At 35.7% G+C, this 110,479-nt stretch overlaps 2 protein-coding genes and 2 long non-coding RNA genes across 13 annotated transcripts; 1 reads left to right on the top strand and 3 right to left on the bottom strand.

The window, feature by feature from the left end:
* Nucleotides 1-19,482: 19,482 nt before the first annotated feature.
* LOC129922066 (E3 ubiquitin-protein ligase rnf168-like) lies at nt 19,483-41,949 on the bottom strand. 3 transcript variants are annotated; one of them, XM_056006372.1, is made up of 11 exons: nt 41,742-41,948; nt 39,867-39,926; nt 39,574-39,642; nt 35,902-38,788; nt 35,075-35,151; nt 34,688-34,800; nt 24,649-24,730; nt 24,036-24,350; nt 23,428-23,492; nt 20,761-20,892; nt 19,483-20,606 (listed from the first exon to the last, which is right to left on the bottom strand). In XM_056006372.1, the coding sequence occupies exons 4-11, from the start codon at nt 35,955-35,957 to the stop codon at nt 20,343-20,345; spliced, it is 1,104 nt and encodes a 367-aa protein (XP_055862347.1). In that variant the 5' UTR covers nt 35,958-38,788; nt 39,574-39,642; nt 39,867-39,926; nt 41,742-41,948; the 3' UTR covers nt 19,483-20,342. The 3 variants fall into 3 exon arrangements, with proteins under 3 accessions (XP_055862347.1, XP_055862349.1, XP_055862348.1); XM_056006374.1 differs by lacking the exon at nt 35,075-35,151 and having other exon boundaries at nt 41,742-41,947; XM_056006373.1 differs by lacking the exons at nt 19,483-20,606; nt 20,761-20,892; nt 23,428-23,492; ... (2 more) ...; nt 34,688-34,800; nt 35,075-35,151 and having other exon boundaries at nt 35,958-38,788; nt 39,540-39,642; nt 41,742-41,949.
* Nucleotides 26,135-34,181, bottom strand: LOC129922067 (uncharacterized). The gene is made up of 2 exons (XR_008774071.1): nt 31,918-34,181; nt 26,135-26,617 (listed from the first exon to the last, which is right to left on the bottom strand). It is a non-coding gene; the product is annotated as an uncharacterized LOC129922067 (long non-coding RNA).
* A 6,911-nt stretch (nt 41,950-48,860) lies between the features above and the next one.
* LOC129922194 (uncharacterized) lies at nt 48,861-49,881 on the bottom strand. Its single transcript, XR_008774171.1, has 3 exons — nt 49,786-49,881; nt 49,078-49,131; nt 48,861-48,942 (listed from the first exon to the last, which is right to left on the bottom strand). It is a non-coding gene; the product is annotated as an uncharacterized LOC129922194 (long non-coding RNA).
* Nucleotides 49,882-69,675: 19,794 nt separating this feature from the next.
* On the top strand, nt 69,676-86,431 carry LOC129922158 (protoporphyrinogen oxidase-like). Of its 8 annotated transcripts, XM_056006966.1 has the most exons (9): nt 77,076-77,190; nt 77,400-77,438; nt 77,849-77,983; nt 82,309-82,414; nt 83,233-83,341; nt 83,620-83,759; nt 83,927-84,074; nt 85,317-85,507; nt 86,290-86,431. In XM_056006966.1, the coding sequence occupies exons 3-9, from the start codon at nt 77,910-77,912 to the stop codon at nt 86,380-86,382; spliced, it is 861 nt and encodes a 286-aa protein (XP_055862941.1). In that variant the 5' UTR covers nt 77,076-77,190; nt 77,400-77,438; nt 77,849-77,909; the 3' UTR covers nt 86,383-86,431. The 8 variants fall into 8 exon arrangements, with proteins under 8 accessions (XP_055862939.1, XP_055862940.1, XP_055862937.1 ...); XM_056006964.1 differs by lacking the exons at nt 77,400-77,438; nt 82,309-82,414 and adding an exon at nt 69,676-69,694; XM_056006965.1 differs by lacking the exons at nt 77,400-77,438; nt 82,309-82,414 and adding an exon at nt 71,146-71,164.
* The last annotated feature ends 24,048 nt before the right edge of the window (nt 86,432-110,479 follow it).

Here is a 110,479-nt window from a genome sequence, read left to right as displayed (position 1 = left end):
TCGCAATAGTAAGCAGGTCGTCATGAGCTCCAATCGCTACAGTAACCCTGTCTCTGATTTCTTGGTTTGTGATGCGGTCTTTGAATGTGATGCCTAGGCATCACATTCCTAGGCATATAATACACACGTTACTTCAAAAAAGAAGATGATTACGTCCTACGCGTCATGCATTCAGTCATGCATATTAACCAATGACTTAAATTCTGCCAAGTCACTGGTTTTACTGGCTAGCTCAGGCAACCCATTCCATGCTCTAATAGCACTAGGGAAGAAGGAGTATTTGTACAAATTTGTCCTAGCTTATGTGACGAGGAATGTGCCTTGATCTTTGTGTCTTTCAGAGTATTTTATTAAATTTTGTTTTTGTATTTGAAGATTATGGTTCAGTGTTTTATGTATGATTGCTACTTTACTTTTGAGTCTTCTGTCCTGAAGGCGATCTCTAAATTTAGTGATTTTACTAAAGGTGTTACTCTGGTTAAGTGTGAATATTCGTTTGTTATGAATCTCACTGCTTTATTTTTTCTGTTTCGCATGTTTAGAATTAAATTTGAAACAGATTTGGGGCATATATTTCATTTTCTACAAATGGCGCGAGTCACGGACCGCCTTATTAAAAAGAAAATAATTAATTGAATTCATAGCACCGAGAAATTGCATCTTTATTACTATGGTCTGAAGTCTCCTTGAGCTGTATAGCACCGCGTTACGGGCTGAATATGTCCCACAGGCCGAAGATTGTGCATCAGTGCACTCTAGCATTAGGTGCGTGCACAACATGACGACATGACATGCCACAAGCTAGCTCCACCGATTCGCTCCACCCAATCCACCTTGTACACACTAATTTATCTTTAACCAAACCGCAAGCTGAATGAACGCAAAAAAAAAATGATTAAGAGAATATAGTTCAGACATTTTTAATTGTCTATTAGTACAGCTCAATAGGGAAATAACACGTTGTTTGCATTCGTTTTCTTGTGACACCATAGTCATAGGATTTGTCTCCCTTTCTTTGGCAGTGACATTGATTCCCAAATTACGTATTTGTAAAACAAGTACAAATGGTTTAGAGTAGGTAGGCTACTAGATCTATAACACGAGATCTTATTATTGTGTAGGTTTGCTGGACCATAATATGTTGGTCTAAAATGTGTGCGACACTTGAATTAAGAGTTATTCTTTTCTACAAACCCGAGCAGACGACATAAAAGCAGAATTGTCGGAGTTACATTATTGAGTCTATAATGTCTGCATTTCAAAGAAAATTATAAAATAGCGTAAATGAAGTTTCCCTTTTAGATCATGCGATCTACAGGGTAGATGATGTTTAGGCCATCTGTTTATTTGGCCAACGGTTAACGAGTAGGGTGTCATGTGGCCGGACAACGACCAACTGTCTTTAATTTCCAGAACTTAAATCAGGTACCCATCAGAGTTGGGTGAAGTCAGAGGCGTCCTAAAAATTCCGAAATTAAAAACCAAAATCTTCACCGAGATTCGAGCCCAGGATCTCCAGGTTCGGAAGCCCAGAGTTTAACCATTCAGACACCGTGGCCCCAAAAAAGATAGATATTTAATAATATTAAAGTACACATTTTCAAACCTTGCAATCTATAAGACAGCTGATATAACGATCATCTGTTTCTATGTTCGACGGTTAACGAGGGTGTCATGTGGCCAGCACAACGACCAACCGCATTTATGTTACCCCAACTAATAGATACACATTTGTGCTGGGTGGGATCAGAGGGTGCCCTGAAAATCCTAAAATTCAAAATCCCAGTCATAAAGACTAAGACTAAGACTGCTTTATTGATCCTTACGGAAATTTGTTGTGACTACAAGGACTCGTTTCTCATATAAAGACAACACAACAGAAACAAGGTTCGAAGCCGTGTGCTTTATCCCTCAGCCGCAACAGTTGTAATATTACATTGTCCGAAATCTAATTAGCGTAAGCTGGAACGCCAGGGACCATTCTCGACGGTAGATGGGCTCTTCAGGCAAATGCCCAACCTGTGGCAGTGGATGTGTATCTAGAATTAAAGCTTTTTAGTCACATTAGAAGTTGCAAAGGGAAATAATTATTTCCAGACGTAGAATGCCAGAGATCCTTGAATGATGTAAATAGAATATATACCACACCAGAGCTCCTCATTGTCACGGGTGCCGGAGTATAATTTTAGCTTCTTTAACTTTTCATTGTATGGTATGTTTAAGTGTGTGTTTTTCTGTCTTCTTTGTATAAGTGTACTTGAATGTTACTCTGCATGAAATGTTCTTGTATAAAGTGTTCTTGTATGTTCTTAGTAAGGAGTGTTCTTGTATGTTATTTGTAAGGAGTGTTCTTGTATGTTATTAGTAAGGAGTGTTCGTGTATGTTCTTTGTAAGGAGTGTTGTTGTATGTTATTTGTAAGGAGTGTTCTTGTATGTTCTTTGTCAGGAGTGTTCTTGTATGTTATTTTTAAGGAGTGTTCTTGTATGTTATTTGTAAGGAGTGTTCTTGTATGTTATTTGTAAGGAGTGTTCTTGTATGTTATTTGTCAGGAGTGTTCTTGTATGTTATTAGTAAGGAGTGTTCTTGTATGTTCTTTGTAAGGAGTGTTGTTGTATGTTATTTGTAAGGAGTGTTCTTGTATGTTCTTTGTCAGGAGTGTTCTTGTATGTTATTTTTAAGGAGTGTTCTTGTATGTTATTTGTAAGGAGTGTTGTTGTATGTTTTTTGTAAGGAGTGTTCTTGTATGTTATTTGTAAGGAGTGTTCTTGTATGTTATTTGTAAGGAGTGTTCTTGTATGTTATTTGTAAGGAGTGTTCTTGTATGTTCTTTGTAAGGAGTGTTCTTGTATGTTATTTGTAAGGAGTGTTCTTGTATGTTCTTTGTAAGGAGTGTTGTTGTATGTTATTTGTAAGGAGTGTTCTTGTATGTTCTTTGTAAGGAGTGTTCTTGTATGTTATTTGTAAGGAGTGTTCTTGTATGTTATTTGTAAGGAGTGTTCTTGTATGTTCTTTGTAAGGAGTGTTGTTGTATGTTATTTGTAAGGAGTGTTCTTGTATGTTCTTTGTAAGGAGTGTTGTTGTATGTTATTTGTAAGGAGTGTTCTTGTATGTTCTTTGTAAGGAGTGTTGTTGTATGTTATTTGTAAGGAGTGTTCTTGTATGTTATTTGTAAGGAGTGTTGTTGTATGTTCTTTGTAAGGAGTGTTGTTGTATGTTATTTGTAAGGAGTGTTCTTGTATGTTCTTTGTAAGGAGTGTTGTTGTATGTTATTTGTAAGGAGTGTTCTTGTATGTTCTTTGTAAGGAGTGTTGTTGTATGTTATTTGTAAGGAGTGTTCTTGTATGTTATTTGTAAGGAGTGTTCTTGTATGTTATTTGTAAGGAGTGTTGTTGTATGTTATTTGTAAGGAGTGTTCTTGTATGTTCTTTGTAAGGAGTGTTGTTGTATGTTATTTGTAAGGAGTGTTCTTGTATGTTCTTTGTAAGGAGTGTTGTTGTATGTTATTTGTAAGGAGTGTTCTTGTATGTTATTTGTAAGGAGTGTTGTTGTATGTTATTTGTAAGGAGTGTTCTTGTATGTTATTTGTAAGCAGTGTTGTATGTTATTTGTAAGGAGTGTTCTTGTATGTTATTTGTAAGCAGTGTTCTTGTATGTTATTTGTAAGCAGTGTTGTTGTATGTTCTTTGTCAGGAGTGTTCTTGTATGTTATTTGTAAGGAGTGTTCTTGTATGTTATTTGTAAGGAGTGTTCTTGTATGTTATTTGTAAGGAGTGTTCTTGTATGTTATTTGTAAGGAGTGTTCTTGTATGTTCTTTGCATGAAATGTTGTTGTCTGTTCTTTGAATGGAATATTCTTGTATGTTCTTTGTATAGAGTGCACTTGTATTTTCTTTGCATGGCATGTTCTTGTATGGTCTTTGTATAGAATGCAATAGTATGTTCTTTGTAAGGAGTGTTCTTGTATTTTCTTTGAAAGGAGAGTTCTTGTCTGTTCTTTTTATAGAGTGCACTTGTATGTTCTTTGCATGGAATGTTCTTGTATGCTCTTTGCAAGGCGAGTTCTTGTATATTCTTTGTATAGATTGTTCTTGTATGTTCTTTGTATGGAGTGTTCTAGTATGCTCTTTGTATGCAGTGTTCTTGTATGAAATATAAAAAAAATGTTTATCATATCATTACACATTACAAATCAGAATCAATCCTAGTTTCCACATATATATTAGACTTCATTTAAAAATTAATAATCTTAGATTAAATCTTAGACTTAATCATAGTTTTAGAGAGTTCGAACACGGGACTATCGAGGTGACAGTCGGGAGAGCATCACAAGGCAGCGATACTTGTAACACTGGACGTAGTCTTAGTCTTAATCGTATAGATATCAAAGTTTTAATCATAAATTTTAATCTTAATATCAGCATTAATCACAGCCTTATTCTTTATTTGCTGCTAAGAACTATAATAATTGAGCTCTGTTATGATGGGTAGATTAAATTTTCAATAATCTGAGGTATTAGTTGGATACCAAACCTCTACACGTATTTGATAGTAGAAATGGTCAATGTATAAAAACTTTGTTGTTTAGTCGATTATCTCTATAAAAACTTTTAAACAAACATTGTCCATAGCGAAATATTACTTGTATTCATCATCATCAGGTTGGCGATTGCTGATGAGGTTGACTTCCGTATTGCTCGCGCCAGTGCTGCTTTTGGCAGACTTCAAAAACAAGTGTGACAACGGAGAGGACTCAGCATATCCACAAAACTGACAGTCTACAGTGCTGTAGTTTTCCCCTCACTCCTATATGCATAATAGACCTGGACCCTATACTCCCGCCACACCAAAAAGCTAAACTCCTTCCACCTACGCTGTCTAAGGAGTACCCATAAGGTGCGTTTACTATAACAGGAAGCACTGCTTTTAAATTGAATTCATAACTCGGAGTTGGCAAATATAAAAAAAAAAAAAAAGAAAAAGAGACATAAACCTCATGAAATGTTCGTTTCGCTATTCGAGCCAGGTTGGCTTTGTTGTATCTCTGGGCCCCTGGCTCCACGATGGGTATGATGGAGACGATGAGGGCCATGACTCCACAGAAGATGAATGAATAGTTTCAGGACTGCAACTCTGATGGCTCCTGTGTGGGATAATGAAAGAGAACATTATTAGGGGAGGAATAAAGGTGACATAAAATAATCCATTTATCATATTAGTCATTATCATCTAACTCCATCTGAGTCAGGGCTTGAGAGGCTCAAATCCTCTCTTGCAAAAGCCCTGGACAGAAACCCTGCTGCTTTGCGTAGTGCATACATGTCACCGTAGGGGTCAAGAATTTTTGGTTTCCCAGACCTGTCGAGACGGAGATTATAACTTTGCATCTGTGCATACTAATCTACAAGTGAGGATGTTATGCGTTGGGTCATTTTCTCATGTTAGTTAGTGATTTATTTGTTAGTAAACTTAACTTTAAAAATTTCAACATAATCATTACAAATTTGAGTGTTTATTAAATTATAATGTATTCCATATAAAACAATTCATTAACGACAGTGGCGTAGCTAGCAATGTGCGGGTGGTGCTGGCCGCATGGGGCATCAAGTTCTGAGGGGCATCAAGCTGAGCACAAACTTTGTCAGTAAAAACTACACATTTGTATAACACATTAAGAAACACAAACAAAATGTTTGTATGTCTATGCTTTATTTTTCTCCTCTTTTCTTTCTCCCATTACATGTAAGGTGTAGAACATGTTGAATCAAATTGATTACATTTGTTTAAAGCCCTGAAGGCAACGCACTTGTACACTTTCTTCTGTGGTACATGGTAAAAGTATACTACATTGTTCAATGCTCTGTATTTATATGAGGGACAAAGCTATGTTGGTACATTTTATACTAAATTGTTCAGTACACTAGTTTTATCTAAATCTAGATTGCATTAATATGTCTCTTGACTAAAGTTGACTGTTGTAGCTTACTTTCATTTCACTGTGATTCCGTTTAGTTTCAGTCATTTTGGAAAGAATTCACAGCTTTTTTTTTTCATTGGACCATATTGTTAAAATCAGCATATTGTTAAAATCAACATATTGTTAAAGAAATTATCATCAAATTTAAGCAATATCATGATGTGATATGAGTTTTTGTCGCTTTCCCAATCCTCGAATGAAAAAAAATCTTGATAGTTCATTGGCCTCCTTCAGTCGTAGAACGACTAATGGTTCATCTCGCACACTTCCTCTTTGAAGCCCTATTTTGGAGAGACTCTCCCGTCCACAAATATCGCAGGTTAAGGTGGCTTTTGCTTCGATGGTAGAGGAGCTGGCCATTTTTCGCATTGTCCGTTTTTCTTCCAGGGCTGAGGCCCATGTTCTTTCGCTATCCATAGCTTTCTTGGTCACTGTCTCTCTCCATCTGGTGCGGTCTAGAGCTATGTCTTCCCAATCTTGATAGTACTTTTGACAAAAACAATTTCATGTGGATAGAAAGAGACTTCAACGGTTGTCGCAGTTTCTTCAGAAGCCTTCAACTCAAGAAACAAGGTTCCATTAAGCTCTAGAGTTAAAAAGAAAAGCATTCACTAGATGAACCTGTCTCGAATATCGCAATCTTGATTCGCATATTTCTGACAATTGTGGTACATGCTACATGCAAAAGAAATAGTTTTAAACTTTAGTTATGCAAGAATTACTTTCAATCGACTGATGACACATTTGGCAATTTTGTCAATTGAACAAAGTTGGTAAGAAAAAAGTATTTTGATAATTTTCTCGATAAATTGCTAGTAAGAAAGCAATAAGATGTATCTTTTTGTAAAATTGATTTTATTCCGAATCAGCAATACTTGAACATTGACTACATATATATTTCTATTGGAGAAAAAAGGACGTTTTACTGTTTCGTTCCCTTTTTTTTGGAGGACAATATGAAGAGCTGCCGCACCGGGCATCAAGTACCCTAGCTACGCCACTGATTACTAATTGATGAACTCGTATGTCGTTTTGTTTTGATTGCTTCATGTATTGTTATCTACTATGAATAACTGTGCAATAGTTAAATTTAATCCGAGAATGGGAAGTTGAAGAAATGTGTACAAGACAGACGGACGGAGGGAGTTAATATAAGCTTTGTAAAGAAAAAAAAAACAGTACTAACACTTACATTACACTGGAAATCTGTCATGGAGTTATAACAGCGTATTGTATAATAAGGCAGTGCCGCCTCCACGTTTCAAAGACGTACATTTTTACAACGAAATGAGATTATATTTACAAGTACTCAATCTCTTTATTTACAAACATAGCATACTTTTAGAGATGTCTGTGACGATCACACTTGCCGGGGATTATATTATCAAACTTGACAATTCAATGAAATGAAGAAAGAAACATCTCTCTGTATTTTCTTAAAACTTCTTAATAATACTTCTTCACCTTTCACATAAAATGACTTCTCAATTCAATAACAACTTAACTTGATACTTCGAAATAAAACTTAAAGATACATGAAACTTCACTTAGTATAACATTCAACTTCAACTAATGGACCCGCTAATATCACAAAACGTATAACCATTACTAATCGAGGACTAAGCGAGGACCCCGTCTAACTGACTTTCCCTTAATTTATACCCTTCTTAAAGGTACATTCCAGAATCATGAAAACTTCTCCCCCTAATTATTTTAGTAACTTTGATCTTCTAGAAGCTGACGTGTGCTATTTTTTTCCCTTAACCTCTTTCTTTGATTGGATACCTAAAATTGACTTGTTTACGCTGGACACTTGCACTGGTTTGACCTCGAGCTTCTAGAAACTGGTCGAAATAGGTCACAGACTCGACTCGTGACAATGTCAATACTACTAAGTTTATTTATATTGGAGCTTCAAGGGGGCAGGGGCCTCCATAATAAAGGCATATTCCTTGTTCCATATGCCAGGACGAATCTGTAATAACGCTCCTTCTTCCCTAGGGCTACTAGAGCATGCCAGCCAGGAAAAACTAATGACGACAAAATTTAAATCATCTGTTAAGAGGCATGACTAGATGCATGACGCGTAGGACGTAATCATCTTCTTATTTGAAGTAACGTCTGTATTATATAAGATAAGATTTGAAATTAATTAATTAATTCATTACAAGAGAGAGAGAGAGAGAGAGAGAGAGAGAGAGAGAGAGAGAGCTTTAATCACAGCGTAGAACGGAAAGAAATTGAAGGTGTACAATCATTACCAGATCCATATTTACGTAAAGGAAAGCTATAGCTAAGTTAGGGCCCTCAAGTAATAGTTTTCACTGGCATATACGATCTGTACTTATAAAAGGCAAAAAAAAAAAAAGAGGGGGGGCTCTTAATTAAGTAAAAAAAAATTTAAAAAATTAGGGCCTGTTCAAGAGTAGGCCTAAATACGGGACTAAGACTAAGACCGCTTTATTGAACCTTATGGAAATTTGTTGTGCTTACAAGGACACAGTTCTCATATAAAAACAACACAACAGAAACATACACATAAATACAACAGACAACAGAAATAGTTCATTCGGAGATTACACAACTATTATGCAGGTCACAGCACGTGACACACACACACACACACACAAACACTGGGCCGATCCTAACTATTGCAGAGCCCTATGCGAAACGGAGTATGCGGGTCCCAGTCTGTGTAGGGATACGGATAATAAGGGACAATTAAGAGTTTGTATTAGAAAATAAATGTGTCGTCGCATTTTATTCTTTCTTTACTACGTACAAAATCACGATCAGAGTTTTTAAAAAAGATCACTTTTACTCTTTTTTTTAAGATATCGAGATATTTTACATCTATATGTATATGCCAGTGACTCATATAGTAAAAAAAAAGGAAAGGAACTAACGCTTTAGGTTAAAATTAGTAGTATTTTTATTAAACGAAAGCTTACAATGCCTTTTTATATCGCGCGTAGAATTGGCGTTTTCCATAATAATGACACACCAAAACGACAATTTTGTCTTTTTCCTGAAGATTTTCATGAGTTTTCAGGAGATTTAGAGTTAGCGCGGGCTTATGAAAGTGTGGGGCCCACTGCGACCGCATAGGTGGCAGTGGCCTGAGGCCGGCCCTGTATACACACACAGGAAACAATCCCAATGTGATTGTAACTAAGGGTTACGGCATCGGCGTAGCTAGGGTCGTGGGAGGAGGTGGGAGAATTTGAATATTCCTAGCGGGCCCCCACTTGAGGGGTGCCTCCAAATTAGTGTTTTTTACATTAAAATTTAAATATTACGCAAAATGCAGGGGCCCCCAAAGAAGTCAAGCCTACCCTGCCCCCAAGCAATGGAAAATTCCTAGTTACGCCCCTGGGTTATTGTGACGCAATGTAAGACGACAACGGAGACAAAAACTTGTTTTTCTTTTCTGCCGGAGAGGGGAGCAGGCAGAGGAGGTAATCCACAAACTAAAGGACGTTAATTACCTAATGCTCTATACCAGGGATGCCCAAAGTACGGCCCGAATTCTTAATAATTTTTTAAAATTTAAATTGGCGAACATTTTGTAATATACTCGACACAATTCATCAACACATTGTAAATACATGATTAAATCGAGAGCGCAGAGTGACTTTTTATCTTCAATAGATGTATGTTTAACTCGGAAACTAATATAGATCTAGTTGTTTCTCATTAAAAAAAAAAAAAAAAAAAAAAACTTAGCCCAATCCAATCTAGCTTCGCGTATTAATAAAAAAAAAACCTAGCCATATCTCGTATTGAACACAGACTTGATATGTCATTAAAGGCTTCTTTGGATGGGTTGTATCTGTGAACAATATGGGCGCGGCGGCTGAATGGTTAAACAGCTTAGCTTCCAAACCTGGGGTCCTGGGTTCGAATCCCGGTAATGACTGGGATTTGAGTTCGGGACTATCAGGGCGCCCCTGAGTACACCCTCTAATGAATACCTGACTTCAGTTGGGGACAGTAAAGGAGCTTGGTCTTTGTGCTGGCCACATGACACCCTGCTCGTTAACCGTTGGCCAAAGAAACTGATGACTTATAACATCATCTTCCCTATAGACCGTATGGTCTAAAAGGGGAACTGTACTTTATCTCTGAACAATATTCATAGAAAAATATCATCTGAGTCAGAGATAAGACTAGAAGAATGTTGACGTCCTCCAACTCTTTGCTGTTAGTACTGGAAATGAAATGGGCTTCAAATACTAAAACATTTTGACCACTTTTTTATGCCCATGAAATTCGTCATGTTACTGAGAAACAATGACATCAATAGTGCCGTAAAATGCGTTGAATTTGAAAGTCTTCTTTTGAGTATTCTCTTCTTGGTCATTAGTAGTAGGCTCATCAAATAGCTTCTTAACTTTCCGCAATCGTGTAGAGCAGCGGTTCTCAACCTTTTAAGCTCTGCGACCCCTTTTTACAATCCCACTCTGCCGCGACCCCCCCCCCCGACACACACATACAGCAATAGAAGAGTAGGCAATAACAATCCATAGTTTCGATGGTGTTAAGCGACCCCTGGCAAATGGTCGATCGACCCCCAAGAGGTCGAGACCCACAGGTTGAGAACCCCTGGTGTAGAGGGAAAAAACTGCATCAACAATTAAAAGTTCTGCTACTTTAGCAGCCCCTTTTATCTTACACTCAAAAAGTCATTCTCTAATTATTTATTTCATTATAGATCTTCTGCAGTTGTTTATCTGCTTTATGTAGATCTTGCTGCTAACTTTCCAACATTTTTAACACATCGTTGATTTCGCTTACAATTGTGCACTGGACAATAAGAAGAACATTATATACAAATGTCTCTTATGGCCCTCAAAGTGCAAAAGTTTGTTTTTTAATAAACACAGCAGAAAGAAGTCAGTTTAGATCTCTGACTTAAGTCCTAGAATTTTGTAACGTGCCAATACAAAATACCTATAATTAACAATGTTATAGTTATAGAAAAAAGAAACAAATTGAGCTTTCAGAAAATTGAATAATTAGCAAGTATGTCACAATTTTGATTCCTGACCATCAGGACTATCCCTATAGACTAAAATGTTATTGTCACCCCTCTTCCCATTTCCATTTTCTCTTTCTCTACAACACATAAATATTTTCTTAACCAAACTCTTCCCCCCCCCACACAGGGCCGGTGTGAGGCCATTGCAACCTATGCCTCAGCAGTGGGCCCTGCCCTTTCTTAGGCCCCGCGCTAATTCTAGATCATAATCTTATATCTTATATATTACAGACGTTACTTTAAAAAGAAGATGATTACGTCCAACGCGTCATGCATTTACTCATGCATAATTAACCAATAATCATAATTTTCCCTAATTATTCTTATCCCTACACAGACTGGGCCCCGCTCAATCCGTTTCGCATAGGGCCCTGCCCCCCCCCCCCCATTCCTTGAATACTATTCATGGTTTTATAAAATATACAGAAGAAGAAACATAGTGGAATGATCAAGCAACTATTGTTACCTCAAATGCACGGTCAGAGCTAGCCACCGCTACAGTTAACCTGGTTGAGAGTAAATTCTTACAATGAAGTAATCTCAAATGCACGGTCAGAGCTAGCCACCGCTACAATTAACCTGGTTGAGAGTAAATTCTTACAATGAAGTAATCTCAAATGCACGGTCAGAGCTAGCCACCACTACAATTAACCTGGTTGAGAGCAGTTTCTTACAATGAAGTAATTTAAGTCGCTAGTACGCTGACTATAGCTTAAAAACACTGATTAGTGTTTTAAAACGAATATAACGTTTTGGGTAGAAAGTTAAGAACATTTTGAGGAGGATTTGTAGATTCTACTTTTTAATCGGTTCTTACAAAAGTGTTTTTTTTTTTCACTTTGATATCATCCCCTAAATCTCATGTGGCCCCTTTTTGTCATCCGTCATGGGCTCAAGTGAAATAAACCCCGTTGAGCTAGTGTTGCTACGTCACAAGCTGTGTCCCCTGATGGTCGTGGTCCTGGGTTCATTGAACCCCTTTGTGCCACTGATACCATGCTCAAATAGCACTAAGAAAGATGGAGCATTCGTATATATATATATATATACATATCTCAGCAAATGGAATAAGAAATGTACCTTTATCTCTGTGTCTTTCTGAGTATTTATACAGGTTTTGTTTTCTATTTGTAGATTTATAGCTCGTATTTGGCAAATACAGACAAGGAAAACCTCCCCTAATTAACGTTATCTAATTAACACCTAATTAACATTACTTAATTAACATTACCTTATAAACATCACCTAATTAACGCCTCCTAAATAACATCACCTAAATTAACGTCACCTGATTTGCATCAACTAAATAGGCGCTGTTGTTATTTAGTTTTAGTTAGGGGAGACGACTCCAGAACGTGAGACTAAAAGGTTGTGTTATTGTAGTGAGTTAAATCATGTTAAGAAATATTCTTACTAAAGTCTACTCCATGTATTTGGTTTCATATTAACTTGATTTTGTCTATATTAAAATTAAAGTTTTATCTAGTTTTGTTCACAAAATGAAGTTATTCAAGTTATTTGAAGTTTTATTTGTTTAGATACATTACGCCTATAGCGGTTTAGTTGTTTGCCAGCTGATTGGTGCTATAAGTCAACGACAGGCAACAACACACACTATCATCAAATCATGTATAATTTGTACAGTACACACACGCACACACATACGCAGTACAATGATTGTTTTTTTTTTAATCATACATGTCCATCTCAGATCTATGGATGACGTCAAAGGCAACCTAAAAGCAGTGGACATTGATACTGACCACTGGGAAGACTTAGTCCTAGACTGCACTTCTTGGAGAGAGATGGTGACCAAGAAAGCGATGTACAGGGAACATAAGAACATGGGTCTCAGCTCTGAAAGAAAAGCGTGCCAAACGAGAAATGGCTGGCGAACCACTAGTCGTGAGCCACTAGTCTGCGAACCACTAGTCTGTGAACCACTAGTCGTGAACCACTAGTCGTGAACCACTAGTCTGTGAACCACTAGTCGTGAACCACTATCCGTAAACCACTATCCAGTGAACCACTAGACGTAAACCACTAGTCTGTGAACCACTAGTCTGTGAACCACTAGTCTTTGAACCACTATCCAGTGAACCACTAGTCTGTGAACCACTAGTCGTGAACCACTAGTCTGTGAACCACTAGTCGTGAACCACTAGTCTGTGAACCACTAGTCGTGAACCACTATCCGTGAACCACTATCCAGTGAACCACTAGACGTAAACCACTAGTCTGTGAACCACTAGTCTGTGAACCACTAGTCGTGAACCACTAGTCTGTGAACCACTAGTCGTGAACCACTAGTCCGTGAACCACTAGTCGTGAACCACTAGTCTGTGAACCAGTTGAAAAATAAAGAATGAATTGCTTAAGGCTGAGAATGGGTGTGTGAGAAAAAAAGTGTACAATTATCTAAGAGGACAAAACCCTACATATTGATCCATATCTATGAATACTGAAGGCAAACCTTGCATGATAGCCAAACGGTCCAACGGGATTCTTTCTCGGGGGGGGGGGTAAGGGTTGTTATTCATTGTGTGTGTGTGTTTATTTATGGTGAAGATGGGAAGATGTTAGCGTGCGAATGATGCAACATAGGTGGCGTTGTCGTCTGTGGTCTTAATTAGGACAGACGACTCCAGAACCTGAGACTGAAAGGTTGTGTCATTGTAGTGACTTAGATTTTGTTAAAAGATATTATTACTAAAATCTAGTACATTTTTTTAAATCTCACATCAACTAGATTTTGTCAATATTTTAATAAAAGTTTTATTTTTTTTCGATCACGAAAGGAAGTTATTTAAAGTTTTATTAGTCAAGATATAATACGCCTATAGATGTCTACCAGCAGTTTGGTGCTACAAGTCAACGAGCGTGAACAGCAAGGGGGATTGTGCGGGGTAAAAATGTTCCAGTGTTTTTTAATCTAACATTCATTAATTATTAGGAGGAAAATAATCGCTCTAGAAGTTGTAAAAGGGAGAACTTTTAATTATTTTGTTGTTACGAATCTGTTTGATAAAACCTTCGTCTCGATGCTTGTTGATTGTATCAGATTCCGCAAAAAAATCTCGCGTGAGAAGGTACAAGATACATTTATAAAACCTTTATCTTATCTTATTTTCCCTTTCTCCTCTAAGACAAAGAAGATATAAAAAAAAAAAAATGGGGAGATAATTTTCCAGTCTCAAGTCTCAATGTGTTTGCGTGGAAGAGATTTGGAAAAAATAAATCTTGGAGAAAATGTAGGCCTATTTAGCTTTTTACTGCACGACTTAAGGTTCTTAATAACTCACACTTTTGCGTGCACGGAGTGGTTAAGAAATATAGATAAAAGCAAAACAGACTTCCGAAAATCCAACTCATTTTGTCCTCTATTGTTAAGCTTTGTCCTCCTTTTGTCCTCTATTGTCAAGCTCAGTCCTCATTTAGTCACCTATTGCCAAGCTTTGTCCTCGTTTTGTCCGCTATTATCAAGCTCTGTTCTCATTTTGTCACCTTTTGTCCTCCATTGTCAAGCTTTGTCCTCTTTTCAATCATACTTTGTCAAGCGTTGTCTTCTATTGTTCTTTTTTTTTTCTTTTTCGTCAAGCTTCGTCCTCTTTTTGTCCTCTTTTGTAAAACTTTGTCCTCCTATTCGTCCTCTCCTGGGTGTGCAGGTATCTGGAAATCTGTTTGTTACCATAGTTGATTAGGTTAAGAGGATAGTTCAACTCTACCAGGCCATAGGTTTTGTCTGAATAAGAAAACTCTTTAAACAAAGAGATGAAAAAGAACAAAGAGATCTTCCGATTTTGCTGTCAAAAACTCTAGTAAAATCCCGACTTCCGCCTCACTTTATTCATCTCTTTCAAAAGTCAGACCAAAAAGCATGAAATAGATCTGACTCTTGAAAATCTCAGGGATTTGATGGCGATCGAAACAAATAATAACCAGCAGGGCTAGATGTTGTTAGCGCCTATTCAAAAATGTTTGCATGAAAACCATGGAGCTATACTAATGAACACCAGCTTCGAGATTTTATGATCGGAGTGCCGCACATGGCTAGCTACATGGCTAGCTACGCTTCTGACTAAATACAATAGACCTAATATTTTAAATATGTACAAAACATGAGATAGTAAATGAATGAACAAATCAAAACATGCCCAATACAAACCACTTCCTATACCTAACAACATAACGTTTAAACAAGAAAACTTCACACGCACACTACACCAATTAAAGCTGGGTGGACTCAGAAGCGCCAGATTCTGAAATTAAAAGTCTTCCCCAGGATTTGAACCCGGGACCTGGTTTGAAAGCCAAGTGCTTTTTCTGCTCAACCAAATATCCTCAAAATAAAAAAAATCCCAGTCTTAACCAGGGTTTGAACTCGTGACCCTTGTTTGAAGCCAGGTTGTGCTTTTTCTACTCAGCCACCCCGCCTCCTTCAAAACTATTAACCCAAGTTAAACAAAGACTTGTAAATCATGGAACACATGGAACATTAATTCTGATTTCAGAACTTGTCTAATAAGCTTCCCAGGATCACTTGCAATACAGCAGCTTTTTATTTTCAGAAATCTTCATGGTGAATTATTTACTCTAGCTTATAAGCAACATCTATCCAGTTCACTTTGAATGTCTATACTTGTTATTTTTTTCTGCAGTAATCTCCCGAGAGTTTATTAAAGTGAAAGTCCGATGGTTTTGACAATTTTTGATATAATATGATTTTGATTTACAGAAAATGAATATATTATTTTTTTTTTAATTTGCAAGAATAACTTAGTAATTCAAAGTCCACAACTCGCAAGCGTATAAAAATGCAGAGCTAGAGAGGAGGATCCTAGCAAATGGAATTGAGATGCTACAGAAGGATCCTAGGCATCACATTTAAAGACCGCGTTACAAACCAAGAGATCAGAGACAAGTTTACTGCAGCGATCGGAGCCCATGATGACCTGCTAACTATTGTAAAAAGACGAAAGCTTAAATATGGCCATATTACAAGATCTACGGGGCTCGCAAAGATCTTTCTTCAGGGAACAGTACCAGGAAAGGAAGAAGAGGCAGACAAAGAAAGCGATGGGAGGACAACATAAAAGAATGGACGGGCCTGCCATTGAGAGAGGTTCTAAACAAGGCAAAAGAAAGGGAGTAATGGAGAAAGACGGTCGACAAGTCTTGTCTGGTGCCCCAACGGTCCAACAGACCAAGAGATAGGTAAAGGTAAGGTAAACTTAGTAATTGATGTTTTTCTGACATAATTTTTCTGCGCATGCAAAACGGTCAGATTTTCACGGAATTTCTGTGTGACGTCACGAGTAGGCACTAAAATACTTTAGATCTACTAATCCAAGCACCGGTACTTGTCTTCCGCGAATTTAATGTGAGCATATGCCTTTGTAAAATATTTGCTCTTCAGCCGAATAAATATTTTCCCTTTAAAACTTCATCTGTTGGAAACAAATGAAAAGGGACACTAATTTCTGTGTCAGCATACTTGTGTGTTTGCCACTCATTGCTGTGCTGGTCACTAATAGTGTTGGTCAATTCTAGAGTGCAGTCATCACCAGTGTGAACACTAGTTTTTCTGTTTGAGAAAATTTGCATTTAGGCCAGTGATGTCCTAAACTAAACCTTGTTGCCATAATAAAAGCACTAGTTAGTTATTGTACCAAGGTGTTTGGCTGTTTGGTTTAGTCAAAGTTCCATATGTATGAGACCTTATCTTTATTGTCCTAATTTTGTCATAATTATGAAACTAATTAAAATTGAATGTTAAGCCCCGACTGACTTGTAAAAATAAACAACTTTTAATTAATTAATTTTTAAGTAATAATGTATGGTTGGGGGGGGGGAATCAGTTTAACCAATGCACAATAATTTGTTGATAACAGCTCTGGAACATTGGCTAAGGAATTAATGAATAGTTGATCATTTCTCTCATAATTAAAAAAAAATATTGTAATTTTAACTTGTTTTTTTCAAAGTGAAAGCTTTATGTTTGAGTAAATGAATAGTTAATATTTGAGTGAATGAAGGCTTTATGATGTTTGAGTGAATGGATGCTTTATGTCTGAGTGAATCAAAGCCTATTAAACATTCAGAGATTGTGATGTTAATATTAAGTCTGTGTGTATAGTTGTGACCAATTGTATGGTATTGAAAAAACATGTAAAATGTTTGAAAAGTTAGTTTAGGTATTTGTTTATAGATTTCATTTCACTTTTTATTTTCAACCTTTTTCTATGGTCAGTATCTTCATATCTGCCTGGTCGTGCGGTTTGCACGCTGGACTGTCGTTCAGATTTATCGATGATACCTGGTTCAAACCGTGCCCGCTCCCATCCCCCGTCGTCCTGCGGGAGGTTTGGACTAGGAAGTAATTATCTTCAACTCTGAAGGAACATCCGAAACATGTAAAACATTTTACAAACATATCTGTATTGTTATGAGATGTATAAATCTAACTAGCTTCTGTATGAGTTACATTTATATATATGATGCTTGTCATAGAATTGGTCATTCTTTTATTGTTCATCTTGATTTGTTTCCATTATGCTGACAGTAAAAGTTTTGCTGGTCAAAATATTTACAAGGAACTTCATTCTGTCTATTGGTTATGTTGTTACTAAAAAAAAAAACACGTAGTATTCAAATACCTCCTGACCCCTATTTTGTTTACGATATGCGTTTCCTGTGAGTTACTATTAATTTTATATTAATCTACATTGATATATTTTTGACCTAGTTGACTGCAGTATATATCAACCTAGATTTAAGTTGACTGTGGTATATATCAATCTAGATTCAAGTTGACTGCATCAGACCATTTTTTTTTTTGTATATTGGTGGAGTGGTTGTGTCTCTTGCCTATCTGTTCTAAACATCCAACCAAACGTAATGTGTCTTGTTTGTGTTTGTCTCTAGATAGCTAGCCAACACTACGTAATGTGTCTTGTCTGTGTCTCTAGCTAGCCAACACTATGTAATGTGTCTTGTCTGTGTCTCTAGCTAGCCAACACTACGTAATGTGTCTTGTCTGTGTGTGTCTCTAGCTAGCCAACACTATGTAATGTGTCTTGTCTGTGTCTCTAGCTAGCCAACACTATGTAATGTGTCTTGTCTGTGTCTCTAGCTAGCCAGCACTGTAATGTGTCTTGTCTGTGTGTCTCTAGCTAGCCAACACTATGTAATGTGTCTTGTCTGTGTGTGTCTCTAGCTAGCAAGCACAATGTAATGTGTCTTGTCTGTGTGTCTCTAGCTGGCCAACACAATGCAATGTGTCTTGTCTGTGTGTCTCTAGCTGGCCAACACAATGCAATGTGTCTTGTCTGTGTGTGTCTCTAGCTAGCAAGAACAATGTAATGTGTCTTGTCTGTGTGTCTCTAGCTGGCCAACACAATGCAATGTGTCTTGTCTGTGTGTCTCTAGCAGGCCAACACAATGCAATGTGTCTTTTCTGTCTCTAGCTAACCAACACATCTATGATTATTCTTAATACTAAGTCATAAACACTAGACACATGTTTTAGTATAAATGATGTATTCATATTATTGTTCGGAAAATGACATTCTTGTATCTGACATTTAGAAGTTGACATTATTGTCTCGGTCATATTTATTTGTTATTGTGTAGCCTGCCTGTACTCATAATCCCATTTTTAGAAACATATGTTGTACTCCCTCCCCCCTTTTCCAAACGTTATGTAGAAATGATTGCTAGGCTGTGCCCAGTAGTTCCTCTAGAATACACTGCTGTCTAGCACTGTTACACTCATGTCTAGATAATAGCTACATGAGATGGGTTTCACTATAAGTTGGTTTGTTATTGCTAGGCTGTGCCCAGTAGTTCCTCTAGAATACACTGCTGTCTAGCACTGTTACACTCATGTCTAGATAATAGCTACATGGGATGGGTTTCACTATAAGTTGGTTTGTTACAATTTATATTTATAATATATATATATATATATGTACAGAACTATTTATGCAACTAACTGCTGTTAAAAGTTAGGATAGTGATGTGATCAAATAGTGTTGAGTGACCTTTTGGTTTTTCATGGGACAAGAAAACAGAAGACACTGCATGCACAGAATAGCTCAAGTTTTGAAATACATAGTTCAGTGCCTTCACATCAAACTAGTGATTGTGTTTAGAATGTATTGTTTTAACATCTAAATTATAGTTGTTGAACTTTGGTCTCCCACACAGTAAATTGATAGGATCCACTGAAGTCAGTTGTATATTGATCAAGGCAAGTATCCATTAGAGTATGTACATAGTTGGGTGACAATAGCCACTAGAGTATGTTGTTTCTGATGTTACTATCTTTCTATCCCATAATTCTCTTGGTGAGCACATAATGTAGTGATGATATATTTTGTACAAACTATTAAACTATCTCCATACAATCCTCAGGTTTTTGTTCTCTTTGTTTATATAATACAGACTGGATTCAATTACAAATGGCATTTTTCATTAAGGCTTTTATTAAAAGGCATGACAAAAACAAAGTCTGTTACATTTTAATCAATGTGCTGTCAAAGTTTTAGTTCAATTTAGTTTAAGAAAATGTATTTTGATTAAGTCTGATAGTATTCTAATAAACAATGCTTGCTAAAAGTTAAAAAAAAAAATAGACATTTTCAAATAGTGTTTTTTTTTTTGCAAAGTTTGGATTAATGAATGTATTTCTCTTTAAGGCTTTGGCAGTAAGTTAATACATGAAAATATCAAATATAACATGACAATCCAGGGTAAATGTTTGGCATAGACTATGCAAAGATCATACATGTAATATAGAAATTTTGTTTGATAATTAGCAGTAAAAAAAGTAAATGAAAGGTTTCAAATGATGGATAAATAGAAACATCAATAAATTGTAATGTATATTTATATATATATAGACCAATATAATTCAAAAACATGTGATCTAGATAGAATAGGAAGCACTTGGAATCAACAACTCAAGAACAATAAGTCTGTGTTTAGAATAACATCATATGTTTACACAGCATTCTGTACATTCTGGACATAAACAATAAATTGATGCCTAGAGGCTGATAAATAACATAACTTATAATTATTCTTTCTTTTAAATTGTTATTTTGTATGACGATGTCATTCAATAGTATAGGTAAGTGCAAAAGGTCAGACTGTTATGGGTCATGTGACAGTATCAAAAAGAAAGTAGCCAACAACAAAAACATTACTAAAACATAAAAAAACAACTCAACCCAACATATAACAATCAACAACACAATGTAACAGTCACTCATCACATTTATGCTTTCTACAGAATGTATATTCATTGCTAGATCCTTTTGACCTATCCACCCACTATTCTTTTTTTATCCATTAAGTCAAAAAATTCTTGCAATTTTGTTGCAAACCTAAGGTCATCATTCTTTTCTGAACTATTGCCAGCAGGTATAGCTGATCTGTTTTCTGTGAGTTGTGAAGAGTCATGGAAACTTTCAGTGCCAGAAAGACAGTTGTTAGCTCTCCAACTAAACACTATATCCTCTGCTTTTAAACACTTCTTTAATCTGACAACTGGATTCAGAAAGAGGCTATTTTTTTTAGACTTTTTCTGAAACAAGAAACACATCTCCAGTTTAAAAACATGAAAGCATTGATTAATAAAAATATGAAAGACACTTCAACAGAATTGGAAACAATCAAAATCAATAAATTCAAATTATTTTTACATTATTAAGTTTTTATTTATTACAATATTTATTGACCTTTTCAAGCATCAGTGCTTTCTCTTCTATTTCCACATTTTCTGACAAAAATTCTTCCTGTTGCAGAGCTTCAAAATTTACTTTACTGGCCTCCTCCTCTTTCTTTGCCTGTTCGTCCTTTTTTTGCTGAATCTAATGAATAATAAACGTTTTCATATAAAAGAGATTCAATTCCAGTGAAGTTCTACCTACGACCATAAAGGAACAAGAATTTTTTTTTTGAGTTTATTGATATAAGAAAACACTCAACAAAGCCTTGGCACAACTGATGCTATAAAGACAGAGTGCTATAGCAGTAATGTATAGCCACAGAGAAGTAGATCGGGCTCAATGCAAATAATATATTTTTTTAACCATTTAACACAACATGTTGTTTTATGGAGGAATTGGCAGAGAAATGGTATAATTAATAGTTACTTTTGCACCAGCCAGCATTGGAAGTGTCTTTTTGTGTAGGACAGTTGTTAGGGTAAAATTTTTGTTTTGGTCATTGAATTTCATTGATTTTGGTATCTGTTGTGGTTATTTTGCAGATGGAACAGAGCTACAGTTTAGTTAAAAAATAAATCTAGATCTACATATATTTAGTTATTTAAAGAGAGAAAGGGGCTGTAAAGAAAGATCTGGTCTGCGTGACAGTAACAGTTGATGCTTGATCAACATTATTCAAGTATTATAATCAATATCCAGATGTTCTTGATAATCAAGTTTTGAAACAACTAAGTCTAAATAGGGGCAAAGGGGGTACTGGAAAGGGGTAGTACCTTTGATGGTCTGGTATGATGCACTATTAGGTGGATGGCCTCACTGGTCCCCTTCCGACCCCTAAATCTCACACATGTGGCTCCAAGCGCCATGTCCTGGAAAACCGCTTCAGCTGGGGGACTAAACCATGTGAGGGGGTGGTGATAACATGGCACCACTGGGTGAAAGGCCTTCTAGACTAAGGTCACCAGCCAGGGAGGAAGAGTCCCAGGATGGACTACGACGGCCACATGTTCAGGACCAAGGCAAACCACCAAATTAGAGGTACTCAGTTGTGGTCAAGCATAGAGAGGGATGGGCGCCGCCATGCAAGTATTTAGCCCTCGTTACACCAAATGAGATAATGACCGTAAATAAATCCATACCGGCTCGGCTGTTGCCCGGGTTACCAAGGGCCGCGTCTACAGTCACAGACCAGGACGGAGGTGAGAAGTGTATTACTGGTCCGTGCAAAAATAAAATAAATACCAGGAATAATTCACCATAGGAACATGGAATGTGAGATCACTAATAGAGGAAGGAAAAGTTGAAGAGCCCACACATGAAGTTAACCTAATTCATTTCAACATCATAGGACTCTCTGAAATGCGCTGGAAAAACATAGGTGAAACAACCACAGAAGATGGCCATAAACTGGACTACAGTGGACTACAAGATGTCCACAAACAAGGAGTAGGATTTCTTGAACACAGTAACTACAGCAATTGCGATGAGAACTGGTACCCTATATCTAGTCGACTCATTTCCATAAGTTTAAAGGCATCACCCTTCAATATCACCATCATTCAAGCCTACACTCCTACATCAACTTATGAGGATGAGGCAGTAGAAGAGTTTTATGAGCTATTATAGGAAGTGGTCAATAAAGTCCTGAAAAAGGACATCCTTGTTGTACAAGGAGACCGGAATGCCAAAGTAGGAAGTGACTCCTACCAAACCTGGAAAGGCACTTGTGGAAGATACAGTAACCTCTCAACCAATGAACGAGGTCAACAACTTTTAGAATTTGCGAAATACAACAATCTCTTACAGGCTAACAAACTAGGATGCCACAAACAATCGTGTATAACCACATGGCACAGTCCGAACGGAGAATACCACAACCAGATCGACTATATCAGCGGTTCTCAACCTTTTATGCTCGGCAACCCCTTTTTACAATCCCCCACTCTTCCGCGACCCCCGCACACACACACACACATACAGCAATAGAAGAATAGACAATAACAATCCTTATTTTCGATGGTCTTAGGCGACCCCTGGCAAATCGTCAATCGACCCCCAAGGGGGTCGCCACCCACAGGTTGAGAACCCCTGGACTCTATCATGGTGCAATTGCTATAAAATGATTTTGATCTAGATTTTCTTTCTTTTTGTTTTTAAGTTATAATTAGCCACAACTGAATTGATTGAGACCACTTAATTATGCCAGTCACTCCCCCATTACTACTATCAACTAATAGAAATTAAGCAAGGAAGGTGATTCAAGTATATGCCAGTCACTCCCCCACTACTACTATCAACTAATAGAAATTAAGCAAGGAAGGTGATTCAAGTATATACCAAGTCACCCTGTCAGATGAAACAAGAGAATCACCTAACAACACCAGCATGGGAATTTTGTGGGACGCAGCTGAGAAGCACTGAAACCTCCCAGATACCCTCTCTCCCCACTGGTCCACAAAAGAGATTGGACCATAGCACATTGAGAATGCTATATATATAAAACCTATGAACCAGAGAGAAACACTTATACAACATGATGAAGGAATAATATGAATGAAAGATGCACTATAAAAAAAAAATGTCACCGTAACTACCATGTTTACTCTAAAAGAATGACAATTAAAATTTAAAATTTGTTTCCATTTCTAGGAATTATAAAGTTTATTCATATTTCACCTGCTGGATAGCAGCTTCATATTCTTGTCTGATTTCTCCAGGACAGGAAATTTGTCGTCTTTCCTCTGAAACAAAATGGGAACTTTTCAATAATTTTGTTCAGCTCTGAAACAAATGGGAGCTTTTCAATATTTTTTTATCATTACTCAAGGTTAAAGCCATTGTCTTTGCATGAATCTACCTTTAGTCTGGTCTGTTTCATTCTAAAGGTGGTTAGAATCACAGTAATGATATTTTTCTGCCCATAGTCGAAAAAAAAAAAAACGCTGGCTAAGACTGTACATCTATTTAAAGGGCTTGCAAAACTTTTTCTGCAGGGAACAGTTCCAGGAACAAGAAGGAGAGGCAGATAAAAGATGCAATGGGGGACAACATTATGAACTGTACAGCCCTGTCTATGGAAAAGCTGCTTATTCTGGCAAAAGAAAGTAATGGAAAGAATTTACCAACAGTTCATGGATGCCCTAAAAAGACTAAAGGATTACTGAAGGTGATTTTATCTTTATGTTCTATATTTCTCAAACATCCTTGATGGGATTTTATTACTATTTTTGATACATAGCAAAATAACAATCCAAAAAACATTAGTTTCATGTATTTCAACTTACGGGCTTCAAACTTATCTTCTTCATCTTCTTTGTCGCTTTCTTCGCTGGCTTCCAGCCTGCGCCTCACTTTTTCAGAGAAGGCCTCTTGGATGTCTTTCCACTTTTCCATGTTTATCAATTTATTTTCCTTGGCAGCTTTTCTGGCCCAAACTGAAATGCGCTTCCTGCAGACTGGACATGAGAGGTTGGCTTTTTCCACTGTTTCCTTGTAACATTTTAAACACAGTGAGTGATTGCAGGGAAACGTTACAGGCTGAATGAGTAAGCTAATGCATACTGGGCACATGCACTCAGATTCAGACAGCATTTTTTTTCCTGTAATTATAGATAGCAAAGCAAATTAGAATTTGATCTGAAAAAAAAACTTTTATTTATTTGATTGCACAGACATGCCTACCCCCAAGACCCAGAATGTGGAACACTCAGGTTGAAAATGTGGAACATACACGCGGTTATGTTTGTCAGCCATACTGTACGCAATAAAGAAAAGTCTTGATTTTTGTGATCCATGTCATTGCCTTATTATTTCTCAGGATCCTATGCTTGAATTAGATTTTTAAAAAAACTAAATGTAGTTTTTGTATCTATTATGCAAAAAGCTTGCTTTGTTTACCTTTAAAAGGAATTCTTGGTTCACCAGGTGTCTGTGTCATTTTGGAAGAGTCACATTGTTCAGTAGCAATCACCGGAGCAATCTAAAGCATATTTAATTATAAATAGAACACAGCATTGCAAAAGAAAATTGGACAAGATTTGTAATAGAGCAAAAACATGTTGAGAGACTATATATATATTATAAATATAAATTGTAACAAACCAACTTATAGTGAAACCCATCCCATGTAGCTATTATCTAGACATGAGTGTAACAGTGCTAGACAGCAGTGTATTCTAGAGGAACTACTGGGCACAGCCTAGCAATAACAAACCAACTTATAGTGAAACCCATCTCATGTAGCTATTATCTAGACATGAGTGTAACAGTGCTAGACAGCAGTGTATTCTAGAGGAACTACTGGGCACAGCCTAGCAATCATTTCTACATAACGTTTGGAAAAGGGGGGAGGGAGTACAACATATGTTTCTAAAAATGGGATTATGAGTACAGGCAGGCTACACAATAACAAATAAATATGACCGAGACAATAATGTCAACTTCTAAATGTCAGATACAAGAATGTCATTTTCCGAACAATAATATAAATACATCATTTATACTAAAACATGTGTCTAGTGTTTATGACTTAGTATTAAGAATAATCATAGATGTGTTGGTTAGCTAGAGACAGAAAAGACACATTGCATTGTGTTGGCCTGCTAGAGACACACAGACAAGACACATTGCATTGTGTTGGCCAGCTAGAGACACACAGACAAGACACATTGCATTGTGTTGGCCAGCTAGAGACACACAGACAAGACACATTACATTGTGCTTGCTAGCTAGAGACACACACAGACAAGACACATTACATAGTGTTGGCTAGCTAGAGACACACAGACAAGACACATTACATAGTGTTGGCTAGCTAGAGACACACAGACAAGACACATTACGTTGTGCTGGCTAGCTAGAGACACAGACAAGACACATTACATAGTGTTGGCTAGCTAGAGACACAGACAAGACACATTACATAGTGTTGGCTAGCTAGAGACACACACAGACAAGACACATTACGTAGTGTTGGCTAGCTAGAGACACAGACAAGACACATTACATAGTGTTGGCTAGCTAGAGACACAGACAAGACACATTACGTAGTGTTGGCTAGCTATCTAGAGACAAACACAAACAAGACACATTACGTTTGGTTGGATGTTTAGAACAGATAAGCAAGAGACACAACCACTCCACCAATATACAAAAAAAAAATGGTCTGATGCAGTCAACTTGAATCTAGATTGATATATACCACAGTCAACTTAAATCTAGGTTGTGTGATGTTGCTAGTTCAGGCTGTCTTGAAGTCAACCAATTACTCTGCAATCGTTTGGGTGTAATTGTTCGGGTGTATTACGTGCAGTTGAACGACAATCCAAACAAGGACTATACAACATCTATTTTAACAAGTGAAGAGATGTAGTCAACTCTGATGAACAATTGTACATGGATTTATTCTGATAAAAGGCCACAGTAGAAGTCTCTGTCACTAAACACGTCGTTACCCTGGAGTGTTCTATCGCTAACTGATTTTTCAGTCTCTAACCCAACATATCCCAAACGTCACTAGTCCCGTTCAATATGCGTCTTCTATGGTGCGTAGCTAAATAACTAACCTATATAAATAAGGTGTCTAACAGATTCCTCCCCCCCTTGAAAAAAAAATATGTCAATATTTTTCCACTACTGTCAAGTCTTACAAGGGCATTTTCAATTTAAGGGGAAGACAAACAAACATAAAATCTTGACATCTTCATCTTGACTTCTTCATCCTAACTTGACAGTTCCTCATATTCAATGTCAATGTTCATAACATTCCAGAATCATCTTCATTGGTACACAATTCATCATGTAGGAAAATGTGGCATCTTATGGACACGTCATACACTCATAAAAAATGTTCTTCACTGGCAGTAATCTGATAAAATACAACATTTCAAAAAACAATTATAGACTTTATTTACACATTCAATAAATTTTTTTTCTTACCACCCTTTTATACGCTTTTGTCCATTTTTCTTTTATACTCACCCTTTTCCATAGAACTAACTTTCGTCAATGATATATGAAATGATTCACACAAAAAAAAAATATCCATACTTACTTTTAAATGCTTAACATCAAATTTACTTATCTCCCTTTTCCATAACATATAAATGGTGTCAATATATTAATATATATTACATACTCAATATAATCATAGTTTATTTACAAAATTATTTCACTTCAATGTCATTCTAGACAATAGATCAGCTACAATATTCACAGATCCACTAATAGCTTTCACTTCAAATTTATATTCCTGTAGTGCTAAGAACCATCTATAAACACGACTGTTTTTCATGCTCTTTTGCTGTATATACTGAATAGGTTTATGATCAGTTAATAATATGAATTTCCTTCCTATTAAATAGCTCTCTAGCTTAGTAATTACCCATATTACAGCTAAGGCTTCTCTTTCAATGACACTATATTTTTTCTCTGCCTCTGACAATTTTCTACTTACATATAATATAGGATGTAAGTTATCATAGTTCTGCATTAGACAACCACCAATAGCATTACCAGATGCATCAGTTGTGACATAAAATATTTTGTCTTTATCAGGCAGCCTTAATATTAGTTCATGACTAAAAACATCTTTAATTCTGTCAATAGCTTTCACACATTCCTCATTACAAACTACTTTTTGAGGTTTTCCTTTTTTAAGTAAGTCATTTAATGGATTCACTATTTCTGCTAAGTTCTTTATAAACTTTCTGTAATAATTTACTATTCCTAATATGCTTTTAATTTGTCTTTTTGTTGTAGGTATTTCAATATTAAGTACTTTCTTTATGTTATCTTCAATAGGGCTAATCATGTTGTTATTTACTTTATGTCCTAGAAAAATTATTTCCTCCAATCCTATTTCTACTTTTTCTGCTTGAATTGTAAGTCCACTTTCTTTTATTATTTTGAATACTTCTTTTACATCTACCAAATGTTCCTCCCAACTATTATTAAAAATACATATGTCATCCAAATAGCAAATAACATTTTCTTTGTTTCCAATTATCATGTTCATCATTCTATTAAATGTGGCTGGTGCATTTACTAATCCAAAACTCATATAATTCCATTGAAAAATACCATATGGTGTTACAAATGCTGTGTAAGGTTTTGCATTTTCTGTTAAAGGTATTTGCCAATAACCTTTAGTTAAATCTAATTTAGTAAAAAATTTTGCTCCATTTAATTTATGTAAAATATCCTCTATATTTGGCATTGGATATGGGTCAAATTCTGTGATGTTGTTAAGTTTCCTATAATCAATACATAACCTTATATCTCCATTCTTCTTTTTGGCTATCACAATTGGTGAAGCATAAGGAGATGTTGATGGTTCAATTATACCTGATTCTAGTAAATTATCTATTTCTTTCTTTACTTTGTCTTGTAAATGTAGTGGTATTCTATATGGCTTAAGCTTGATAGGTTTTGGATCTGTTACTTTAATGTCATGTTTAATAATATTAGTTTTTCCTGGTATGCTGGAAAAAATTTCTTTGTATTCCTGTATTATTTTAGTTATGTCTTTTGACTTTTCCTTATTTAAATTATTAAGATTAATCTTTTGCCAAGTTTGATTCTCTTTTGTTTCTATTACAGGTATTTCCTTAATATCATTTTCATTATGATTTTCATTTGTTATTATCATTAAGCATTCTTCTCTTTCTGAAAATGTATTTTCTATTTCCTCCTGAATGTTTTGTATTAACCCATCTTCTCTATCATAATACAGTTTCAAATTATTTATGTGATATGTTTTAATTTTCCCATTTATTTCAATTTGATAATTCACATCATTAATTTGTTTTATCACCTTAAATGGACCTTTCCATTGTTTACCAATTTTATTTTTCAGGTCATTTATCAATATTAATACATTGTTTCCTACTTCTAGTGTTTTCAATTGCCTTTTCTTATTTATATTCTCATGAGCACTTTGTTTGTACTTCTTATTGTTGTTATATGCTTGAGTCCATATTTCTTTCAATTCTGTTGTGATTGTTGTTTCACTGTCATTATTTAATTTATTCTCATTGTTTATTAGATTTTCTTTGAAAACATCTAATTCATCTCTAGGTTTTCTTCCATGTATTATTTCATATGGTGAAAATTGTGTTGCTTCATGGATGTTGTTTCTATGAGCAAATAGTACATAGTTAATGTAATGATCCCACTTGTTCTGATTATTCTGAATTATCTTTGTTAGTGATCTTTTTAATGAACCACCATATCGTTCACATAAACCATTACTCTCTGAAGAGTATATGTGTTGTATATTGTATTGTTTAGTCCATTTCTTAAATTGTTCTGACTTAAACTGAGATCCCTGATCACTCAATATAATTTTAGGTATACCATGTCTTGTAATTACTTTTTGAGTTATGGCATTAATGATATTTTCTGTACTTGTATTTGATAATGGGATTGCCTCTGGATATCTACTAAACATGTCTATTACTGTTAGAATGTATTTATTATTATTTTCAGTTTGAATTAAAGGACCTATTAAATCAATAGATACTTTCTGAAATGGTGCTGTAGGTTCATCCATTTCTTGAATAGGTGCTTTATTCACTAGGCTTTTGTTAGATCTCTTTTGACATATGTCACATGAGTTTATGTATTTGTTGATTGTTGCTTTCATTTTGGGCCAAAATACTTGTTTTGACAAATTCCTATAACATTTCTTTACTCCCCTATGTGCTGCTAAATTATTATCATGTGTCATGATTAAAACATCTTTCCAATATTTCTGTGGTAAGACAAGTTGTTTTATTTTCTTGTTATCATTACTTGTTTGTCTAAATAATATTTTATTCTCTATACAAAATTTCTCCATTGGATTATTATTGTTTTTATCTGATATTCTTGAATAAATTTTCCCAATAATATTGTCATTCATTTGTTCTAATGCAAATGTGGGTATTGTTTCTTTTTCACTTTGAGATATTTGTGTTTCAAGACTATTTTGTGTTTCATTTTCTATCTCTCTTTCCTTAACATCTGTATTTTCTATTTGTATTACTTTACTGGTTTCTTTTTCTTCATCCTTACTTATTACATTTATTGTATTTTCCTGTTTCTCATCTTGTTTATCCATTGATCTTGTTATTACCATACTTGTTATATTTTGTGTTTCTATGTTTTCATGATTTTGTCTTATGTTTTTGTATTTGTTTTGCCAGTCTTCTAATTCTTTTCTTGAACATTCTTTAACTCCTTTTATGTTTCCTACTAACATATCATATCTCATTTCTGGTATTGCAATGCCATCACAATAACCAGTGAAAAATGGAGTTTCAATGTACACCCTTATAGCTTTAAATTCCCTTACAGTGCCATCTGCTAATTCTACTTTCCTAGTAAACCCTTTATACCAATGAGGTTTGACAAATTTAGTTTTTACTGCCAAAGTGTTACAACCTGAATCCCTAATTAATTCCACCGGAATTCTGTCTACAAACCCTGGGTACACTGCAAAATTGTTCCTATTTCCTTCCATGAAATATACCCTATCTGTACCTTTATTTTTGTATTCCCTACTGTAACTCCTATTTCTATAATTTCCCCTGTCATTCCTATCTCTACTCCTATATCTACTGTTATTTTGTTCATTGTATCTATTTCTACTTCCAGACCTGCTATTCCCTCTTCTACAGTTAGCTGCTATATGACCTTTTCCTTGACATTTAAAACAGGTTATTTCACTATATTTTTTATTTCCACTATTTGATCTGTTTCTATTTCTACTTCTATCAACATTTTCTTTGGTGTATCCTATTAAATCTACTTTGCTCTTATCTCTATCAGAAAATGGTTTATTTGGATATGCATTTTTGTAAACTCTCATTATTTCTGTTATTTCATCTATAGTTTTTGGATTTCTTTCTCTAATAAAAGATTGTAATTGAGGATCACATTTATTTACAAAGTTGTCCACTAGAATAAAATTTTTTAATCCCTCATAAGAGTTATTCACTTTTTCTAATTTTACCCACTTATTGAAAAAATCCTTTTCCATATTAATAGTAGTTTGGGGTTCTATTCCTAATGATGGTATATTGTCAAAGTATTTCTTTCTGAAAGTTGTAGCATTATGACCATATGCGTTCAATAACTCTCTTTTTAAGACCTGATAGCTATCATCAATATGATGGTCATGATTTTGGCATATTGTTAGAGCTTGACCATGAACAAAGTCTATCAGTATTTCAGACCATTCTTCTTCAGGCATATTAAATGTAGACATTTTTGCCTCATATCTTTTCAAAACATCACCAATGTCATCCTTCTGTTCATCAAAACTTTGTATCTTCCTTTTTAGCCATGTCTGCGAATTAGGGTTGTCTCTTTGAGTGGTATAATTATTTGAGTTATTTGTGTTATTTCCTTGTTCAGTTTGGGCTCTGGCTTGTGCTGCGTCCAATCTCATCTTCTCCATTTTAGCTTCATGTTCTCTCTGCCTTTCTTGGTCCTCTTTTTGCTTCTCATATTCTTCCTTTCTGATCCTATCTTGTCTCTCTATCTCTTGTCTTTTTTCTTCTTTCTGTCTCTCTATCTCTTGTCTTTGACGTTCCGTTTCTTCCTTCACAACTTGCTGTACATAAGCTGCTAAATCCTTTCCTTTTAACTCCATGGCCTTTCCATCCTGTATAGCTGTTTCCTTAACCTCCTTAAGGTCCACATATGATGATGTAGCCATTGTATTTTATATTTTATATATATTTTTACTTAGCCTATATTGGTTATGGCTATACTTTGTACTTATTTTATATTTAAGTTTTTACAAACTTTTATATAAGTTTAAGTCTCTATCTATAGATTTAGTAAATGAGTAAATCTAGTCTGAGTTATATTCAAATCTGCATATTACATCTAGTATCACACAAATTTAAATTTAGTATATTATAGTATGTATAATAATACCATTTAGATCTAGTTATCAAGAGCACTATGACTATTAGATCTAGTATGAATAACTATGATCAACTTTAAAACCTGGTATGACTGAAGTCACAGTGAAGTGTTTAGAGTAAATTCAAAGACAAGACTGTCTAGAGTCTAGATCTAGAGTAGATTATGGTTCTATTCAACCATATGAAACAACTATGTGTATACAATGTCAAATATATCTTCAACAAGATATATATATCTAGAATGTACTACCTTCATTCATTTTTCAATTAATAATATTTCAAATTAGAGTCTAGATAATCAAATGTACCAAAGAGATGTACAATTTGTAGATCTAAATTTAGCCAGACGACAGTGTTTGACTACATAGCCAGTTTCGGCATTATTCTCATGGCAAAATCATATTTGATTTTAACCGCTCAAACTAAAATTATTTTAGTCTGATTCACAGTAAAAGAATCCTACCAGCACTTTCTATCATTAAGTGAAAAAAAAATACAGATCTAATTAAATTAATAAAAATAAATAATTTAAAATAATATAAACAAATGAATAATTAAATGAGGCTATCGCTATGGGTTGGGATATGACAATATGGCACACAATGATAACGTCACGAAGTAACTAGGCAACAACGGATATGACGTTTACACAAACAAAACAAATTACAATCCTAAACGTATAATATAGTTTTTCATCTAAATTATGTCTTTACCCCGAACGGGTTTAAGGCTTCAGCACCACCTGATTTTACTCAGGCTAACATACCAAATTTAGACAAAATCTATTTCTAAGGGCAATCTAAACATACACTAATAAGAAAAATGGCACTTAGCTTTTGATAAGAAAGATCCCTTTGTTCGGACTCCCGAATATGCTAGATCACAACAAATTCCACTGCCTCTCTTCCAGTTCTGACTCTGTTCTCCGGTGCTACCAGTATCCCACGTAATGCCACAGATGTCCTGATATGCCACAGCAAAATGTCCCAGTTTCTTCGATGACTGTTGATGACCGTATGTGTAGTTCCGACGACTTTGTGTACACAGTTACTGACGAATAGGTTAACGGTTCTTCTGGCGATGACTTGACTTGTGTAGGCGACTACTGACAAATAACAGTCTCTTGACGGCAACTTGATCTGGACGACTGACGAATAACGAATTTCTTGACGATGACTTGATCTGGGCTGACGAATAACGGCTTTCTTGACGATGACTTGATCTGGGCTGACGAATAACGACTTTCTTGACGATGACTTGATCTGGGCTGACGAATAACGGTTCTCTAAAATAGTTCACTGCTTCTGCTGCTACTCTGGTAGTACGACGAAGTTTTCTGTTGTACTCTGCTTCACTAGACCAAACTGTCCAATGTAGACTAGGTGAAACCAAGGTCACCTCCGACGGCGTTCCGTTATACGACTAACGGTTTTCAACGAAATTAAGTGGATGTAGCTGTTTCCACAACTTCAATATCAGCACGTCTAGATATCGTCTAGACCAACGAATACTACATAGATCAATGTTCAGTGCTGATAAAGATTACTTCACTAACCTTCCAAAGGTTAAACACAGTGTCCGTTATAAAAGTGGCAAGCAACCGGTTCAATGAGCAAACTGCTCCACAAGAATCTCTCCAAGGGTAAGACGACAGAGCGATTTCGATTTAGTTAGCTATCACACTTGTAGTACTCACAATACTTCTGACAGCGGGCAAACTGTCCTTCTCGAAACTGACGAGGTAAAACTTGATACTCGATGTGGCTCCTATGACGAAGAAAAAAATATGTCCAACAGGTTCACTAACGATCTCTCACCCGTTATGAATGAACGGTTTCTCTGGTTGTAGGTCGATTCAGCATATGAAGATCAGGCGTTGATAATATACTGGTTAAGTAGACCAGACGTTGCGATGATTACGGTCCTGACGAAGGTCACCCTGAGTTAACGGCTCGTTGAACGTGCGATCAAACAGGCGACGACTGTATGTAGATCTAGAACAAAGTCACTCTGCGATGATGCTGTGTTCAGCCGTACTCCGATGAAATCTTATAACTTCGAGTGCACGACCCTCACCTGAGTAAACGTTCTGCTTCGAGGTCCGGTTCGATGTTCGGCTTCATCAGGGGTCCGGCTTCGAGGTTCGGGGTCGCCACTGTGATGTTGCTAGTTCAGGCTGTCTTGAAGTCAACCAATTACTCTGCAATCGTTTGGGTGTAATTGTTCGGGTGTATTACGTGCAGTTGAACGACAATCCAAACAAGGACTATACAACATCTATTTTAACAAGTGAAGAGATGTAGTCAACTCTGATGAACAATTGTACATGGATTTATTCTGATAAAAGGCCACAGTAGAAGTCTCTGTCACTAAACACGTCGTTACCCTGGAGTGTTCTATCGCTAACTGATTTTTCAGTCTCTAACCCAACATATCCCAAACGTCACTAGTCCCGTTCACTATGCGTCTTCTATGGTGCGTAGCTAAATAACTAACCTATATAAATAAGGTGTCTAACAGTTGATATATACTGCAGTCAACTAGGTCAAAAATATATCAATGTAGATTAATATAAAATTAATAGTAACTCACAGGAAACGCATATCGTAAACAAAATAGGGGTCAGGAGGTATTTGAATACTATGTGTTTTTTTTTTAGTAACAACATAACCAATAGACAGAATGAAGTTCCTTGTAAATATTTTGACCAGCAAAACTTTTACTGTCAGCATAATGGAAACAAATCAAGATGAACAATAAAAGAATGACCAATTCTATGACAAGCATCATATATATAAATGTAACTCATACAGAAGCTAGTTAGATTTATACATCTCATAACAATACAGATATGTTTGTAAAATGTTTTACATGTTTCGGATGTTCCTTCAGAGTTGAAGATAATTACTTCCTACTTATGGCAGTTGTGAAATGGGGGAGGGAAGAAGAGTGAATGATGAATGTTTACATAACCGCTATTTTACAAAGTGAAAATGAACCTCCTGCAAAGCTAAATTTACCTTTTTTAAAGTCTTCACATATTTGACTTTCTGGCGATGGTTTTGATGACCCATGTTTTTAATGGCTTCTTTGGTCAATCTTTCCATTTGCTCACTTGTATATTTGTCTCTTTCTGATGATTAAAAAAAATAAATAAATATCACTTTTCAGTTGTTTTTCTAGTAGATATCTAAATATATTTTTTAAAGACTAATCTTAATGACACGAGTAAGTATTGTCACATGTTGCACTGAAATATGCTCATCTATTAGATTTGTATTAGATTCTTTGTTGTAAAACATATTATTAACAAACAAAAAATGCTCAATTCTAATTAATAACTAAGAAATTTGCTAATCGCTGAGTAATTATTAAAAAGAAAATATACAAACATAAATGCTACAAACCCAACAAGATTTTTATTTCCAATTGAAAATTATCCAAGACATCTCTGAAAGGCTCTATTTTTTTAATCAGTTTCCAGCTGGTGATGAAATGTAAAACAATTTTTGTAAACATTTTTTTTCCAAGTGCAAGTCATTCATTCCATTTAGTAGACATGATTAATCAGGAATTTTCTTTTAACGATGCAACTTTTAATTTACAACATCTAATATCACCACCACAACAAACAACAGAGCCCTAAGAGAAACAGGTAATTAAAAACAATACAAAATTGTCACTTTGTTGGGACGTGGATGAATGGCACTTTAGCTACCTATCATGTGGGCACAGAAATATACCAGATACCTCTCTTACAATAAGGCAAAATCCCCCCCCCCCCAACATACACATACCACACACTAAGTCCACAAGTGTTTGAACCAGAGAGCACTGAGCCTGCTATAGCATGAAAAATGCGCTATACAAAAGTAATTTTAAATAAAAAATTTATTTTTAAAGATAAAATGTTAACATCTTTTAACTGAAGCGCTGTAGCTGAGCGGTACAGTGCTTGGCTTCTGAACTAGGGGTCCTGGGTTCGAATCCTGTGAAGACTTGGATTTTTAATTTTGGGATCTTTGGGCACTTTGAGTTCACCCAGCGCTAATGGGTAACTGACATTAGTTAGGGAAAAGTAAGGCGGTAGGTCGTCATGCTGACCAGTTGAAACCCTCGTGAACCGTAAGCCATAGAAACAGGTAACCTTTACTTTAATCTTTTAACTGAGAATAATTTTTAAACATAGTGTACCAGGAGAGAAATGTACATCAAACAATAATTATGGACTTACTTTTCTTCCAGCTGTGATGACAAAGCCTCCTTGTCTTTTTCCAAATGGACAATCATAGTCTTGAGCTCCTGTATTGTTTGATTCAAGTTACTTCTCTCATTCTAACAGTGCTCAAGCTTCTGCGTCAGTTCTGCTACTGATGAGCTCAAAACGGAGCATTCTTTCTTGAATTGTTCCCTTTCATCAGCTAAGCCTTTCTCAAGGTCGTTTCTAATGTATTCTGATTCCACTAAAGTATTAGCTAGATTTCTAATTTCAGCTTTCAAATCTGCTATTTCTTTCTCTTTATTCAAAATAGTTGATTTCATCTGTGAGTTTTCTAATTTGTATGAGTTTAGAGACTCCCTTTCTTTATGCAGTTGAGACAAAACAGTTTGACACTCTTATTAGTGTCGTTCTGTAATTCTGATATGGCAGCTTTCAAATGGTCTTTCTCTGCCTGAGATTCTTCTTGTAATGCAGATATGGTCATTTTCAACTGGTCTTTCTCTACCTGAAATTCTTCTTGCAATGCAGATATGGTCATTTTCAATTGGTCTTTTTCTGCCTGAGATTCTTCTTGCAATGCAGATATGGTCGACTCTCAGCATCTAGCTGGGAAGAACTGATATTCATATCATTTTCTAAATGAGCATTTTTAGATTGCAGTTCTAGTACAGTTTTATTCAAGAGATTGTTCTTGCCTTCATAGTTTGTTACTGTGGTCTGTAATTCTAAGATTGAAGATGTCAGTACTGAACATTCGTTATGAAACTTTTCTCGCTCCTCCATCATACTGGAAGAGATGCTATCCCTCTCCATTTCCAGGCTAGCTTTTGTATTTTCTAAATATGTAACTTCTTTATCCAATCTTGAGATAGTTGACTTCATTTCTAAATATTTCACAATTTTTTCAGTCAGTTGCGTTGAAAGAACTTGACATTCTTGAACAGAATTAGTTAATTGATTTTTCAATGCTAAAGACTCTGTTTGCAAAACAGCAATAATATCATTTAGTCTGACTTTTTTCTTCCAATAATTCTGCTACATGTCTCTCTGCCTTTTCTTTTTCATCTTCCAGCTGGCAAGACAAGGCTTTTCTATCTTCTTCTAACCCAGTGTTTTTCATCTTCCAGCTGGCAAGACAAGACTTTTCTATCTTCTTCTAACCCAGTGTTTTTCATCTTCCAGCTGGCAAGACAAGGCTTTTCTATCTTCTTCTAACCCAGTGTTTTTCATCTTTAACTCATTGATGGCTTCATTTAAATGATTTTTTTCCACTTGAAAATATTCAATATCATTTTTTAGCTCTACAAGTGATGACATTAAAATCGATAAGTCTTTCTTTGACATGTCTCTCTCCTCATCAAGGCGAGAAGAAAGGCAGATTCTAGCATTTTTTAATTCTGACATAGTCTGAACTAAAGTTGTTCTTTCAGCTTTTAGATCTGCTAATTCAGTTTCCATTGATGAAACAGCTAACTTCATCCATGAGTACTCCTCTTTGAAAGTGCTGACTGAGATCTTTTCTTCCTTCAGTTCAGAAGAAATCGCTTGACACTTTTGTACTGAATCTTCTAATTTCTTTTCCAACTCCAATGACACTTTCTGTACCTCTGATATCATAGCATTCAATTTCTCTTTCTCTGCCTCTGATTCTTTAAGTGCAATCTGTGATTTGTCTCTTTCCAATTCCCATTGGGAAGAAATAGCTTTCTTATCATTCTCTAAGCTAGCATTTTTTTTCTCTAGCTCATCAATTGTTATTTTTAATTGAACCACTTCCGGGTGAAACTGTTCACGTTCCTGTTTTAGTTCTGTTATTAATGACATAAAAACTGAACATTCTTTTTTGGACTTTCTCTTTCCTCCTCTATGCATGAAGAGAGGCCATTTTTGTCTTTCTCAAGACTAGCTCTTACGTTTTCTAACTCTGATAAACCTTGGACTAAATTAATTTTTTCAGTTTTCAAACCTGCTATTTCATTCTCCATTTTTAAAATGGTAAAATTCATTGCTGAGCATTCTTCTTTGATAGTGCTGACTGAACTCTTTTCTTCCAAAAGTTGGGATGAAACAGATTGAAACTCTTGCTCAGTATTTTCTAATTTCTTTCCCAATTCTAAAGTCTCTTTCTGTAACTCCATTATTCTACTGCTTAACTTGACTTTCTCTGCCTCTGATTCCTCTAGTAATACTGATATGGATGATTTTAACTCTTTCTGTGGCTTGTCTCTCTCGGCTTCAAGCTGAGTAGCAATGATATCTTTAGTTTTCTCTAGACTGGCATTCATTGTCACTAGCTCTTGGATTGTTCTGTCCATTTTATTGTTTTCCTCATCATAGATTTTCCCCTCCCTTTGCAACTGTGTTATTGTTGACATTAAAGTAGCACATTCTTTCTTATACCTTTCTTTTTCCTCATTCAAACAAGAAGAGATGGCATCCCTATCTTTCTCCAAATTAGCTTTAGTGTTTTCCAACTTTGAAATGATTTTGGCTAATTTGATTTTCTCAGATTCTAGTTCTTTCACCTCATTCTGAAGTTTACAGACATAAGACTGAAGTGACAAGCATTCTTTCTGTAGATTCTTTACAGTGTTCTTTTCCTTTTCCAGCTGAGCAGAAATAGCATGGCTCTCATGTTCAGCGCTGGCTCTTTTGCTTTCCAAATCTGTATTTTCCTTCTGCAATTCTGAAATGGCTTTGTTTAATTTGTTCTTTTCACTTTCTAGCTCTTTCAGATTTTGTTCACCTGAAGACAACTTCTGTTCCAAGACTTTATAAATTTTTTCAAACATATCCTTTTGTTTGTTGGCCCCCGTGAGGAGAATGTCCAAGCTTTTGATTTGATCCTGCGCTTCTTTTAGTTTCCTATGCATTTCAATGTTGTCTGGGAGTCTGTACCCTGTTAGAAAAAAAAAGCCTACAATAAACATCATTTCCTATCAACTAGATATTAGGCATAGTGATTAACAAAAAATACTGTTCGGAATAGTTCAAGTAGGGTATATTTAAATTTTTGGTCTTATTAATTATTAGCTTCAGTTTTTTGTGTATATGACAGCTATTTGAATATTAATATATTAATTATCTATGTATATTATCTTTTGTACTAAACTAGATAATTTGTTGCAAGAGAAAACACTACAGTACAAGATTATAATCATAAAGCATTCTGATTTTGTTAACCAATTGTAAATCAATAACCAAAATGTTTTTGCTAATATTTTCACTTGATTTTCAGACCTTGCATTCTATAAAACAGATGATGTAAAGGTCTTCTGTTTCTTTGGCTAACAATTGTGTCATATGTCAGCACAACGAACAACTAATTTTGTTTCCCAAATAATGTCATGTACCCAATAGAGTTGGGTGGAATAAGAGGATCCTAAAATTCAAATTCCTAGTCTTCAATGAAATTCCAACCAGAGGCCCATCGGTTTTGAAGCCAAGCATTTCACCCATCAGCCACCCCACCACATATATATATATATATATGGAAATGACTCCCAACTATTATATATATATATGGAAATGACTCCCAACTAATTCAGAAAAGTTTGGAATCCAACTATTTGACTTTGCACACTTAAACTTATTTACCAATTTAAAAGTCAATAATCCTTGTAACATTTAAGAATTATATTTTTCCTTGCCTAAGTCCATAGATTGTTGAAGTCTTTATTTTACCTATGTCTTTATATGTCCTTCCACTTTGATCTAATCTGTTAAGGGATCATGTTCTGTTCAGTTCCAAGTCTGCAAAAAAAAATGTAACACATTTATTCATTTATATAAAAACTACAATGGGACTTTTCTTTTGTTATGTATTGTAAGCGCATTCTTAAAAAAAAAAGTATGTTTCATAAGCTAGCATAGATTTAAGATATATAAATATTTATATTTAAATATATATATATATATATATATATATATATATACACAAATATAGTAATTTAAAAAAATATATATAAAAGGCAGACCTTTAATAGGACCATGATGATCACCTAACATATTGTAACTGCCGACTCCAGGAATATTATCTAATAACAAAATAAAAACAAAGTCATACTCCTTTTTAGCATTATATTCTTTAGACAATTTATAAAATTACAATTTAAATTATATCTAGTACAGTGCAAAGTTTAAGCACTCTATATAGTCCAGTTTTTCCATCTTACTATGTAACTCAAGTCAGTGCCTAATCTAGTCTCCATCTATAGAATAGATCTAGATCTAGTTAGAAAAAATAATTAATTAAGACCATTTTATAGATCTATAGCGATATAACAACAAGATATAGCTTTAGTCAATTCTAGTCTGGATAAAATGATGAGCTAAGTAGTTATGAACTATTTCAGCAACAAATGTAAATTATATTACATTTCAATACTGGGACAATTGACTCTTGATAGTTCAATGGTTCTGGGACTGGAAAATGGGGGAGGGGTGGATTGTCCATAACATCTGATTAAAAAAGGTTAGCTGAACTTAAAGGAATTTAGAAGTACATGTCAAGTATCAGTAGTTTCAAATATTTCAGTACTATTGTCTCTAATGATGGAACCAAACATGGCCAGAATTGCACCGTCCACAGCAGCACTTGTTAAGTCAAAACAATATGGAAAGACAAAGGCAAAAGCTAGCCCTCAACACTTAAATCAGACTGATGTAATTCATGGTCATGGAGTCACATTCTTATATGCTTGCAAATCTTGAATACTGACTGCAGAACTAGAGGATGCTAGCAATGAAATAGGGATACCTGCTGTTGAGATGGAGATCAGCAAGTCTGGGCAGTCAAACAGAATATGAGGCACGGTTTCCTCTTCTTCCACGCAGCGGGGGCACCGTGAATCAAAATTGGCCATAGCTGCGAGAAATATGAGCCAACAGGACAGTGGCCTGTCCTGCACTGTGCTATAATAGCTTGCTCAGGCCTGGACAGCCTCCACCACAGGGAAGTGCGGTCAGGGCACCTCATGCGCTCCCAGACTCCACAGGCTTTTTGGGACTTGTCCCAGCACTCAAACCACTTTTCCATTTCTGTTTTTTGTATTATAGCCAGGGCTTGATGCAAGCTTACAGCCTGTTCAGTGGGTGGAATTTGCCCTCCCTGGTTGGCCAAAGAGTCTGCAATTGTGTTGCCAGTCACACCTATGTGACTCAGTACCCACTGCATTATTACAGGGGTGCCATAGCGTTGTTTGATGTTATGTGAAGGCATGATGACAGTGCTGATATTGGGGGGCCATGGTCCGGGGCTTTGCAAAGCCTGTAGTACAGATTTTGAGTCAGTGACCACAACAATCTGTGTTGCCCTCAAATGTCCCTCGCCGAGTTGAGAGTCAATGACCTTTAAGGCTTCACAGACTACCATGGTCTCCGCATCAAAACTGCAAACACTACCACATGGTCAAAAGATTTTAATTGTGTAAGAGCCAAGAAAGTTGATGTAGGCTCCATAGCCTGCTCTTCCAGAATCTATTGATGCCGACCCATCAGTGTATGCAAAAATAGCACTGGGCATGAAGGTATTAATTGTCCCCAGAGCTAGGATTTAAAGGTCGTTAGATGAACGACTTAGCTTAGTGGCTTAGTGAAAAAAAACTGTGTGAGATGAGATGATGTCACTGGCTAAGCAGGGGATGTAACTGGATAAGCAGGGGGAAGGCTAGTTAAGACTGCCTCCCCAGGTCAAAAGTTTTAAGGTCAGATTGAGATTGAGTTTAGTAGATGATAGATTTACTTATTAATTAAGAAATTAATAGTAGAAGTAGATCTAGTATTAGTAGATCTAGTAAATTTCTAGCTCACAAAGCAAAGCTGATTTCATTATTAGTATTTATGATTCTTACTAGTTTAGAGTGTAAATATTAAAGTAAATTAAGGGGTCTTGAGCAACAAGAAATGCCAGATGATTGTTTTGTTTTAGTTAGCAACATTGGTGTCAGAGTAATCTCCCTTTACCAACTGTTGACCAATTATTAAAAAATTGTAATCAAGAGTTATGAAAGAATTTAAAAAAAAATAAAAAAAACTATTAGAATATATGCAGAATATTAGGCTTTACAAAGCCTAATATGTTTTTATTTTTGTTCACAAAATTTTTCTAGACATAGACTATCACCAAATGTGTCCATGGCCATTATTTTCTTTGTTAATTGGCATTTTCCACTTTGTAAGCGCCACTAAAGACTAGATCTATATGGCCAGGCATGATATCTAATATGAAACAAAATTAACCTTTGTTCTCTATCCTAACGTCTGTATTGGAGTATTGGTGAAAACAAAAAAGTGGTATTTTCATTAGAACTAAAATAAGATATCTTATCAATACTTCCTTTATTTTATACACCGGATCCACCAAGTTATCTATTTTTAATTCTGCCTCGTCTCAAGACTAAACCAAAACGAGTGACTCACCTGGGTGCATCCATTGCATTTCGAGACAAAAGGAGCCATATATTATATATATATATATATATATATATATATATATATATATATATATATATATATATACACACACATTTGAGACCAAAAGAAAATCTGCTGCCGAGGACAAACGACGACGAAAAGAAAATCTAAATCGACCACCTGCGGACAATGGTTATGCTTGCCCTGGATGTGGCAAAATATGCAGGTCACAGCTGGGGCTGCGCAGCCACGGGAAATACTGTATTCTTCATTAATCTTTGGACTCGAAGACAAGCCTTAATATATATAATAATAAATTAAATAAATTCTGCCCTCTTACGTAATCTTTCGTAATCTTTCGTTTCGAGGATAGTGTAAATCTTTTATGCCTTGTATAGAGACCCACGGAAATAATTTAATCATTATTAGGAGACGGCGACGTACAAGGTTCTATAATGTTATATAAATACGCATGTCATGTCTATTATTATATTAGCTACGTCATCGTGCATGTTTGTGTGTGTGTGTGTGTGTGTGTGTCAATGTCGGATCCGGCTCAGACCGTACTCTTCAAAGCAGATTCAATATATGTTAAAAAAAAAAAGTAAAGCTCCCCTTTCAGACCTTGCAATCAATAGAGCAAATGATGTAAAGGTTTTCTGGCCCCACAGTTAGCGAGGGTGTCGTGTGGCCAGCACAACGACTAACCGTCTTTACTATGGAAAGTGTTAAACCAATGACTTGGCAGATTATAAATCATTAATTAACATACATGACTAGATTGTCACTAGGAAGTAACGTTTGTATTTTATAAGATAATAATAATAATGCTCGTCTTCAAGACCGAATAATAATAACAATGATGATAATTTTATTTATAAAGCGCTGTTAACAAACTAAATGTAGGCTCAATGCGCCGTAATAACATTACATACATAAACACGAGGGTTACAATGACAAACTAATCTAAAAAAAAGTTTTAAACAGATAGATCTCAATGTTCTTCTTAAAAGTGGTGTAGCATGTTGTCTGTCTGAGATCAATGGGGAGTGAGTTCCAAACCTTTGGTCCGTGCACTGAAAAAGCCTGCAGACCGTAGCTTTTGAGCGTTGAGTCCATTGTCGCAGGGATAACAAGGAATGCTTAAAGAGCCCAAAATTAAAATTACCAGTTTTCACCAGGATTCAAACCTGGGACCACTCAGTTTGAAACTCAAGCGCTATAGCACTCAACCACCGCGCCTCTATTAAATAACTTCATATTCACTAATTACAATTTTTCTTTTTACGCTTGAATAACAAGTAAAAAAAAAGACATTTCCCCCCTACCTATATAAGAACGGAAAGGTAATCCATGCATGAATTATGTCAGGATTCAATGAATGGATATTCCCTTTCATAACAACAAAAACACCTTGATAAGGGTCAGTGATGTGTTCTCACTGTCCAGAGAGCCTTCCGAAAAAGTTGTTTTACTGGATGACTGAGGCCTTAAACCCACCCCCACCCCCTCTTTCCCTTTCCAAGTTTTAGCTCACCCTCTCCTCCTTTCATTTCTTCCCTCTTTTCCTTTCTATATTTTTAATTCACTCCGTCACTCTCAGCATTCAGGCCATCTTCCTTCACTTTCAACTTAAGTCTGTTGAACCTTTGGGGCACCACACAAGATCTGTTGACCGTACTTCTCTATTCCTCTCAGTCTCTTGCCTTGAATATAAATTTTTCCCAATGACAGGCCTGTCCATTCTTTTATGTTGTCTTACCATCGCTTTCTCTCTCTGTATATCTATAATAAAGCCCGCCTCTTGCCTTCTTAATTTACCCCCCCCCCCTCTTTATAGTTAAGAGCTCCCAATCCTCATGTAATGCCCTCCTCTTTCTTATGTTATTAAATTCATCAAATTCTACTCATCACCTCTTTCTCTCATTCTTTAGTCGTCCCCTTCTTTCTCTCTATTTTATTTCTTTCTGCCATATATTAACACTTCTCTTTTCTTTCTATTCTTTCAAAAGAAGAAGAAGAAACAAAACTGGGATGTTCGTTCTTAAATGAGTGTCGTCACTGTTTATGTCTGATGCAATACTCTACAAGGTGAATACTCTCATTCTGATGTAACAATACAGAAACATCCTCCTTCTGTTCTCAAAACATCAACTTTTGATGCTGTCAAGTTGTGGTGAAGAGCGCTTTGAATAGTAAAAAAGACAACTACTCCATTAGATCGATAGCTTAAAGCGCTTTATCATAGAAGGAGATCTAGATCTATGGCTTTTTGTTTTTTTCTCAACAGAGGTGGATATCCCATCATTTCAAGAAAACAATCTTACATCTATGGCTTTCTGTTTTATCTTAACAGAGGCAGATATCCATAATTCCAAGAAAAAAATCTTTGATTTGTTACATGAGTGGCAGATAAAACCGAGAAGCTACCCTGGGGGATTTAAGTTCGAATCATGACATGAGAGGCGCTGTCTTTGGTGAGAGTGTAATGGTAACATGGAAACCTTCTCACAGATACCCCCCCCCCCCGCCACACACACAGAGGCACAAACAAAAAAAGAGAAAGAGAGATGGAGAGACAGAGAGTTAGAGAGAGAGAGAGAGAGAGGCCCATTATAGAGATTGTATCACAATCCACTGAGCTGACTACAGTATGGAAGTTGCTAATTAAAAACAAAACAAAATAGAAAATATTTGTGAATTTATTTTCAGTTTACAAGAAAATTAAAAGTAGTCTGACCATGGTCTGACTATGACTTATATAACTTTAACTTATTTACCATCTTACCGAGGCACTGTGGCTGAGTGGTAAAGCGCTTGGCTTCTTAACCGGAGTTTCCGGGTTTGAATCCTCGTGAAGACCGGAATTCTTAATTTCGGAACTATTGAGCGCCTCTGAGTCCCCCTTCCCCCCACAGCTATAATGGGTACCTGACATTTGTTGAGGAAAAATCAAAGCCCTCGGTCGTTGTGCTGGCCACAAGACACACTCGTTAACCATAGGCAGAAACAGATGACTTTTGCATCCCCTGCCCTATGAATTGCAAGGTCTGAAAGGGGAACTTCGCTAAACTTTACAACATATTTTATCAGTCATCATCACTTATCATCATATGTTTCAACGTATTCATTCAAGATTTCATCTTATAATTTATCTCATTTATTGTAACTAATCTTTCATTATAGCTTACCTTTTATCCTGTCTTTTCATGTATCTTATCTTATATTCATCTTATTTTTATCCCTAACCTTATCTTATCTGTATCTTTATATTATCTTATTAGTTGCAGACTTCAACTCTACTAAGTCGTATGTTTTCCTGATTCTGGCAACTCGCACCAAGCTCTAACGTTAGGAGTAAGAAGGAACACTTATATAAATCTGTTCTAGATTATGCATTAGTGCCTTTACCACTAAAACCAACGACACATAATTTTTAAAAAGAAATAATTGAAGTGCTAAGGATAGGGCGCCACAATGTGACTCTTCTATTTTTTTATGCTGCTTATGTATATAACAATTAATATTACAAAAAGATACTTTGGACATTAAAGATATTTTAAAATTAGTTACAAATACGTAGGACAGTGTCACTATTTGTTCAACCATCACAATATATGTCTACCATTTCAAGTTATATGATAGCTACACACATTGCTATATGAAAGTATAACAAACGCTATAGTAATGTTAGAGATGTGTATACCACTCTCTAAACACCAATCACTAGTTAATAGCAAACGCATTTTCCACGCTGGGCGTGGTGGTTAAGAGTTAAGGCGCTTGGCTACTGAACAGATTTGTCTTGGAGTTCGAATCCCAGAGAAGACTGTGCTTATTTAGGCTGCCCCTGAGACCACCAAACTCTTAATGGTAAAGTGGTTTGTCCTTGTGCTGACCACATGACACCATCGTCAACCGTCGGCCAGAGTTAGTTGCCCTGTGTCTAACTATTTACATTAATGATGGGTATCTTTTTCATTCAATTAAAAACATTAAAATGTGTCAAGCGTTGAGATTATCTCATAGGAAAAACAGGTGTGGTGGCTTAGTGGTAAAGCACTTAGCCTCCAAACTAAGGGATCCAGGATTCCAATCTTGATGAAGACTGGCAATTCGAATATCGGTATTTCTATGATGCCCCTGAGTCTTATGCGTAACTTATGATAGATAGGGAAATTTATGGTGTGTGTTAATTGTGCTGGCCACATGACATCCTTGGTAACCATCGGTCATAGAAACAGATAACCTTAACATCTTAACATATCGCAGTGGTAATTTGTTTTTCTCTCACATCAAAAAGTTGTCTGTTGTACATTATTTAGTTATGGCAAAGTATGTAGGTCACAGCTGGGGCTGCGTAAACACAGGAAATACTTCATTCCTCATTAATCTTCGGACTCGTAGACAAGCCTTATCATTAGTTTGCTTATGTTTTAAAGGAAAATTTTCTGAATAGTTTTTTGTTCAGTGGGCTATTTAATTACATGATATACAGGTTATCCAGAAATAATTATTTTCCGCGTTCAGATTTAATTATTCATTTTCGCCATTTATATTTCTCTGCCCTGTTACGATTAAACTTCAATTATGTTTTGGTTTTAATTAGAAAATATTATAAATGGTATAGATTTTTTTATATAACACCAAATAAAGTAAAAAAAAAAAATTAAGTTAATTTTTGGGGGTCACATCAACGATGGTATCATCAATCAGGACAGAAAGAGTTAAGCAATGAATAAAATGATTCTCTGTAAAGGCTGCTATTTATTTTTATTAACAACAATTAGCATTTCAATTTTCATTAAATATACAAGCAAATATAAATATGCAAGTATACAATTTTGAATGAGAAAACAGATTTAGAAGAAGAATATAACCAGAGATAATATGAACATTTAGAAAATATTACCAACATATGTCAAACATTTAAATATATTTAACTAACCAAAAAAAAAACCAACAAGCTAACATAGGAGTTCAATGGTGCGATGCATTTCTATTTTTGGACATATCAAAATGACATGTGTTTTCTTCCTCCTTACAAACAATTCCCAAGGCCTTGCATTAGTCTTCAACAAAATGACAGGCTTGTTTTGTTTGACATGTTTCGGATGTTCCTTCAGAGTTGAAGATAGTTTACTTCCTAGTCCAAACCTCCCGCGGGACGACGGGGGATGATAGCGGGCAGGGTTTGAACCCTAGACCGTCGATAAATCCGAACGACAGTCCAGCGCGCAAACCGCACGACCAGGCAGCCATCCAAGTGAGTGCCTCGGGTAATCAAAAGGGAGTCCTCGAAGAATGAGGAACATTTGGCTGATTTATTTCAGTTGTTTGTTGCTTCTCTAAAAAAAAAAGGAAAGAAAGAAAAACAACATTTAAGTAGGACAACATTCAAGGGGGACAAAATTAAAGTGTTGCAACATTCAAGTAGGACATTTAAGCAGGACAACATTCAGGAAGGACAACATTCAAGCAGGACAACATCTAAGTAGGATAAGTGAGACCAGGAAAAAGAATAATCGAATTAGAAATAGAATGATTTAAAAAAAAAACATTAAAGAAGGACAACGTTCAAGGAGGACAACATTCAAATAGGATAACATTCATGTAGGACAACATTCAAGTAGGATAATAGAATGATTTTAAAAAAACATTAAAGGAGGACAACATTCAAGTAAGACAACATTCAAGGAGGACAACATTCAAGGAGGACAACATTCAAGTTAGACAACATTCAAGGAGGACAACATTCAAGAAGGACAACATTCAAGTTAGACAACATTCAAGGAGGACAACATTCAAGTAGGATAACATTCATGTAAGACAACATTCAAGTTAGACAACATTCAAGTAGGACAACATTCAAGGAGGACAACATTCAAGTAGGACAACATTCAAGGAGGATAAGATTCATGTAGGACAACATTCATGTAGGACAACATTCAAGGAGGACAACATTCAAGGAGGACAACATTCAAGGAGGACAACATTCAAGTTAGACAACATTCAAGTAGGACAATATTCAAGTAGGACAACATTTAAGTAGGACAACATTCAAGTAAGACAACATTCAAGTAGGACAATATTCAAGGAGGACAACATTCAAGTAGGACAACATTCAAGTAGGATAACATTCAAGTAGGACAACATCCAAGTAGGACAACTGTCAAATAGGACAATATTCAAGTAGGACAACATTCAAGGAGGACAACATTCAAGGAGGACAACATTCATGTAGGACAACATTCAAGGAGGACAACATTCAAGTTAGACAACATTCAAGGAGGACAACATTCAAGGAGGACAAGTGAGATTAGAAAAAAAAATTCATTGAAGTAAATATAAAACACTATTTGTTTTTTTTTTTCAGATTTTACTTGGGCTAATTTATAGAACAAAATAAGTGCTAATGAGAGACTAATTGTGAAGCTAGATACTTACTTTAATTCTTGAAACTCTCGTTTTAAAAGCTGGAGGAAAAAAATGTGTTTTATAAACAAAGTCTAAAGTTGTTGTTTTTTACAATTTCCATCAATGTTTTGTTAAGAAGAGAATTTTGCACTTTCTTGATATTTCTAAAACTCTTTTTACCTCCATTGTTTGGTCCTTCTTGTTCAGAGCCATCTTTCGATTCTGAAGAGAAAACATATTTGTGAAAATTATTATGTTAAATTATGTTAAAACATATTTGTTTCAAATTTTAATTCTTATCTTATAGATTACAAAAAAAAATATAATTACGCTTCGATAGTAAAAGATATAACTTACGTCCTTCGCTTGTTTAAGCTGCTTATTCTTTATCTCTTGAGAATGTTCCAGCTCCTGAAAAAAGGACAATTTCAAATATATAAACCGTCTTGGAAGGTATAAGCTACATCTAAATATCATTGGCAAGACAAAGTTCTAAACAAATTTCTCAAACACGTTTAGAGTTTTAAAGAGCTTTAACATAATATTTCTCCGGTTACCAGAAACATCTTTGCAATCCTTATCAATGGGAAGTAACTCAAAATTTTTAAAGCTTTTTTCTTCTATTCAAACATATTTTTAAAAATAAAAACTACAGCTAGAAAAAATAGAGAAAAGAAAAGAATCTTCCAGATTGAAAATGGTTTATATGAAAGAGTAGAATTATCTTAAAATTAAAATTTGTAGCAGCGAGACTTGTAGAAATCTCTAATTTAAAAAGTATAAAGCAAGCATATTGAAAGGGGACTTTCGAAAAGTTCTAAAACGGTTTAGGACTAGTTCCCGACCGCAGAACGAAGGAGCTAATGGGTTCAAATGTAAACCTTTCAGATCTACGGGGCAAACATCTTTACTTATCCACAACAAATGCTAGGTATCCATTAAACATTTAAAGTCCGTCTTCATCGGATCTTGAACTCAAGACCACTAGTTTCAGATTTAGCCATCACGCCCATTTTTTTTTTATCAAAGATAAGATAAGATAAGTAGATAGACTAATAATCTTACCATGAAATTAGTCAAATAACTTACAGCATACTTTATCTTTAACTTTGCCAGCTCTTTTTCAACTAACTTTAGTTTTTTTAGTCACGTCTTCTTCACCCTGGGCTGTAACAGAGATATCATTTTAGTAGTCTTATCTAAAGTGTATCACTTTTACTTAAACATTGTGGTATTACTGCTTCATGGCGCCAAGGATTTATCCAGGTAAAGAGCACATCGTTATTGACATAGGCGTAGTGAGCAAAGCGTGCACCCGGCTAAAGGTACACTATTGGCGCCCCCCGCCCCATGAACATCACATAGAAATATAGACTTGTTGATAAAATGTATTTAATAATAATAGGCCTACTGTTGTAATCCTATTGGCGACGCGATAGAGTTAACTGTGTACAATCAGCTGACACATGTGACACAGGCCAGTAATACAGTTTAGCCTACTATGTCGACGGACAAAGGACAATACTGGTTTGAAGTTTGCACGCAAATATGGCCCGTGTTGCGGTCATGTGATCAGAAGCCTTGGTGGACCAGAGACAGGGTGTGTAGTGTAGTGTAATTTCAGTATAGGACAGCGAGGAGGCCGGGACTGTTGACCATGCAATCGGTCCTAGTGGAGTCCTCGAGTAAAACGTACCAATCCAGGAAGAGATATAGAGACAGTAGTTTAGTTTAGTACGGCAGTACGGTGATGTACAGTGTAACATTTGAAGTCAGTTTATTGTGCTGCCAATTGTGTTGTACTACTATATTTTGGAACTCTAGTTGTCAAGTTCTTGAGCTTGATGTGTGTATTCAGCAGTGTTTGGAAAAGGCCTGATTAAGAGAGAGAGAGAATCGTACTAAATACAATACAAATAACCTTATAATGTATTACCTAACAAAAATATCTACAATAATTGTATTTTTTGAAGCCTTTCTGTGTGTGGCGCCCAGTGCATCGTGCCCCCTTGCCCCCTCCCCCCATCACTACGGTTCTGGCTCTCAATAAGCTCCAGTAACAGAATACACAGGTGTGCCTCAAGGAAGTCCACTGATGTTTCTAATATACACATAGGACCTACCAAATGGCATTAATTCAGGAACAAAAAGTCAGGTTATTTGCAGATGATTGCATAATATATAGAGCAATAAAAAACTACACAAAATACTTGTCACACAATTGTAGATAGGTCAAGGTTATTCACAAAATGTAGAGAACTTTGTACTCAAATTACATCCCCCTTTATGACGCATAAAAAAGTTCCCCTTTCAGACCTAGCAATCTATAAGGGCAGATGATGTGAAGGTCATCTGTTTCTGTGGCATATGGCAACAGGGGTAACAGGGGTGTCATTTGGCCAGCACAACGACCAACAGCCTTTACTTTTCCCCAACTAGTGTGAGGTACTCATTAGAGCTGGGTGGACTCAAAGGCGCCCATAGATACCGAGAATAAAAGGGCTAGTCTTCAAGAGAAAGCTGGAACCTCTGGTTTGGAAGCCAACCGCTTTACCGCTCAGCCACCGCGCTTCTGTTATGACACATTGAAAGGACAAAAGTACCACACATACCTTAATAGCAGCTGCTTATCTGAAAAAGGGGAGGGACTTGGCAACATGAAGACCGAAACCAAGGGATAGATGATAAACATATCATGGAATCCCAATAGGGTCTTTTAACAGAAATTTTTATACATCGAACAATCCCTAAACTAAAACTCTATTTAACTTTTGTTAGCCCAACATTAAATTAATTTGTGACAATCCCCTACCCCCACCACAAGTCGCTAAAAGAAAGATAATAAGATACAAAATAAAGCTACGAAACTAATAAAAATGAATAATCACTTTTGATTAGAGTGCAGGAGTGCGTAAATTACAACACCCGGGCCACGTGCGGTCCGCCGGAGTGTTTTATGCGCCGCGGAGGCCAACAGAAATCAGATCTGCCCACAGTTTATACATATAAAAAATGCAAATATCTATAGAAATCATTTAAATTTCTGATTCTTATCTGTTATGAAAAGAAGGTAAACAAACATTGTCTCTACATGTCATTCTTAAAAGTTTAAGGTAAACGAAGATTATTCTTATTGGCAATATTTCGAAGAATTCAATAAATTACAAACTCAGACCAATACTTATTTCATACTATGAAGAACTGTGTTGAAAGTGTTGGGTTAGCTTGGGACAAGATGGCGAGTGTAACAACAGATGAAGCCCGTGCTTTGACTGAGAAAAACACTTTTTTTTAAATTAATTAAAGAACAATTTCCCAACCATTAACTTCATTAAAGCTCCAGAGTACACACCTCACGGAGGCGAGGTGGCTGAGTGGTAAAGCGATTGGCTTCTGAACCTGGGGTCCCGGGTTCAATTCCCGGGGAAGACTGGGATTTTTATTTTGGGATTCTTGGGTGCCTCTGATGGGTACCTGCCATTAGTTGGGGAAGACACCCTATGACACATATATATAAAAGTTTAGATTCAGCATAGTTATATCAATTAGCAGTTTGGGCCAGTCTTAGTAAATGTGTAATAGATCTAGACTAAAAATAAAATGCATTTATAACAATCAATTAATGTGAGGAGGCACGACTACGTTATTTCAAATTCATGGCTCAAGCCTTCTCAACACTGTAACCACTCTGCTAGAGGAGAGCTTATGATCATGGACGCTTGTAATGCCTATTGTTTCTAAAGTCTCGACCTACTTTTAAGGTTTATGTTCACTAATACTTAGACTATGACTTAAAAAGTGGACTGATTCAGCTTTTTTAAAAATTAATTCTTGTGTTGTCGGGTAAAAGGAAATGATTGTGCACAATTTCAGTTTGATCCGAAATTGAGTGTGGTAGATATAACGTGTACAAACTTTTACCAGACGGACACACAAACAGACAGCGTAAGTTGATGTAAACTAATTGTAAACGATCTAATAAAATCATGTTAAGGCAAAATATTGTTGTAACCCTGCCTTGCACCAGTGCTTGAGGTGCGCACTAGCGCACTGTTGAACGTAAACAGGAAGACGCTAGAATGGAGAGAAGAACAGTGCATCAGGGATTGTGAAGAGTCTGAATGTGTGGGAAACTAAGAGGCCAACTTTTGTGCTGCCTGAGGGTTGTAGTAGTGGCCTGGAGCGAAGCGGGGAAGGCTGTCGTTGGTCTACATTCGTAACAAAGGACTGGTATAATTAGTAGTAAGACTCTGAGGAAGCCTAAGGGTGTTGTGTGTTTGTCCTAGTGAATAAACACACGTATTTATTTCCTGTTAAACTGTGTTGAGTTGCATGCCTATTCGTTGAGTGCCTAGACGAGAGTTGCAACAATATTTTACCCATGCTGGGACTGAAAATTCTGCACAGTGTAGCTACTTGCTGGTCCACGGCTACTTCCTCTGCCTCCTCCTATGCTAAAAAAAAATGAAATTAAAATTATTGCTAACAGAAAATTCAGCTGCGGTTTCAAAGAACGAAATTGATTAATTAGTACTAATTTGTTAATTTCTCGATTTATTCGTCTATTGTCATCGACTATGAATAATTATGCTAAAAATACAACTTGACCCGAGAATGGGAATAGGGAGAAAAAACGTGTCAAATGACAATGAAGGGATGAAATCTATAAATAACCATTAAGTTGCATTTATTTTCCTTATTTCGATATAAAACAAAATAATAAATCACCAAAAATTAAGTACCTAATTTGATAATTTTTTAAATTGATTCATGTCTTGTCAGGTTTAATAAATAATTGTGCAAAGTTCTAACTTGATCCGAGAATGAGAAATGGGAGATAAACGTTCAAACATTTTACCAGAGAGACAGACTGGGTTGATATAAGCTTCGGGCTCAATACCCAGTTGGGAATATTCATCTCAAAAATGTCTTCAAACATATGGTTGGGATGTCAAACTAAATACTTCAAAACAGTACTGAGAAAAGTGTTGATTAATAAACAAAGGCGTTTCCGTGCTGCAGTAAACACAACTCTGCCCGAGTCGGGTTTCGAACCTCGAGCCCCATTCATAGGTAGCCAAGCCAAGCACAATTCAGGCGCACTTAGCCTCTCGACCACGCTTCCCATCATTGGATAAGCATGCTTTTAGATTTTAAAAAATGTTCATTATTTTCATCTTACTGCGTAACATCTATGGAGGTACGACGACTACAGTTTGTGAACTGCTGGTTTACATAACTTACCAAACAGCTAAACTTGTGCCAAGTGTTGCGACTGTATTAAATTTAAAAACAAGAAAATAAAAGATAAAATTGAAAAGAATAATTGGGTTTCCGTATATTCATAGTGGGAGGCTCGGTGGTTGAGTGATAAAGGGCTTGACTTCCGAACCGGGGGTCCTGGGTGTCTCAAATAATGTTCCCCCTTAAATGTTTTCATAGCGACTTAAATTAAAACTTTTTTACTTAAAAAGCTCAAATAAAATAGCTTATTTGACAGGGAAGGAAGGATGACATATTACCAATAACCAATACTGTACCTTCTATAGATCTTGCTAGACTCGGCCATATATATATTACTTTCATATATACAATTAAGCTAATTAAAATAAGTAAATAAGATGTTAAAATTTAAAAATAAACAAAATTCTTTCAACTAACAGGTTTACAATTCAAAGATTTAGCTAAAGTACAGATCACTGATGAGAAAATAAATTTAAAGTCTTGACATGCTTAAATGAGATCCACTATCGTAGACCCCCATTTTAAAGTCAGAGTTCCCTAATTTATTTTTTCACTTCCGTAGACCCCTTGGAAGTCCTTGTAGACCCCTGGGGGTCTATATAGACCACTTTGGGAATCACTGACTTAATGCAAAGGCTGATTAAGCTCCAGAGTACACACCTCCAAGTAAAGTATGACCTGAAAGAGAGGTTCAAGTCAAAGCCAAAAGTTACTATTTCACGCTTTGAAAACGTTGCAAAAATATTTACATTATTTTGGTCCACATACAATGCTATGGATTGTTTACAATATTTAAACAAGCATGTGTAAGATCAGGTCGATGGTGAATGAATGTGACAGCAGTCACAAGGATAACATCTACGTTGAGTACAAATATATATATATATATATATATATATATATATATATATATATATATATATATATATATATATATATATATATATATATATATATATAAATAAATAAATAAATAAATAAATAAATAAATAAATATATATATATATACGTCCCCCGTCCCCTATTTTTTTAAATGCGGCACTCGATAGAAAAAAAATCATCTTAAGAAGAAAAAAAGAGATGCATAGGCTCTATGAATGTTGAAAAGAGATGACCTACCTCCGATTACTGATCTTTTCTGTATATCTCTCTCCTGTTTTTGACCTATCAAAGGTCCTGAAAACAGTGAAGGTTTGTTCCTGAACTTATGCAATATGATAATTCGTTTATGTAAATTAGAAGTAGTAGTGGACCTAAGACTGTTTATTGAGTTACACCTGAGTTTCGTGTTATTGGTGTTGGTTTAGAGCCATTTATTATTACAGATTACAGTTTGATCTCTCCGTATCAGAAAATGGACCACCAATGCCAAAATATTTTAATTTTTTAAGCAAACTATGCTCGTGAACTTTGTCAAAAGCTTTGGAAATATCTAGGAAGATATCATCTATTGGGTCACTGTTATCTAAACTGTTATTAATTCAACATTTAACCAAATGGAAAAACAGTAGTCTTTTAACATATGTAAGCAAACAAGTGGATCCAAAGATTCGTGAATGAGCCTTGACGTTTAGACTATAGTGGAGACTACGAGCTAGGGTTTTAAGTATGGGGCTATAGAGTTCTGACATGTTTCATCCATGTTTGGTAATTATGACACAGAGCCCCAAATTATCGGAAGCTCTATAATTCACTAAACGACTGAGCCTAAAGAAAAAGATTCTCTAAATTCATTTATAATAAATAACAAGTATATGTAACAATTCAATGGTCAATATTTCTTTGCATTTTTTGATGAGCTACACTTCAAAGATCAGCAACACGCTGGTTGGTCTTTACTACTCCAGGTATTCCGGGAACGGAGCTGATGTGTAAGTAACGTCATAGGCGGAAACGGGATGGGGAACACATAGGCGTAGTGGCATCTCAAACATCTCGCAGTGGCATCTCAAACATCTCGCAGTGGCATCTCAAACATCTCGTAGTGACATCTCAAACATCTCGCAGTGGCATCTCAAACATCTCGTAGTGGCATCTCAAACATCTCGCAGTGGCATCACTAACATCTCTCAGTTGCATCTCAAACATCTCGTAGTGGCATCTCAAACATCTCTCAGTGGCATCTCAAACATCTCGTAGTGGCATCTCAAACATCTCTCAGTGGCATCTCAAACATCTAGCAGTGGCATCTCAAACATCTCTCAGTGGCATCTCAAACATCTCTCAGTGGCATCTCAAACATCTCTCAGTGGCATCTCAAACATCTCGCAGTGGCATCTCAAACATCTCTCAGTGGCATCTCAAACATCTCTCAGTGGCATCTCAAACATCTCGTAGTGGCATCTCAAACATCTCTCAGTGGCATCTCAAACATCTCGTAGTGGCATCTCAAACATCTCTCAGTGGCATCTCAAACATCTCTCAGTGGCATCTCAAACTTCTCTCAGTGGCAACTCAAACATCTCGTAGTGGCATCTCAAACATCTCTCAGTGGCATCTCAAACATCTCTCAGTGGCATCTCAAACATCTCGTAGTGGCATCTCAAACATCTCTCAGTGGCATCTCAAACATCTCTCAGTGGCATCTCAAACATCTCGTAGTGGCATCTCAAACATCTCGCAATGGCATCTCAAACATCTTTTATGCGATGCTCAACCTTCAATTTTATATCATTTAATATCAACTCATTCTGTCTGTCTGTCTGTCTGTCTGTAAAAAAGTTTCTACACGTTATCTCTCCCACACCCTTTCTCAGATTTAGTTAAAATTTTGCTTTTTTTTACTCATTGACATAAGACACGAATCAATAAAGAAAAATAACCAATTAGTTAATTAAGTACTTATAATTGAATTAGTCACCAGTTCTGAAGGAACATTCGAAACAATTTAAAAATAAGCAACAATGATCTTTTTTAACAGTTATTCCCCTCCCCTCGCAGCAGTAATCATTGTTCAGTCTTTTAATTGATTAATTGATACTATCTGATTGACAGGTATCTATTTACCACATCCTTCCAGCCCACTGACGGCAATGAAGGCAAGTTTTAATGTCACACTGGTCAGACCCATCGACATAATTTCTTTGTCCAACAATGGAGCTTTTGGAAAGCAGGGAAGCTTTGTAAGAACCTTGACCTTTCACATTGCATTTAAAGGTTGTCAGATTAAGGGAGGCGACTCAAACGCAGTGCAGGGCTTGCCTAATTAGATGTCCTAAAGAAGTGAATAGGATCATTAGGATGGCCCCAAATGAAAAAGAAAAACAAAAAAAATAAGACTGAAAAATATGCACGAAATTAAAAACTATCTTAGTATCTATATATAAATTTTATTAAATTCATTATAAAACAGCTAATGTGCATAATAGGCATGTACTTCCATAATAACCATAGTATAAATATCATTTCGACATTTCACCAAATGAATATATGTAGTCAAACTAGTGGATTCATAGATTCGTGAATACACTATAGTAGAGACTACCAGCTAGGATGTCAAGCATGGGGGCCTTAGATTTCTGACATATTTGTACCATGTTTTGTAATTGTGTTAGATTGCCCCCACAATTAATGAGAATCTTTTTTTTTATTCACTTTAGAAAAGATACATTGCATTTATAAAAAAAACAACAACTAATTTTATGGTATCACAACAACAAATGTAAGAACTTTGTTCAGAATTGTTCATAGTTCTCGTTTTCCTTTGCTTGTCCTTTTACAAGCCTAGACATGCAACCCATATGGGCTTACATCACTATTAGTTACTAGATGCCGTAATAATTGAACTAGAAATGTTCTAAGGTCATTTATAATAACTAACAAGTATATGTAATAATTTAATTGTCAATATTTCTTTGCATTTTTAGAAACTACTACTGGTGAATAAAAGTCTAAAATATATTGGAGATAGTTGTGTTCATGAAAAAATAACAGAGACACTTTTTACGAAATAATTCCCAATAGAGGTCACAACAAGATATATATATTTATATATATATATATATTTTAAAACCTTATATTAAGCATAGGATCAGGCATGTCATTAAATTTGTCGTAGATCTAGATACTCAATTTAAAAAAAAAGCATTTATAAAATTTAAAAAAAAAAGGGAAAATGACCTGAATTTGAACTCGTGGCTCAAGCCTTCTTAGAATTATCAATCCAACACGGTAACCACTCTGCTAGCGGAGACTGACAAAGTAAGTTGTATAACGAATGTATGTATGTAAGTTGTACTTAAAGTATTTCTAAAGTACCTTGATAATTGTAGATCGTGTATTACAGGTGCAAGTCCGAAAATATCGATCTACATGACGTCACAAAGAGCGAAAAGTAACGAACAGGCTCAATGGACAGTCAGTTGAGAAGAAAACATCATAACAATCTTTTATTCAGAATGGGCCACAGATGAGTCAGTCACTACGACAATGTTATCCCCCTTGAGAGCCTAGCAATAACTGGATCTAAAAATCTACAATCCTAATCTTTAATCCCAATGCCTATGTCGTCACTACGTCGGGTTCAAAGTCAAGTCGATTATACTTCGTTCCAAAACTAATAATAATAAGGCTTGTCTTGTGAGTCCGAGTCACGTGGTTGCGCAGCCCCAGATGTGACCTACATATTTTGCCACATTCAGGGCAAGCATAACAATTGTCCGCAGGTGGTAGATTTAGATTTTCTTTTCGCCGTCTCTGTTCGTTCTCGGCAGCGGATTTTCTTTCTAAAATAGCTAATGTTTTTCTGGGCTCCTAAATGCAACACGGAAGCTTTATACCAGACTCCCCCCTACCCCCAGTGGTTGACAGAAGAGATAGGACCGTAACGCACTGAGCAAGCTGAAAGATATGTGCAAGCAAAGTAATTAGAAAGAATTACAATTAAAAAATATTCGTTTTTATTTTTCACTTTATTCAGTTGAAGTCTTAGTTAATTAAAAATAACACACAAGGCAAACATATCAACGGTTCCGCGTCTACATTGAACAAGCGTCACCAAATGTCTTAGAAGGCATCAACACTGACCAGCAACGTCAATTCTCTAAGCAGTAAAAGATTACATTCAGTGGTAGAGATTGAATTTTTGGGGCCCGGGGGGGGGGAAGTGACCATTATAGGGACCTCTGAATTCAGCTGACTGTCCATTTGGTCAATCCTCTTGAATTCATATCCTGTTTGGGTTGTCTTGAAAATGGATTTTATTTTGTCAAAGGGAAGTAAACAAATAAATTCCACCTTTCATCTTCCAGTCCTAATTGTCTCTCTTGTTGAAAAATTTAAATAGTTTTTTTTTTAGTGTTATAATTTAAAGAAAAAAACAAGATGTGCTAAATACATACACATGCAAATTGTTAATAGTTATCACATATATAAACACACACACACATGCAATCAACTTATTTTCTTCATTGTTTAAACCAGTGATGCCCAGCCTAATTCGACCAGCGGGGCATTTTAATATCTAGCACTCGTCTTGCGGGCCAAATGACCTAAAAGTTTTAAAAAAAAATGAAATGATATTGTTCTGCAACTATTTTGGTAGAAACCTATGTAATATTTAACCAATACGTTGTTTGACAATTATATTTTTACGCGTCAGAAAACAGCTTAATTTCTCTTCTTAAAATGTAGGCAACAGTATAGGTAGCTTTACCAACGACTCATTTTGTGGTTGTGATTATGATACCAATCCATCAGAGAAAACGAGAGGGCCCATACGTAGGTAAAGATACATTTTTAATACTTTTTGTTCGTTTGGAGGGGGGGGGATTTCTACACTTTGTTCCGACGTTTCGTAGGGCGGATGGAACCACGCGCGCGGGCCATATTTTGGGCATCACTGTTGTACTGTTGTAATGTTATTTCAACTTTGCCCTTCCACTCAATGGCTAAGATTTACAATTGGAACTCTGGGAAAGCACTTTTTTTTTTTTTTTTTTAGTTTATCGATCTATTTTTTTTTTTTTTATTGAATTAAACTTCTTATTTGTCTAGATTATACAATTAATATTTGTAACATATATATGTAAATATTTTAAAGATTTTTATAGGTAAATTCTTGTATGTATAAATATTGTACAGAGCAATCCTATTTCTGCATTGTAATTTCTCTTTGCCCTTATATTTCATATCTTCAGGTGGGTCTGTGTTGTTGGTTGGAGATTTTAGCCTGAAGGGAAACTGGGAAAGGAGCCATATAACCATTGTCTATGACTTCTGGTTCCAGCCCAGACATAACGTGATGGTCAGAACAGAGTGAGGAATGACCAACGCCTAGAGGAAAGGCTTCAAGCCAGAAGAATACGCATATAGTACGTAACTCATGTTTGGTTTTGAAGTAACGTCTGTATTCTATAAGATAAGATAAGACTACACACGAAAAGCTTCAGAATTTAGACTTGAGATGATGGTGCCATTCCTCTGGAAGTCAGGTTCCTGCACGACCTAACGCCACCATGGGTTATGTCTGCTGCGCCCGCGGCTCCACAGTCTATTTTTTTTAAGGCACCGGTGCGCTCAACATATTGCATTTGAGCTGCTTCCAAATGATGGTAAAATTATCTAATTCATAGTTGTCAGGGGGTCAACCCTGAGGAAAATCCAGGAGCTGGCGAAGCTAAGGCAGTTTGCAGCAATTTAAACTTAATGGATTAATGGATTTTCTACACTTTGTGCCGACGTTTCGGCTGGGCGGATGTAACCACGTGGCGGGCCAGATGTAGCCCGCGAGCCGTATTTTGGGCATCACTGGTTTAAACAGTTTTCTGTAAATTAATATTCAAGATTTTTTTTTCATTTGTTGCTCTGCTCATTGTGGTTATGTACAGAGTTCGAAAATTGAAAACAATAAATTAACTAAAAAAAATGAAATTTAATGAGTGTTTAATGTAATACATAAAAATTTTTTTTTTTGCTCTCTGATAGACAGTTGTGCGGATTATCGTCCAATCGACTGTCAAACGAGTGGATAACTCCAACACACACCTTCTTGTCAGCCAGGCCCGGTATCTCGCAGACCGCAATGTCACTGAACTAGGAAAATACGAGTCCCCTTTCAAGTACGTCATATAACAAGACATTTTAAACTTTAATATGTTTATTCAGTACTGAAGAGATTACATTGCCAACAACACATAAGACACTAACATAAGTTTACGGTTTACACAACAGTTCACGTTAAAATTGTTCATATTATACTGTCCGAACTTGACGATCACTGCGTTGTCCATTGTCCCAGTTTACACGCGTTGTGGTGGAATATGTCCGCCGATCGGTCAGTTTGCATTTTCCGACGGGGATGAATGGCCTGTGACTCCTAGGGGTAAAGTCTTATGGCCACAACGCGGTAAATATTATCCTTAATAGGAGCGCTCCTAGAGACTAAGATACATGCTAGCGTCATTCTACTAAATCTAATAATAGACCCACGCGGTGTGTTAGAGTCGTGCCGTTTCCGAATTATGCTCTGGCTATAATTAAAAAAACAAAAATGGAAAAGTGGTTTGAGTGCTGGGACAAATCCCAAAAAGCGCGTGGAGTCTGGGAGCGCATGATGCGCCCTGGCCGCACTTCCCCGTGGTGGAGGCTGTCCAGGCCTGAGCAAGCTATTATAGCACAGTGCAGGACGGGCCATTGTCCTGTTGGGTCATATTTCTCTCGGCTATGCCAAATTTCGATTCACGGTGCCCCCGCTGCGGGGAAGAAGAGGAAACCGTGCCTCATATTCTGTTCGACTTCACCAAACTTGTTGATCTCCGTCTCGACAGGTCTGGGAAACCAAAAATTCTCGACCTGTATGGTGACATGTATGCACTACGCAAGACAGCAGGGTTTCTGTCCAGGGCTTTTGCAAGAGAGGATTTGAGTCTCTGAAGCCCTCACTCAAATGGAGTTTGATGATGATGATGATGACGGTCGCTCGTGACCAGTGGACCGCAACGAGAAAAGGGGGGGGGTAGAATTGGGAAAACAGCCAATGCAGGCTGAAAATACTTACACAAGTTCCCAAGCAAAGTCCTCGACTTGAGAGTCTTCTGACTTTTCAGAGAGTCTGATAGAATGTGGCATTAAACTGCGACTTTCGTCTCCAGCCATTATAGGTACCCGAGACCCACGCGGTGGGTTGGAATGGTGCCGGTCCAATGATCATCAAGTATTCCGAATTAGGATGGTTTACTTGGACCAATGGTTTCCTTAAAACTTGCCCACCTGATCTCCATTATCCCACGACCTTGGGGGGGGGGTGGCAAGGAAGGAGGAGAGCGGAACCATTTAACGATTTTCAGGCTTGACCATCGTCCGATGCCATGTTGGACAGGAACGATTAGAATAGCAGTGGGTGTTAGGAGTGTCAACCCAAAGTGATGTTTGTGGACACCAAATGTTAATGTCCCTGGACTTAATGGCGGTGTGCGTTTGTTTTGGCGTTTGGGGCGTAACTTGGGATGTGTGTTTATGGCTTATAATTTGGTGGTCGGATCTAAAATCGGTGTAATAGGGTATTTGTACACGACACGAATAATTATGCGAAATGTCAACTTGACCCGAGAATGGGACGTGGGAGAGAAAATGTGTAGATAGAGTTTAATTCTAGATTGAGTTTAATGGGGTAGTTCCGGATCTCTTCTCAGTCACGTGGGTGTGTTGTTTACATTAATGACCTCATTGATTTCATTGTAATTTAAAAATGAAAATAGTCTTGAACTATACATCTTTAAATAATAAAAAGTATGTTACAATAATTCACTAATTTTTTATGATTATTTAGTAGTTCTTCTAGATCTAAGCTAGCACTAAATCTAGATCTACATCTTATCATAGGAAGATATTGCCATTATTGCCATGTATAAAACCACAGTCACGTGACTTTTTATAAATTAGGTCAGAGATTCGTAACTACCTCATTCTAGATAGAGTTTAATTCTAGATTGAGTTTAATTCTAGATAGAGCTTAATTCTAGATAGAGTTTAATTCTAGATAGAGTTTAATTCTAGATAGAGTTTAATTCTAGATAGAGTTAAATAATAGTTAGAGTTTAATTCTAGATAGAGTTAAATAATAGTTAGAGTTTAATTCTAGATAGAGTTAAATAATAGATAGAGTTTAATTCTAGATAGAGTTAAATAATAGATAGAGTTTAATTCTAGATAGAGTTAAATAATAGTTAGAGCTTAATTCTAGATAGAGTTTAATTCTAGATAGAGTTAAATAATAGATAGAGCTTAATTCTAGATAGAGTTAAATAATAGTTAGAGTTTAATTCTAGATAGAGTTAAATAATAGATAGAGTTTAATTCTAGATAGAGTTAAATAATAGATAGAGTTTAATTCTAGATAGAGTTTAATTCTAGATAGAGTTAAATAATAGATAAAGTTTAATTCTAGATAGAGTTTAATTCTAGATAGAGTTAAATAATAGCTTGAGTTTAATTCTAGATAGAGTTTAATTCTAGATAGAGTTTAATTCTAGATAGAGTTAAATAATAGAGTTTAATTCTAGATAGAGTTAAATAATAGAGTTTAATTCTAGATAGAGTTAAATAATAGAGTTTAATTCTAGATAGAGTCCAAATACTAGATAAATATTTAAAGGTAACAAGAAAAAACGTAGAAAAGAAAAACAAAAACAAAAAAAAAAGTTCACTCTCAGGGCTCAAACCTTCTCATGGGGACTAATTTCACTTATAAAAACCTCATCATTCAAGTACGATTAATTTCCCTTGTTCGATACCAAACAAAATAATATATTACTAATAGTTGATTAACTAATTGGCCGCCACTGGTCCACAAATGAGATTGGGCCAAAAGCGCTCTGAGCATGCTATAAGCATGAAAGTAGCGCTATATAAAAGCTATAATAATTCATGTAGTTACATCAATTGTCGCTTATAAAACAATTAGACCAAATGGTACGCAGCGATTTTGACTATAAAAGTTTTGATGCAGTCGTTCTAGCGCCGTTTTGACTCTAAGACTCTAGACAATTTTGAGGACAAATAAAAAACAAAACGAAAAAAAAAAACAAGCGAATAAAGAAAAAAACTTGAAAGAAAAATCTAGAAGACAACGGTCATACATTTCAATACTGTAAGATTTATTTCCCTTTTTTCTATCCAGCAATAATTAATTACCACTTATGGATTAACAAATTGGTGGGGTTTTTTTTGTGTTTTTTTTTATGAATTGATGTATTGTCTTCGACTATAAAACAGTTGCGCAAAGTTTCAACCTGATCCGAGTAAGAGAAATGGGGAAAAAGAAGTAAAATCATGGGTTCATTTACAAATTTCATAAAAAGACAAAAACTCGTTGCCTTAAAACTTAACTCACTCAAATATAAGCATAAATATATTGAAAGGCTTCCTATCCACCAGGGGCGGACTGGGTGTCAAAATCGGCCCGGGCATTTCTATATAATTCGGCCCACAAATTCTCTATCATGTGATGGGCATCTATTTCTAGGTGTATCGGTCCTTCAAAATCATTGTTAAGTTTGACAATGTATCGATATGCATGCATACAGTGAAATCTATATCTTAATAAGCAATATAGCGTCTTTTTAAATCAGCAATTATGTAGGCCCTAAAAAGATGAAGCCTACTAGTAGCAATGTCTACATTCTACATTTTATTTTCGGAAAATGTGTTTGATTAAAAGAGTATTACACTCTAATGTCTGTGAAAGACTTTTTTGTTTAAACACGACGCTCAGAGGGCCTTTTATAAAGATAATAAGAATAACATAATAAGGATATTATAAAACCTTTAACAACTTGATATGTGCCATAGTGACTTCGATCAGGCATTTCGGTGGCCCTACAGGCCCATTTGGGTACCGGCCCACAGGGCATTTGCCCAAATGCCCATATAGCCAGTCCGCCCCTTCTATCCACCCCTACCTGATATAGAACAAAATGTAAACAAATATTTTTTTTAACAATTTAAGTTTATCAAAGGGAAACAACTTCACTCTTACAGCTTTATTTCTCAATAGCTTTTTAGGCTATTTCTTTTGTTGGTATCAAAACCAGTTGGGTACTTTTTTTATTTTATTTATTCATGTCTTGTCTGTGCCATCGAATAACTGATATCTTAGGCACCCCAAGGAGATTTGTTTGTTTTTAGCTACTCCTTGTCCACGTCGATTCCTTTTACGATCGTGTCCACTAGGGCGCTACGCTGAAACAGGGAGGTGGGTAACCATACAAGGCTTACGAGTTTTTTTTAAGTTTATTTGGTAGATCATTGTTAGGAATATGCGTAACATAAATGTGACTTACAATTCTTTGATAGAGTTGCCTTTCTTTTTAAAATTATGTTTGTAGACCTGGGAGCCTTTGTATCGTAAATATTTCTTAGGAATCAAAAGATATAGTTAAAAGTAATGAAATTATCTATCTATCTATCTATCTATCTATCTATCTATCTATCTATCTATCTATCTATCTATCTATCTATCTATCTATCTATCTATCTATCTATCTAATCTTTATATCTATCTATCTATCTATCCATCTATCTATCTATCTATCTATCTATCTATCTATCTATCTATCTATCTATCTATCTATCTATCTATCATCTATCTATCTATCTATCTAATCTATCTATCTATCTTTCTATCTATCTATCTATCTATCTATCTATCTATCTATCTATCTATCTATCTATCTATCCATCTATTTATCTAATCTAATCTATCTTATCTACTCATTTATCTATCTATCTATCTATCAATCTATCAATCTATCTATCTATCTAATCTATCTAATCTATCTATCTATCTATCTATCTATCTATCTATCTATCTATCTATCTATCTATCTATCTATCTATCTATCTATCTATCTTTCTATCTATCTATCTATCTAATCTATCTATCTACCTATCTTTCTATCTATCTATCTATCTATCTATTTATCCATCTATCTATCTATCTATCTATCTATCTATCTATCTATCTATCTATCTATCTATCTATCTATCTATCTAATCTATCTATCTATCTTTCTATCTATCTATCTATCTATCTATCTATCTATCTAATCTATCTATCTATCTATCTATCTATCTATCTATCTATCTATCTATCTATCTATCTATCTTTCTTTCTTTCTTTCTATCTATCTATCTATCTATCTATCTATCTATAAAATCTAATCTATCTAATCTACTCATTTATCTATCTATCTATCTATCTATCTATCTATCTATCTATCTATCTATCTATCTATCTATCTATCTATCTATCTATCTATCTATTTATCCATCTATCTATCTATCTATCTATCTATCTATTTATCCATCTATCTATCTATCTATCTATCTATCTATCTATCTATCTATCTATCTATCTATCTATCTATCTATCTTTCTATCTATCTATCTAATCTAATCTATCTAATCTACTCATTTATCTATCTATCTATCTATCTATCTAATCTAATCTAATCTATCTAATTACTCATTTATCTATCTAATCTATCTATCTATCTATCTATCTATCTATCTATCTATCTTTCTATCTATCTATCTATCTATCTATCTATCTATCTATCTATCTATCTATCTATCTATCTATCTATCTAATCTAATCTATCTATCTATCTATCTATCTATCTATCTAATCTAAACTAATCTATCTAATCTACTTATTTATCTATCTATCTATCTATCTATCTATCTATCTATCTATCTATCTATCTATCTATCTATCTATCTATCTAATCTAATCTATCTATCTATCTATCTATCTATCTAATCTAAACTAATCTATCTAATCTACTTATCTATCTATCTAATCTAATCTATCTATCTATCTATCTATCTAATCTAAACTAATCTATCTAATATACTTATTTATCTAATCTATCTATCTACCTATCTTTCTATCTATCTATCTATCTATCTATCTATCTATCTATCTATCTATCTATCTATCTATCTATTTATCCATCTATCTATCTATCTATCTATCTATCTATCTATCTATCTATCTATCTATCTAATCTATCTATCTATCTATCTATCTATCTATCTATCTATCTATCTATCTTTCTATCTATCTATCTATCTATCTATCTATCTATCTAATCTATCTATCTATCTATCTATCTATCTATCTATCTATCTATCTATCTATCTATCTATCTATCTATCTTTCTTTCTATCTATCTATCTATCTATCTATCTATAAAATCTAATCTATCTAATCTACTCATTTATCTATCTATCTATCTATCTATCTATCTATCTATCTATCTATCTATCTATCTATCTATCTATTTATCCATCTATCTATCTATCTATCTATCTATTTATCCATCTATCTATCTATCTATCTATCTATCTATCTATCTATCTATCTATCTATCTATCTATCTTTCTATCTATCTATCTATCTATCTAATCTAATCTATCTAATCTACTCATTTATCTATCTATCTATCTATCTATCTATCTATCTATCGGACAGGTAGGACTGAGACAACAGGACAATGAGGACTGAGACAACGAGACAGGTGTGACTGAGACAACAGGTCGGGTAGGACTGAGACAACAGGACAGGAAGGACTGAGACAACAGGACAGGTAGGACTGAGACAACAGGACAGGTAGGACTGAGACAACAGGACAGGAAGGACTGAGACAACAGGACAGGTAGGACTGAGACAACAGGACAGGTAGGACTGAGCCAACATGACAGGAAAGACGGTGACAACAGGTCAGGTAGGACTGAGACAACAGGACAGGTAGGACTGAGACAACAGGACATGTAGGACTGAGACAACAGGACATGTGGGACTGAGACAACAGGACGGGTGGAACCGAGACAACAGGACAGGTAAGACAGAGACAATAGGAGAGGAGGGACCGAGACAACAGGACAGATGGGACCGAGACAACAGGACAGGTGTGACTGAGACAACAGGTCGGGTAGGACTGAGACAACAGGACAGGAAGGACTGAGACAACAGGACAGGTAGGACCGAGACAACAGGACAGGAAGGACTGAGACAACAGGACAGGTAGGACTGAGACAACAGGACAGGAAGGACTGAGACAACAGGACAGGTAGGACTGAGACAACAGGACAGGTAGGACCGAGACAACAGGACAAGAAGGACTGAGACAACAGGACAGGTAGGACTGAGACAACAGGACAATGAGGACTGAGACAACGGGACAGGTGTGACTGAGACAACAGGTCGGGTAGGACTGAGACAACAGGACAGGAAGGACTGAGACAACAGGACAGGTAGGACCGAGACAACAGGACAGGAAGGACTAAGACAACAGGACAGGTAGGACTGAGACAACAGGACAGGAAGGACTGAGACAACAGGACAGGTAGGACTGAGACAACAGGACAGGTAGGACTGAGCCAACATGACAGGAAAGACGGTGACAACAGGTCAGGTAGGACTGAGACAACAGGACAGGTAGGACTGAGACAACAGGACATGTAGGACTGAGACAACAGGACATGTGGGACTGAGACAACAGGACGGGTGGAACCGAGACAACAGGACAGGTAAGACAGAGACAATAGGAGAGGAGGGACCGAGACAACAGGACAGATGGGACCGAGACAACAGGACAGGTGTGACTGAGACAACAGGTCGGGTAGGACTGAGACAACAGGACAGGAAGGACTGAGACAACAGGACAGGTAGGACCGAGACAACAGGACAGGAAGGACTGAGACAACAGGACAGGTAGGACTGAGACAACAGGACAGGAAGGACTGAGACAACAGGACAGGTAGGACCGAGACAACAGGACAGGAAGAACTGAGACAACAGGACAGGTAGGACTTAGACAACAGGACAGGTAAGACTGAGACTACAGGACAGGTGGCACTGAGACAACAGGACAGGAAGTGTATGAGATGTATACTGACCTTCGTCAACTAAAAGTGCTACATTATGGTCACATCGATATTTAATGCAAGACGTTAAACCAGGTAATGTAAAAATCTCTCCCTGCCGGTAAGCATTGTTATTCACAACACAAGAGTCTGAAAAATACAACGCAACGAGATTGTTAACTCATTTTTTTCCTACAAAAAAAAACGCCCTACAAAAATAAACTATCAATCATTCAATAAGCCCTCATCAAGAGTTTCTTCCTACAAAATGAAAATAAAAGTGTTACTCCCAATTATTCAATAATTTGAATAATTGAAAAAAAATAAAAATAAAATGGATATGTTCTCAATCATTCTATATTGGGAACATGAAAGGGATTAAGACCTCTGCTGGCAGTCACTCACTGAACTTCCCTTTGTCTGTTCTCTGTAGTGGAATATTACTTTTCAGCTTCATTTTAAAAAAAAAGTGCCCTTGTAATGACAACAAATTTCCAGTAAAGATAAAAAAAAAAGAGAGTCTTAGACTCTATATTCCTGAGTTTCATAAAAAAATTCGTATGTGTATCTGATATCATCTACATACAGCAGAAAGTAACTACATATTGTTAGATACTTAGTTTAGGAACCCACTGTAGTAGACAGACCTTGAACGCGACATTTTATAGTTACGACACAGGCATTGGGTTAGAGATTATTATTGTAGACTTGCAGGACAGTTACTGCTAAGCTCTTGAAGGGATAACATCGTTTTTTGACTCGACTGTGGCCCAGTCTGTATTAGAGTTTGTTACTCTATTTTCATCTTCAGTGAACTTGTTGCTGTGCATTGATCCTGTTGGTTATTTCTTTGTGACGTGAGGTATGTCTTAGCAATCGACCTCGTATTAGTAATACACTATACAAGATACCCTAGCATCTAAGATTATCAAGGTACTATAGAAATACAATAAGTACAACTTGTTACATTCGTTACAATATGTTATAAACCTTTATTGTAGGTGACAATAACTTTATGTCAACACAAACAATTATTTTCCAATAAGATAAGTGACTTGAAGTGGATAAGATCTAAGTACATAAGATTTCCAGGATAACCAATGACTTAGCAAGAGTTTAACCGAGACCAGTCGTCATAGGAGGCATCAGCACTGACCTGCTACGTTGCAAACTATGAGCAGTGGAGACCAATAGCTCCTTGTCACGTCACAGGTCTGTTCGACGTGGCAACGAGCCATTGCACTGCCCACACGTTGTGACGTCGCAGGTCAGTGTTGAGTCCTATTATAACTATTGGTCTCGGTTTTAATCACTGCGATGTGTGGCTGAGAGGTTTCGGCTGGCTGTTTATCAAAAAAAGGGGGGGGGGGGGCTTGAGTTCAAAACCCGACTCGAGCAGAAGATTGTTTACTGAGCGCCAGAAAACCTCTCATATACCCCCTCTCCCACTGGTCCACAAACGAAACTGGACCGTAACGCACTGGGCATGCTTTGGCCTAAACATGAAAGTTGCTCTGTATAAAAACAAAAACAAAAAAACAAGCATGACTACACACATGAAACGAGTAGAGCGTCTTTTTGAAGTAACGTCTGTAATTGATAAGAAAAGTGTCGTCAACTGTTCTTTCGTTACGTCCTAACTAGTACGGTGATTTTAGAGTTATCAGACATCTACACTTTAAGAGGAGGACAAAAAGGAAAACAAACCCTTAAAAAACGGGAGATAAACAAAGGACAAAGCAAAACTTTACAAAACAGCAGCAACAACAACTAAGCTTTCAATTTAGTTGCACAAACGTATCAACGGCTGCAATATATTAACAACATCTCGGGGCCAAAGCGACTTTTTACATTAATATATCATTCACGCAGCCAAAGTTACTTGTGGATCTCCAGGCATGTCTTTCTTATTCGGATTGAAGGGTTTGCCTTTCAGTGAGTCTGTCTGAACAGTGAGTCTATTCTTTTTCTTTTGTTCCACAGTGCAATGATGAACGAAATCGCACTTTCAGTGAGTCTGTCTGAACAGTGAGTCTATTCTTTTTCTTTTGTTCCACAGTGCAATGAGGAACGAAATCGCACTTTCAGTGAGTCTGTCTGAACAGTGAGTCTATTCTTTTTCTTTTGTTCCACAGTGCAATGATGAACGAAATCGCACTTTCAGTGAGTCTGTCTGAACAGTGAGTCTATTCTTTTTCTTTTGTTCCACAGTGCAATGATGAACGAAATCGCCTTTCAGTGAGTCTGTCTGAACAGTGAGTCTATTCTTTTTCTTTTGTTCCACTGTGCAATGATGAACGAAATCGCACTTTCTGCGTTGGCATTATACTCGGTAATTAAAAGAAATAAAAAAAAATCACTGAGTAGCAAAGGCGTAGTGAGGGGGGGGCACGATGCCCCGAGCGCCACCCTCAAGGGGGCCCCACAATCAGCCTATATGTCTATGTGATTTTCATGGAAAGTGGGGGGAGTCGCCAATAATGTACCTTGCCTCGGGCGCACATTTTGCTCACTACGCCTCTGCCGAGTAGGTCTAACTATAAGTAGGTCTAACTATAAGTAGGTCTAACTATAAGCAGCCTTGAATATAAAAACTGTAGGCCTACATGAAGGCAAATATTAAAAAAAAGTGTGATTTACTCCTCTGATGTTTTGGTTTTTTAATAGTTACAATGTTTTGTTTGGTGTAATGCACAAATTGTAAGACAAATTTCCTTAGGGACAATAAATATCATTATTATTATGTATGATCGAGTTTGTTTAATCCAGAAAATTCAAAAGATTGCTGCTAATATGTCAATATGCAGTAAAGAAGAGACTAATTTTAGACCCATGCCTTCCGGCCCACTCAAAATTGGGTCATAAATTTCACAATTAACTTTTAGCGGCAATTAAATATTTTTAAACTAACCGCTGCGGACGTCAAGGATTAAAATATCTCACAAATGGTTTCCCTAGCGCAGTAGAGGTCAGGATTAACGACATAAATTTCTAATCGGTTGGAATAGTCTATAGATCTAGTATCTAGGCTTTAATATAACTCTCTCTGTAATCAAATCATCAAAACTCTTTTATATAAAGTAGGGCTTTGAATTTTGATTTAGAATTGTTATACAGTAATTGAAGACTGAAAAATCTTGGCAAAGTGCGGTGTGTCGAAAAAAAAAAAAGGTGAATGTATGTGCGCCTTGGTTCTAAAGACGGTGAAAACATTACGTTTTTTTTTTTGCCCCATTCATTATGATTTATCTCATCTCGCTCCTTTAGGCCTACTCTGGCGTTTTCAATTTTGTTAGAAATATAGGCTATATTTTTAAAAATTCTAATAGATTTTGTTCTTTTTAGTGGAGTTTAACAGATTGCTAGTGGAGCTGGTCAACATTGAAACATTTGTGTTTTTTTCCTTGGTCAGAAATAAAAGTTGTTACCCAGAGTGAGTTTGTTTAGAGAGTTTGTTTAGACCTACACATCTGTGAGAAGACTATTTCCCGTGGCTACGCAGCCCCGGCTGCGACCTAACTTTAAATATAGGCTTATAGTGAATCGGGTGTTAGCAGAGTCTCATTCTAATCACAGCATTTCCACGCAAGAGTTTAATCAACAGCCGAAACTACAATGGACTACACACCACACTGACTTCAAAATGCTTCACTTAAAATAACAGTACGGTACTGTTGTACGAAACTCTACAGGTCTCTCTCTCTCATCTTGAACACAGGACGTGGCCATGAGCGATTGGTCTCCACTGTCCACAGATCACGTCACATATATGTGTCGGGCCTACTGTAATATAAAATCGCCTCCACACTAGAGTTATAACAATCTATCTATCTATCTATCTATCTATCTATCTATCTATCTATCTATCTATCTATCTATCTATCTATCTATCTATCTATCTATCTATCTATCTATCTATCTATCTATATCTATATATATATATCTATATCTATATATATATATATATATATATATATATATATTTATATATATATATATATATAAGGCTTGTCTTCGAGTCCGAAGATTAGTGAAGAATGCAGTATTTCCCGTGGCTGCGCAGCCCCAGCTGTGACCTTCATATTTTGCCACACCCAGGGCAAGCATAACCATTGTCCGTAGGTGGTCGATTTAGATATATATATATACATAAATTACCCGTACACGTTACATATCAATACCATGCAATCTATTCCGGAAGCCAAGTGTCATGTATATACCACCCAGCCACCGCGCCTCCATATAGGCCTATATATATGGGCTTTATGTGTATTTGTGTGCAAGCTATGTAGGATATATCCTGGATATATCTATACAGGTCTAAATGTTTGTGTGTGCATTTCTTGACGGTCTTAATGATGGCATAGGCGTAGCCGGGCATAAGTCATAGATCACGATATGGTCTTGACGTTGGTCTATAGATCGAGACATTATCTGGATGAGATAAGCTGAGATCACGACATGATATTGTTGGCTTATAGATCTATGTCATATAAGTCCGGAAGTGATCATTATGTGACCTTCACCTAGACGGAGACATGATAGTAACTCCTCCTCCTTTGTGATGTATGATCAGCACAATCCCATTTCCTGTGGCTATGGAGTTCTATATTCGCTTTAAAAAGCCGGCAGCACACATAGGAATTTATTTAGGCCTGTTGCGGTTGCCCGTTTTGATTCGATCTGCGTTATTTGTATTAAATTGATCCCCTTGTCTTGTTTCTCAGAATACCGACATTCACGGCTTCAAGCCACGAGGTTCGATCATTCCTTTTTTTTGTAATGTCGGAGGGTTCATATTAGTAATCTTATGAGATGAACCGAGCAGTGGTTTCCAGAACAGACAGTTCTCCTATAATTTTCCTTCTATAGGAGGGTTTTGAGTCTTTTGACACTCTTTGAGTGTCTTTTTATCGTAGGCCCTATGTGCGCATGTTGACCCCGTTGTGAGTGCTATCAAGTACACACTGACACAGCTCCCCATAAAAGCCAGAGTTTGGCAGGGATCACAAGATGAGATCATGACCTTCCATATCTAGTCAACCAATGGATATATCTTTAAATGTAACTCTGAAGTTGAAACAACCTAACCCTAAGTAGGCCTATTTACAATATTGTTGAGAATCTAGAATATACTATATTAAATAGATTCTATATCGACTAACTTTGGCCTAGTTTTTTTTTTCGTAAATTTGTTATATTCTAGGACTAGGTAACTTTAGATCTAGATCTATAACATCGTTATATCTAGATTCTATATTAAAAGCTATTGTTTTAATGAATATTTAGTTAACTTTACTTTATATATACATAGATAGATAAAGAACTAGAATCTAAACTGTCTATTAATCTATTTTTATTCAATGTAGCTCTAGAAGATCACAGACCTATAGAGACTCTATATAATATATAGGTCTGTGAACCAGATCTAGATTTCATGTATATCCCCACATACAGTAGATACTAAACGATAACTAGCCGTTTTAATTTTGTAAACGTTGAAAGCTTTTTTGTTTGTTTAGCAACTTCCAGTTCTTTGACTATGTTTGTAAAAAGACTGAGCAACTGATTAGACCTAACTTAACTATTAGCGTGTTACGTAAGACTTTCTACAAGTACGCGTATTAGTCTTACCTTTACTTACAGTTTAAAGTATACAGTATAAGTATTAATCAAGTAGGTCTACACGGTCACGGTCTACTCAGTCTAGTCTACTACTCTACTCTAGTCTAGTTCTAGGACTCTAGGTGACAAGGTCTAGAGTGACTAGACTAAGGACTAAGACTCTAGTCTAGAGACTAGACTCTAGACATCTGACATGATCTGATAATCAATATCATAAATGATAAGACTGATTTGATTAGGCATCATAGAGTTGACATTTGTCATTAGTCATTGTCATTAGCATATCATAAGACTGATTTGATTAGGCATCATAGAGTTGACATTACTGACATTAGTCATTAGCCATGCCATGATTATCATTAGTCACAATTAGTGAATGATTAGTGTGACATTCATTAGCCATTAGCCTTTTTTTTTTTTTTAGGTATGATTAGCCTGCCTAGGCATTTAATTTTTATCAATGATTATCATGATTCAATGAAATGAATGACAATGATTGCCCAATCAGAACCAAATCTTTTTATGTTTTATGACCAATGCGTCTTATTCGATAATTGGCAAATAAATTATAATTTAAATTTATTATTATAATTCTTTATAATAATTAATTAATTAATAATAAATCTTTATTATTATAATTATAAGCTTATACTTATTTAACTTATTCTATACTAGTTTATAATTATAGCTAGTCAATCTAGAAAAAGCTAGATTTAGATTCTAGATCTATTATAATTTTAATTTATATTTTCAAATTTAGTCCAAAATAGATTAGTTCTGGTCTAGATTCTAGATCTATTACCTATTTTTCTATTAGTCTTACTCTTACCCTTACTTACAGTTATTGGGTTAAATCTAACTCTACCATAGTAATAATGATCATATAGAAGACATCTGATTAGCATTGCTTATAATCATACAAATGTGTTTCTCAAAAATATGTTATTGTAAATGAAAAAAAAAAGACGCAACACAAGCTAAAGGGGATATCACTGAAATAGATCAAGAATTGTGAAATTGATATTGAAGAGAAATCATTTCTCACTGCATCACTATTATACCTAGCAATTTGTATAAATCCAGCAGATTTGAAAAGCATGAAATTTCATCCAGGATCATGCGCAAATGTTCTTTCACAGAAATTACCATTGTATTTTTATAGAAAATATTGGAAATGTAAAACTATTAATTTTCGTCAAATTTTTTCTGCCAAAACTAAAGTGTCATTTGGAAGTATCGGATATTTTAAGACAAATCAAGGAATGTTGCATTTGATCATTGCAGTGATGTTTTTCTTTGCTTCTTATAATTCTTTTGGCAGTATATTCATCACTAACATTCGTCGATGAATCATAAAATGATGTCCGATAAGTTTTGGTGACTCATATTGTACCAAACATTGAAATCCAGATCAATGTCATAACAATGAAATCACAAGAAATTTTTTACGTTTTAAAAAATAAACCAGTTTTATCAAATTTGCACATATCACATATTGTAGTAGTTGTTTCAACAGGTTTCCTACCTAAAAAGAAACGCCTTGTTTAAATTGTCTAAAATAGAGTGTATATCATTTTCATTAAAGTTCTGCAGCTTCTATCAAAATGAAGTTACTGATATTTCATTATCATAGATCTGGCTTATAGAACTTAGTTACAAATAACATACTGTGGTTTTTCAATTTTAATATAACTATCAAAGTGAAACCATACCATTAAAAAATTGTCATTTTCTTTTCTTAACGTTCTTTGGAATGTTTCATAATAAAAATATTAACTTTAATAACATGGACTTTTAAACAATGGTGAAACAATGAAACAATTAAATATAAACGAAAATGCTTTTTATATATGTCACGACGAGTGCAAATTTTACTATAGAAATAAAATCTATGATTTAAAAAGATTTAATTCTATAACAATAAAAATGTTAGAAATCATTCTGATTCTGCATCATCTATCCTTAAACAATAAAATAAAGTAACTACCAATGGGAAAAAATTCAAGTCTTACACTTTAATAATATTACATATTTCTATTGGTCTTGGGTGGCCCCTGCAAAAATCATAATTGAGAACACCTGTACTATGCTATTGGCAATTGGATGATTATAAAATTCTCGTTTTAACGCTTTCTCTCCTAACTGACGATACCAGCGTTGATTCCACCAGAATGTGGTAGATAATTACGGAGAGAAAGAGTTAAGGGGGGACAGGACAGAGCAGGATGTGAAAAGTAAAAAAAAAAGGTACTAGCCCAAGAATCATCATAAATAGAGCCTGATCTAATATTTCAAAATAACTGAAAAGCAGAAGAATAGTCAGTATAAAGAAGACTATTTGTTAATGCAGAATACAATAGGCCTACATCGGGAGGAAGTGCACATAAATATGAAGAATAAAAAGAAAAGAAAAGGAATTTATAAGATAACTGTGATCATTAAGTTTATTGCAAGCTCTCACACAATTTTGTAACAGCACAACTCTAGCTACTTTTAGATTAAAATTAGTTCCAATATATTCAATATTTGTCTCTTTCCTGTTTACATCTTTCAATATCAATTCTATAGGTGTTTTTTTTAATTTTAATCAGAGCAATTGGTGTAATTATTTTTTCTAGATGATTATTGCATAATATTGAATGCAACATGGCAACAGCTGTTGTTATTGGTGGAGGTGTTAGTGGTCTTGCCTCAGCATTGTATATACAGAGATCTTTGCCACAATTTTCTAAGGTCAGTATAGTTGTCTGAGCTAATTGTTTTGAAAGAGATCTTCATCAAGGGATGTATTTATATCATCTATGCTTTTTACATTGTTTTGTTTTGTGATTTTAAAAAATCCTTGTTTAGTTATTACTTTTTACATCTTTTTATACTTTACAAGTTGTTTACAACTTTACATATAACACTCTACATGAGTCTGTCTTCTTTTTACATATCAGAAATTGTCATGTCTGCTATAAAAGTTTATCTATGTGTTGGTTTAGTAACATTTTGACAACTAAATATTTTGTTTCGTGCAAATTAATTCCTGCTTTTTTAGCTCTTTTTATACTGATTTTAAATTTAAAGCAATTTAAAAAGATTTAATTCAAAGAAAAAAGGTAATAATTAAAAGAAACATCCTAAGATTTATAGATTGACAAAAAAAGTGAATTTTTCTTAGATAATTTAATTATGGAGAGATTTGTACAAACATTTTTTTTTTCATTGAGTAAATGATTGTTTATCATTAGTGTCTTGAAAAATCGATCTTATATATTTACTAATAATATTATGTAGGGTGATTCTGTATTAAATAAACAAATTAGCAGTAATATTTATTAAGTTATATTTATTAAATTTAAATAGTTTGATGACATAATTACATTGTTTTTTTATGTTATTGTAGGTAATTCTACTTGAAGGCAGCAGTCAAGTAGGAGGATGGGTTAATACCACTACCTATCCTGATGGAGCTATTTTCGAACATGGTCCTCGAAGTTTACGTCCAGTGGGTGAGGCTGGCAGAAACACACTTTTGTTGGTAAATTGATGACAATTCTTTCACATAATGATGTAAACTTAAAGCTTTTCAGAACCAGAGTAGTAGTTAAGCTAGTGTTCTTTGAGTAACTGTATCTGATGATACCATAATTTGACTTGAGTAAACATTTCCATGTGTCAGATATGAACATTGTGGAAGTGAGTCAAAGGGATTGATTGCAGTAATAGTGCAAGTTTAAAACCAAGGGCCCCCACTCTGAGAAAATGGAAAAGTTTGTTTTTTTCATTGTTCAATTTCAATTATTTTCTTCAACATTTTTAAAATTCTATTGATCAATATGTGTAACAGTTGCAATTTAGAATGGAACATTCCAATAGCCTTCACACTTTTATCACTGCTCTAGTTCATCACACACTGGCAACTGTTCTCATGCAGACTTACACATTTACGACTAGTGATGGGCAAAAGTTAACTAAAAAGTTGCTAACTTTTAGTTTAACTAAAAAAAAATAGTTAAGGCCAAAGTTTAATTAAAAAATAAAAGTTTAGTTAAAATCCTAGTTTAATTAGTTTTTTTTAGTTACAAACTAAAAAGTTTAATTACACATTTTACAAACTTTTTTAACATACATACCAATAAATATTTAAATTGATGTAATTTGGAGAATATATATAGTGAATAATAGAGTGGAGAATAAACAAGAGGGTGCACAGGTCACTAGAAAGCCTTTTGACCTTTACCCTATAATGGTCGCTATTCCCGCCTTTTCAAAAAAATACACGTGTTCATTATATTTCCAGCAAGTTTCACTGCCTTATAAATCCTGATTCTATAGATCTACATTTTGCTGCTTTTTATTAAATACCAGTTTGTTCCTGTATAGCTGCAGGCAAAGAATTTTGCTTTACTATAGATCTAAAAGAAATGTCGACTCTTTTTATTTAAAAACTTTTTACTAGATCTAGAATCTAGAGTTAGAGTCAACTGACGTCTAAGCACTGGCGGATCCAGGGGGGGGCGGTAGGGGCGATCGCCCCCCCCACTGGGCCGACCCCCCCCCCCCCCCCCCAGGGGGGGGGCAGACGAACTTTAGTATAGGATTCACACAATTTGTATACGAATTTATTACTTATGTTAAAAATATATACTAATTATTTATATTTCAACATATTTTTAGATTATTTCGCCCCCCCCCCCCCTCCAGTATGTTGGCCGATTTGGTGGAGTCGGGAGGGGGCGATGGTATCAATTCCGCCCCCCCTACACTTTCGAGTGGGGGGGGCGGTCCAATTTATTGGTAGAAATCACAGCCTGCTAACAAATCAATTAAATATCTATATCCCTGCAACTTGTTATTGATATTTTAACCGATCTTTATATTATGTCGTTCCCTGTTTGCCGATTGGTGGGGGGGGGGGACGAATACCTCTTCTGCCCTTCCCACCTAAACCCTTTCAGTGGGGGGGGGGGGCGGTCCGTTTTTATGGAGAAATCATAGTTTGTGAACAAAATTAGTTGAATTAATATATACATTTTATATTATGTCGCTCCCTTCCTGGTATTTTGGCCGATTCGGTGGGGTGAGGGGGGGGGGGGCGATTGCATGTACTGCCATCCCCACTCTAGCTCTCTGAGTGCTGGGGGGGCGGTCCTATTTTTGTGGAGAATCATAGTTTGTGAATAAAATTAGTTGAATATCTATATAATATAAACTACGTATTGATATGTGACCCATTGTAAATATGTCGTACCACACTCTAATCTCAAATTGTATCATTAGTAGCCTAAATTTAAATGAAAAAGGGTTGTACCAGGTGGGAGGGGCGATACATGCAATCGCATTTCCCCCATCGGACAAATCAATACTTTTTCTTTTTGTATTATAGTTAAGAAATTACAAAATTAAAAAAATCTGTCACTAATATAATTTATATATACTATAAATTAAATTCTTATATCGAGTCGCCCCACCCCTATTCTTTACTGCCAAATGCAATCTTTAGCAGAAATTAGTAAAGGAGCGAGGATTAATCGTTTTCACTCTACCGCCATTCCCATTTCCAGACAGAGTTTTTGTAATTTCACATGAAGTTATCATAAGTATTTTAAGAAAGACTTTGCATTGGAAAAGTTAGAATTCAAACGAAATTTTTCAGTATTAAGAGTCATGATTGAGATGAGTTCTAAACTCAAATAACGTTTTCATAGTCGCCTTTTCCCAATCTTTACTCAATCTGATATTTTTCTAGCTAAATAAATTTGGGACTATAACTCACAATTTATACTAGAGTTTTCTTGAATATTATTTATCGAATAAGTTTTTTTTCGGCGGCGATCCTCAAAGCAAAAATCTAAATACGTGGGGTATCCTATCTTTTCAAGGAACAAATCGGTTTTATTTGCAATGTATTCAGGGACTATAAATTCATATTAGAATATTTTTCAAGTACAACATTATTCGAAAGGTCGTTTTTTAAAAGTATGAATAAAATATAAATAAAAGAAAATTACTTAGGCCTACTCTAAAATCTATGAGCGTAGTCAAAGGGGTTTTGAGTTTAAGCCCCCGCCATCTTAAGTGTAAGAAAAAAAAAAGCAAATTACGCACTCAAAATGCTATGAGCGTTGCCGAAAGGGGTTTTGAGTTTAAACCCCCATTCAGAGGGGTTTAGTGCTAAAAATACATCTTCAATATAAAAAAAGCAAATTACACACTTAATTATTTGAGCGTAGCCAAGCCAATCGGGGGTTTTGAGTTTCTTCTACAGATGGCTTTTTTTTTTAAAAGTTTAAAACCCCTCCAGATGGTTTTGAGTCTAAGATCCCCCTACAGAGCATTTTGAGGTGGAAAACCCCCAACAGAAGATTTTGACGATTAAACTTCTCTTTTCGATATAAAATCTAAAGCAAACTTCAGTCACTTAATTCCAAGAGCGTATTCAAGAGAGGTTACACATTTTTACCAGTGGCAGGGCTCCATTAATAAACTGCAGTGAATAGTCATCTACCGAAATCGAAAAACACTAAATATAGCTCAACAAAGATGGCTAAGACAGATTTCAGGAGTCAGTTATAGAGATCGGATCTAAATCAAGGAAATCCAATGCCGAAAGGGAGTCGACCCCTTAGTAAGATTGTGAGAGAACGTCGCATGAGGTTTGCGGGACATGTTCTCCGAACAATTGAATTACGCATAAGAAGAGTTGCAATGATATCCTAGTACAACTTGACGCCACTTGACTTTGTTGGCTTTCAATACCAGAAATAGTGCTTGGCGGCGGGGCTTCGCCCCGCGCTGGGGAGCTACTGGCGCTCCCCCAGACCCCCTTGCTAGTAATGGCGGGGAGTCTACAATTTTATGGAAACAGCTTGATGGCAAATGCGCCGAACGACGAGGGAGGGTCTAAGTCAGTAAGAATAGGTTTTTTAAATAGAACTTTTTAATAGCAGGAAAATGCACTGTAGATACCTCAGAATATGCATTTTGTTGGTTTTCAATATCAGAAATAGTGCTCGGCGGCGGGGCTTCTCACCTAGCGCTCCCCCAGACCCCTTTGCTAGTAGTGTCGGGGAATCTACAATTTTTTCACTAACTCATGGAAGAACCTATTCTAGGGCACAATAAACGTCTTCCGAAAGAATGAAGGGTCAGAATGTAATAAAGATTATGTACACACACACACACACACACACACACATAAATACATATAATTTTTTTTCGCCGGGGGAGGGGGGGTGTCGGGGGGAGGGGAGAAAAAAATTCACCCCCCAAACCCCCCCCCCCCCCCGAAAAAAAATCCTGGCTACGCCCATGCATTCTAGTGATTCTATTAAGATCTACATATATCCCATAAAGACATTTAAATATTTTTTCATGTGCACAAACATTTTGCTAAAGAGATTGGTTGTGCTTTATACTTTATATTTTCATGTTTGGCTGTTTTGTCCTTAAAAAAGGTCGAAATAGTTAGTAAAAGTTTAACTAATGTTTCTTAGTTTAGTTTAACTAATTTTTTCAATTTGTGGTTAACTAAAAGTTTAATTACTTTTTTTTAGTTTAAACTTAGTTTTAGTTTAACTAAAAAAATTTAGTTTAGTTCCCATCACTATTTACGACACATATATAAGTCAAATTTGGTTACATACAAATACACATATTCCTCCCTGACATTATTCAACTATAGTTGCATCAAGACAATGGCTTGTGGGAAAACAAAAGAGTAAAGTTCCCCTTTCAGACCATGCGGTCTAGAGGGCAAATGATGATGTTAAGGTCATCTATTTCTGTGGTCCACGGTTAATGAGGGTGTTATGTGGCCAACACAAGGATCGACCGCCTTTACTTTTCCCTGTCTAATGTTAGGCACTCATTAGAGCTGGGTGGACTCAGAGGCATCCTAAAGATCACAACAAGTTCGAAAGCCAATTACTTTAACACTCAGCCATCTCACCGCCTTATTGCTTCTAAGGTTAAACTTTATTTTTCAATTTAGAGAATTCCTTGAGACATTCCTACAAAATGTAACTCTGTATTCGTATTAACATTACTTTAAAAAAAAATTTTTTTATGAAGAATGGATGGCTGCCTGTTAATGTTGTATGCACTCTTGACAGTCATTCGATGGTCTTGATGGCCCCGGGTTCGAACCCTGTGCACTGCCGCCTCTTACAATCCTGCTGGAGGTTAAAGCTGTGATGTAATTATCTTTAAATCTATAAAGGAACCTCCAAAAGGTGTAAAAAAAAACATAACGGATCAAAGAAGAATAAGTTTTTAAAAAGTTAAATATTAATTTTTATTATATCTTTTTAACAATTAAAAAATTCCCATAATCGCATCTTAAAGTAAAATATTGTTTTGTGTAATTACTCAATTTAACTTTCATTTTACCTACTTAAAAAGGATTGAAATCTCACACATGGTTAGATAGGCCTACATCTTCAAAAAATGTCAAAAGTCCACAATGGACTTACTAATACACTATATCTTTGGCAATTAAAGACACAGATTGAACAGACATGTTACAATACATCAGTCAGTAACCTATATTTATGTTATTTTTACTTCTGGTTTTCATTGATCAGACATACAGCTAATGAAACTAAAATATCACACCTTCGCCTTTTGCAGCTGATGCTCAATAATTGTTTATATATGAAAACGATGTTATGCTATTAGCTGATTATAATTGTTCAAATTTTTTAAAACAATAGCTTTGAAGACATAAAGAATAATTCCATGTTCCTCATTCTTTTGTAATTGAAATATGTTTTGTATACTCTACAGGCTGAAGAGCTTGGCCTAACCAAGCATGTTTTACCAATATTTCCTTCTGATCCTGCAGCTAAAAATAGATATTTGTTTGTTGATGGGAAACTATGCGCTTTACCCACCAGTAAGTTTTTGCCTTGTGCTTCATTAGACATTACAAAAAAGTAAGACATTAGCAAATTAAAAACTTATATATATATATACTGAAGAAGCTTTTTATTTTTAAAACTGATTTTTAAAAAATCTATCTTTAATAGAAGAAACATGAACTCAAACTGATAAGTGTTTTGCACTTTTTTTTTCATGTCATTATCAATTTATCCATGTTTTACAACATTCTTTTTGAAATGAGAACTGATTTTTGTTGGCCTATTTTAAAGCGTATTTTATGTTTACACTTAGATGCGTGGAGCATGTTCAAAAAACTGCCACCTTTCACCAAGCCTCTAATAACCTCACTTTGGAAGGAACCTTTTCATAGAAGGAGTAATGAACAGGATGAGTCTATTTACAGTTTTGTAAGCCGAAGATTGGGTCCAGAGGTATATTCTTGTTGTTTTTTTTTTTGAGTCAGGGAGGTTTTATATAGAAGGATGTAATGTAGCGGAATAATACTAGCTCTATAATATACAAAAAATGATCTGCTTGATATAAGAAGTAGTAAAGAATCCTACTTTCTGTTTCTATATTTTTAAAAACATCTTTTTAGTTTGCAGATATTGCTATAGATGCCCTTTGCAGAGGTATTTTTGCAGGTGACTGCAGAAAGCTTAGTGTTCAGGCATGTTTCCCACCTCTTTATGAAATGGAGAAAAAATATGGCTCCTTAATAGCTGGAGCTGTTTTTGGTTTCAAAGGTAAATAGGAAGTATTGGCTCTGTGATTTTGATATATAGCTTCTGTTACATCAGTTCAAGGCTTATCACATAAAGAATAACAATATATATATATATATATATGTACAATTCTAATGCACACATACATACATACATTTCATCCTTAAAAACCTCCTAAAATTTTGTCATGGAAAAGTGCTACTAACCCTGTCTAAATACTTTTGATTCAATGAATGAAAGTAGCCTAGCTCTCTGTAAACTTTTGTCCTTTGCAATTTTTAGTTTTAATTTTTACATAATTGAAAGTGTTAACTAATTCATTGACTTTTTAAAATGCATTCAAGTTAAACATCTGATTGTTAAAAAAAACACTCTTGCCGTGGAAAAAGCTGCAAAATTTTTTTTTGAGCTGTGACATATTTTTCTATCACATTTATATCTAAAAAAAAAACATTTCACATTACCTTAAAATGATCTAAATATGTGCAACTTTTGGTCTTCTCAAAGTGTTTTGTTTATAAAAAAATTAATTATGTTTTCATATTGTTTACACTTACATATAAACTCTAACCCTACAAGCTAGTTTGTTTATAATGTGTAAGTTTGCTAAGCTACCTAAAAATTTGTAGCAACCTCCCTTTTGTCAAATTGTTTTATTTTTCTATATTTTTACTGGAATTCTAAATCTAAATAGGCTCATTTCAGTTTGAGATTTTTCTAAATCTAATAGAATGTTTAACAGATCAAACTTTCCTCACATCTTACTTCTAAATGTCTCTGTAACTTTAGAGTAAATATTGGAACCAAACACACTGAACGTCAATGCCGAATTGGAAGCCTCCCCAAATAAATCTTAACTTTCAAGTAAAGTTATGTACCAAAAAAGACTGAATTCTTCAGAATTGACATAAGAATTAAACAATCCATGGACCCAGCACTTTGAGCATGAATAAAAAATATCGCTAAAAGTCTAATAAAGTGATTTTGAATTTAAAAACAAATGCTCGGTGACTTTTTGGTAAAGACTTTTCTCATAGATGCCTGATATGCTAATGTCTTCATCTAAAAATTAATATTTTGGAAAGTGTTTATTAATTTCATCATTTGGAACTTGGCAACGCCAGGATGTATTGAGATCCAACATTGAAGAGTAAAACACTTTGGTGTCCCAAACTTTAACATAACATTTAAATTCATTAACATTATGTATTTATTTTCACTCAACTTAAGTGGAAGTTACTAATTCAGTTATTATTTCCTCAGATCCCAAAGTTGAAGCTACTGGCTTAGTCAGGCGAGCTATTGAAGATAAGTGGGCCTCCTGGTCATTATCTAGAGGGCTTCAACAATTGACCGATGCTATGGCTGCCTCAATACAGAACACAAAAGAAGGTGAAATAAGGCTGGACACTAAGGTCACTTCTCTCAAGCGAAATCAAAATGGTAAAATTATAGTAAGTGAATTTTTTTTAAAAATTTGATTTATAATGGCCCCATTTTGGCTGGACAGTGGATGTGCCCTAATAAATAACTGGTTAAGATTGCTTCTAGTTAAGTTTGTCAGACTCTACTGTGATTAAACAAAATTTTGGATTGTCACTTTTAGTAAATGAGAATGAATCTTTCTTATTTCAGCTTTATTCCTGTCTAATGTCATTTCAACCCTTTTGCTCTCTGCAAGGATCATACCACCTTGTACAAATGTCTACATGCTGCCTGATTATGGGCTATTTGGACCCACATAGTCATATTTCTTAGGTCCTGCTTAGTCTTGTTTTAGTCTTGGATGTCCTTCAGGTCTGCACAGCATAAAGGATGATTTTGAGAACTCTGCCATCTAGCATGTCGCGACATGTCTGAGCCAACATTGTCTTCTATGTGTCCTACATAGACACTGCTTTATTGAATTTTTGTTGGATGCAAACATGATCTTTCCAGAAGATGCACACAATGCATTGCAGACAGCGTATGTGAAAACCAGTCAATCTATGCTCTAGATAGATGTCACACTTCTATTAAACAGATTGCTTCCTATACAGGATTTTTAGACTGGCATTTTTGTTTTCATGGTCAATTTAGCATTTTTCCAGTCCGAGAGAATTTTGAGATTGCAGAGGCTTTTCTAATTCTTTTTATGACATCATCAGCTCAAAAATGTATTGTCTCTATTTATGGTTATTATTATTACTACTATTTTAATTTTTGTGGCTCATTGATTTATCTGTTTTATTCTTAGGTCTCTACCCCATCAGATTCTATTGAAGCTTCTCTTGTTATATCTGCTGTCTACAGTAAAGGTAAGACAAAGACTGCTTTATTGATCCTTTAAAAAATTTGTTGTGATTACAAGGATTCTTTTCAAGGTCCCTGGTCAATGAATAGCGCTGATACAGACTGACAGAATAAGGAACAAACAAATTGTACTTACAGTTCGCAACTATGTGATATAGTGATATTGGGGGTTGTCTTCTAAGATTTTGTTGCAAAAGCTTATTTAAATATGGTAGGATTTTACAGGTGTTTTTTAACGCTATTTTTTATAAGACTGTCCAAGCAAGGCCACAGCACTGTCCAAGCAAGGCCACAGCACTGTCCAAGCAAGGCCACAGCACTGTCCAAGCAAGGCCACAGCTGGGATGACACATTGCCTTGCCAAAAGTTATTGCACATGTTGGCAAATTTTGTATTGTTGCACAGTAAAAATTAACCAATAGTTTAAAGCTTTTGGTATAAGAAAAATAGCCACTGTATTTTTTTGGGGCCTGTTGTCTACTATGACACCCAGATATCTGATTAACGATTAACAGATCATGTTTGGTGCTCCAGTAGACTAAGGGATAGATGAAGTTGAAGGTGTTTCATGCACTAATTATTATCTTTAATAGATTTTATTACTTTGTTTACAGGAGTGCTTGCCTCAGTATAAAGTTGGACATGTTTCTTGGGTGGAGAAAGTGGAACAGAAAATCAAGGAGAGTAACCTTCCATTGCACCTAGTGGGCTCTTCCTATAGAGGGCCAGCCATCAATGACTGCATCTATAATGCTAAAAAGGTGGTTGAATCTTTAAAGGCACACTGATAGCATTCACATGTACGAGCATATGTAAAGTTCTTGCTGAATCCATTGTGTGTGTGTTGAAGTACTTCTATTTTGTAATAAATGTTATAAAAGGTATGGAAAAAAACATTACACATGTGGTTCTAATCATAATACCAGGATTGAGTGCCATTGTTCACAATTTTGTCATTCTAAAGATTGCAATGAAATATTTGTAATATTTTTTTCTGCCCTACCTCACCCTTCCTCTTGTCCCATCCTTTACCCAAAGTATAGTTTGTATTCTTTCAAAAACTTTTGAGAGAGAGAGAGAGACAGAAAGAAAGAGTATTTTGTTTGTTAATCAGATTTTAAAGTTTTACTCTCATTCTTATCTGGAATCATTCAAAGTCTATTAGATGACAAAGACTTGTACAGTTCTTAGAGAGTAGAGTTTTTGTTGCAGCATGTTCAAGTAGTAGTTACAATAATTTGCATGTGATTTTTTTTTTGTTTTGGGAGCTCAGTGTCATCATAGCCCCAGGAAGGTGAATGGGTTTTAAAGTCTCCAGCTATGATGGTGTGTCTAGTGCCTATCATTATTCTATCATCTTAAGCCAGTTCTGAAAGATTATAAGTCTTGATGCACTAGAAGCATATATTGTTTTTCCTGATTTCCAACACCAAAGTGTCTGTCCTCCCCTGACCTACATCTGTGGGCACTTTCTTTGCAACCAGACAATTAGCCACTGATACAAAAGACTGGATGAATACCCCCCAGCTAGAAAACTAGTAGATGGTTAGAGATGCAGAAGATGTATCCGGATATAGTCTTTCATGCATCATGCCACAAGATTAGCTGATAAAGATGGCCTCTCCATCAACAGGCAAAATATTCAACATTTTCACTGCCTTCCCCCTTGGTATTGCCCCACAGACCCAGACATTCACTTGAAACTAGTGGATTCCAATGCCACTAATCTAAGGCATTCATCTACTGCCACTGAATAATAGCACCATCAATGCCTTCAAGCCTAATGCTATTTTTACATATACTGATAGGTCAGCATCAATAGACTCTGGAAGAGCAGGTTTTGGAGCCTAAATTGAGTTTCTTGGTTCTGACTCAGTTAAAATCTTTGGATCTTGTGGTAGTGTTTGCAGTTTCAATATGGAGGCCATGGTCATCTGTAAAGCCTTAAAAGTCATTACGAGGGCAACACAGACTGTTATGGTCACTGGCTCGAAGCCTGTGCTACAGGCTTTGCAAAGCTCTGGACTATGCCCCCCCCCCCTATATCAACACGGTCATCATGGCTTCACACAATATAAACCAATGCTAAGGCACCCCGGTAATAATGCAGTGGGTACCGAGTCAGATAGGAGTGACTGGCAACATCATTGCAGACTCCTTGGATGTGAGTTTCCAGCATGCTCTGGCAACAATAAAAAAAAAATAGAAATGGAAAAATGGTTGAGTGCTGGGACATAAGCCTGTGAAGTCTGGTGGTGGAGGCTGCCAATGCCTGAGCTAGTTATAATAGCATAGTGAAGGATGGGTCACTGTCCCGTTGGCTTATATTTAGCATGTCTCACATGAATCTTTGACTCACTGCTGTAGGGAACAAGAGGAAACCATGTCTCATAATCTTGTTGATTGCCCCAGACTTGCTGACCTCTGTCTCGACAGGTCTGGGGAAACCACTAATTCTTGACCTATTGTGACATACATGCACTTCGCAAAACATCAAGGTTTCTGTCCAAAGCTATTATAAGAGAGGATTTGAACCTCTTAAGCCCTCACTGAAATAAAGTTTGATGATGATGATTTCAGGAGATAGAATTTTGTTCAATTGGCTCCTTCATGTTGCTTTTACCAGGTGGAAGGGACAAAAAGACAGAAGCAGGTCAAGTTACAATATGCCCCACACCCGCCACCCTAAAAAAGGAAATATGTCTATGTTAACAAAAAAAAAAAAGAAAGTACTATGAAATAGAGGATTGTCTAATATCCATCTAGAACTGTACTCCATCCTATAATGAAAGAAATGACCTTTACCTTTAATTTGGTGCCTACATTAAATCTACAGCTTCTTTTTTTTCCAGTTAGGGATAAGGCGATATTCTCCTGTGACATCACTCGGACACTTAGAAAGTAGTTCATGCCAAAAACTATGGGCTGGAAAGGCGGAGCATGGACGTGGGTTTCATGATCCTTCCAGATCCAAGATCTTCTTCTTGACCCAGTTAAATCTAATTCAATTCCGACCTGTTGATCATAATTTAACCTGAAAGAAAGAAATCACTTTGTTCATATTTAGGTTATTTTCAAACATGTTCTATATTTATAATTTGTTTTACAACTTCCAAAACTTATAATGAAACAAAAAATGATAGAATAAAACCCTATGTTGATCACTTGTCAATTTTATTGCCTAATACATTGTTTTATTTATTGTTCTATCAGTTATGTAAGATACATTTTGTTTTGTTTTTTATCAGTAAATTATGATGACACTGCTCTAAATATAATTAGTCAAAGTAAAGTTCCCCTTTCAGACCGTGTGATCTATAGGGCAGATGATATTAAGGTCATCTGTCTCCTAATGAGAAGTGTGTTATGTGGCCAGCACAATGACCAACCGCCTTTACTTTACCCAACTAAAGTCAGATACCCAAAAAGTTGGGTAAATATAATATAATGCAAGCATATTGAAATAGCTTAAGGCCAACTTTAAAAAAAATGAATAATACAATAAACAGAAATAGATAGGAATACATTAAAGCTTTAAAGTCAATTGTATCATCCTTTTAGTTTGACTTCAGCTTGGAACACTACACTAATGTGATACAAAGTAATAGGAACAAGACTTAAACCCAAATTTCCTGAGTTGACTCTGAACACTGAATTTTGAACATTGCTTTCTGAAAAGTGTCTATGAGTAATGTAGCATAGCTCTCCTACAATATATCACTTATTTAGACCAAATATTGGTACTACTATGAAATCTCACATTTGTATTGCCATTACTTTCATATCTATTTTTTAATTTCCATTAGTTTATTATCTATTTACAGGTGTTAATATTGCATTCATTTAGACTATTTAATAAAGATAACAAGTAAAACTCAAAAGGAACATTACTACTATTTCTGTAAAAAAGAAATACAAATGAAAAGATCATCCATGTTTTAAGAGTATATGCCAATTGTCAATGAGGCTAGATAGGTGAATATTTAAAAAATATAATTATTTGTTTTCTTATTTCATTCAGTCACAGTCTCAGTTGACATTGCCTGATTTAATGTTCACCTCGGGTTAAGAGGTTAAAAGACACGTGGAATTCCTGATGTAGAAAAAGGAAGTAGAATGAATAAAAAAGTTGACTTTGAGTTCAGTCAAGCAGTCAAGTGGTATACTTTGGACCGGGCAGTCAAGTAGTATTTTTGGTCCGGGACGGACAGTAGCGACTTAGAAAGTCGAGTAGTAATGTCAGTTAGGTACTAACTTTTGGGCAATTGATGCCAGTGGTCTTTTTGAGACATGTATTTCTAGTAGTTATTCTGTATTATTTTGTACATTGTTACCCGCTGAGATACGGACGTGATTTGTAATATACTCTAGAGAGTTTAACGTATTGGATATATTTCATACCACTGTCATCTGGATAGGATTATTTCTTGTAGACTTGTGTAACTAACAAGGAGTGCAGTATTATTATTATTGTTATCAAATAAACTTTATATTTTGTCTGCTGAAACGGACTTAAGTCAATCTGTAGTATCTATGTTTGTCACGTGTCAAGAGTACTCCAGGAAGCACAAACCCAGCATTCTACGCATTCGCGACACAGTAGTAGTGACCAGTCCCTCATGTGTGTGATAGTAATACATGTCACACAATATCAACGCCACGTCTCAAAACGTGCATTGACACATTCCTAAGTTTAAATATAGTCAATAACTAGGAGGCACTCACCCTAACTCTAACTCTGCATGATTATTATCAAAAGATTTAAACTTTCTATTTAAATACATTATATTTAATAAATAAACTTCAAGTGTATTTAAATCCTTGGATGTTATGGATCATATTGTTATGTTCCTCTCAGGCTCTGCCAGCACTGCTCAACACAAACAACCAACTCATAAACTTGACAATCCTAAGTTTAATGCCTGTATCTACATATCAATTAAATAAGTACTATATGATCCATAAGGCGAAGCTCAACTTCCTTCCCTATTGAAAGTTTACAATAATTTCACACAAAAATCAGGGAAACACATCTCAAGTTAAAAAAGAAACTAATACCTAATTTTTCCATCCATGAAATAGCAAGTTCCACAACATTAACAGAACTATCCTAAACTTGACATTAACAGAACTGTCCTAAACCTGACATTAACAGAACTATCCTAAAATGACATCATCAGAACTACCCTAAACTTGACATTAACAGAACTATCCTAAACTTCACATTAACAGAACTGCTCTAAACTTGACATTAACAGAACTGTCCTAAACTTGACACTAACAGAAGTGTCCTAAACTTGACATTAACAGAACTACCCTAAAATGACATCATCAGAATTACCCTAAACTTGACATTAACAGAACTGTCCTAAACTTGACATTAACAGAACTATCCTAAACTTGACATTAACAGAACTATCCTAAACTTGATATTAACAGAATTATTCTAAACTTGACATTTCCAGAATTATCCTAAACTCACATTAACAGAATTGTCCTACACTTAACATTAACAGAACTGTCCATAAGCCAAAGCAAAAGGTACCTAGTTAACCATGGCACAATTTAATGAAATACTTTCTTAATATCTGCTCAACAAAATGGTACACTGGTATAGGTTCAAATGAAGAATGTCTAAGACAACACTAGATTCTACTAATGTGTCTAAATTAAATTAAAAACTGTTGGGAATGTAGAGTAATTAACAAATAAATACATTTCACTCCATGTTATTATAAGCCTGTTAATATCATAATGTGCTGAAAAATATTTTCGTCTTCTATCCTGAAGGATCTTTAGATTTAATGATTTTACTAAAGGTGTTATGGCGGCGGGCAGGGACTGAGCCTGGAACCATTGAGCCCATTGAATGATACACATACCAAATGACTAGACAGCCATTAGTTGTGAAACAAACACAGTATTACTTTCTAATGGTGGAACATTTTACATAAAACCTTACACTTGAATTAATGAAAAAAAAAAAACTGGTCCTGTATAGACAAACCAAAATGATAACTTTTTGTTTTTAAATATAAAAATAAAAAAAATGCATGTCAAAAGTCAGAAAAATCTGGCCAGAATGAAAACAATGAAAGATAATTTTGTGATACCAAATTTTTAAATCAATAATTGAGTTTTAATTTACTGCATGAGTATTGTCACATACAAATGGCTGCCTGGTCGTGCGGTTTGCGCGCTGGACTGTCGTTCAGATTTATCGACGGTCGAGGGTTCAAACCCTGCCCGCTGCCATCCCACGTCATCCTGCGGGAGGTTTGGACTAGGAAGTAAACTATCTTCAACTCTGAAGGAACATCCGAAACATGTAAAACATTTTACAAACACAAAATAGATAACTTATAGTACCTCACTATACTTGTACTTTAGAGAATATAGTGTATACAGAGCAGGAAAATGTAAATAGTGAACATGAGTTAGGACTGGAAGTAAGGTATGAGAGATGAAGAGTTAGTGGAAGAAGTTGACTTAAATTAGTTAGAAGAGTTAGTAAAGTAAAAGTCAGTCAAGTACAGTAGTGGTAGCAAGATAGTATATGAGTATGTGGTAGAAACTGAAAATAATCAAGTCGTTATACAAAATCATAGAAACCATAAAAAGATGTTTACTTGTCCACTAACTAGTGTCATAGGATGAAAGGGTTCAGGAACGAATATCTCTGTATCTGGGTCATCAAGATTGAGAGGACTTGGAACTCTCAGAGTCCAGCCTTCCTCTAGCAACGATCCGACCCCAAGATAACCTGCTAACTATAGCAAAAAAACAAACAACGCAAGCTTAAAATCTATGGCCATATTACAAGATCTTCGGGGCTCGCAAAGACCTTCCTTCAGGGAACAGTACCAAGAAAAAGAAGAAGAGGCAGACAGATAAAGCGATGGGAGGACAGCATTAAAGAATGGACGAGCATGCCATTTAAAGAGTTTCTTATTAATGTAAAAGACAGGGAGGAATGGAGATAGACGGTCGACGAGTCTTGCTTGGTGCCCCAACGGTCCAACAGACTAAGGGGCAGGTAAAGGTAAGGTAAAGGGTGTGTAGCCAGCCAAGGCTAACTAGCCCCTCCTGCCCGAGGCTTACTGTTTTACAGGCCAGTTACTCGCTTTTGCCCCTTCTCCTGTTAGTGAAAGCAGTTCCGCCGGACTCAACTCATGAAGGCCAGGAGTTGGACTGGTTGTCAGAAGCTACTTGAAACGCATGCCGTTATAAAGCAATGTATAGATAGTGGAGTACTTATATCCATTATCACTTCGGACCATGGCAACCTTGCGGAACAGTTGCTAAATACAAATAGCTTTCTTGTTGCGAACACTAACATGGGTGTCCTTTGTAGCCTAAGTACTACAGCTTCTTCTTTCCGGTCGTACATGTGCTTTTCGTGTTTCTGTTTCTCACACTTCAGTGTGGGCTCTTGGGGACACCTCTATGCAACAATTTGCCCGTCACACTTCTTTATTTCACTTGTACTTTGTTATTATGACACTATTATTCATTCTCCAAAAGCTTGAACACAGCATTTCAGCCGTTTAGAATTTAGAAAGCTCTCTCTCTCTCTTTATGCGCATAACATCACTTGCAAAACTTGCGACGCTATATTCCAGACTTTCTTGATTGTCAAAAGGTATTTATGGGTTTACATTTTTTCTTTCTCCTGCTGATATCACAGATTAATATTGGACAAATATGGATGATTTAATTTTCAAGATGAATTCAAACATAAACAATTGAGCATAGAAAACTGAAATGTAAAAAAAAAATAAAAAATTCTGACCCTAATGATAAGTTCACGATATCCAGTTTGCTATATCCATATTTTGTTAGATCTTAAACTCCTTATCTCCTAATCGACGATACCATCATTGATTTTGACCTCATTAAATTAAATTAATGTTTAATTTTTTAAACTTGACTTTGAATTATATAAAAATAGCATCAATTCCCCTTTAATTATATACAAAATACAACATTTTCTGATAACAAACAACAAAGCTATTGAATCCCAATCATAACAGGGAAGTGAAATCGTAATGAGCGAAAGGAAGAATTCCTTCAAAACGTGGACAAATAATTGCGGAGAGAAAGAGTTAAGTGTCATACTCAGAAAATAAGAAATTAAAATATTCAGAGTTTGTTATATTCAGAGTGCGTTATATCAACCCAAACGGCGTGTCCGTCGTAATTGTTCAAGACGAGGAGATTATTTCTGAAAGTTTCTAGCTAGCAGACTTTAATCAGGCTACGGTCACTACCAGATGAATAAAATCCATTAGTTTCTCAACAATACACACACGACAATAGAATATTATATATTTATAAAAAAAAACAACAACATAGTTCTAGGGTTTAGGATCTAGATTAAATTTCTCTGTGGGCTATGATCAACACTATCATTGTTATAAACTACTATACTGATCATAATTTATTTGTGTACTTTTTATTTTTTACTGTCTTTGTAAACTTTTTTTTTTCTCTGTAAATTATTTATCCCCTTTTATCTGCGTGTGTCTGGGCGCACCTTCGTCACGGAGGTCACGGTCTGGGAGTGAGGGGTAAGGCGGGCGCGAGAACATGGCGGTCGTGTATTACGCGCTCTGGGCTGTCGTCTAGAGGTACCGAGCAAGCAGTTATCTTCAATTCCGAAGGAAAAAAAAAACGAAACTTGTACAATAGATAATGAACGTAAGGACACCATTATCTTTTTTTTTTTAATTGTTGTCTTTATCTACGCATCTCATTGAGACCAGAAGTTATGGGAACTGTATGTTGATTTTATGTTTAAATTGTTTTCTTTGGGTGACATGTTTTTTCTGGGTAGCATGTTTCCCGTCTGTGTTTCTATAAGCATTGTCAAATAGTGACACGATTTCTTGGCTTGACTGGACTGGACATGCCTACTATATCTCTATGACCAGTACAGCTAAGTCGGTGTCATAGTCTCACAGCGTATTGAGCCTCTGTCAAAAACAAAATACCCCCCCTCCCTTTTTTTTTTCCTTTGTACAAGTTGATCGACAAGGTAAGAAGTTCGTAGACAGAAAGACATCTTTATAACCGTTAAAGTGTGAAATACATTAAAGGTGAGGGAATGGACCTCATTCACCAATCGTAAGCGAACAACATTTAGCCACGTGATAATATTGATAAAAGAATGAAAAAAAAAACTATCACGTGACAGCCTGTGTACGTGGCTTTACGTTGTTTGTTTACGATTGGGGAATGAGGTCCATTAGGAAACATATTTGGAACAAAATATAAATAAAGGAAGCAAAAATTATTTTTTCTTAATTTAATCTGTCTTTTTAAAAAATCTGTTCATCTTCTGTTAAAATGATTAGCCCAAGATTTAACTAATGACAAAATTGTGGTGTCGGGACTTGGCTCTTGAATATGGAAGGTTACGTGAACTGTAATAATATGTTTAGTGTTTACAACGCTTTTCGGTGGATGACCCGGAACTGATCTTCTTTATTAGCATCGCAAATAAACGTACATTTCAAATACTTCCTAGTCCAAACCTTCAGCAGGACGAATAATTGTGTGGGAAGGCAGGGTTTGAGCCCGGGAGCATCGATAAATCCGAACGACAGTCCAGCGCGCAAACCACACAACCAGGCAGCCACCCAGTTGAAGAAAATATAAGAACGGCTTCTGACTTGGAAGAGTGGAAGGATTTGAATACGCGAACTCTTACAACACACTTGCGACCAAATTCATATAAGACAGATGATAATGAAATAGTACTTGTATTCATTTGGTATCATTTCAGTACAAATTATGGAGACATTAAAACGAAGAGAGAATTAAAGGTACAAAAAAAAAGGAATTCACTTGCACATATAAAAATAATGTATTTGTTATTTGTTTATAAATTGTGAGTTCGTTTTGTTAGTATGTTTGTGTGTATCTAAATAGGCCAACCGTGTGATAGAGCGAGACCAATCTTTACAGAAGGCCTAAGCACTATGGTGATAGTTTTCTAGCGCACTGGATCGCAGTTTCTGCAATAAATTCTCAACAGTAGCACTTAAAGTAAAGCTCTAAATAGGCGAATTTCTGTGTTTCTCAGACAAGGGTGCAGATTATAAAGATGCGTAGATATAAAGAGAAAGTTAATGGATTAAATTTTTTAGGGCCCTTCTCACTGCTGGGCCCCATGTATAGAATTTTAGATAGTGAAATGAAGTGGGAAAATACTAAACGAAAGAGGCTAGATAAGAGAATATATTAGAGGAACATTATTTGAATTGGTAAGGAAAAAAAATTTGGTGATACAAACAAGACATTGAGCCATTCAATAAACCGGCACACAAGAGACACACAAGACATTGAGCCATTCAATAAACCGGCACACAAGAGACACACAAGACATTGAGCCATTCAATAAACCGGCACACAAGAGACACACAAGACATTGAGCCATTCAATAAACCGGCACACAAGAGACACACAAGACATTGAGCCACTCAATAAACAGGCACACAAGAGACACACAAGACATTGAGCCATTCAATAAACCGGCACACAAGAGACACACAAGACATTGAGCCATTCAATAAATAGACACACAAGAGACACACAAGACATTGAGCCATTCAATAAATAGACACACAAGAGACACACAAGACATTGAGCCATTCAATAAATAGACACACAAGAGACACACAAGACATTGAGCCATTCAATAAATAGACACACAAGAGACACACAAGACATTGAGCCATTCAATAAACAGGCACACAAGAGACACACAAGACATTGAGCCATTCAATAAACCGGCACACAAGAGACACACAAGGCATTCAGACACTCAATAAACAGGCACACAAGAGACACACAAGACATTGAGACACTCAATAAACAGGCACACAAGAGACACACAAGACATTGAGCCACTCAATAAACAGGCACACATAAGACACACAAGACATTCAGACACTCAATAAACAGGCACACAAGAGACACACAAGACATTAAGACAATAAATAGACCCACAGAGACACACAAGACATTGAGACACTCAATAAATAGACACACAAGAGACACACAAGACATTGAGACACTCAATAATAGACACACAAGAGACACACAAGACATTGAGATACTCAATAAATAGACACACAAGAGACACACAAGACATTGAGACACTCAATAAATATACACACAAGAGACACACAAGACATTGAGCTACTCAATAAACAGGCACACAAGAGACACACAAGACATTGAGACACTCAATAAATAGACACACAAGAGACACACAAGACATTGAGACACTCAATTAATAGACACACAAGAGACACACAAGACATTGAGACACTCAATAAATAGACACACAATAGACACACAAGACATTGAGCCACTCAATAAATAGACACACAAGAGACACACAAGACATTGAGCTACTCAATAAATAGACACACAAGAGACACACAAGACATTGAGCCACTCAATAAACAGGCACACAAGAGACACACAAGACATTGAGACACTCAATAAATAGACACACAAGAGACACACAAGACATTGAGCCACTCAATAAACAGGCACACAAGAGACACACAAGACATTGAGACACTCAATAAATAGACACACAAGAGACACACAAGACATTGAGCCACTCAATAAAAAGGCACACAAGAGACACACAAGACGTTGAGCTACTCAATAAATAGACACACAAGAGACACACAAGACATTGAGACACTCAATAAATAGACACACAAGAGACACACAAGACATTGAGCCACTCAATAAATAGACACACAAGAGACACACAAGACATTGAGCTACTCAATAAATAGACACACAAGAGACACACAAGACATTGAGCCACTCAATAAACAGGCACACAAGAGACACACAAGACATTGAGACACTCAATAAATAGACACACAAGAGACACACAAGACATTGAGCCACTCAATAAACAGGCACACAAGAGACACATAAGACATTGAGCTACTCAATAAATAGACACACAAGAGACACACAAGACATTGAGCCACTCAATAATCAGGCACACGAGAGACACAGAGACTCAAAAGACATTCAGCCACTCAATCAATAGGCACACAAGAGACAGACTAGACACTAAAGAAACAGACACACTAGAGACACATAAGACACTCAGCCACTAAAGAAACAGACACACAAGAGACACACAAGAGACACACAAGACAGACACGACAGACACAATTTTCTACACTAAATCTTAACACTTTTGAGGATATTCTTCAGAAAGAAATTGCTGCCACAACAAGTAGATTGCCTCATCAGGAACGACTTCCGGTCTAGGACTCGTCCATGTCGGTTTTCCGGCTGCGCGTGCGTCTGATGACGTCGCCGCACGTGCCTCAAATGGAGATTTCGAGTCGTCCCGGAGCACGTGTACTGGCTGAGTAGATTGAACAAGGGAAACGCCCAACGCATTTGGAAGGATTCGTCGGACGTGATCTGCTGAGAGCGGGTTCCTTGACTGGGGCCAGATGACCAGCAGAAGATGTGCCGAGCACTTAGTGACCATGACAAATAGTGCACATCTTTTAAATAGTATCTTTAACACAGACTGAAGCGAGACAAAGGCTCATAGCAGGATTCTATTGGATTTCTACTTTACTTTTCTTTCTCTCTCTCTCTCTCTCTCTTACTCTCTCTCTCTATGTCTCTCTCATTCTATCTTATTTGTTTCAAGATAGTAAAAAGCAAAACATAAAAATTTAAAAAAAATCCATGTCTTGAAGCCACCGCGCGGACTACGAAACAAATATCACATATATCAACACTAAATAACAAAAAAATTGAATTATCTCATCTTATCTTATCTTATTTGTCATCACATTACGATTCATTACAGAGATATTCTATAGAATGGACAAACTTGATACATAAGAAAAACAAAACGAATCGGAAGCACCCTCAGCACTTAACACATGTGTTGTATTGGAACAGCATCTACACGAACATGCGAGATATAGGACACACCAACTACACAGAACATATGGGATATATGACACAACATCTACACAGAACATATGAAGTATAGGACACAACATCTAAACAGAACATATGGAGTATAGGACACAACATCTAAACAGAACATATGGAGTATAGGACACAACATCTAAACAGAACATATGGAGTATAGGATACAACATCTAAACAGAACATATGGAGTGATGGAGTATATAACACAACATCTACACAGAACATATGGGATATAGGACACAACAGCTACAAAGAACATACAGGATATAGGACACACCAACTACACAGAATATATGGGATATAGGACACAGCTTCTACACATAACATACAGAATATAGGACACAGCATCTACACATAACATACAGAATATAGGACACAGCATCTACACATAACATACAGAATATAGGACACAGCATCTACACATAACATACAGGATATAGGACACAGCATCTACACATAACATACAGGATATAGGACACACCAACTACACAGAATATATGGGATATAGGACACAGCTTCTACACAGAACATATGAAGTATAGGACACAACATCTAAACAGAACATATGGAGTATAGGATACAACATCTAAACAGAACATATGGAGTGATGGAGTATATAACACAACATCTACACAGAACATATGGGATATAGGACACAACAGCTACAAAGAACATACAGGATATAGGACACACCAACTACACAGAATATATGGGATATAGGACACAGCTTCTACACATAACATACAGAATATAGGACACAGCATCTACACATAACATACAGAATATAGGACACAGCATCTACACATAACATACAGAATATAGGACACAGCATCTACACATAACATACAGGATATAGGACACAGCATCTACACATAACATACAGGATATAGGACACACCAACTACACAGAATATATGGGATATAGGACACAGCTTCTACACAGAACATATGAAGTATAGGACACAACATCTAAACAGAACATATGGAGTATAGGATACAACATCTAAACAGAACATATGGAGTGATGGAGTATATAACACAACATCTACACAGAACATATGGGATATAGGACACAACAGCTACAAAGAACATACAGGATATAGGACACACCAACTACACAGAATATATGGGATATAGGACACAGCTTCTACACATAACATACAGAATATAGGACACAGCATCTACACATAACATACAGAATATAGGACACAGCATCTACACATAACATACAGAATATAGGACACAGCATCTACACATAACATACAGGATATAGGACACAGCATCTACACATAACATACAGGATATAGGACACACCAACTACACAGAATATATGGGATATAGGACACAGCTTCTACACAGAACATATGAAGTATAGGACACAACATCTAAACAGAACATATGGAGTATAGGACACAACATCTAAACAGAACATATGGAGTGATGGAGTATATAACACAACATCTACACAGAACATATGGGATATAGGACACAACATCTACAAAGAACATATGAAGTATAGGACACAGCTACTACATATAACATACGGGATATAGGACACAGCATCTACACATAACATACAGAATATAGGATACAGCATCTACACATAACATACAGAATATAGGACACAACTACTACACATAACATACAGAATATAGGACACAGCTACTACACATAACATACAGAATATAGGACACAGCTACTACACATAACATACAGAATATAGGACACAGCTACTACACATAACATACAGAATATAGGACACAGCTACTACACATAACATACAGAATATAGGACACAGCTACTACACATAACATACAGAATATAGGACACAGCTACTACACATAACATACAGAATATAGGACACAGCAACCACACATAACATACAGAATATAGGACACAGCATCTACACATAACATACGGGATACAGGACACAGATACTACACATAACATACAGAATATAGGACACAACTACACATAACATACAGGCTATAGGACACAGCAACTACACTTGACATACAGAATATAGGACACAACTACACATAACATACAGGCTATAGGACACAGCAACTACACTTGACACGCGGAATGCATAAAACACAAAAAGCTATATGGAATACAAATGATACAACGAAATAGCGTGAGCTGATTCCATTCAGTTTCTCTCTCTCTCTCTCTCTCTCTGTCTTTCCTTCTTTCTCTTACTCTTTCTGTCCTTCTCTCTCTCTCTCTCTCTCTCTCCCCTCCCATCCCGTGTTTCAAAGCCTCCACTTTAAGCCAGACATGCCTCGTTAAAACTCAAGACTCATCCAGATCGAGGCTTCCAAGCACTCAAAGCGAGGCAAGTGTCTCGTTGTCATGACGTTCCCATGGTCCGTAAACGCGCGTCTCCGCAGAGCTTCCGGTTTTTCAATTCGCTACCCGACTGTAAGATGCGACACTTCCTCCAATCTCTTTCATCCGCCATGGTGCCTTTCCTCGTCTGCTCCCACTCGCTGGCCAGGCTTTCATTGAAATCTATAAACGTCACAAAAATTGCAGTAGATAAAAAAAATAATATTTTAACGAAAGAAACAATCTACATGTAAAAATTATTTGTAAAAACAGTTTTTTTTTGTTTTTTTTTTTTCAAAATTATTTATAGTAATCACGGGAAGCTACTTGTTTCATTTAGATGCAGACGTCCAGTTTTCAGATGTACACAAATACAAATAAAATTCTAGAGCAGCAAAAATAAAACCATAACACTGTTACAAACATCAAAGTCTTTCTCTCTCCCTCTATATTTCTCCATACTCCCACATTCCTTTTCTCTGTATATCTGTAATCCTCTCTCTCGTCTCTCTCCATCTCTTTCTTACCCTCTCGTCTCTCTCCACTCTCTTTCTCTCTCTTTCTCTCATTCTCACGTAAGACATACACACATCCAAGCTTACATAAACACGCACACACACGTGTCACAGTTGTCTGCAAAGAGCATCAAGGGTTATCTTCTCCTGCTGCAACATTTGAATGCAAAAAGAAAAGAGTTTGGGGCTGGGAGGGGGGGGGAGGTAAAACGATATTTCCTCTACGTAAACATGCGATCGTTAAATGGCAAACAGACAAACAAATACAGCCAAACAAAAACAGACAAACAAAAACAGACAAACAAAATAGACAAACAAATACAGCCAAACAAAAACAGACAAACAAAAACAGACAAACAAAAACAGACAAACAAAAACAGACAAACAAAATAGACAAACAAAAACAGACAAACAAAATAGACAAACAAAAACAGACAAACAAAAACAGACAAACAAAATAGACAAACAAAAACAGCCAAACAAAAACAGACAAACAAAAACAGACAAACAAAATAGACAAACAAAAACAGACAAACAAAATAGACAAACAAAATAGACAAACAAAAACAGACAAACAGAAACAGACAAACAAAATAGACAAACAAAAACAGCCAAACAAAAACAGCCAAACAAAAACAGACAAGCAAAAACAGACAAACAAAATAGACAAACAAAAACAGACAAACAAAAACAGACAAACAAAATAGACAAACAAAAACAGACAAACAAAATAGACAAACAAAAACAGACAAACAAAATAGACAAACAAAAACAGACAAACAAAAACAGACAAACAAAAACAGACAAACAAAAACAGACAAACAAAAACAGACAAACAAAATAGACAAACAAAAACAGACAAACAAAAACAGACAAACAAAAACAGACAAAGAAAATAGACAAACAAAAACAGACAAACAAAAACAGACAAACAAAATAGACAAACAAAAACAGACAAACAAAATAGACAAACAAAAACAGACAAACAAAATAGACAAACAAAAACAGACAAACAAAAACAGACAAACAAAAACAGACAAACAAAAACAGACAAACAAAAACAGACAAACAAAATAGACAAACAAAAACAGACAAACAAAAACAGACAAACAAAAACAGACAAAGAAAATAGACAAACAAAAACAGACAAACAAAAACAGACAAACAAAAACAGACAAACAAAAACAGCCAAACAAAAACAGACAAACAAAAACAGACAAACAAAAATAGACAAACAAAAACAGACAAACAAAAACAGACAAACAAAAACAGACAAACAAAAACAGACAAACAAAATAGACAAACAAAAACAGATAAACAAAAACAGACAAACAAAAACAGACAAACAAAATAGACAAACAAAAACAGACAAACAAAAACAGACAAACAAAATAGACAAACAAAAACAGACAAACAAAAAACAGACAAACAAAAACAGCCACCAACTTAGAAACAAACAACTAAACAATCAGGGAAAACAAAACGAACAAGCAATCGTTAAACCCAGCAAATATAAAAAGCAATTTAAAAAAATAAATAAATATAAGGCCTAGACGCATGTAGTGACGGGCAAGAGTTAACTAAAAAGTTTAGAAGCTTTTAGTTTTTAGCTAAAAAAAACAACAAAATTAAGGCCGAAGTTTGATTGGAAAAAAAAAGTTTAGTTACATTCTTATTTTATGGAATGTTTTTAAAGTTACAAACTATAAAGTTCAGTTAAAATTTTAAAAACTTTTCCACAAGCGGTACCTCTAAAACCTAAATCACTGTTTTCTGGTCACGTGATATCAACAACTTTGATTATCAAAAAAAAAAATGATGGACCGGTAAATTAAGATACTGGCAGACGTTATGGAGTCAATACGCTTCAACGTACCAGCATTATAAAATCTTGTTAAAACATTTTATTTTTTGCCAAAAGCTTCTATGCAATGTAATAAATGGCGGTTTTCTATATTTCGCAGACGGCGAAAAGAAAATCTAAATCAACCACCTGCGGACATTGGTTATGCTTGCCTTGGATGTGGCAAAATATGAAGGTCACAGCTGGGGCTGCGCAGCCACAGGAAATACTGCACTCCTCACTAATCTTCGGAATCTAAGACAAGACTTATTATAGAGTTAATTAGTGGTGTTCAGTACCTGTTGGTTTATATTGGGAATATAATAAGCGTGTTAGATCCTTTGCACTTTATGCAATAGTGTTTGTTGTATGTCCAGTAGCCTAATCATGACGCGTAGGACGTAATCATCTTTTTTGAAGCAACGTCTGTATTATATAAGATACGACAAGATAAGGTCAGACATCAAAATAACACATGGACATGGGTAGTCAAGCATATATGTAGATTTATCTTTAGACTAAAATAATTACAAATGTCAAATGTTTCTGAAAACTCCAGCAATTTCGTTTTAATTTCTTTGGTTACTAGATCTAAATAAGCAATTGTCGATCGAGCTATTTTATGAGATTTTAAATTTTACTGTGAGGTTTTCCATTATATAATAAAGCAATATAATTTTTTTTAAAAGTAGGCACTACCCTTCTTATATAAAGGTTTTAATTCAAGACAAAAGTACACACTTACTTATCAGGTGTTTTTTTTTTATTTAAATTTATTGTGCAATAACATTTACATAAGAAACATCTTCCTTAATACTGATTTTATTCTGGAGAAAGATTTCTACAAGGTTAAGATCGATTTGTACCTAACATAGTGTGGGATAGATTAACTAGGTCTAGATCAGCGGTTCTCAACCTTTTATGCTCGGCGACCCCTTTTTACAATACCCCACTTAGCCACGACCCCCCCCCTACCCCATCGCACACAGACAGCAATCGAAGAATAGACAATGACCCCTGGTCTAGATCCAACCCCCATCTCCAAAACATTTATGAACAGTTGTTTAAGTTGAACTGATTTTTTGGTTTGTTTTGTTTAACTACAGTATTTTAGTTGAAAGTTAGTTTTAGTTTAACTTTTTCAATTTAGTTGAGTTCCTTCACTACCTACATGCGGGGGAGACTCGCTGACGTATATGTCCGTTGACGAAAAAGATTGTCTAGACCAAATTTATTTTAGAAGACAATATTTTGGAAAATTATAGACGAGAGTTTTCCTAATGGTACTAATAAGCTAGTTATTCTTATACAGGCCAACATCAACTGTCAAATCTATGAAAATCGTTAGAGACGTTTTCGAGATCCGTGTCCATGCAGGTTCCAGTTTCAATGAAGAAGTTGCCAGCTGAGAAGAGGAATTGTAATGAGTAGCATAATTCGTTTAGCTAACTAATTTGTTTACACAAGTTGCGTAGCTTTCTCTATGTACTAATTCTTATTTAACACACATTGACCCACTGTGTGTGTAATGTTATTACAGCGCCTTGAGCCTACATTTTGTTTGTTAACAGCGCTCTATAAATAAAATTATTATTATAATCCGCCATTGGTGTGCTACAACCTTGACATTGCAACGCAGAAGTAGAACATCTATGAACTAAATACTGTCATCGTGACAATAGAATCATCTCGGATACTATATCATCTTCACCTTCACCTATTCCTTAGTCTGTTGGACCGTTGGGGCACCACACATGATTTTTCAACCGTCTCTCTCCATTCCTCTCTATCTTTTGCCTTGAATAGAACCTCTTTCAATGGCAGGCCCGTCCATTTTTTATGTTGTCTTTTATCGCGTTCTCTGTCTGCCTTTTCTTTTTTTTTCATGGTACTTTTCCATGAAGGAACGCCCTTGCAAGCCCCAAAGGCCTTTTAATATGGCCATAGAGCCTTTGTTTTCCGTTACTATGTAGATCTGTAGTGCTATTAGAGCATGGAATGGGTTGCCTGAGTCAGCCAGGAAAACCAGTGACTTGGCAGAATTTAAGTCCTTGGTTAATATGCATGACTGAATGCATGACGCGTAGGACGTAATCATCTTCTTTTTTGAAGTAACGTCTGTATTATATAAGATAAGATTAGATAAACAAATTAGCTTAGAGGGTTTTTTTCTTGTAAAAAAAAGGATGGGAGTGAAGAAAAGGAGAATTTATTTTGACCACACATTATCATGGGTGGTGGTAAGGGGGATAGACCTCCCTGCACAAGCTATTGTTTCATATATTAGCTACTGGTCAAGGGGAATTTTGTGGGTTTGTATATTGGTGAATATATATGTGTGCTTGTGGGTATATGTATATGTGTGTAGGATGGCTGCCTGGTCGTGCGGTTTGCGCGCTGGACTGTCGTTCGGATTTATCGACGGTCGAGGGTTCAAACCCTGCCCGCTCCCATCCCCCGTCGTCCTGCGGGAGGTTTGGACTAGGAAGTAAACTATCTTCAACTCTGAAGGAACATCCGAAATATGTAAAAACATTTATGCAAATATATGTATGCTGGATGATAATTTGTGGGATATATATGTATGTATATTTTAGTATTACAGTAGTGGTTTTCTAATTGAAAATGTATTTGACTTAATGGATTTATTTACATTTTATCTTATCTTATATAATACAGACGTTACTTCAAAAAAGAAGATGACTACGTCCTACGCGTCATGCATTTAGTTATGCATATTAACCAATGACTTAAATTCTGCCAAGTCACTAGTTTTCCTGGCTAGCTCAGGCAACCCATTCCATGCTCTAATAGCACTAGGGAAGAAGGAGTATTTGCACAAATTTGTCCTAGCATATGGGAAGAGGAATGTGCCTTTATCTTTGTGTAATATAGTAAATGTTGTGCTTCTATTAGGATGTATTTCTAAGTGTTCTTGGGTAGTTACCTATTTTGACAGACTGCCCTCAGAAGTCTTCGTCACCTTGCTTGGTGGCCCTTTGGGTCATAAGATAATTGTGTGTATATATGTATGTTTAGTATGTGTGTACGGTCATGCCTGTATTAGTGTGTAAGTATTGGTGTGTGATTACTTTTATTCTCGGTTAGTTATCCTTTAGTTGTTGATATGCTAATCCTAGTATCATATTTCTGACTCTGAAGGTGTCAATATTATTTATTTGCTTGTAAATTATAACGTTTATTATTATTTGTATGATTTGTCAAGTAAGGGTTTGATTCAATGGAGGAGTTACATGGTGATGAATTTATTATTTTTTTAAATTTTCCTTTGTGTGAGATTTATAGCCAAGGCTGAGAGGCACTTTGAGTTTTATTCGCACTTGGACACTATTTAAACAAAAATAATTACTCACAGATACTATATTTTATCTATATTGTATCTTTTCAGTCTGTGGTGATTCTGACAGAACTCCAGGACCTCTCGGTGTCATCTGATCAGATCAGACATACTAGAAATTAGAAAGCATAATTAACTTAGATTATATCTAGTCCTCACTATTTCTCATGATCTCACTGCTATGCTTTTTAGCCTCAATCTTGGTTTGATGATAAGTTAAAATGGAAACTGATGCATCTAAGTCAACTTGTGGAGGTTTCTCTACTAGTGATTTTTCTAAAAAGCGGTCATAGTAAAAAAAAAAAGTGACTGAGTGATTTTTCTAAAAAGCGGTCATAGTAAAAAAAAGTGACAGTGATTTTTCTAAAAAGCGGTCATAGTAAAAAAAAGTGACTGAGTGATGTACAGGAACATCTTCTGCGTTGATTAGCTCGGTTCTAAGTACACTTTGTTGTACATAAAATCTGCTACAATAAGAATTCATGCGTGTCGGATGGTAAACGCACCTACAAAAACATTAATATTGGCACCTTTGAGCTTCCATAGAAACTAAAGACAGTTTCCTTTCGAAAGAATCCCAGTATCAAGGACTTCGTTCGTGTACGTACAATGTGTCTACAACAGAGGACAATAGACAACTTAATGGTCGTCAAGTTTTGCACCTTTTCAGAACGATGTTAAATTAACTGTTGTGAGAACATGGAGTTTACGGTTACAAAAAAAAAATAATCAATAATTACAAGTACACCTGTGAATCATTAACCCTTAAAATGCTGAGCTGTTTTACAATGAGTGCATACCAAATGGAATTATAATTCTGATGTTTTGAGGCTAATATATCACGCGCATTTTAAGGGTTAACTACGAACAATTTTGGATCTTAGTTGTTTGAAATGAACATCAAAACTGATCTTGTTTTGACCACTCGCTTATGCTCCTATATCTGCGACTATTGTGTAAAATAAATCCATCTTACACCCACGTACAAACCGGTTTTAAAAACAACAAAACCCGAAGTACAGTCCATCCAGTCATGGTCTGACGACGCTATAAAGTTGCCTGGAGCAAACAGATTGGGACATGTCTGTAAACAACTGCCCAGACAGATGAACTTACCACAACTGTTAATTCGTTCATCCAGTTCTGTGAAAACATGATTGTACCAAAGAAGAAAATTAAAACAGTCAGTAATAATAGACCCTGGATGACCAACATTAAAAATAAACATTCTGTCGTCATCGAGAAGTACATAGAAGTCTATTTATAAAGCGCTGGTTATGAGTGTGTATGTGTTTTTCGTGTGGGAATGTTGTTCGTATGTGCATCTATATTGTGCATCTATATTGTTGTACAGTAGTTACACCGCGGTTGTCAATTGTAGTCAAACCGAATTTCCATTAGATTGGATCAATAAAAGTTATCTTATCTTATCTTCTTAGATAAATTCCAGCGTGTATATTACAATGAACAGTGTAAATGATCATGAACAATATACAATTATCTCAAAAACCTTAACAAGTTTGTCATGTGTGTTCGGAATAAACTAAGAATAACAATTAACCTAGTCGTCATATTGACCTTGACCTTGACCAATGTTCAAGATAAGCATTTAATGCACTTGGGGCTAAAGAAACTAAGCCACATCAACATTGGAGATTATATAAAATATTTCAAAATAGCATATTTCTTGACAGCTGTTGTGTGTGATATAATAAGCGCATCTATGAGCTGATGTGCGTGTGTGTGTGTGTGAAAGGGGGAGAGAGAAGGCTCAGTGTATAGAGTCTGCAGCTTAGTGACCTCAAATCTATCATATTTACTGAAGGAAAATCTTTATGCTAGAAATGGAGCAGGCCAATATGTGAGAGTCTTCAGAGTTTTAGAAAAAAATGTAACACTGTTTCTGTAACATTCATCTGTTTCTATGTCAATTCGGTTAATGAGAAGGGTGTCATGTGGCCAGCACAAAGACCAACCGCCTTTACCTTCCCAACTAAAGTAAGGTACCCATTAGAGTTGGGTGGACTCAGGGCCGCCCTAAAATCCCGAAATTCAAAACCCAGTCTTCACCGAGATTTGAACCCAGCACCCCATGTTCGGCTTAACCACTCAGTCACCGCGCCCCATTGACATTTTTACAGTCTTCCTGGCTGGCTCAGGCAACCCATTCTATGCTCTTATAGCACTAGGGAAGAAGGAGCATTTGTAAAATGCGTCTTAGCATACGGAACCATTAGTTTGGCTCTATCTTTGTGTCTTTTAGAGTATTTTATTAAATTTTGTTTATCTATTTGAAGATTATGGTTCAGTGCTTTATGCATAATTGCTACTTTAATTTTGAGTCTTCTCTCCTGAATGGTTTCTAAATTTAGTGATTTTACTAAAAGGTGTTACTCTAGTCAAATGTGAATATTCGTTTGTTATGAATCTCACGCCTCTATTTTGTGTCTGTTGCAGTTTCTGTTTCCTTGAGTTGAGGAGTCCCAAACAGAGGATGCATTCTATTATCAGCCTAACCAAGGTTAAATAACATTTTGGTTTTATGTTCTTACTTGATTTATAGAAATTTCTTCTATACACTTATAGTGTGGTGACACAGTAGTATGCAATCAATTTTAACTCTTTCTATCCTAACTGACGATACCAAAGTTGATTCCACCAGAATGTGGTAAATAATTACGGAGAGAAAGAGTTAAGACCTGTCTTTTATCGAGCTAGTCTCACTGCGTACATTTATGTTATTGATTTCTTGACTGTGGTAGTTATAGATAATTCAATAATTCTTTGTATGTGTTTAGAAAGGAGAGTCTATAGTATCCTGCTATGTCCTAGTTTTACATGTATTATTAATTATTTTACTTTCAATTGCAACTTTAAGTTGTGTCTAATTAAGTTTTGTGGTGCCAAACTTTTTTTTATGTCAACACAATAATTTGTTTGTATGTTTCGAATTCTATGTACTGTATCAATAACAACATTGGCTGCCATAGCAGGCTGGCCTTAGGCATAGGTAAACTAGACAGCTGCCTGGGGCCTCCGATTAGTGGGGGCCTCGCACAGGATTCAAAGAAATATTTTTTTTA

The sequence above is a fragment of the Biomphalaria glabrata genome, chromosome 12 (assembly GCF_947242115.1).
Source record: "Biomphalaria glabrata chromosome 12, xgBioGlab47.1, whole genome shotgun sequence".
NCBI lineage: Eukaryota > Metazoa > Mollusca > Gastropoda > Planorbidae > Biomphalaria > Biomphalaria glabrata.
The sequence above is the reverse complement of the archived record's forward strand: the minus strand, read 5'-3'. Positions and strand labels throughout refer to the sequence as shown.

What these genes read in the sequence shown, in the direction of transcription:
- LOC129922066 (XM_056006372.1), bottom strand. Translation starts at nt 35,957, where the DNA reads ATGATTGTCCATTTGGAAAAAGACAAGGAGGCTTTGTCATCACAGCTG. An exon ending in TCATCACAGCTGGAAGAAAA is followed by an intron (nt 35,152 to 35,901) that starts GTAAGTCCATAA and finishes TTTCATCACCAG; the next exon opens with CTGGAAACTGATTAAAAAAA. An exon ending in ATGTGAAGACTTTAAAAAAG is followed by an intron (nt 24,731 to 34,687) that starts GTAAATTTAGCT and finishes AATATGCTTTAG; the next exon opens with ATTGCTCCGGTGATTGCTAC.
- LOC129922158 (XM_056006964.1), top strand. Translation starts at nt 77,104, where the DNA reads ATGGCAACAGCTGTTGTTATTGGTGGAGGTGTTAGTGGTCTTGCCTCA. An exon ending in GCAGAAACACACTTTTGTTG is followed by an intron (nt 77,984 to 83,232) that starts GTAAATTGATGA and finishes TATACTCTACAG; the next exon opens with GCTGAAGAGCTTGGCCTAAC. An exon ending in ATCAAAATGGTAAAATTATA is followed by an intron (nt 85,508 to 86,289) that starts GTAAGTGAATTT and finishes TTTTATTCTTAG; the next exon opens with GTCTCTACCCCATCAGATTC.